Source organism: Myxine glutinosa, chromosome 2 (assembly GCF_964187855.1).
Source record: "Myxine glutinosa chromosome 2, kmMyxGlut1.1, whole genome shotgun sequence".
NCBI lineage: Eukaryota > Metazoa > Chordata > Myxini > Myxiniformes > Myxinidae > Myxine > Myxine glutinosa.
In genome coordinates this window covers 152,949,380-153,084,162 of record NC_136262.1, presented here as the reverse complement: position 1 = coordinate 153,084,162, position 134,783 = coordinate 152,949,380, and the positions used below count along the sequence as shown (strand labels likewise).

Genomic DNA, 134,783 nt, shown 5'->3' with positions numbered 1-134,783 from the left:
TTATCCGGTGACGTTATCGGCCCATTTTCCTTCTCCGGTGGCTTCACAACTACAAGCTATCTGGCTTCTCTCGCAGTTGCAACAAACGGCAACATTCAATGAGGAAATGCTTTACCTTCAAATGTATGAGTACCTCTGCAGGGGGGTCGAGATGTGCCCGGTTACGGATGCAATGGACTGACACCATCTCCAGACCTCACACCTTTACATTATTGGGTGTTGTGGAACCTTAAGAAATTGTTTTGTGGAACTCGGCCAACATCTCATACAATTGAATAACTTCAGGATTCTGAGGAAATGTGACAATTTCCGACTTTCCATGACGAATGCACGACAGGAGTTTCCCAAGGAAATAGTGGACGCGCTGAATAAACTTACATTCACATCATTTACTGAGTAGATGCCAAATCCTACTCTTGATTAATGCAAATTACAAGTGAAATAATTTCACATTTACGAGTAATTTAATTAATAAATCATCCGGGTTTGTGTGAGACACCCTGTCAATAGTTAAGAAAAAGATTTTAATGTTGCTCTTACTTTAATTTAATTAAAATTCATTTAATTTAATTGTTTTTTAGCCATTTAAGAAAGCGTTTGCGAAGGTTCCATAGTAAGCCCTCAATTGTTGTTGTTGTTGTATAGCCCCGAACAGTTCTCGAAGAAGCCCGCGACATGGAGATGGCCGATCGATCTCCCAGGAGCGATCCAGATATACCCCGCATCCAGGATGGTGTAGCCCCACCTTCACGTAGTCAGCGCCACGACAGGGTTGGAGAGGGAGAGAGAGGGGGAGAGAGGGGGAGAGAGGGAGAGAGCGGGAGAGAGAGAGAGGGAGAGAGAGGGAGAGAGAGGGAGAGAGAGGGAGAGAGAGAGAGAAGAGGGAAAGGGCCGGTCCATGGAGACCAATCAGCTCTCTTACTGTGACTGCACTCCCCTGACTAATCCAGGCAGCAGGGAAACATGGGGAAGATTTGGCCCCCGACTTGCATTGCGGGATACAACCACCGCGAAGGTGTCCCCAATACGTAAGCCCTCAATTGAAGTAAATGCAAGCTGCACAGGAGCCAAGTTATCAGATTGGATATAAAATTGGCTGAAGAACAGGAAATGGGAAGTAGTGGGATGTCCACCTATTTATATAATAATACGCTAAGGCGTTGAATGCGGTCTATCCTTATGGAGCTAAAAATACTTTTTCCCCGATGGTTGCCCCCCTCCTCCTCCGCACCGACCCTCTAGGGTTCAAGGCAGATACAGGATGTCGTCCCATGGTGAAAAGCACTCTGATTCTCCTGTCGCCTTCATCCTTGGCGTCTACATCGCTAAAAACGCCAACTTTGCTTCTCCGGGGGGAGGGAGTGCAACTGCACGCTCACATTACCCATGCTGGGCCAGCTGTTCGCATCATGCAATCTTCACGTCCCTTCGGCGTGCTGAGCAACAGTGTAGAATGTTGTCGCAAACTTTGCTTCTCCAGGGGAAGGTTATCCGATCATCTCTTCTTCTTCTTTCGTATGCAGCACAGGAGTGCAGGGAGCATCATTGTCCAAGGGTGTGGTTGTGCCTCTGATGAATGCTCCTATTACCAATACACTGGTACTCATTTTCCCGACCTCTGGATGGCAGCCTGAGTCAACCACACTTTGTGTTAATTCACCGCCTGACCGGGGTTCAAACTCAGGACCCAAGGATCCCAAGCCAGCTGCCCTAACCGTTAAGGTTAAGCCAACACCAGGCTTTCTCCTTCTATAAAATAATACACTAAAGTTTTTCTGGCATGGTATATTTACCACGGGCTTCTGCTAGTTGCATATAAATCATGGAATTCTCTCCCCACCCTCCCCATTCTGTGCTATATCCCCCTCTGAACCCTCCACCCTCTTCCCTTCCACTTCCTTTCCTCCTATCTGCTCCCAAGCTTTATTCTAACCCCTTATCACCGTCTGTCCAACGCTCTGTTTCCACCTATATCCTGCCCCTTCCCTTCCTTTTCATTGTTCATCACAACTTATCAACACAAACCAAATCACAAATTCATTACTTTAAAAATTATCCGAAGAACCTTCCAAATAGGAAACTCCAATTGTCTTTCCATGACAGATTTTTATTTATTTATCAAATATCTTCCTGCATCGTACTGTATTTTCTTTTCTACAGTAAACAAGGCTCGACATGGTATATGTAGTTGTAGAACAAGGATGTATTATAGGAGACATGGAACAAGGTATATAGGGGTACAGACCTGGGGTCACCAGGATGAGGTGCCAAATGCAATTAGAAGGGACCTTCAAACAGGCCTAGCTGTCCATCATACCGAACCTGTTAAAGAGGCCATATTACCTGGGGTCATTAAGGGTCAGCCAAAAGGAAGTGATGACTCGCGTCAACATGCAGTGGACCAGGTGAGGCTGTAGATGACCCCCTCAAAAAAGGTCAATAGGCCAGATTATGTATACAGCAATAGCAACATGGTAAGGTTCCTGAGACGAGCTCAGTTTCTACCTTGGAATCTATAACGTCGACACTGATGAATCCTAATCCTGATTTGAATCTTCAGATTCTGGAATCCAATTTGTTGGTCAAATCGGTGAAATGTTGATTGTAGTTCATCATTTGAAATACGCACGACCGCCCTCTCACGAGCAAGATTTCATTACGTGGCTGGTAACGAAGTTGATATTCTGTGTGAGATTTTGAAGTGTTGTATCGTCACATGATTGACTGGGGTCACATTGAAATATACGTCTACACCAGGCAGGGTGTAGTATGTAGGGGAATTGTGGGGGGGGGGGGGGGGCAACAGGAAGTGGTGTGAGATTTGGTAGGGACAGGGGAATGATGATTTGGCAAAAGACGAGACAGGAGAAGATAAATGTGCTTGCCTGAGCCAACAGTTCTGATTGCTTTTTTTATTCATTCATGGGATGTGGGAGATGCTGGCTGTAGCACAGAATTTTAATGTCTGTCATAATGGACAAGATTGTTATGGTTTTTCATGCCAATCCCAAATAAGATCGCCTTCAATATTTAAAAACATTTGAGTGCGTGCCCAATGTTGCCATCAAATACACATCTCCTCCGCCTCGTGTTGCGTTGAGCTTCCATTACAATCTGGGCCTTTTTCAGGTGGAAGAATGTTTAAGTCAGGAGGTACGAAGGTTATATCTGTCTGATTATATCTGAGACCCAGACAGTCGAAGAGACCGAGTCTGCTGGCCTAGATTCCCATCCCAAGCAGCATTGTGTACATTTGTGGGGAGGTGACTGCATGAATGAGTACGCTCTCTGGCGTCGGTTGGGAAGTGTGATGGGAGCGAGGGTTGGGAGGTGGAAGTGGAGAGATGGGACGGGTGGTAATCATCGTACCTCAGGGAGTTGTGTCGGTGCTGGCGGGCAGGATGGATGTGGAGCTCCTGATTTCCCTTGAGTTGGGACTTTGCTTTGCCCTGCGGACAGCACACTGTTACACCATCACCCAGCACCTCATTTCAGGATCCCCACCAAACACTGCCATGTTAGTAACGACCATGTCGGTAAATTAATCCCAAGGCCTTGCAAGGAATAAAGAGAAATAGAAACTGTGTGTGTGTGTATGTGTGTGTGTGTGTGTGTGTGTGGGGGGGGGGGGGTGGACTCTCGCTTGCTCGTTAACGACTCGGACACACCAGTTCGTCTGGGGGATTTTATCCTGGAATTCTTTTACTGTACAGTCAAGAATAATTAAAGTAATTTGGAAGTTTATTCAAACTATGCAAAACAGTCAAGGCAAAAACGGTGGAGGCCTTAAAACAGGAAATAGAACACATTCTCAGGGTCAAGACCACCCTCCATTACAGCTGGCACCATTTTGTAGAAATAAAACATTTCTTTATAAACCTTATTTGGCCTGATTTCAGTTCAATTTCAATCACGTGACTACATCTTTTCTTCTACTATACTATTCCGACATCACAGATATAATACATCCGGTTTGTAACAACATTAATTACCACTTTTCATGACAGAATAGTTTGTTTGAAATGGGCACAATTTTCTACAATCTTGGCCAACATAAAGTTACAACAGTTACTTTGTAGTCATTACTCGGGAAACTTGGATTTACTTACAAACATGTGTTACATTTCCTCCAAAACCAACACGAAAATCTTCTCAGGAATCCTTCGCTGGAACATTCCAGAACACTATCACGTTTTTGTTTTTTTTTAAGGATACGAGCAGAGTACTCGTCCAACGGGCGATTTTGTTCGAAGCATGCAATACGTTCTTCTGACAAATTACCTTTATTTGGGCGGTGTATAGGCAACTGATCGTTGCCTCAATCGCTTCCAAAAATAAAAATAACCAGGGATACATGCATGAAGCAAAAATATATACAGTATATGTACTGTTTATAATTCAAAACACCTCGCTGCATGCCCTAGAAAATGCGGGTACAGGAATACTGTACTGTACTGTAAAATTTGTAATCTCCGTCTCCCGCCTGGAGGCGGCGCTACACGATACACATTTACATGGAGGATTTGCATCCTCGTCCTCGTCATCGTCCCCCCCCAAGACCATGGGCAAAAATTTAAAATGCCCCAATATATTAATTGGGGTCATGCTGATGCTACTGGCAAGCCTGGAGGTAGTCGGGCCACAACGGCAGAGGGAGTAGCGGGACAAACAAACAAACAAACACCGGTCCGTAAAATATTGTAAGGATTAGGCTGGTTAAATTTTTTTTCCTGTTTATCATCGCCGCCCGCCCCATAAAAGTCGTCCGCCCCTAATTATTTTTATTTATTTTTTTTGCTCGCTAAGTCAGTAAAATCCGTTCCCTCTCAGTGGAACAGGTTCGAATTTTGTATGTGCTCACGTACTGTCTGAGCCAAGTTACATGTGCGCGACAGTTTGACAGAAAATGCCGTTCGTTGTTTGCCAAATTCGGCGAACGTCCAGTGTTCTAAAGGCCTGGGTTGGTGTCAAAGTGCCAGAAAACATCACTAGACGAACTGTATTATGAGCTCGTGTCGGGAACGCTTGATGGTAAGAAATATAACCGTTTTAATGTACGTTGTTGTTGTTGTTGTTGTTGTTGTTGAATATTTATTGTGTACGTGTTTCCCCCTCACTCGCCATTTACGTGGACCGCAAGCTTTTGCTTCTGATAAATGGGGTGTGCGCTTCCTTATTTTATTCATAAACAATGGTGGGAAATGTTGGACTCCAGTCCTGTTCTAAACTCAAATCTGTCGATATATCTGTCCTGGGATCCCAGATCTGTATTTCGAGTTTTCATTCCCGGGTGGTTCAAAATTCCAAACCAAATCCAGATTTGGAAAAAACAGAATTTCAGTACAAAACACTGAATTTGATCTGAGACTGATGAATACTTGCAATTATTAGTTGTGAAAGGGTGTGTGTGTGGGGGGGGGGGGGGGGAGGGGGGGTGCTCATTTTTTCAATGTACAATTTTTCCCCACATTTTTGTTGTTTGAACCTTGATGTTTGTGGCTTGGCTGATAGGTAAACAGTATGGTAGACAATGTACAAGTATATTTTATAGTGATTTTTCTTTTTCAGGTGTACCAATTGAGGACACCAATGGAGCGGTAAACATCTCAGTGGGAGATAAAAAGACTATGACCCATGTTGCAGCTAGAGATTCAACATTGGCAGATGTCATCAATACCCTTGGAAATTTCATTGAGTTCGTCATTACTGTCCTGGATCAGCCAAACCAACAGAAGACCAATGAACATAATGCTTTCGATATGTATGAATGCCATGGCAATAGCTGCTGATAGATACATGTATGGCAACCGGACATTATTCTTAAAAGCCGAAGTTTTGGTCCACCATTGTTATATGTATCAGCAAATATTAAAAGTAAACAGAACTCAATGTGACATCGCGTTTCTTTATTTTCTTTATTTGAATCGTATCAGTGCGTACATACGAAGGTTTACTAGTTTAGAAATCATAATATGATTCATGTATATCCGATCAAGTATATTTAAGAAAAAAAACATATTGTGCGTTGAATAATCCATTAAAATTTCACTGAAAAAAAAACAAAAAACCCTCCCTCCCGACCCACCTTTTTGAAAAAAAGTGATGATAAACAGGAAAAAAATTTAACCAGCCTTAGGCTACATGTATATTTGCTCCAGGATGGCTTACAACACATCTCCAAACAGGCTACTGCCAAAGGTCGGTGCCGCTCAAAACTGGATGTGGTCAACTCTCTTAAAGGGACACTTATATTTAGGTGCATAGTCAACATTTTACCACCTGGCTACATTTGTTTAAAATGGTAGGTACCACTGTCACACACATCCAGTGGCATTGACTTGGAGACGGTAAATTTAGAACCTGGGATTGATAATTGTCGATAAGGTAGACCTGTATGCGTTTTTACACAACTTCTCCATCCCAGTCCTGGGAATATTGCCACCCCATGAAGAAGACCTGGGAGGGAGTAGGCCATCATTTGTATAATTTTATTGTGCATTAAATGTTTTATTATTAAGTGTAAGTCAGTGACCTCTTTCTCACCTTTCAACGCCTCTTCTGGTTTATTTTATAAGATAGTTAATTAGAGAGTAAATGTTTAAGTGGTAAGGCCTGTCTTTGGGACATGGCGCATCCCGGAAATTTCTGGTGACGTGGGTCATAGTCGCCATTTTGTATCCATCTATAGCTCATTGCATTGAATGAGCACTGGGACACAAAAACTCATCATTTCTTTTAAAATGACAAGATACTGTGCCATTGGATGCACCAATCGATCAGAGAAAGGTTTCAAAATGTATGGATTTCCTGCAGATCCTGGAAGGAAAAAAAATTAGGAAAATATTAAAAGTTTGTCATTTGAGATGGAAACTGACTTTGGGTGGTTTCTGTGCCAGATAAGTTGTAGTCCCCTGTGTGTACATGTATGTGTGTTGCTGTAATCATATTGTAGACGTGTACTGTATATGAATAAATAGTTGATTATACAAATCATCCTCCTTTATCTTTTTAGTTTATTTCTCTGAAATAACCTCAGGGTGGGTCCTGATGTCTGTCTGTCCGATAACATTTGACCGAAACATCTTCTCCTCACAAACGACCCGTACAATGCATCAGGACAACATCTCATGGGGTTGTGATCCCCATGTGGATCTGCCCATTTAAAGAGGGTAAAAGAGGGGGTTAGCCCCAAATATTGGTATTTCATTCAAAATCTTATTCTCAGAAACCACGAGACAAATCCAGACCAAACTTACCACGAGGCATCAGGACAGTAAGGTGTCATGGGGTTGGGCTCCCCATCTAGATCCGCCCATTTAAAGGGGGGTAAAAGGAGGGTTTTGCCCCAAGGGGGTTTCACCCCAAATTCAGGTAATGTCTTTTAAAATTTTCCCAGAATCTGTGGGGAAATAACTATCAGTCCCCCACAGGGCAATTTATTCATAATATAATGGAACCTTCTCAAAAATATATGAAGTATATGTTGTGATCAATAACATTTGTTTCAAAAATTATGAAGTGCATTTCCAATGTGCCGCAGCATATAGCAGCACCGAAAGTAGGCCAAGAAGGAAGGCCGAAGGGTACCTGCAAGGGGGACATGGCTCGTGAGTGCCCACTACTGTTTTCAATTGCACAGTGCAATATTTGTGTTAAAATAAATGAAGAGTAGGGAAAAAAATAACCTCATCACTTATGGCTCATCTCCATTTTAATGTAGCTCTCTTATTCCCTCTTTTTTCTCCAAAAATTTTCTTTCCTGTTCCGTTCAATTGCAAAGAAAAACTTTCCCTATCCATACCTTCTTGAGGGGCGGGCAGGATGGCCTTGTCGGTAGACACACACAAGTCTCTTAGTCGTTTAGACTGGGTTTGAATCCGACCCAGCTATAAAGTGTCATCCCTGTGTTTCACAGGCAGGTTGATTCATCGACGTGTGTGCCGTCCCTCAGATGGACGTTAAGACAGGTGTCCTGTCTGCCAGCATTCGTTGGTCGATGTTAAAGATTGCACAGTGTCCTTCGCGAAGAGTAGACGAACTATCTCCGGCACCCTGAACAAATTACAAACTCTTGCCCTGACTAAATGCTGGGAAGGCAATGGCAACCACCCGGTATCACCCTTGTGAAGCAGCCAGAGCACACAATCAAGCATTCAATAAATCTTCTCAAGCTCTCTCTCCCTTTTTTCACTCAGAACTGTTATCTTTTCTAATTCTCTAATTTATTTATGGTGTGGGCATCTGGCATGCATGGTGTACCTCCATTTCTGTCTTTCATTTTCCTTCCTCCAATTATTTCACATTTCTGCATTCTGTCACTACCGATGTGTTACTTCTACTCACTCGCTCTGTACACCTTGCATTAGGCACTCATCTGTGTGAACCATTACTTGTGCATTACACTTCATTTTGTCATGGTTTCTGCGATATACTTTATGGATAAATCAATCCAGGCTAAGTGTAAGGTTTATTCTGATGTGCTGAAAGAATTTAAAAAAAAAAAAGTATCAAGTAATATCATCGACCTTTTGGGTGCAGAGAAACACAGCTAGATTAGAAAATGGATATGTCATGCTTCACATACAACAGGCACAGTACGGCGCGCCGTGCTAGATGGAAACAAAATGGCTTCAAATTGCAAATTGTCGCTACAACCAGAATATAGGAAATCTAAGCCATACTACCCAACCAGCTAATTGTGCCAGAGTAAGGAGTGAGGAAGAGGGGATTAGCCACGGTACAAAATATATTTACCCGACTAGTGCCCTACCTTCCCTCCCCCTCAATGCTGCTCCCGAAGGGATCGGATGTATCTAGCATATATAAATAAATATTATTTTACAGTTAAAAAGGTTAACCTGCAAGCAGCGCGACAGACTGTGGTCCACAGGTCAGTCATCCAATGCAATGCTCACCCATCCATTGGGATTCAATCCATGGACACATTTCTGGCTTACTGGCCTTCATCAGCATGGAGTTGAGATGCCTCTCAACAGTTTAGCTGTCAAGCTCTACCATAAATGTCAAATAGTAGCTCTTCATTAGAATGGTGACCGTGAATCCCAGTCTCACACCCGAAATTGCTGCAAGGGTTCTGCCCAACACGGGTGGGGTGCCTGCCAGGCATCCGCCCTTTTTCAGCTTCTATTACAACGTTTACGAGGATTTTTAAACAAGATTTTACAGTTTAAAAAAGGTACTTTTGGCTTATGCTGCAGTTTGAGAGACACAGAACCACTGCAAACAAGCAATACAAACTGCTTTCATTCATTAATTGTTACACGTCTTCATTAAATTATGACATTATAGAACTTACCTATCCACTCATTTTAAGTGGACTTGTTGCATGATGGTCTCACAATGGTAGTTAATTCAGTCTGTCAGAACAATGAGCGGCATTGAACAGAGGAGACCAAATGGACAATAAAAGCAGGCCGCATGTCCTTCTCAAATCAGAATTGAGGGTTTGAGCGTACTTTGAGAAGGTAGAGGGAGATTCCAATATTGTTCATTCTTCAACGACAACGACCATCAGGGTCGGCTTGATATTCAATGCGGCGACATGAATGCACGTCTCGTGATGTCTGACCGGGCTGACGTGGTGCGGTGCTGACCGGGCCGCCGTGGCGTGGTGCTGACGGGGCCCCCGCAGCCGTGATGCCCCCCCCCCCCCCACCCCGCTCCCACCCCTCCCCCACAGAATTTCCATGTTTTAAACGTTTCCCAGTGTGTACCCTGGATTAGAATAGGTACACCGTATCCCTGCGTGTCATAAGAGACGACTAAGAGGGTTGGCGTCAGGAAGGGCATCCGGCAATAAAAACATTGCCTCAAAAAGAGAACCATGACAATTACAACTACATATGGGCAGGGTACAGCCCGAAGTGGAGATCGGTTTCTGAGGTTTTGGACATGGAATGTAGGGACAATGACAGGGAGATCAGGAGAAGTGGTGGAAGTATTGGTCAGAAGAGTGGACATATGTTGTGTGCAAGAGACGAGATGGAAGGTAAGTGGTGTGAGAATGGTGAAGGGTAGGCAGGGACAGAAATACAAGTTTGTGTGGCAAGGGTGCCTGGAGAGCGTGAATGGTGTTGGTGTCCTGTTTTCTGATGAGTTTGTAGACAGTGTGGTGAGTGTGACAAGAGTGAATTATAGGTTGATGATGGTGAAAATGATGATTGGAAAGCTCTTGGTGAACGTCATCTCGGGATATGCTCCGCAGGTTGGTCGGAGCGATGAAGAGAAGGACAAGTTCTGGTGTGTGATAGAGAAGCTGATGAAAAACGTGAAAGATGAGGAAGTTGTTGTGGTATGAGGAGACCTAAATGGACATGTGGGAAGGAGTATGGATGGTTTTGAGCGAGTTCATGGGGGTTACGGATATGGTGTGAGAAATGGAGAAGGTGAAAGGATTTTGGAGTTTGCTGATGGAGCTGATTTGTTGATTTGTAATACTCAGTTCCAGAAAGAGGATAATAAGCTTGTTACATACACGTCAGGTGGGTCGACGACAACCGTTGACTACCTGATGGTGCGTAGGCGAGATAGGGGGCACCTCCGGGACACAAAGGTGATCCCGGGGGAGGAGGCTGTTTCACAGGACCACTTGGTTGCCTGCGACATAAAGGTGAAAGGTGCGAGGAGAGCTCGGCGGGTGAAGTACCAACCGAGAATGAAGGTGTGGAGGTTGAAAGAGGCGACAGTAAGGGAGGCATTAAAAGAGAGGCTGAGTAGGGTCGAGGATGATGTGGGTGAGCTTGAAAGTGGTTGGATGTCAATGAAAGCTAGTCTGTTGGGAGCCGTTGGTGAGGTATGTGGATGGACAAAAGGACCACCGAGGCACTCGGAAACATGGTGGTGGGATGATGAAGTTGGAAAGAGGATTGACGAGAAGAGGAAGAAGTTCAAGGAGTGGCAGAAGGCGAAGGGTACGGGAGCAGAAACAGCAGAGCATGAAAGTTATAAGGCAGCCAGGAAGGCTGCAAAGAGGTAGCAAAGGCGCCGGAGGCATGTAGGAAAATGTTCGGAGAACGCTTAGATTCGGAAGAGGGTCAGAGAGCAGTATTCAGGATTGCAAAGCAGATAGCGAAAGAGAGGTGTGATGTGATGGGGGTGAGTTGCTTGAAGGATGAAGTGGGACAAATCGTTGTTGACCCAGATGGAATTAAAGGAAGATGGAAAAGATATATGGAAATGCTGTTGAATACAGAGAATGAATGGGATGGCAACATAGAGAGTAACCCAGTTTTAGGACCGGCAGAGAAGATAACTGAGAAGGAAGTTGAGGAAGCGATAAAAGCAATGAAGAGTAGAAAAGCGGGAGGGCCAACGGGAGTTGTGGGAGATATGTTGAAGGCAGCAGGAAGTTGGGGTGTGAAGAGAATGACAGAGATCTGTAATCTGGTGGTGAAAGAAGGCCGCATTCTAGTGGATTGGGAACTGAGTACCCTCGTCCCTCTATACAAGGGGAAAGGTGACCCTCTGGAGGGTGGCTCGTACCGAGCGATAAAGTTATTGGAGCATGGAATGAAGGTATTGGAAAGGGTGTTGGAGAGGAGGATAAGGAAGAAAGTGAAGATCGACGAAATGCAGTTTGGATTTATGCCAGGAAGAGGAACGACAGACGTGCTTTTTATTGTGAGGCAGTTGCAGGAGAAGTACATGGAGAAGAGGAAGAAGTTGTTTCTTGGGTTTGTTGATCTGGAGAAAGCATTCGATGGGGTTCCACGCAAAGTATTGACATGGGCATTGAGGAAGTTAGGAGTGGAGGAATGGTTGATCAGAGTAGTGATGGCAATGTACAAAAGAGCGCGCACAGCTGTAAGGATGAAGGACGGGAACAGTGGTGAGTTTGAGGTGAAGGTGGGAGTGCATCAAGGGGCGGTACTAAGTCCACTTCTATTTGTAGCTGTGATGGAGGTGCTGGCTCAGAACGTAAAGGAGGGTTTACCGTGGGAGTTGTTGTATGCAGATGATCTGGTGTTGATTGCGGAAAGTATGGATGGACTGAAGGAAAAGATGAACAAGTGGAAGGAATGTATGGAGACAAAAGGTCTGAAGGTGAATATCGGAAAGACGAAGGTGATGGCAAGTGGTAAAGCATGTGGTGAGGTGGAAAGATCTGGGAAGTGGCCCTGTGCTGTGTGTAGGAAGGGTGTCGGAGTGAACTCCATTCAATGTACAATGTGCGCTGAGTGGGTTCATCAAAAATGTCGTGGTCTGAGAGGGTCATTAACCAGTGTGACAGCTACATTCAAATGTAAGGTGTGCACAGAGGGAGCTGCAGATGGAGGAAATGTTGAGTTGGATCTTGGAGACGGCGTGAAGCTGGAAGGTGTGAAAACATTTTGCTACCTCGAAGACATGCTGAATGGAGAAGGTGGATCAGACTCGGCAACGGTTGCTGGAGTGAGATGTGCATGGAAGAAGTTTCGGGAACTGAGTGGCGTGCTGATGAGGAGGGGAGTGTCATTGAAGCTGAAGGGAAAGGTGTATGCTGCATGTGTGAGAAGTGTTATGATTTATGGGAGCGAGACATGGGTAATGAACGTAGAGCAGCAACGAAGGTTGGAAAGGGTGGAAATGCGAATGGTTCGATGGATGTGCGGAGTATCGTTGAGAGAGAGGAAGACAAATGATGAATTGCGAAAGATGATGGGAATGGAGCCTGTGATTGATGCTGTGAAGAGGAACAGGTTGAGATGGTTTGGTCATGTGTTGAGGAAGGATGAAAGTGACTGGTTGAGAAGAGTGATGGAAATGAATGTAGAAGGAAGTAGAGGACGGGGAAGACCGAGAAAGACTTGGCTAAAGATGGTGGAAGAAGAAATGCGGGCAAGGGGGTTAACAAGGAGAGATGCAGAAAATAGGGTAAGATGGAGAAGATTGTCATGGGGACCGCAAGGCTAACCCCCGCTCTTGCAGGGAAAATGGCCTTAAAATGCATGTTGTTGTTGTTTGTATGTGATCTCGTGAGAAAGACTTGCACAAGGATTAAATACTTGCCCAGTCCATCGGGCTTGTAGCTGTTACTGCAGCTAACATGCAACATCCAATAACGTAATGATGTCCATTATAAGTGTAGTTTAGGCCCTACACACCTGTGGCAAGTTATCCTCCCCCAGCACAAATTTATATGAAAGAGGTAATGTATCAAAAACTATTTTGGGAACCTTTTATTGTTGCAGGCAAAAATGGCATTTTTTAAATGAAGTTTTTCTGAGCTTAAGTGACAAATTGCTACTTCTTCATTAAAAAAAAGGAAACTTCAGTACATGCATGTCATTGTTTCAGCATTGGTGAGGTTTTGTTTCTTTTTTCTTCTCACATGCATACCACATTGGTATTGTTGTTATCCTTTCGTCAAAGTATTATTTATATATGCGGCATTTGCAAGTTTCATACTAATTGCACGTACAGCTAAACACCTGTCTCCAAACACTGAATTCACATGTCTATACAAATCATACCAACAAAAATTTCCATGACCACCCTAATCTTTTCTTAGACTGTGGCTGTCACGACGCAATTCAGCTGATGACACCAGGCAAACCTTGACACTATCGCCGGTGTACACATCCCGCTCAGCCGCGGACACAAACACGTCCCTGGCCAACTGCTCCGCTTCGGAAGCAGATAGTTGCACACCTGCAGACAGCTGCGCACAAAAGAATAAGAGGAGAAAAAAAGAGGCAGAAATAAATAAAACAACTCAGGAGACGACGATGGTTCACGAGTGAGCGGTATTCAATGACAAAGGACGGACTATAACCGAAACAGGCCCGGACTGGGGGGTCGGGGGCCCACGTCGCAGGTGTCGGCCCCCGACATGCGGTGTACATGCCTATTTACAAAGGGCCCCAATGCGCTGGGTTATGAGGTTAGTTAGCTACACAATACCGAAAATTCGGTTCGATTCCGACAACTTTGAAAATTTGACCTTTGTGACCTTCAAAGGTCAAAGGTCGAACATTATAAAATTTGTTGGAAAACTTGTATTTCATCATGTATGTGATAATATAAGATCATGTATGACATTTCACCCTATCAGGACGCGAACAATGTAATAAAACCATCAAAAATCTACTTTTCTAAATTTCGTGACCTTGTGACCTTGACCTTGGGGCGAAAATGAAAAATCGAGCTCCGTGGGGCTAGACACATGACATTGGCCTAACCAAATATCGAAACCCCTGTCAGATTCCACCAAACCCCTCGGAGAAGATGTAGCTTGAAATCGGTTACCCCCTAAAAAGACATCTTTTTCGGGCGTCGCTCCGCCCACAATGAGCGCAATACGCCCACTCTAGGCAGGACACAACTAGATAATGATATCAACCTCCCACCCAAGTTTCATCAGGATCGGATGATATCATCGGGTAGTTATGCTGCGGACACGGACATGCACACGCACAGACGACGAATATAGTGGTCACTGTTTGATAACTCGTGAAGCAATAACAACAGGTCAGAACAGCTGGCAACATTAGCAGAAATAAGTCCAAATGTGGGTTTCAGAAGGTGGAACAGAGCCAAACCGGTGTGTGTGGGGTGTGTGGTTTGGGTTGTGTGGTGTGTGGTGTGGTATGTGGTATGTGGTGTGTGGTATGTGGGTGTCCGGGCCATAACTTTTTTACAATTTGAGCTTTTGTCATAAATTTTTCAACAAAGCTTAATTATGAGAATATGGAGAAGACAAATTAATAATTTGGTCAAAAGGTCAAAGGTTAACATCATATAAAATCTTCAATTTCCTTCCAATTGACCTGACATTTAAAGAAATTACATAATGGGTCACCGAATTGGTTCACCAATCAAAAGCTAGAAGCCGATTTATTTTATAGATCAAAAGGTCAAAGGTCAAGGTTGCCTAGAATCGTCAATTTTCATCCGATTGACTGGATTTGCCTTCTCCCACGTCAAATGTCAAACCATGGTTATATTTGATCTCAATTAAAGGTCAAATGACAGAGAATGCAAGAGAGACAAGTAGAGGAGAGAAAAACATCACATGCTTCTAACTCGAGTTATTACCTGCAAAATGATTTTCAAAGGGCACGTGACATTTGAACCCCAAATTGAATGAGGTCATCTTTGTATTGCAATTTATACTTGTGCCAAGTTTGGTTGAAATCTCTGAACAGTGGTTCACAAGTTATTGTGGTAACAGACTTTCAATTAAAGGTCACACAACCTTAGACATTTTGAACTCAAAGCTGAATCAGCTCATCTTTATTTGTCTTGCAGTCAACACAAGTACTTACGCCAAGTTTGGTTGAATAATAAAATTTTATGGATGAAAGTACGGATGCACCTCAACATGCACAGCTTTGAGGTGAGAAATTACCTTCGAATCCAGCAACGGTTGCAGTTGTGCACTGGCTGAGCCAAGTGATGAAAACGGAACTCGTTCGTATGAACCAACAGGGTCAAAGCTGAAAACAGCTCCCTGGCCTGTGAATGCACAAGAAGACTAGTTTTACAGCAGAAAACAATAGCAAAGCAATGTGCAGAGGAGAATCACTAATCCATGAGAAGTGAAATCGATTATTCCTGAGCAAAACTGCCACAGAAAAAGCCCTGAGGGATGTAAATGCTTGAGCGAATGGAATCCAATCTTGGAATTTTACAAACCACGGCACACAATCACAAAATATATGGTATTGCTTCTCTAAGGAGCCTGGTGTTGACTTAGCGGTTAGGGTGCAGGCTTGCGATCCTAGGATCCTGAGTTTGAATTCCAGTCGATCGCTGAATTAACGCCAGGGGGGTTGACTCAGCCTGTCATCTTTCCGAGGTCGGCAAATTGAGTACCAGTATGCTGGGATGAATGATCCCGGTGTGTACCCCGATTTAGAATAGGTACACCGTATCCCTGCGCGTCGTAAGAGGCAACTAAGGGTTGGCGTCAGAAAGGGCATCCGGCCATAACACATTGCCTCAAACAGGGAACCATGAGGTCATTGGGCCCGCAAGGCTAACCCCCGCTCCAGGGGGAAAAATGGCCTTAAAAAGGATAATTCATTCATTGCTTCTCTAAGGAATCGTAGTTTCAATTTGTCCGGTTGTTTAATTTCTCCACAACTTTGCACGTCTCACATTCATTCCATAAATGGTCAAAACAAAAAAAGTAACTTTAAATATACTCTCGAACTCGATCAACTCCACTGTAACTTTACTCGTTAACTCTATTATACAAAGTTCATACCAAATGTTCGATTCGAATTCACCGCTATCGGAGATCTCATGGGACCATGGCCACATTTTTCACACACCTTCTAATCCAGCAAAGTGGTTCTAGTTCCGTGGAGCTTATTCAAGTATGAGCATCTCAAACACTGTACAGTCCTCGGATAAATCATCAGCATTAAAGGTGCCCTCTAAGCTATAGAAAATCTCAGGAGACAAGATCCAAGAAGCAAGGTAACGGTCTAGGTCACTTTCATTTATTTACTTACTTGCATATCGTGAAAAATAAAAGGATTTGCATGTTGGACCAGCTTTGAATGGTTGAGCATTGAATAATGCGGAAGTGCACATCTTTGTGCTTGGACCGAGCCAAACCTTTGCTCCATAACAATGGTAGCTTCATGATCCAAAACACCTTGTGCTTCAAGAATGCAAGACCTCTAACACTTCCCCAGGTGACATGACTCAGATAGTCTGAATCTCAAACGGCCTTGCCTAATCAAGCACAAATTTCTCCACCAATAGAGACATCAGAGTGATCTCGTGTTATTCAGGTGAAGTGTACATCCTAAATGACACGAGCTACACTTCCCTGGTGAATGCAGGGAAGCATTCACTACACTTCCGTTGGTGTTGGAAGATAAAATACAATTTTAAAAACAGCATCAAATTCTTATTTTTGCTATCGAAGGAAGGGAATAATTTTGCATGAGGCAGAGCATCTCATTGTGGGTCGTATGCATACCAACTGCACGAACATTGAAGCAATTATTGATCCCAATCCTTCCTTCTACTCTACTCTACTCTACTCTACTCTTACATTGCATCTGCAAGAGCGACACGAGTCTTTAAATAAAATAAGAAGATAACTCTACCCTGAGAATCGAGTCCAGCAATCAGGCAGTAGCAGTAGTAGGGAAAGAAGCGATGGCTGTACAAGAGCTGAGAAAGCAAGGAAGCTATGGCAGGACAGGTCATTGGACGCTGGTGTGTCTGCTTGTACATCTGCGGAACAAGATTGGAGAAACATCAGAAGAAGAGAACCCAACAAACAGGGAAAAGGGAATCTACCAAACAAGTCTCCATTTTATAAATCAAAATACATTTCAAGCAATTACACATTAACCCCATTTATGGACAAGGTCTTTCACCAAAACGTGATAAAAAATATCCAAAAACCCAAAATAGGCAGACACTTTTTTGCAGCAAGGTAATGTAATAAATAAACAAAAAAGGGCAGCAAAAAAAAAAAAGTAGATATTGAATGGTTTAATGTATCACCTAACATCTGAATATTTATTACCCTTTGACTTGATGATCATTCCAAATACGGTGCTTACTTCAACACAATGCTACCTAATATTTTTGCACAAGGGGGCAGCTGAGGTTTATCATTTTTGCCCATCATCTAGGTAAAAGGCACAAATACAACAATAAAGAGCAATCGGAGATTGCAGACCCTCGCCAGGATGTTATTCGTGTTTTTAAAGGATTTTTTGTTTAAACAAATATGGCGGCCAAACAACATGACCGGCGACGTAATCATTTTGTTTTTCACAACCAATTTATTCCCAGATGATGCTCGACAAATTTCAACTTGAACGGATGAAGTTTTGTAGGTGTCGAATTATGACGTCATAACGGAGGCACCGATGACATCATCATTAACATATGCTATTCAGCATGGAGAGTTCTTTACAATGAGCCATGTCTCAATTTTTTTTCTATGCAGCGCTTTCAGATATAGAGGTGCAAAGTTTTTCAGTTTTTCCAAGATTGCACCCATACCATGTGACCTATGACATCATAATTGCCATTAAAAAATTATACAGGTAGAGGTGCACCTATGGTGAAAATTTCCTGTCAATCGGACCAATCGTTGCAGAGAAAATAATATTTGTTCTGTGCAGACAAACAAACAAGAAATATGTCATGCATAGCACGATACTTGTGAAATCCCTAAAATAAGTTGTTGGTCTAGGTCCCGAGGATGACCTCAAAAATAATTGGTGGTTGAATTCAACGACCTGGTATGCAAATCCTCTTAAAATTTCAAGTCAATCAGATGAAAATTGAGGATTTTAGAAATTTGGCCTATGGCCTATGGCCTATGTTGACCTCAAAAATCGTTGCGGGTTGAATTCAGTGACCAGATATGCAAATGCTCTTCAAATTTCAAGTTAATTGGATGAAAATTGAAGATTTTAGAAATCTGGCCTATGTTGACCTTTTGACCTATGTTGACCGAAAATATAATTGGTGATTGAATTCAATAAGCCGATGTGAAAATCCTATTCAAATTTCAAGTCAATCAGATGAAAATTGAGAATTTTAGAAATTTGACAAACATGGTGACCTATTGACCTTTTGACCCCAAAAACAGACTTCTTGCTTATGACCAACTTTACCATTTGGTGAAGTTCGTGAAGATCCGTTGAAAATTGTGACCTGGGGCGACTGACATACAGACAGACAGACAAACACAATAACGCACATGACCAACCAATATACTTGAAAAATCTTCGATTTTTGCAAGTAACAAACAGACAGACAGACAGACAGACAAACGGACTCAAATGCAATACCCTCTCCTCTGGCGAGGGTAATTAAAGAGTTCATTGAACATCTTACCCCGCACAGTCTTGAGACACACGGACATGGGCGGGGTCTAAGCAGCAAATTTGGTTGGTCGAGATTATGTAAATTGCCAGAATACTTTGTCCAAGTACGACTAAAACGAAGGATTTTGAAAGTGCCAAAAAGGAAAGTTGTAGTCTACAGCGTTAAGTATATAATTCAATTGAAATTAAAGAAAGATTTTAAAGGTCGCAGAAAAAAATATTCTGGAAATTTGCCGCCATTACTGCGGTGTCTTTTACAACACATTGTTTAACACGTTACATTACTTATTCGTGTCTGTTGTTTGTATCCCTATTTTGTTTTGTTTTGTATCCCTCGGTCGAGGCTCGTGTGAGAGCTAACAAATAATAAAGGGAGCGGGAGACAAGAGGGGGGAGAGGGAATCACAACAGTAGAGAACACAGACATCGGGAGATATATGGAAGGGAGAGGGCTTGGGCGGGTTTCATTGTATAAACAAGATGGACACTACAAGGACTTTCAGGAAAGAAATCGGAATTTGAAGGAGGTGGGTTTAGGGTGGATTAACGGGGGTAGAAAAGATCAAGGTTTTTGATGGGGGAAGATACGAGATGGTGTTGAACACCTGTTTTAAAGACCTGGAGGGAGGAGTGCAATTGAAGAGAGAGGGAGTTTGTTCCAGAGGCAGAAAAAGAGGAATGAAAGAGTGAAGGTGAGCAGAGAGTTGATTTTGGAAGGGTGATTATGATGTCCTCAAACAGTAATTTTTCTGTTTGGAATGATTTTCTATCTTGTTTGACTTCCTGACGAACAGCCAGAGTAAAATAATTACCTCAATCCTCTGCGTGCATGCGTGCTCTGGATGAATTCAGACAAAGTACAACAAAGCTACAGGTTTGTTTTCCCATCTATGTTCAAATTATCACAGCAATTTAAACAAGTACAGGGTCTGGCTGGGAGGTGTGACGATTTTCAGAAAACTCGTAGTTATTTTTAGTCGAATTTCAAATTTTTTTTTTTTTTAAAGACTACATATATAATGCCATTTAATACACTAACAAAGACCTTTTTAAAAATGTAATTCATGTTTGAATTGGGTATAACAATGCAAGTGGGGGGTCTAGCGCATGCGTGATGGCTGTTGGTTACTCGTTGTTAGGCGCCATTTCAGTAGCCATGGAGCTGTGGACGATTGAACATCGCGTCTTTGTTGTCGAGACGTTTATTCAAACGGGTAGTTCGGTGGTGCTTACACAGCGCAGATTTCGTACTCACTTCAATGTTGGTCGACGTGGCGCCGTTCCGTCTCGAAACACAATATTGAAGTGGGTAAAAAACTTCAGGACAACTGGATATGTGAGGCCGGGAGCAGCTCGGGGAGGTGATCGAACCGTTAGGACCCCAGAAAACATCGAAAGGGTTCGACAAGCTGTGGAGGCCAACCCTCGTCGGTCAGCGGTACGGCACGCTCGCGCTCTACGGATGTCAGACAGATCAGTTCGTCGAATTTTGCACTTGGACCTTCATTATCACGCGTACAAAATCATGGTGGTTCAAGAACTGCAGCAGAATGATTTCGTGCGGCGGTTTACGTTCGCAGAAAGAATGCTGGAACTGCTGAGGGATGCTGCTGTGCTGAGAAATGCTGGAACTTTTCCACGCGTCTGCAAGAATGCTTGGACAAGAACGGCCGCCATTTAGATGATGTCATTTTTCAAACATTAATTACATTTTTTAAATGTCTTTGTTACAGTGTATTACATGGCATTATATATGTAGTCTTTAAAAAAAATAAAAATTGAAATTCGACTAAAAATAACTGTGTACGAGTTTTCTGAAAATCGTCACACCTCCCTGTAGTTCCTGTATCGTAAACTGACGTTTGTAGACAGATAGACAGACAGAAGCGAACCAATTGCTTAACCCTGCTTTTCTTTTCACATACGCACGCATCTAACAATCAAGACCCATGTGAGATTATATACATCACAGTAGATCCGTAAGCTTGAAAAATCTACATTAAAGTAGATCATTGAGTGTGGACTCACACTCACCAACACACAAAACAAGTGTACAACAGTGTGCCGCATCCATTCAGGAATGGGTCGAGACTAACAATCGACGAGAGAAGTGAAATAACCCAATAGGGAACGAACCTTGACACGTGCTTCGAGGATGCGCAGAAGAGAAAGGCAGTCTCCTTGGAATCCACAGCAAGCCAGGACACAGGATTCAGAACTGAGGAACACAAAACAATTCCAGGTTTATTTTACCCAATTAACTGAGGAATCAACCTGGAATGAGAAAACAAAGTGTATACACATTGTCATTCCAATTCTCAGAAGGTTGTCACTTCAAACTTCTCTCGGTGATCGAATGCCGCAGATCACAGCAAAATGAGTCACATTACCCAGCCAATCAAAATTTTAGTTATTACTGAAAGCGAAATATCACTTCAACTTCTTTCCAATGGCAGAAAGCATACCCCTCCCAAGAATTGGTTGAGAAGATTGCCTTTTTTTGTACATGTCAATCAAAAGCAATAACAAGAAAAAGAGCAATCAGAGATTGCAAACCCTCGCCAGGATGTATTTTCAGTTGTTCTTAAGGCTTTTGTGTTAAAACAAATATGGCGGCCGAACCACGTGACTGATTACGTCATCATTATTTTTTTTTTAAGCTAATTTATTCCTCGATTATGCTCAAGTAATTTCATCTTTATCGGATGAAGTTTTGTACTTATCGAATTATGACGTCATAATGGAGGCACCAATGACATCATTGACATATTTTATTCCCCATGGAGAGTTCTTAACAATGAGCCGTGTCTCAATTTTTTATATTCAGCGCTTTCGGAGATATAGAGGTGAAAAGTTTTTCGGTTTTTCCAAGACGGCGGCCGAACCACGAGACATATGACGTCATAATTATCATTAAAACATAATACAGGTGGAGTTGCACCTATGGTGAAAATTTCCTGCCGATCGGACCAACGGATGTAGAGAAAATCATATTTACTCTGTGCAGACAAACAAACAGACAAACAGACAAACGAACTCAACAAATGCAATAACCTCTCCTCTGGTGAGGGTAACAAGACCAGCACCTCCACCCTGCTGAACAGTTTATGTTTTGTATCCCACTGATTGGCTGGATCTGGATTCGGACCAGAAACAAAATCTAATCTCTCGCTCTCGTCACCGAGCCAACGCGTCCACCAAGTTTAGTCATAACTCGTCCACAACTTTTTTAAATATCATGTTGTATATCGCTTTTCGCCGGAGCCCTCAGTGGTGAAGAATCTTTTTTTTTTTTCTTCTTCTTTTTTTTTTGTATACTGAATCGAGGCTCGTGAAAGAGCTAACATTTACTTCACAAACAAATCAACCAGACAAACAAAATACCCAAAAAGAGGGAGCGGAAGACAAGATGGGGAGAAGGGGAAGCACACAAACACAACATCCGAGAGCAGGGAGATGTGTGGAAGGGAGAGGGCCCGGGGGGAGGAGGCATGGGAAGCGGGGGGGGGGGGGGGGGGGGAGGGAGAAGTATAAAACACAAGGACACCAAGGCCTTCCTGGACAGAAGTTGGTATTTCAAGAAAGTGGAATTGGGGTGAAATTAGCGGGGGTAGAAAAGATCAAGGTTTTGGATAGGGGGAAGATAAGAGATGGTGGTGAACAGCTGTTTTAAAGACTTGGAGGGTGGAGTGGGATTGAAGAGAGTGAAGGAGTTTGTTCCAGAGGTGGGAGAAAAGAGGAATGAAGGAGTGAAGGTGAGCAGAGAGTCTTGATTTTGGCAGTTTAACCATAAGAGGGTTGCAGGCAGATCTTGTGCGACCTGTAGGAATATTTGCGGGACAGAGCCCAGAGAGAGCTGGGAGGGCAAGGCCAGAGAGGAGTCGGTAGAAGACGGAAAGACCACCAACCTGCCTGCGGTGAGTGAGTGAGGCGCCCTTGGAGTTCGCTTCATCGCGGGAGATTCCAATGATTCTGAATGCTTTGGTTTCAACAGCGTGAAGGCGAGCTAGGTGTGAGGCAGGAGCACCAGCCCAGAGGGGAGAGCAGTATTCCATTGAGCTGTGGATGAAAGCCTTGTATGTGGTGAGGAGCTCAGGTGTGCCAAGGAAGTACTTCGCACGACGGAGGATGCCCAGTCGGCGACTGGCTTTGGAGGCCAGATTTGAAATGTGGTTTTCCCAGGAAAGATCATGGCAGATAGTGAGACCCAAAAGCTTGAGTGACAGAACTTCTTGGAGAGGATTATTCAGAAAGTGGATGGGAGGGTTGTCCAGTCGGTCTTTTCGGAGAGACATCGTAAGAGTGTGAGATTTGTCAGGATTGAAAGACATGTTCCACTTGTTTGACCAGTCTGTGATTTTGTCCAGGTCTGCAGAGAGTGAGGAGGCTGCAGACTGCCGATCTGAGGGATGAGGGATGGAGCGGCAGATAGTGGAGTCATCAGCAAAGAGATAGAGAGGATTTTCCAAAGAGTCGGAGAGATCATTGATGAAGACCAGAAAAAGCACAGGGCCCAGAACACTGCCTTGGGGAACTCCAGCCTGAACAGGAAGAGGAGATGAGAGAAACCCATTCAGGGCCACACGTTGACTACGACTAGAGAGGAAGTCCGCCAGCCATGCGTGGAGATTTCCATGGATACCAAAAGAGGATAGAATAAAAAGAGATAAAAGAGATAAAATAATTAAATACTCATATCCGAATCCATATTCAGATCTTTACCAAAATCGAATTGATTCATACTTGTCACACACCCAACCTGTCCACCAAGTTTCGTCCAGATGTCAATAATTTTTTTTAATATCCTGTTATATAATCGCTTTTCGCCCGATCTCGCAATGGTGAAGAATCACTTTAAAAATTCTACGAGCCGGATCCAAATCCGGATCTTAACCAAAATCTAATCATTCCATCCTAGTCACATACACTACCTATGATTTGTTTTTCGTCTGAATCTGTCCACAACTTTTTGAGATATCTTGTTCACAGACAGACAGACAAACAAACAGACAGGGGTGAAAACATATTCAAACAGACAGGGGTGAAAACATATTCAAACAGACAGGGTTGAAAACATATTCAAACAGACAGGGGTGAAAACATATTCAAACAGACAGGGGTGAAAACATATTCAAACAGACAGGGGTGAAAACATATTCAAACAGGTAGGGGTAGGGGTGTGTGTCTGTGTCTGTGTCTGTGTCTGTGTCTGTGTGTGTGTGTGTGTGTGTGTGTGTGTGTGTGTGTGTGTGTGTGTGTGTGTGTGTGTGTGTGTGTGTGCATAACCTAACTAATCATAGCAATGAAGGGAGTTGATTACTGTTTAACAAGGTCGCCGACAAGACTCGTTAATACAGGAATATATTGCACTGTGGCTGGCTTTCAGTTAACACCGAGAGTACGCCACGGATGGCAATCGAGCTCAATGAAGGCGTTATCCAATTGATGGCGGATGAGACGCGAGGGGAAGGTGGGGGTTTGGGGAGAATGCCGACTTACCTGGGTGGCCTCGACGATGTCTTCACCCTTTGAAAATAAACACAGAAACGGAATTAAGGTAGAAAAATAAACACGGCTTTATTGCCGGACCCCGAGAACAAAGAACGCGACGGTAAAAAATAAACCCCTCCAATGAGCGCTCACACACAGACTTCAACTACAGGACAAATGGAAGGATAAATAAAACAAACATTGTGTTCTGTGTGGTGCGTCTTATCTGTCTGGATGTGATGTCGGGGATCGTCAGGTCCGAGCACGTCGTCCGACCACAGCTCCGGTTGGCGCGAACCGCTCGGTCGTTGGCGCGAACACAGGCCTCGCTGCACGGGTCCATCCCACAACACAGCACTCGTATGCAGGCACCAAGAGCAAGAATAACAGGGGAGGATGATCGTCGGCACTCCACCGTCTCTCCACCGTTCGTCGCACCCAACAAGCAAAGGTCCAAACGGGAAGAGGTCCAAACGGGAGAGAAGGGAAGAGAGGTCCAGGCAGGAAGGAAGCCAAAACGAGGAGAAAGGAAATGTCGGCCAGCGAGTTGTTTTACTGGCCGTCTCGTGATGTCAGCCCTCTTCCTCTCCAACCAGAGCGTCGCTTCTCGCCTTCTCGAATCTTCCGCAAGTAATTGTAGCAGAGGGGGGATTTAATTAGTGTGGTGCGCTATTGGGCCGAACTAATGTATATGATGCGTTGCCATACGGGACACAGGTATGATCACAGGTTTGACACATGGGAGAATTAGCCTAATCCCTACACTACCTATCAAGGGCCATCCTTGCATGACCACGAATATACACTTAATCCGACAAACGGGGTAGACTGGTCCCCGAATTACTGTACATCGAAATGGTTCTTCTTCTTCTTCGCGCCATCGGAGCACCTACCTATGCAGATCTACCTAAATCGATGGTGATATAAATCGATATATCCCTCTAAATCGACACACACACCCCCGACCCCACCGACATAACAATATTGTAGCGATCTCGGCTCCCAAACGGGCAATGCGAGACCGCCAGAGATTAACTCCCAAAACAGCAAACAGAGGCGTTCTGCGCATGCATGGCGACTCCACACACGGGTGATGTGGCTATGTTTTATTAATTTAACTGCATGGTAGTTTTGGCACGCGGTGTATGGTTTTATGAGGGATTTGATTACACTGAAGGACGACACCGCAGCTCAAAGTACACGGAAATGGCTTTAAAAGCTACAGGTTTAATAAGTAATGGGGATGGGGGCACAGGAAGCAAAAATGCAGAGACAACCAAACAGCGCACTGAACAGGATGGTCCCAATTTCCTGGCTATTCTCAGTACTAATCTTAGCATGGACAGACTCGATCTGGAACACAAGATGCACGGGAGAATTGACGAAGGTGTGCGTGTGTGCGTGTAATATGTTCTTCCCTATGAAGCACAGGGAGGGACTGTGCAGGCCGTTCTGGAGACACCAGCGTGGCGGCATGTCTTCAGACCCCTCTCTCGATCTGGTGTCACCCTTGGGTCTCTAACTCTGGCAAAGCTCTCCGCTGGGCTGTGTGGCTGGCAGGGCGTCCCAGCTGGGCTGTGCTGTATGACTGCCCCTGGTGACTCAACGTCTAACTCTGTGTGTAGGGACCTAACTCTCGTCCGTGGCTCTCTCGATTGCTATCTCGGGCTGAAAGTGTCTGGCACGGTTTCCTGGGCTGATTGCATATCAATGCGAGCATCACTGCCTTATACAGTCACGTGAAAAAGTAAATACACCCCACGTAAAGTTTTGACTTTTCAACATATTTCAACTTACAGCTATTTGATCTTCATTTCAACAATATTGAAAGATAAAGGTGATATAATGTAACAAATATCATGAAACATTTATATTTTGTAGTCCATTGTATAATTTAAATAAACATAAATGCAAATTTCACATGTGGAAAAAGTAAGTACACGCCTACATTTATCACTACTTCAAATACCTAAAATTGGAATCAGGTGCACCAACTCAGGTGCAAATGGTTAGAACATCGTTCGAGAGGATCTTGGAGGAACCTGTCTTATTTAAACCTCAGACATTTAGTTTGGTTTGCTCTTTGTTGCTGAAGTGTGCGGCATCACCATGCCTAGATCAAAAGAACTCTCTGAGGCTTTCAGAAAGAAGGTTATAGATGCCTATGAGTCTGGGAAGGGGTTTAAAAAGATCTCCAAACAATTTGAAATCAACCATTCGACTGTCCGGAAGATCATCTACAAGTGGAGAAGATTCCAAACAACTGCAAACTTGTTCAGGCCAGGCAGCCCCAGCAAGTTCAGCCCGAGAGCAGACCGCAAGATGCTGAAAGAAGTCTCGAAGAACCGCAGAATGTCATCACACGACCTACAGGTAGCTCTTGCCACTGTTGATGTCAAAGTGCACGAGTCTACCATTACAAAGAGGCTGCACAAATTTGATCTACATGGGAGGTGTGCCAGGAGGAAACCTTTGCTGCCCAGAAAGAACATCAGGGCAAGACTAAAGTTTGCCAATGAACACCAAGGCAAAGACCAGCACTTCTGGAACAATGTGCTCTGGACAGATGAGTCAAAGGTAGAGATATTTGGCCACAGTACCAGAAGACATGTTTGGCAAAAACCAAAGACAGCATTTGACCACAAGAACCTGATACCAACTGTAAAGCATGGTGGTGGAAATATTATGGTTTGGGGCAGCTTTGCTGCATCAGGGCCTGGGCAGCTCATCATCATATAATCCACTATGAATTCTTCATTGTACCAGAGGGTGCTTGAGGATAATGTGAGGCCATCTGTCGGAAATGTTGAAGCTCAACTGAGGGTGGACCTTGTTTACCAGTACTGGTATGTTTACCAGTAAATCCACGAAGGAACGGCTGAAAAGAAAGAAATGGAGGGTTCTGGAATGGCCAAGTCAAAGCCCGGATCTAAATCCCATCGAGATGTTGTGGGGGGATTTGAAATGAGCTGTGCATGCAAGAAACCCCTCAAACATCGCACAGCTGAAATAATTCTGCATGGAGGAGTGGGCAAAAAATTCTCCCAGTCGATGTCAGAGACTGGTAGACAGTTATAAGAAACGCCTACTTGAGGTCGTTTCTGCCAAAGGGGGCAATACCACCTATTATAGCCAAGGGTGTACTTACTTTTTCCACATGCGAAATTTGCATTTATGTTTATTTAAATTATACAATGGACTACAAAATGTAAATGTTTCATGATATTTGTTATATTATATCACCTTTATCTGTCAATATTGTTGAAATGAAGATCAAATAGCTGTATGTTGAAATATGTTGAAAAAGTCAAAACTTTACATGGGGTGTACTTACTTTTTCACGTGACTGTATATGCTACTAGCAGGAGTACCCGGCGTTGCCGGGGGGGCAGGGAGGGAGGGAGGGGTGAAGAGGGGTAGGCAGGAGAGGGAGGGGTAAGGAAGGGAGTGGGGGGAGTGGAAGGGGGTGGGGAGAGAGGGGCTTTTTTGGGGGGGGGGAGTGGCTTTGACAGGCCCTCCATTTTGTGGGAGGGGTAAGGGAAGGAGGAAAAAATTTACCCATGCAAAGAGTGCTTTAACCTCAGTGTTGCCCAGGTAAAAAAGGAAATTGTAATCCCCTCTGCCACCATCACCAGGTGGCGCTACATGGTACACATTTACATAGAGAATTTACGCCCTCTACCGGTCCCCCATACACCCGAATGAGGCCGTGGCCACATAGTCGATGTTACTCCTCAGACAAAGTTGTATTTGTATTTGTACCCAGAGTAAAGTATACAAGTGTTTATAGCTGGAGTACCTGGCATTGCTCAAGCGAAAAAGAAACATTAACATATTTGAAATGAGGGCAAATATAATGGAAAAGCAATTACATCCAAATCAGAATCCACATAAATGTCAAATCATCATTTTACCTTTTCGTTGAACATATGCTGGTGAATGTGCGATTGATCACGTTTCTGAGTTAAGTATGATGACGTTCAGGAAGAAGAAGCCTCAACACCAAGTTTGACCGCTTCCGGAATTGTTTGATTTTTTCTGTTCAAATGTCTGGTAATCGTTTTGTATTTATTTATGCGAATGTGTGCTTGTATATAACTGTCATTAATCAAAAAGGTTTAGGCACTATAGAGCGGTTTTTTTTTAAATCCAAAAAAACTAACTTTTTTTTTTTTTTGCCTAAAACACTCCCAAGCACTCACTGATTAACCTCTGGAAGTTTGACGAAGAGCCTTTCAGCCATCTCTGAGAAAAATGGCGACACAGACAGACCATTGGCTCATATATATATATATATATTGTTGCGGATATGAGGACTGTATATATTTTTTTGATTGTGTGAATTATTATTATTGGTTATTCTGCGCCTCCTGCCTCCAGAGCTGTGTAAAGATCAAAGGGCATCCCATAATTAGTCCATAAAGCATCCACACCACAGCCAATCATAGAATACCCCTGTTCAATAGTTATATCTTATTCTGTGTTTTAGGGTAAGGCTGTGTCTCCCATTAATAGAAGTACTCCATTGCACCAAGTGAAAGAGATAGATTCCCTTCATTCCCATTCCCAAAACCTCCATTCCCCCTTTTCGTCGATTAGAAACTACCTCCGCTCCAATTACCGCCATTGACCACGAGGCAGGGTCGGAGAAGAAAGGCGTGTCTCCACCTCGTCATAGAGGGGAGGAGTGAGCCAGCACCACTCGACCAACCATGAGCCAGGGGTTTGGCTAGAGAGGGCGGAGGAAGAGCGATCGGGGAGGTTCGCAAAGGTTGAGGGGCGGGGCCTATATAACCCAAGGCAGGGCGTGTCCAAAGGGGATGAGCTTTTACCGGCAGACGAAAGGGAGCCCAAGCGGTGGAGACGAGAGGAGGTCCAAGGCAGACGAGCTTTGAAGAAGAAAGAGATGAGTACTGAGCATTGAGATGAGAGGAGGCTGCGCTTTTAAAGAGAGGCGCTGAGAGGAGGGAATGAGCAGGCGTGACCGCAGCTAAAATCCGCAGCGCGACGCTCCCAAAAGAGAAGCTGAGACAAGCTTTGGCAGATGAGCTTTTACCGGCAGAGAAAAGGGAGCCCAAGCCGTTGAGAAGAGAGAGGGTCCAAGAAGCGGAGCTGAGTTGTGTGGTTTTGGTCGTCAGTGGTTGCGTTGTGGTGGTCAGTGGTTGCGTTGGTTGCGTTGAGTTGTCGGTGGTGAGGAGTGATTGGACCAAGAGAACATAGAGAACATCCAAGGAGGGGACATCCCAGAAAGCACAAAGCCTGCTGTAATCCTGGAAAAGCACGCGACGTCCACAGCAGCAGCAGCAGCAGCGGCCATAGCAGCAACCACACTCAACAGCCGCTTGGGGCCTGGACGGCGGTTTTGAGCAGGGCCGCGAAGGAACGGCGGCTGCTAAACGCGCCGATCGTGCTGTACAATACAACTCCTAGCCATCCTCTCCTTCCAGCCAATTCCTGTCATCATTCCCCGCGTGAGTCTGTCTTTTGTTTGTTCTGTCCCTGGGTTAATTAAGACTGTAGGTAAGCTAGCGTTGCACTGTGTATCTAATCTCGTCTGTAAATAAACGTGACTGCTTTCTTTTTGCTTGTGTGTATAATAAATCCAATTACTCTTCTGTACGTCTTCTCGTCTTATTCCTTTTCCTCTTTGCATTCGGTCGTTTTAGAGTTTTCCAGATTGGGCAGCTGCGGTGCGATACGGCCAAAGTTTGGGGTGAATCGGGTGAGTTGGGGAAGAATCGGGGGAACTGTTAGGTCGCGGTCATACCAACCGCTCGGTCAACAAATAACATCTTAACCGCGACAGTAACAATATATATACACACACACACAGACTTGGCATTTAATATGGAATATATATTTTTTCTTGACTTGGGTTTACTTTCTGAACTCAGTATATCAATCTGGTGAGTTTCTTTTACACTTTGGTGATGTATTTGTTAAAAGAACCATGTCACTGATTGTCTGTCGCGGCAAGAAGTCAACAACAGGATTATATCACAGGTGGCGTGGCAAAATGTACGGACACTCGGACAGGTGCATTTGATGATTGGCTTCACAGTCGGGTATACAAGAGTTTTTGCATTCTGTATTAGTGGAAAACAACTGCTGCACGTCTCCAAAAGTTATTGCCACTTCCTCTGGAGATGGTCCGTCAACTCGACAATGCTGTTTGTCATTGAGTGGTGGCTTTCGAAATTATGGCATGAAACAGAGTGCTATTGCTCGGCAGTATGGCATCACTCAAGGTCAGGTGTCAAAGATCCTGAAACGAAATGCTAAGAGGGGTGTCGCTACTCCAATACCGAGGCCAGGATGTCCCCGCAGAACCACAAGGAGGGATGATCGCCAGCTGCACCGGTTAGTCCGCAATGGCCGTACCAAGTCAGCTAATCGGCTTAGGGCTGAGTGGCAGCAACTGACAAATGTGCCTGTATCCAGAAGGCTAGTCAACCAACGACTGGTTCAAGCAGGCTATCATGCCAGGCGTCCCCTGAGAAAGCCACGCCTGACCAGACAACACCGCCAGGGCCGATTGCAGTGGGCCAGAGAGCACCGTCAATGGCAGCCAGGACACTGGAATCACGTGATCTTCAGTGACGAGTCTAGATTTCTGGTCTATCGTCAAGATGGCCGCGTCCGAGTGCGCAGACAAGTGCATGAAGCCTACAACAAAGATTGTATAGTGCCAAGAGTCCAAGCTGGAGGTGGTGGGGTGACCGTTTGGGCTGCTTTTCATGCAGGGGGCAAAACTGACCTGTTTGTTCTGAATGGAAACCTGAACCAGTTCAAGTACAGGGCCATTCTGGAAGAAACATTGCTTCCATTTGCTCGTGCAGCCTTTCGAGGAAACTTTGTCTTCCAAGATGACAATGCACGGCCTCATCGTGCTCACATGATTCAACACATTCTTGCTGACCGTGGTGTAGAGCATATGGAGTGGCCTGCCATGTCCCCGGATATGAATCCGAGAGAACTTGTGGGCAGAATTAACGCGTCAAATCGACCACTTGGACCAGCAGCCGACCTCTGAGCATGAATTGCAGCAGGCTATTGTCACTGCATGGCAAGTGATTCCTGTCCAAACCTTGGCAAATCTCATGAACAGCACGCCTCAACGTGTACATGCTCTCCTGAATGCTCGTGGGGTTACACGAAGTACTGAACTGTAATTTTACTGTCCGTAATCCCAGTCGTAATTTAACTTTTGTTTTTGTTAAAAAAATTTTTGGCTAATGTGCAAAATAAAGAGATACTTCTGGAAAACGTACAGAAGTTTAACACAGTACTGTCCATGAATTGAGTTTGATATCAGTTTACATCACTTTCAAGGATCAATTTATTTGTTTCGAAATGTCAAATGTGGTTTTTGTTTCTTTTAAAGGTCACATTAACAAAATCTAGAATAATTTCAACATAATTCCAATGAACTTTTGGTTCTAAGACATCTTGAAAAGTAAGTTCACCCCCAGAAAAAAAATATTCCATATTAAATGCCAAGTCTGTATATAGTAGATCAACCTGACGCTTTGTAGGCAGAGTATTGCTTTGCATCAAAGGCAGGGTATTATTATACTGATAATGATGATATTTTGTATCAGTTCAAGTCGGGGTTACGTTTCTGGAAAACACGACTTGAACTGATATGAATTAAACTGATCAGCTATTTCCAATCAGAATTAACTAAATTACAGGAAAAACTGATCATTACTGATCTGATCATTTACATTTACTCTGATGACATGTAAACTGATCATTACTTGTACTTTCATGAAAAATTGCATACAGCCATAAAAAGTACTCAATAAATACTTGAAGCATCAGTTTTGATTTTTCAATATGCATTTCATAATATACAGATGCTAATGTGGCAGAAAATAAAATAAGCTGGAATTTTTTTGTATAAATTACCTTTCAAACCCAGTCGCGTAAATGAATACATGCGCCATGAGACTCATTTTATCAGCACCAACCACAAACAATCTCATTACAAAAAAGAAGATTTGAATGAATAACAATGATTCTAACCATCCAGATATCATATTACAACAGCCAGGACTCTTTGGAAAAATAATGTCTCAAAAAATTCTCATTGACCGTTTAAAACAGAATAACGCATCAGTATGTACACACAGCTCATGTAAGCGGGCAGCGTTGCGGTTGTGAATCCCGAACCCCTCACTGAGCCGCGAATCTGCAGCAAGCAAGGCAAAATCCGATCCCGCAAAAGCCAGTAGCGTCCTGAAAAGCACAAGGGTAAATGTACATATCTTAGATAGGTTCCTGTTTGTAATAACAATCAAATCATTCCTTCCACTGTCAAAATGCACAGACACCCATCACTCAGATTTAAACAAAAAACATCAAAGAACACGATGTTGCCTTTTACAATCTATATATTGCATACACACAACTAAGGAATAAAAAAGGCAAAAAAAACCTGAGTTTCTGGTATCATGACCTATCCCAAAAAATACTGCAAACCCCAATATTTACCTCCACCACCAAAGGTTGTTTTCACCCCTGTCCGTTGTCTGTCTGGGAGCAGGATTAACCACCTTTAGAGTGGTGCATTCACCCCTGTACGGCCTTTTTCGGACACCATGGTCCCATTTTTGAAGCAATGTTTTATGGCCGGATGCTCTTCCTGCCGCCAACCCAGTTAGTCGCCTCTTGCGACACAGGGAATTACCAGTGAATTGGTACTCAATTTGCCAACCTCGGAAGGATGAAAGGCTGAATCGACTGAGTCGAAGGATGAAAGGCTGAATTCATCCCCACTGCTTCAACAATATGAGTCATAAGTCCCAGGACACGGTTTTAGGGGCTTAGACAAGATTTGTTTATATCATGTATTTATTATGGTTTTTTCTTCTTCCAAGTAATACAAATAATACATTGAACCAAGATGGCAGACACCAGTCCATTTACATTAGAAGAGGGGCTGGTAGCAGTGGTGTGGTGCCACGAGAGGAGAAACACAGACAATAAGATGAAGCAGGTGTAAGAAGACTTTTAGGAGCGTTTTGGAAAACCAGCACTGTCAAATTCAAATATTCATCTTTTGGGGGGGGGGGGGGGGGGGGGCCGCTGTTTACCTCAGTTCATCTTCACACAACTATTTACTTTTGGAATGTTGCTAACCCACATGATGTTGAAGTGCAAGACCATCCAGCACATGATATGCTTTGACCTCATTGGTCCTTGCGTTTTGATGCGTCGGTCCACCAGCAGACATATGCACATATGTTGGAGGATGACCTCACACCTGAACTTGAGCGACGTGGACGGCCCCATGGGATTTATTTCCAGCAGGATGGGGGAATTATTACTCCTGTTATTTATTGTTATTACTGTAGTATGTTATTACTCCTGGGACTTATGACTCACCCTGTAGGTACCAATCCAATTCCACTTTAAATCCACCCACGACCTCTGCCGCCACCGCCACCGCCACCACCACCACCACCACCACTCCAGGGAGACCATTCCATGCATTAACCACTCACTGAGAGAAACTCCCCTGCCACAACATCCTCCTAACTCAAGCTGTGGCCTCTGGTCCTATGTATCACTGTCAATTCTACACTTATGTCTTATTCGTTCTATATCCTTCATTATCCCAAACAACACATCCCATTATAATCGCCCCCTTTTACTTTTAGTAGATGGATGAAGTCCTGTCTCCTTTACTTTTCGCCGTTCCTCGTAGCCTCGTCTATGCGATATAGGAATAAGTAGGCCCGAATCAATCTAGTTTGCTCTATGCTAAACCCTCTCTATAGCAGCGACGCCACCGAGTATGGATGGTTGCAAAAGTGAAGAACTAAAGCCCACACGTCATGAGCAGTCCAGCGAGTGCACGTACCCGCCATTGAAAGAATAAGGTGAAAAACGGTGCTGCATCGGTCCCACAGAATCCTCTATCAACCTCGGCATTGTGGACGCCGCACGAAGTATCGATTAAAACAACACGCGGTGAAAGACGGAAACCAATGCGCAAATCTCGCTGTCATCGTGACGTCAACCACTGGATTTGTTATTTCCTTCATTTCGAGACAGTTTTCTCAGAAACGAAGAATTTATGTTCACAAACCCAGTAACGTTATGGGCTCTCAACAACTATCGCAATAAACACGCTATAACATTATTAACCAAATTTCGGACTGACGTTAACTATATCGTCATGGCTTACAGCAACTGTACAATAACAAATAAGGTGTGAGGGCCGTAAAAAAAAGTCATGAGCATCAATGGATTCCACACGTTTGTGCAGAAAATATTAGTAGACGAATAGAAGAACATGAATTATTAGTGACATATATCCAACATCCATCAGTTGTGAGTAACAAAAACCCGAACAGAAATGATTGCTCTAATTTATCTCTGAATAAAAAGCTCTTCAATTTTGTCCCGTGCAACATGCCATAATGTTTGTATTTTATTACAGGGTTTATTTTAAACATTGGGATTATTTGCTGGTGCAGAACCTCATTTGTTACTTCAGGAAATTTGAAAGTTCTGGAGTCTAGACCCGTGGTTTCCAACCTGGGGGCCATGGCCCCCAGGGGGGCCATTGTGTATTTCTCGGGGGGCCATGGGGTAATTTTAACCATACTAAAAATTAAATATTGTTTATTTTTTTTATTGTTTTGACTTTGATATTGTTTTGATCCGGCTAGTAGAATGTTTTTAGGTGATTCTTCACCATTGGGTGATCGGGCCAAATCCATACATAGCAGGATATCTCAAAAAATATGGATGGATTTGGACGAAACTTATTGGACAGGTTGTGTGTATGATAAGGATGAATCGATTCAATTTTGGTGAAGATCCGGATCCGGCTACTAGAATTTTAAAAGTGATTCTTCACCATTGAGTGAAAAGGCCAAAAACGATACATAGCAGGATATCTCAAAATGTTGTGGAGGGATTTGGACTGATAGTCCAGGAGCCAGTTTTCAAGAGAGGCCTAGAAAATGAGTTTCGTGCAACACCCACGACACAGTTGGTTTGTCATTTCAGGGTGCTTGGGATACATCTGGAGAACAAATCCAGCCCTGATGTACAGTTATATTGTGGCAGCAACAATAAATGGCAGCCACTTTTCTATTAAGGGGTAGCGTAAAGCTCGAAATTGACGATTTTTTTTTTGTATTTTTGTTTTTTTCAGCTCTTCCAATATGGATTCTTCAATATTATAATTAAAAGGATAGTGGGAAGTATGAGGGGATTTTCGTTATGCTGTTCAAGTATGATTTAAAAAAAAAAATTATTATTATACCTTGTATTATACCCAAAACACACAAAATCGCTGAAATATGTAGTTTTTGCTTTTCGACTAATTATGCAATATCATCTTTGTTGTTCAAATGCGGTTATGGTTGTAATACGATATATCTTTATGATCTTTTCAAGAAACAAAATTGGACAATCCTTAAGTAAAGTCAGAAAAATCTAGAATTCATTTCCTCTTAAATCATCAACCCCACTCCTGTTATGACCAAAAGTCCACAAGTAATCTCAGCAAAAATATCTCACCAGGTCAAATCTGGCTGCGTATCATAACCATAGTCATTCACTGAACATTACAATGTGAACATATAACTGTTATTTGTTTTATTATTAAAATAAACACATATTTTGCTTCTGAATCATTCTCTAAGTGGTATAAAATGACGAAAATGTCATCATTAATCTTCCTCATCATCATCATCTTCTGAGTCGCTTGTGGTCGGTTCTTCGTTTGGGTTTTTGCATTGTTCACCTCCCATGCAAGTGCAGGCTTCTGTGCATGGCATGTTATTGTTCTTGCAGGCACATATATGGCTGCGTTGACATGCAGACACTTTACACTTGCACGCGGTCAGCTCAACTAGTCCAACTGGAGCAGGGTCTTTCGTCATGAGGGTGGGCTGGAGAGTTCCATCTTTGATGTTCCATCCATTACCATCTGGCTTTGGTTGTGCTTGGTTGGGGAGCAATGACTTCTTCCAGATGAATGACTGATAGTTAGCTCGACAAATGTGTTGCCTAATACTGTCAGATGTTGGTGGTAGGCATTCACTCTTCTGCCTCTTCTGGCTGAACATCCAATATCTGATTTCGTCCGCCGTGTCACCTGCTGCCTGAGCTGTTGTGTACAGGGAGCATATGAACTGTCCACAAGCACGGACAGTATCCTCTGTCGGTGGGATAATATCTCCCAGTTGTGACACTTTCTGTTGGTGGTCTTTACCGTCCTGAAGTTACCTCAAAGCTGTCTTCTTACCAATTCCACTGAAGGCACTCGTCGTGTCACTTCCTGTTAGTGCATGCAATGATGGGAGTGCTTTCCATACTTCTGGACCAATGGCCAAGACTATTTCGTGGATTGGTATGTGTCGCAACTTTTCCTTTATTCCATTATGAAACCAAAGTTTTTGGCATCTCATTGAGGCGTACATGTGTATGCATATGACTGCAACGTCAGTATCTGGTGATTGCACGATCACCTGTGGGAGGTCATATGACGCATTGTGAGCATGCAGAAGAAGCCTGGTGTCTGCTTCTTCGTGGTCAGACTCCAGAGGTGAGTGTTTAGTCACATGCCCTCTTACGATCAGCTTGCACTCCTTTCCGTTCTTGAAGCCACCACCGAGGCCCAGCTGATTGCCTGGTGCTAGTTTTTCTGGTGCAGTTTGGCACCATCGATCACATAGGAATGCACATAAATTTGCTTGTTGTTTGGATGAAGTATATATTTGTCCCATTGTTCAGGTAGAGGTGTACTGGGTCCCAATATCTTAATCTCCAGTTATGTAGAAGACCCTCGTCGCATGCGTTCTCCGGTCTTGATAGAGTAACGGTGATCGTAGCGATCAAAGACCACATCTACCCTGTTGCAGCCATTCTTCCCAAATGGTGCTGATATCAGATCATAATACTTCTCTGCCAATTGGCCAAATGTCTTAGTGCCGCCAGATTTCGCCATTTGGACCAATGCCATCGCATCAATGACATTAGCAGTGGGTAGTGGTGCTTCATTATATGGAAGATTTGGCAACACATCAGCTTTTGTTTCCAACTCTGCTAGCAGATCACTCTTCACATTCTTACGCATACTGCCGTCAGAATGTGCCAATGCATGAGGCACAGATGATAGTTCATGTGCGAGGACTTCCTTGAGGTTGACATCACGTGCTTTAGCAACAATGAGTAATCTGCCAAAGATATCTCGATCTGCACTGACGGCAGCTGTCTTGTCTTTTGCTGATTTCATCGTCTTTTTCTTTGCCATTGATGCAAATGTCATGATATTCATGTGTGCAGTGTGTCCCAGAACCCCTTCTCATTTGTGTCGAGGCGTTTGGAAACAAACTCTTTCAGTTGCTCCTGACCAATATCTCGTGCTGTCACAAGACGCACTGCAACAGCTTGTGGGAGCATCACACCTGATATGATGTTAATGAGGGGCTGACACTCATCTCCTTCAAGAGTATCAGTGTCGAACGGATTTGTTGCAAGGCCAGATTTGAAAATAGACATCAGCTTCTGGACATCTTCTTCGTCTCTCTTTCGCCTGGCCGCACCAGTTTCTTTGTGTGTTCCGATCCTCTCACCGTCTTGAATATCACACATCTCCTTTGTTGCCGATGTAATTGCTGCTCGCTCATGGCTTGTCAAGCACCATCTGTCTAGGGCCTGTTGCTTCAGGGTGATACCTACAATCCCTCCTCTCTTCTTAGAGTCAAGGTTGATGGACTGCTCCAGAGCCATGTCAGTCCAGACACGACTAAATGGCTGGCTGGATCTACATACAGCGTGGTTGCCCTTCATGAACTCTTCGTGTACTCAAGGAAACTTCTCTGGTAGTTGATGAATGTCGCAAAGGTATATGGGGAGCCATCGTGAGTAATTTGTTCTGTCCATACAATAGAAGTAGGAAGTCATCCCAGCTACATCCTACGAAATACAAACAACAAAACAACATGCATTTTAAAGGCCATTTCCGCTGCTAGAGCGGGGGTTAGCCTTGCGGTCCCCATGACAATCTTCTCCATTTTCCCCTATTTTCTGCATCTCTCTTTGTTAACCCCCTTGCCCGCATTTCTTCTTCCACCATCTTTAGCCAAGTCTTTCTCGGTCTTCCCCATCCTCTGCTTCCTTCTACATTCATTTCCATCACTCTTCTCAACCAGTCACTTTCATCCTTCCTCAACACATGACCAAACCATAACAACCTGTTCCTCTTCACAGCATCAATCACAGGCTCTATTCCCATCATCTTTCGCAATTCATCATTTGTCTTCCTCTCTCTCAACGATACTCCGCACATCCGTCGAACCATTCGCATTTCCACCCTTTCCAACCTTCGTTGCTGCTCTACGTTCATTACCCATGTCTCGCTCCCATAAATCATAACACTTCTCACACATGCAGCATACACCTTTCCCTTCAGCTTCAACGACACTCCCCTCACCATCAGCACGCCACTCAGTTACCGAAACTTCTTCCATGCACATCTCACTCGAGCAACCGTTGCCGAGTCTGATCCACCTTCTCCATTCAGCATGTCTCCGAGGTAGCAAAATGTTTTCACACCTTCCAGCTTCACGCCGTCTCCAAGATCCAACTCAACATTTCCTCCATCTGCAGCTCCCTCTGTGCACACCTTACACTTGAATGTAGCTGCCACACTGGTTAATGACCCTCTCAGACCACTACATTTTTGATGAACCCACTCAGCGCACATTGTACATTGAATGGAGTTCACTCCGACACCCTTCCTACACACAGCACAGGGCCACTTCCCAGTTCTTTCCACCTCACCACATGCTTTACCACTTGCCATCACCTTCGTCTTTCCGATATTCACCTTCAGACCTTTTGTCTCCATACATTCCTTCCACGTGTTCATCTTTTCCTTCAGTCCATCCATACTTTCCGCAATCAACACCAGATCATCTGCATACAACAACTCCCACGGTAAACCCTCCTTTACGTTCTGAGCCAGCACCTCCATCACAGCTACAAATAGTAGTGGACTTAGTACCGACCCCTTGATGCACTCCCACCTTCACCTCAAACTCACCACTGTTCCCGTCCTTCGTCCTTACAGCTGTGCGCGCTCTTTTGTACATTGCCATCACTTCTCTGATCAACCATTCCTCCACTCCTAACTTCCTCAATGCCCATGTCAATACTTTGCGTGGTACCCTATCGAATGCTTTCTCCACATCAACAAACCCAAGAAACAACTTCTTCCTCTTATCCATGTACTTCTCCTGCAACTGCCTCACAATGAAAAGCACGTCTGTCGTTCCTCTTCCTGGCATGAATCCAAACTGCATTTCGTCGATCTTCACTTTCTTCCTTATCCGCCTCTCCAACACTCTTTCCAATACCTTCATTCCATGCTCCAATAACTTTATCGCTCGGTACGAGCCACACTCCAGAGGGTAACCTTTCCCCTAGTATAGAGGGACGAGGGTACTCAGTTCCCAAGCCACTGGAATGCGGCCTTCTTTCACCACCAGATTACAGATCTCTGTCATTCTCTTCACACCCCAACTTCCTGCTGCCTTCAACATATCTCCCACAACTCCCGTCGGTCCTCCAGCTTTTCTACCCTTCATTGCTTTTATCGCTTCCTCAACTTCCTTCTCAGTTATCTTCTCTGCCGGTCCTAAAACTGGGTTACTCTCTATGTTGCCATCCCATTCATTCTCTGTATTCAACAGCATTTCCATATATATTTTCCATCTTCCTTTAATTCCATCTGGGTCGACAACGATTTGTCTCACTTCATCCTTCAAGCAACTCACCCCCATCACATCACACCTCTCTTTACCTATCTGCTTTGCAATCCTGAATACTGCTTTCTGACCCTCTTCTGAATTCAAGCTTTCTCCGAACATTTTCCTACATGCCTCCTGCGCCTTTGCTACCTCTTTCTTTGCAGCCCTCTTGGCTGCCTTATAACTTTCATGCTCTGCTGTTTTTGCTCCCGTACCCTTCGCCTTCTGCCACTCCTTGAACTTCTTCCTCTTCTCGTTAATCCCCTTTCCAACTTCATCATCCCACCACCATGTTTCCGAGTGCCTCGGTGGTCCTTTTGTCTATCCATATACCTCACCAACGGCTCCCAACAGACTAGCTTTCATGGACATCCAACCACTTTCAAGCTCAACCACATCATCCTCGACCCTACTCAGCCTCTCTTTTAATGCCTCCCTTACTGTCACCTCTTTCAACCTCCACACCTTCATTCTCGGTTGGTACTTAATCCGCCGAGCTCTCCTCGCACCTTTCACCCTTACGTCGCAGACAACCAAGTGGTGCTGTGAAACAGCCTCCTCCCCCGGGATCACCTTTGTGTCCCGGAGGTGCCCCCTATCTCGCCTACGCACCATCAGGTAGTCAACGGTTGTCGTCGACCCACCTGACGTGTATGTAACAAGCTTATTATCCTCTTTCTGGAACTGAGTATTACAAATCAACAAATCAGCTCCATCAGCAAACTCCAAAATCCTTTCACCTTCTCCATTTCTCACATCATATCCGTAACCCCCATGAACTCCGTCAAAACCATCCATACTCCTTCCCACATGTCCATTTAGGTCTTCTCCTACCACAACAACTTCCTCATCTTTCACGTTTTCCATCAGCTTCTCTTTCGCACACCAGAACTTGTCCTTTTCTTCATCGCTTCGACCAACCTGCGGAGCATATCCCGAGATGACGTTCACCAAGAGGTTTCCAATCATCATTTTCACCATCATCAACCTATCACTCACTCTCGTCACACTCACCACACTGTCTACAAACTCCTCAGAAAACAGGACACCAACAACATTCACGCCCTCCAGGCACCCTTGCCACACAAACTTGTATTTCTGTCCCTGCCTACCCTTCACCATTCTCACACCATTTCCCTTCCATCTCGTCTCTTGCACACAACATATGTCCACTCTTCTTCTGACCAATACTTCCACCACTTCTCCTGATCTCCCTGTCATTGTCCCTACATTCCATGTCCCAAACCTCAGAAACCGATCTCCACTTTGGGCTGTACCCTGCCCATATGTAGTTGTAATTGTCATGGTTCCATTTTTGAGGCAATGTTTTTTTTTTGTTTTTTTTATGGCCGGATGCCCTTCCTGACGCCAAGCCTCTTAGTCGTCTCTTACGACACGCAGGGATACGGTGTACCTATTCTTATCCAGGGTACACACCGGGAAACGTTTAAAACATGGAAATTCGGGGGGGGAGGGGGAGGCGGCGTCGTCAAGGGAAAGATAAAATGAAAATAAACCCCTTCAGCCGGCACTTAGCTTGGCGTCCCAAAGAGTACTTTCAGGAGCTTGGCGGCTGTTGGAACTGGGTTAGCCACTTATGCGGGAAGTGGTCCAAAATGGCGATGTCGAACACCGCGCGTCGAAGACACAAAATAAAAAATACTACTAAATATAAAACTATTTTATAACATATACATATAGATGTCTCAATACTCATGACTGAAACTTTCACAACAAAATTGGATGTATCTTGCCTGTAGGGGCTAAGAGAAAAAATAAATAAATGAAATCCGTCAAAATCTCAGATTTACGCCTCGGACACCACCCCCCTAATAGAAAAGTGGCCGCCATTTATTGTTGCTGCCACAATTCAACTGTTCATCAGGGCTGGATTTGTTCTATAGATGTTCCCCAATCACCTGGAAATGACAAACCAACTGTGTAGTGGATGTTGCACGAAACCATTTTGAGCAGATTCTGGCTCCTGGAATATAAACTTGGTGGACAGGTTGGGTATCTGACAAGGACGATTCGATTCGATTTTGGTGAAGATGTGAATATGGATTCGGATATGAGAATTATTTATTTTTTAATTGATTCTTCACCATTGGGAGATCGGGCCCAAACGATACATCGCAAGATATCTAAAAAAAATGGATGGATTTGGACGAAACTTATTGGACAGGTTGTGTCTGTGATGAGGATGAATCGATTCAATTTTGGTGAAGATCCGGATCCGGATCCGGCTAGTAGAATGTTTTTAGATGATTCTTCACCATTGGGAGATCGGGCCCAAACGATACATCGCAAGATATCACAATAAAAATATGGATGGATTTGGACGAAACTTATTGGACAGGTTGTGTCTGTGATGAGGATGAATCGATTCTATTTTGGTGAAGATCCGGATCCGGCTACTACAATTTTAATAGTGATTCTTCACCATTGAGTGATCGGGCGAAAAACGATAAATAGCAGGATATCACAAAAAGTTGTGGACGGATGATTTTGATTAAATGTGATTCTGTTTTGTGATTTTCTGGTCTACTCTTGGATATAAAACCTAAACTGTTCATCTGGCTGAGGTATGCTCTCCACTGAGGGACGTTCGACTTTCCTGATTGGGGCTTTCTTTCACCATCATTGACACTTTCATTTTGCAATTTATCATTTATTTTCCTTTCAACGTCTGATCTCTGGGAACATAAAACAATTTCATAACATTATTTTTGGCAATAAGTGTGCGGATGACGAAAATTGACACTGAATTGTTGGCAGTAAACATAAACTTCTGGGAGCATGCGAGACAGCACTTTGTTGCCTATACACTGCCCAAACAAAGGGAGGGTTTTCTGTGGAACCCTGTTCTTCGGGTCCCTGCTAGTTTCAACAAAAGTGGAAACGATGATACAATCCACGTGGTTTCGTTTAGTTTGCTGTCCCTGGTAATCAATTATCCTCACGATGTCGCCGGTAAGATGGATCCAACATGGCGGATCGCACGAATAGTGACGTCATATGCTGATTATCGGGGGAGGGGTGTTCGTACGGGAAGGTTGAACTTGATGAGGTTAAATGAAAATAACACCTTCTATTAAAGCAATTACCATGTACTAGGGCATGCCCGTACAAAATTATATCCCCCCCCTCTATTTACATGAAATGGTTTGGTCCATTCGCAAAGCCAAAGCGGACGGCTTGCGAGTACGGTGACAATCCCCCCCCTCTATTTACATGAAATGGTTTGGTCCAAAGCGAACGGCTTGCGAGTACGGTGACAATCCCCCCCCTCTATTTACATGCAATGGTTTGGTCCAAAGCGAACGGCTTGCGGAGTTTGGTAAAGAAATCGCCATAGCTCGGTAACTACTTCTCCGATTAATATGAAACCTTGAAAAGGCACATCCTCGGGTCCCCAGCAATATACCTGGCAAGTTTCAAGTATATCGGACCGGTAGTTGTCGAGAAACAGCGGTCGCATACACACACACAGACACACACACACACACAGAGATTACTGGAATTATAGATAGATTAATTCAAGAAAGGATTTTAAAATCGACATTACGATCATCATCCTGACGATCAAGTTTAACATCGAAATAGTCTCAACACCCTTCAAGTGCCCCAAGCGACCCTGAACGCAACTTCCCCAAAATAAATATATAACGATTGATTTATTTTAAAAACGTAATAAATAACGATGATGAAGATTTAAAATCTACCAATCGGATCGTGTTTAAGCGCCTCAATATTTAACGGCTAGGAAGGCTGACGTCACAAATGTATCACGTGGTAACCATGGAACAACAACATTAAAATCATCTTGATGCAGATATCTCGTGGTGTGGGACGTGTGTTCGGCATCTTGCGAATTGTTTCATAGATATTCTCTCTGCCCCCCCTCCCCCATACGTTTTTTTATTTCCCACGATGCCTCTTTTCAACAAGAGATCGCAACGAAGGTATCGCACACGGGTTTCACAGCATTAAGTGAATTTTATCTTTTCATATCGAGTTGCAGCAGGGGCATTGTCGTGTCAGTTGTTTAAATGGAGAATGTGTATATGTATATGTATATGTATATGTATATATATCCGGTTCAGCACATTTGCACTCATTTGTCGATTCAAGGGTTCTGTTGTTTTTCAGGGAACTAAATATGAACAAGTCGACTTGTTCGGACGATGACGGCATGAACCATCCTTCGCCGTCAAGTTCCCCGAAGAACACCAATTTATGGAAACGTCTGAAGTAAATAATTTTGTTTTCCTCCTCTCGACTTTTTTAAACTTGTTTTTGACTTCATCTACCACAAGAAATGTCGAAGAAGCTAACATTTGAATGTTTTTCAACCTAGGCAAAAGTTTACCACACAAAAGAAGACCAGGTGTGTTGGTGACATTGCACATGACGTGTAAGTATGAGAAAATATCCCTTTGGAATGCCCTGACATGACCCATGCGCGCAATGGAAATGGTATTCCTTTAAGGAAATTCAAGCTCTCCCTGTCGTATCTCCATCACATTTTGCTCTTGAAATATTTTCTGTGCCATTGTTTGGAAGTTTCAGGGCTGAGGGATTCCACTGAGTTGTTACCTCCACCACCAAAGGTGGATGGAGGTTATGTTTTCACCCCTGTCTGTCTGTTTGTTTGTGAACAAGATATCTCAAAAGGTTGTGGACAGATTCGGACGAAATTTGGCAGAGATGTAGCGTATGTGACAAGGACAAAATGATGAGATTTTGCTGAAGATCCGGATTCGGATCCGGCTACTAGAAATTTTTTGTTATGTTAGGTTATGGACGGATTTGGAATAAACTTTGTGGACAGTTTGTGTTTGTGACGAGGAAGAATCGATTCAATTTGGGTGAAGATTCGAATCCAGATCGTATAATTTTTGATGTGATTCTTCACCATTGAGTGATGGAGCGAAAACCGATACATCGCACGATATCTCAAAATGTTATGGACGGATTTGGACGAAACCTGATGGACCGGTTGTGTGTGTGACGAGGACGAATCGATTTGATTTTGGTGAAGATCTGAATGTGGATTTGGATTTGACAATTATTTGATTATCAAGTGATTCTTCACCATCGAGAGATCGGGTGAAAAGCGATATAAAACATGATGTTTAAAAAAAGTTATAGACGAGTGATGACGAAACATGGGGGATGAGTTCGTTGGGTGACAAAAAAGGCGATTAGATTTTGGTTCAGGTCCGAATCCAGATCCGGCCCATCGGTGGGATACAAAACGTAACTGGCGGAGGGATGCTCTCTACTGAGTGCAGTTGTAGTTTAACCGGGTTGGCATGTCTCTTGTAAAGAGTTCACAAATTATTGCCGGTACCCTGAACAAATGATGAATTCCTGCCAGTCAACAAAACGATTGGTCAACCGATTCGTGAAAACCTTGTGCTACACCTGTTCCCACTGCCACAACTGTTCCCACAGCCAGACTCCAAAATAAGGGAGAGGTATCTGATGAAGAAGAGAAAGTGTAAGGTGGGGATACGAATGTCTATCGAGAAGTGCAAATGAGAAGCGTCATGAGGTACCTGATCTGAGGAGACGGATGTGATACACGGAATACCACTTAAACCAGACGTATCAAAATATTAATATTCGATTGCAAATATTTGATTAACAACGAAGAACGCAACAAATTATTTGCGCAATATTATATCAGAATAATACCAGCAATACTGTCAACCAATACAAGGGACTTTGATGAGGCCATTTCTCCCGTAATGCCTGCTCTCGATGAACACCGTATTAATTAAATTGATCAGTTCATGTACTTATCACTGAGATGGTGTTGAGGTGGTGTTGGAGTTTATGGATATGAGAAGGTGGTGGAGGAGCTGCAGAAATATCACCTGGCGATGAACAAGCATATGTTATGGGTACATCACCTGGTAACTAGTGGCCTCTCTCGGACCTGCTTCCTGACGTTGGATCCTGAAGCCAATGAGTCGTGGATAAATCCGCGACCCGACGGGTTGCGAAACAACCACGGACGCCGTCTAAGGTGATTAAAATCTGGCAGAGTCCCTGCGGCCAACTTTCACTTTACTTTCCCGGTGACGAACTAGTTACATCAGATCGGACTATGCTCTCGGCTCCCACCTTTATCTTTTTATTACATAAGGCCGAGCAAAACCGTAGGCGGGATTCCGGCTAGACTTGCGTGGTGAATCAGTGGGGTACAACCTCCCTTCTATTTATTGTTTGCTACGTCTAACCAATGAAGGAAAGAGACAATCAAGCAGGTTTGGAAACAACAAATCTAGCATGAAACAGGCACGTATTTACAAGAGAATGCAGTGTCACATGAGAAACAGTCCTATCCCGAGCATTCAACGAAACCCCTTGTACAACTGGCTTTAAACAAAATACAGATAGGTTCCACGTTCATCCTGGGAAATTAGACAGAAAAGGGGACATAAAGTAAGAAGTCGGGGGCGTGTTGGCGACCCATTCCTCACCCTCATGTAAATAGGCTTGGCTCCGTCGGGCTCAACGAGGTGTCAATGCAGGAAGACGAGTGGTGCAAGCGAGAGGTGTGCTGTCGTGGAGTGTATCGTGGGTGTTTAGCGCTGACAAATATTGGAGGTCTTGTGTCGTTCAATGATGCTCCACAACAGGTGAGCCCTGAGGTGTATGCGCTGAAAAATGTAAGGTTGTGCGGTGCGTGTGCGAAAGCCATGCAAGATGTCAGTCTTACCGGGATGAGGTCATTGCCTGTTCTGCTCGGCAGTTTGGGGAGCACCGTGTGTGGCGCCTTTTGCGTTACCAGGAAATGAGTAGCGAAAAACAGTTACCAGAATGTGAGGAGCTTTTGCATTACCCAGACGTGAGGAGGTGGAAAGAATGGTGAGGTGATGTGATTTGAGAAGGTGTGTTTGAGAAGGGGGTTTCAAATCCGGGTGTCGGGAAATAACGGTTTGAGAATGGGTGCTTGAAAATGGCGGTCAGTTCAAGTACAGGTGTCGGTAAATACGAGTTTGGAAATGAGGTTCGAATAAAAAGAGGAAAAATGAAAGTTTGGGAAGAATACTGAAGGAAAATGAAGGTTTGGGAAAGAGGATTTAAGGAAAATGAAGGTTTGGGAAAGAGGATTTAAGGAAAATGAAGGTTTGGGCATGAGGAAGAGAACAATGGGAAAGGCTCAAACCACAATCACAACGCATCTCCCTTTCCCCTGGTACGAGGACGGTAACCTGAAGAAGCAATCACTTTGGAAATATCTGAACTCCAGGCTCATCTTATGTGTTGGATGTTACTCTGCGAGGTCTTTTCCAAATCTGAAACGCATTGATTGCACATTCTCTCGTCTGTCCGCCCATCTTGCCAAAATTGTGGGGTTTTTTTGTTTTCTTTTATACACCGTTGCCCAAATAGTTTTATTTTACATGATGTTTCTGGAGGGGACATTATTATGTCAGTTGTTGAAATGAAGAATGTATGTGATACAGATTCACACATTTATTACCATTATTCACCATTATTACATACCAGCAGAAATACGCGGCGTTGCTGGGCGGGGGAGGAGTGGGGGAGGGGAAGGGGAGGGGTGGGGGAGGGGAGTGTGGGTGAGGGGAGGGGGGAGTGGAAAAGGGGGGGGTGGGAAAAGGGGGGAGGGGAAGGGAATGGGGGGGAGGGGAGGAGAGGGGGAGGACAAGGGGGGCAGGGGGAGGGGAAGGGGGAGGGGAACGGAACGGGGGGGAGGGGAGGGGAGGAGAAGGAAACAGGAGGGCAACGGGAAGGAGGAGAGGTGAACAGGGGGGAGGGAGGGGAGGGGTGGAAGTGGAGCAGTCAGAGGGGAAGCTCTTTTACGGAGAATCTGTATCTTAAAGGGGAGGGCAGGGGGGGAAGGGGAGGGGGGAGCAGGAGGGAGGGGTGGGAAGGGGAGGGGAATGATGGGGAGGGGATGGGGAAGGAGGGGGAGGGGATGCGGAAGGAGGGGGGAAGGAAGGGGAGCAGTCAGAATTGGAAGCTCTTTTACAGAGTATTTATATCTTAAAGGGGAGGGGAGGGGAGGAAGGGAAGGGGTGGAGGAAGAGGATTGGGGGAAGGGGAGGGGGGAAGGAGGGGGGAAGGGGAGTGGCTCACGTTTCTTAGTTGAGTGTGATGCCGATCAGGAAGAAGAAGAAGCCGTACTATTGAATTACTAATACTAATTACGTGCTAATACTCATTCGTACACTTCCGGAATTGTTTGATTTATTTGTATTCAAATGTCTGGTAATTGTTTTGTATTTATTGATGCGAATGTGTACTTGTATATAACTCTCATTCATTTAAAAAGGCTTCAGCACTATCGAGCGATGTTTTTAAAAAAAAATTATTTTATTTTTGTTAAGTCCAAAAAAACGAACTTTATTTTTTCAATTTTTTTTTTTTGCCTAAAACACTCCCAGGCACTCACTGATGAAAGTTTGATGAAGATGCGTTCAGCCATCTCTGAATAATACGCGGACACACACACACACACAGACAACTCACGTTTATATACAGACTTGGCATTTAATATGGAATATTTTTTTTGTGGGGGTGAACATACTTTTCAAGATGACTTAGAACCAAAAGTTCATTGGAATTATGTTGAAATTATTCTAGATTTTGTTAATGTGACCTTTAAAAGAAACAAAAACCACATTTGACATTTCGAAACAAATAAATTGATCCTTGAAAGTGATGTAAACTGATATCGAACTCAATTCACGGACAGTACTGTGTTAAACTTCTGTACGTTTTCCAGAAGTATCTCTTTATTTTGCACATTAGCCAAAAAAAAATTCAACAAAAACAAAAGCGAAATTATGACTGGGATTACGGACAGTAAAATTACAGTTCAGTACTTCGTGTAACCCCCACGAGCATTCAGGAGAGCACGTACACGTCGAGGCATGCTGTTCACGAGATTTGCCAAGGTTTGGACAGGAATCGCTTGCCATGCAGTGACAATAGTCTGCTGCAATTCATGCACAGAGGTCGGCTGCTGGTCCAAGTTGTCGATTTGACGCGTTAATTCTGCCCACAAGTTCTCTATCGGATTCATATCTGGGGACATGGCAGGCCACTCCATATGCTCTACACCACGGTCAGCAAGAAAGTGTTGGATCATGCGAGCACGATGAGGCCGTGCATTGTCATCTTGGAAGACAAAGTCTCCTCGAAAGGCTGCACGAGCAAATGGAAGCAATGTTTCTTCCAGAATGACCCTGTACTTGAACTGGTTCAGGTTTCCATGCAGAACAACCAGGTCAGTTTTGCCCCCTGCATGAAAAGCAGCCCAAATGGTCACCCCACCACCTCCAGCTTGGACTCTTGGCACTATACAATCTTCGTTGTGGGCTTCATGCACTTGTCTCCGCACTCGGACGCGGCCATCTTGACGAAAGACCAGAAATCTAGACTCGTCACTGAAGGTCACGTGATTCCAGTTTCCTGGCTGCCATTGACGGTGCTCTCTGGCCCACTGCAATCGGTGCTGGCTGTGTTGTCTGGTCAGGTGTGGCTTTCTCAGGGGACGCCTGGCACGATAGCCTGCTTGAACCAGTCGTTGGTTGACTAGCCTTCTGGATACAGGCACATTTGTCAGTTGCTGCCACTCAGCCCTAAGCCGATTAGCTGACTTGGCACGGCCATTGCAGACTAACCGGTGCAGCTGGCGATCATCTCTCTTTGTGGTTCTGCGTGGACGTCCTGGCCTCGGTATTGGAGTAGGGACACCCCTCTGAGCATTTCGTTTCAGGATTTTTGACACCTGACCTTGAGTGATGCCATACTGCCGAGCAATAGCACGCTGTTTCATGCCAGAATTTCGAAACGCCACCACTCCATGACAAACAGCATTGTCAAGTTGACGGACCATCTCCAGAGGAAGCGGCAATAACTTTTGTAGACGTGCAGCAGTTGTTTTCCACTAATACAGAACGCAATAACCCATATATACCCGATTGTGAAGCCAATCGTCAAATGTACCTGTCCTTACATTTTGTCACGCCACCTGTGATATAATCTTGTTATTGACTTCTTGCTGCGAAAGACAATCGGTGACATGGTTCTTTCAGCAAAGACATCACCGAAGGGTAAAAGAAACTCACCAGATTGATATACTGAGTTCAGAAAGTAAACTCAAGTTAAGAAAAAATATATATATATTCCATATTAAATGCCAAGTCTGTATATAGATTAGGAGCATTATTACCATTTATTATTATTTATTACCATTATTACATATTTATTTATTTGAATTCATTCATTTATTGATTATTCACCGGTTTAGCACATTTGAACTCGGTTTTGGATGAAGAGATCTGTTCTTTTGCAGGGAACCAAAGATTAACACGTCTTCGTCATCGAAGACGAAGAAAATGAGCTGTTGGAAGCGTCTGAAGTAAATAATTTTGTTTTCCTCCTCTTGACTTTTTAAACTTCTTTTTGACTATATCCACCACAACAAATGTACAAGAAGCTAACATTTCAATCTTTTTCAACCTAGGCAAAAGTTTACAACACATAAAAAGAACAAGTGCGGTGGTGACATTGCACATGACGTGTAAGTATGAGAAAATATCCCTTTGGAATGTCCCGACATGAAACTTGCGCGCAATGGAAATGGTATTCCTTTCAGGAAATTCAAGCTCTCCCTGTCGTATCTCCATCACATTTTGCTCTTGAAATATTTTCTGTACCATTGTTTGGAAGTTTCAGGGCTGAAGGATTCCACTGAGTTGTTTAAACTGAGCTGGCATGTCTCTTGTAAAGAGTTGACAAATTATTGCCAGTACCCTGAACAAATGATAAATTCCTGCCAGTCAACAAAACGATTTTTTTTATTTTTTTTTTATTTTTTGTATACTGAATCGAAGCTCGTGAAAGAGCTAACATTTATTTCACAAACAAATCAACCAGACAAACAAGATATATACAAAGAGGGAGCGGAAGACAAGATGGGGAGAGAAGGGGAAGCACACAAACATAACATTTGAGAGCAGGGAGATGTGTGGGAGGGAAGGGCTTGGGGGGAGGGGGGTGGGGGGGTGGGAGAAGCATAAAACACAAGGACACCAAGGACTTCCAGGACCGAAGTTGGTATTTCAAAAAAGTGGATTTGGGGTGAAATTAGCAGGGGTAGAAAAGATCAAGGTTTTGGATGGGGGAAGATAAGAGATGGTGGTGAACAGCTGTTTTAAAGACGTGGAGGGTGGAGTGGGATTGAAGAGAGTGAGGGAGTTTGTTCCAGAGGCGGGAGAAAAGAGGAATGAAGGAGTGAAGGTGAGCAGAGTGTCTTGATTTTGGCAGTTTAACCATAAGAGGGTTGCAGGCAGATCTTGTGCGACCTGCAGGAATATTTGGGGGACAGAGCCCAGAGAGAGCTGGGGGGGGCAAGGCCAGAGAGGAGTCGGTAGAAGACGGAAAGACCACCAACCTGCCTGCGGTGAGTGAGTGAAAGGCCCTTGGAGTTAGCTTCATCGCGGGAGATTCCAATGATTCTGAACGCTTTGGTTTCAACAGCGTGAAGTCGAGCTAGGTGTGAGGCAGGCGCACCAGCCCAGAGGGGAGAGCAGTATTCCATTGAGCTGCGGATGAAAGTCTTGTATGTGGTGAGGAGCTCAGGTGTGCGAAGGAAGGACTTCGCACGACGGAGGATGCCCAGTCGGCGACTGGCTTTGGAGGCCAGATTTGAAATGTGGTTTTCCCAGGAAAGATCATGGCAGATAGTGAGCCCCAAAACCTTGAGTGACGGAACTTCTTGGAGAGGATTATTCAGAAAGTGGATGGGAGGGTTGTCCAGTCGGTCTTTTCGGAGAGACATCGTAAGAGTGTGAGATTTGTCAGGATTGAAAGACATGTTCCACTTGTTTGCCCAGTCTGTGATTTTGTCCAAGTCGAGGTTGATTGGTCAAGCGATTCGTGAAAATCTTGACCCACACCTGTTCCCACTGCTACAACTGTTCCCACAGCGAGACTCCAAAATAAGGGAGAGGTATCTGACAAAGAAGAGAAAGTTAAAGGTGACATGAATGTCTATCGAGAAGTGCAAATGAGAGCATCAGGAGATACTTGATCTGAAGAGAGGGATGTGAATTATTATTATTATTATTATTATTATTATTATTATTATTATTATTATTATTATTATCATTTTGTATACAAGATCGAGGCTCGTGTAAGAGCCAACATTAATCACAAAGAAACATAAATGGACACATAAAACATAAAATAAAAGGAGTGGGAGACAAGATGGGGAGAGAGAGGGAAGCACACAAGTACAACAGTAGAGAACAGGGACATCGGGAGATCTGTGGGAGGCGGAGGGCAGGGGAAGGGGAGGGGGTGGGAGAGGTATGAAACAAATGTACACTGGTGGTGAACAGCTGTTTTAAAGACCTGGAGGAGGAATGGGACTGAAGAGAGTGAGGGAGTTTGTTCCAGAGGTGGGAGAAAAGAGGAATGAAAGAGTGAAGGTGAGCAGAGAGTCTTTATTTATGGCAGTTTCACCAGAGAGGGATGCTAACAGATCTTGTGCGACCTGAAGGAATATTTGTGGGGACAGAGCACAGACATCTGGGGGAGCAAAGCCGAAGAGGAGTCTGAAGAAGACAGAAAGACCACCTACTTGCCTGTCGTGAGCGAGTGAAAGGCCCTCGGAGTTGGCTTCATCGTGCGAGATTCCAATGATTCTGAAAGCTTTGGTTTCAACAGTGTGAAGCCGAGCCAGGTGTGAGGCAGTAACACCAGCCCAGAGGGGAGAGCAGTGTTCCATTGATCTACGGATGAAAGCCTTTTATGTGGGGAGGAGCTCAGGTGTGCCAAGGAAGGACTTTGCACGACGGAGGATTCCCTGTTGGCAACTGGCTTTGGAGGCCAGCTTGGAAATGTGGTTTTCCCAGGAAAGATCATGGCAGATAGTGAGACCCAAAAGCTTGAGTGACAGAACTTCTTTGAGAGGGTTGTTCAGGAAGTAGATGGGAGGGTTGTGCTGATGGTCTTTTTGGAGAGACATAGTAAGAGTGTGAGATTTGTCAGGATTGAAAGACGTGTTCCACTTGTTTGACCAGTCTGTGATTTTGTCCAGGTCTGCAGAGATTGACGAGGCTGCAGACTTCCGATCTGAGGGATGAGGTATGGAGCGGCAGAGAGTGGAGTCATCAGCAAATAGAAAGAGATAATTTCCCAGAGAGTCGGAGAGGTCATTGATGAAGACCAGAAAACAGCACAGGGACCAGAACACTGCCTTTGGGAACTCCAGCCTGAACAGGAAGAGGAGATGAGAGAATTCCATTCAGGGCCACACGTTGACTGCGACCAGAAAGGAAGTTTGCAAGCCATGCATGGAGGTTTCCATGGATACCATAGGAGGAGAGTTTGGTAAGCAGAGCGGGGTGCCAGACCGTATCGAAGGCACGTGATATGTCAAGGGAGACAGCTCTAATTTCCTGTTTGGCATTGAGGACCTCCATCCATTGTTGAGACAGCAGAAGCAGCACGTCTAGAGTAGAGTGACCTGGTCTGAATCCAAATTGATGATCAGAGATCAAGCCATTGGAGAAGAGGAAGGATTTGATATCCGAAGCAATGATGGATTCCATGACTATGCTGATAATTGAGTGCAGGCTGATTGGTCTGTAGTTGCAAGGATCTGTTTTCGCACCTTTCTTATGTCTGCCTTACCTTGACCTGGTGGTGGGGTGGCTATCTTTATCAAAAATTATCTTCCTCACTCTCCCTGCACTGCCCTCTTTCGACCCCACCCCCAGGAGTACCTCTGGCTATGGCTTCCTCTCTGCTCCCACCTTTTGTTCATATGTGTTCTGTACCGTCCTCCAAACAGTGATGACTCCATTTACATTTCGCTGTCGGACAACATGGACCAACTTCTATCAACTCATCCAAACTCTCTCTTCCTCATATGTGGCGACTTCAACTGTCATCATGCCAGCTGGCTGGGTGTGGGTTCATCTCTCACCAGCCATGGCACCTCAGCAAAGGACTTCTGCGACTCATTGGGACTGACACAATCTGTCAATTTCCCAACCCGGATCTCAGTCAATGGAGTATCTTCTCTTCTGGACTTGGTTATGACTAAGTTCCCTGCAAATGTCTGCTGCTCTTCTTCTGCTCCAATCAGTTCTTCTGATCATGTGCTTGTTAAAGTGGACATCTCTCTGGCCATTCTCAGAGAGCCCCCTCAGCACCGACGAGTCTGGCATTTCACTCAGGCCGACTGGCACGGTCTGCAAGCAGCCATCAATCATCTGGACTGGTCTCCCATCTCTACTGCCTCTGACATCAATTCTTCCTGGGAATTCTTCCAAAGCAAACTGCTCTCTCTCATGCACAGATTTATCCCATCTCGTCTTCAGTTGTCTTACCCTTCCTCCCGTCCATGGTACACTGGAAGTTGTGGTGAGGCAGTTGCCCTGAAACAACTTGCCTTTGCCTCTTGGAAGGCAAATCCAACTGAAGGCAATGTCAGTTCCTTCCACGAAGCTCGAAACAAGTGTGTGTCTAACCTCAGGAGTGCCAGGAAGCGCTATCTCTCCACACTCAAGATTGAACTCTCAAACCTGTCTCCTTCCTCCAAATCCTGGTGGCGTCTGGTCAAATCCGTTTCCGGTGTTTGTTCCCCCTCCATCCCCTCCCTTACCTCAAATGGCTACACAGTTGACACCGCACGTGACAAAGCCGAATGCCTCAACTCTGTGTTTGCCTCAAAATCTTGTGTCCCAAACCCATCTCTCTCTGTTCCCACCTTTCCCAGTCGAACCCAACTGCTCCTGGACTCTGTGTCCTTCTCTCCTGACAAGGTGGAGAAGTTTTTATCAAACCTCGACTCTGATTCTGCAACTGGACCAGACGGCATCAGCCCACGGGTCCTAAAATCCTGCTCTGCCACTCTATCTCACCCTCTCTCTCTGTTCTTTTCAACCTCTCTTTTGCTCAAGGTCATCTGCCAGCATCTTGGAAATCAGCAAACATTACCGCTTTACACAAAAAGGTGCAAAAACAGATCCTTGCAACTACAGACCGATCAGCCTGCTTCCAATTATCAGCAAAGTCATGGAATCCATCATTGCTTCGGATATCAAATCCTTCCTCTTCTCCAATGGCTTGATCTCCGATCATCAATTTGGATTCAGAGCAGGTCATTCTACTCTGGACATGTTGCTTCTGCTGTCTCAACAATGGATGGAGGTCCTCAATGCCAAACAGGAAATCAGAGCTGTCTCACTTGACATATCACGTGCCTTCGATACGGTCTGTCGCCCAGCTCTACTCACCAAACTCTCCTCCTATGGTATCCATGGAAGCCTCCACTCATGGCTTGCGGACTTCCTCTCTGGTCGTAGGCAACGTGTGGCCCTGAATGGATTTCTCTCATCTCCCCTCCTGTTCTGGCTGGAGTTCCCCAAGGTAGTGTTTTGGCCCCTGTGCTATTTCTGGTCTTCATCAATGATCTCTCCGACTCTCTGGGAAATCCTCTCTATCTGTTTGCTGATGACTCCACTATCTGCCGCTCATTCCTCATCCCTCAGATCGGCAGTCTGCAGCCTCCTCACTGTCTGCAGACTTGGACAAAATCACAGACTGGTCAAAAAGTGGAACATGTCTTTCAATCCTGACAAATCTCACACTCTTACAATGTCTCTCCGAAAGGACCGACTGGAAAACCCTCCCATCTACTTTCTCAACAATCCTCTCCAAGAGGTTTGGTCGCTCAAGCTTTTGGGTCTCACTATCTGCCATGATCTTTCTTGGGAAAACCACATTTCCAAGCTGGCCTCCAAAGCCATTCGCTGACTGGGCATCGTCCGTCGTGCGAAGTCCTTCCTTGGCACACCTGAGCTCCTCACCACATACAAGGCTTTCATCCGCAGCTCAATGGAATACTGTTCCCCCCCTCTGGGCTGGTGCTCCTGCCTCACACCCAGCTCGGCTTCATGCTGTTGAGGCCAAAGCTTCAGAATCATTGGAATCTCCTGCGATGAAGTTAACTCCGAGGGCCTTTCGCTCACTCACCGCAGGCAGGTTGGTGGTCTTTCTGTCTTCTACTGACTCCTCTCCGGCCTTGCTCCCCCAGCTCTCTCTGTGCTCTGTCCCCCCAATATTCCTTCAGGTCGCACAAGATCTGCCTGCAACCCTCTTATGGTTAAACTGCCAAAATCTAGGCTCTCTGCTCACCTTCACTCTTTCATTCCCCTTTTCTCCCGCCTCTGGAACAAAGTCCCCCACTCCCTTCAATCCCACTCCTCCCTCCAGGTCTTTAAAACAGCTGTTCACCACCATCTCTTATCTTCCTCCATCCAAAACCTTGATCTTTTCTACTCCCGCTAATTCGCCCCAGATTCCTTGCAGTGTTCATATGTTTTATACCTCTCCCACCTCCCCCCAAGTCCTCCCGAGTCCCTGCTCTCAAATGTTTTGTTTGTGTCCTTCCCCCTCTCTCCTCACCTTGTCTGCCGCTCCCCTTGTTTTTTGTGTTTTGTGTGTCGGTTTGACTATTTGTGTGATTAATGTTAGCTCTTTCACGAGCCTCGATCTTGTATACAAAAAAAAAAAAAAAAGTGAAGCGGTGATGTTGGCTGATTTCCAAGCTGATGCTGGCAAATGACCTTGAGCAAAAGAGAGGGTGAAGAGAACAGAGAGAGGGTGTGAAAGAGTGGCAGATCAGGATTTTAAGGCCCGCAGGCTGATGCCGTCTCGTCCAGTTGCAGAATCAGAGTCTCGGTTTGACAGAAACTTTTCCACCTTGTCAGGAGAGAACGACTGGGTAAGGTGGGTACAGAGAGAGATGGGTTTGGGACAATATTTTGAGTTAAACACAGAGTTGAGGCATTCAGCTTTTTATTGATACACGTGACACACTGAATACCACTTAAACTAGATGTATCAAAATATTAATCTTCGTTTGCAAATATTTGAACCATAACAAAGGACGCACCAAGTGCTTTGTACAATATTATATTCGAAAGATACCACCAATACTGTCAACCAATACAAGGAACTTTGAGGAAGCCATTTCTCCCATAATGCTTTCCCTCAATTAACGCCACATGAATTGAATTAATCAGTTCATGTACTTATCTTTGAGAAGGTGTTGGGTGTTGAGGTGGTGTGAGTAGTAGGAAAATGTTTTTTTTTTTTTTTTTTTTTGTATACTGAATCGAGGCTCGTGAAAGAGCTAACATTTATTTCACAAACAAATCAACCAGACAAACAAGATATATACAAAAAGAGGGAGCGGAAGACAAGATGGGGAGAGAAGGGGAAGCACACAACCACAACATTTGAGAGCAGGGAGAAGTGTGGGAGGGAGAGGGCTTGGGGGCAGGAGGCGTGGGAAGGGGAGGGGGGGGGGGGGAGAGGTATAAAACACAAGGGGACCGAAATTAGCAGGGGTAGAAAAGATCAAGGTTTTGCATGGGGGAGGATAAGAGATGGTGGTGAACAGCTGTTTTAAAGACCTGGAGGATGGAGTGGGATTGAAGAGAGTGAGGGAGTTTGTTCCAGAGGTGGGAGAAAAGAGGAATGAAGGAGTGAAGGTGAGCAGAAAGTCTTGATTTTGGCAGTTTAACCATAAGAGGGTTGCAGGCAGATCTTGTGCGACTTGTAGGAATATTTGGGGGACAGAGCCCAGAGAGGGCTGGGGGGGCAAGGCCAGAGAGGAGTCGGTAGAAGACGGAAAGACCACCAACCTGCCTGCGGTGAGTGAGTGAAAGGCCCTTGGAGTTAGCTTCATCGCGGGAGATTCCAATGATTCTGAACGCTTTGGTTTCAACAGCGTGAAGACGGGATAGGTGTGAGGCAGGAGCACCAGACCAGAGGGGAGAGCAGTATTCCATAGAGCTGCAGATGAAAGCCTTGTATGTGGTGAGGAGCTCAGGTGTGCCAAGGAAGGACTTCGCACGACGGAGGATGCCCAGTCGGCGACTGGCTTTGGAGGCCAGATTTGAAATTTGGTTTTCCCAGGAAAGATCATGGCAAATAGTGAGACCCAAAAGCTTGAGTGACAGAACTTCTTGGAGAGGATTATTCAGAAAGTGGATGGGAGGGTTTTCCAGTCGGTCTTTTCGGAGAGACATCGTAAGAGTGTGAGATTTATCAGGTATGGTTTTGGGACAATCACCAAAATAGCTCACTCGCTGCACTCATTTTACCATTTTGGCGCTTATCTCAAAACCAACATTTTCCTACGACAAGCGCCCCCTCTCCTTTCCCCTCCCCACCCTGCCGCTCACCCCTTACACTCAAATTTATTTTTTCCCGTATCACACTGTCTAAATTTCGAATTGAAAAACTATTTGGCCAATACCCCATATCCCTCAAATAATTTGTCTATTTCTCCCTTCCCCATCGAAGCCATCAACAAAGGTTAACTTCTCAATGGACCCCCATATTTCCTTTAAACTCACACAGAGAGCCAACAAATGTTTGTTTGTTCTATTTTAGGGAATAACTGAATTTTCTTTTTGAACTCATCACCATCGAGTATATTGACAATTAGTATTGTTATGTTTGTGGGGTTAAGGATGAATCTCATCGGAAAGGTAGGAATGTATTAATTAACATGGACCTTGTGACGCGAAGATGCAGAACTTCAATGTACATAAGCAGGGTAAATGTTCAGGTTAAGAGTGTTTACGTGTCACCACACAGACGGTGGTGTTTTATGTTCGTCAGAAAGGGCACAACATTAATAATTCCCAGTATGTATTGCATCCTGCGATTTTTACCTCCGCTGCCAAAGGTGGATGGAGGTTATGTTTTTACCCCTGTCTGTTTGTCTTTCCGTTTATCTGTGAACAAAATATCACAAAAAGTTATGGATGGATTTGGACGAAACTTGTTGGACAGGTTGTGTGTGCGATCAGGAAGAATCAATTCAATTTTGGTGAAGATCCCGATCCGGCTCGTATAATGTTTAAGTGATTCATCACCATTGAGTGATATGGCCAACCAGGCGGAGGTTTGCTCTCTTCTGAGTGCCGTTGTCGTTCCCTCCGTTTTTATTTCATCAAAAAGGGCCGCCATTACAACAACATAATAGCCGACAGTATACCGGACATTCCGATCGGCAAGGGAACCCCACCCAGCCAAACATTCCCGAAGGATGGCTGGACGCCACCTCTCTGACTCGAGACGGAGAAACCACGCCCCGAGATTCGTGACTGGTTGAGGAGCCATGGGATGATGTAATGGGATGTCAGGATTCGTCAGGGAGTGACGTCAGCAAGGGGCAAAGGAGGATGCGTCCCTTCCTGACTCCTGTCGCTGTCTCTCGAAAGTCGAACTGGTGCTGCGGTCGCTTTGGTCGTGGATTGTGGAGGAGGAGGAAGAAGAAGCAGTCTATAGTTCTCTGATGCTCGCTTTGTGGTCGACGGTCGCTCTCCTCGTGTGCGCTAAAAAGAGAGCATTCGTGGCTTTGTGGAGCCTTTGCCAAGTTGATGGAGCGGGGGAACGTTGGCCGCCTGCTGCACTGCTCGGTGCGCTGCACGATCGACCAGCGCCATTGTTCGGCCGTCTTGACGTGCGGTCCTCTCAGCGACCGATCCCAACGAAGTACTCGTCGACACCAGAGCTCAGTGCCACGTCGAAGGGTGCATTTTATTTTTATTTTCTTCAATCATCCCGTTGTCTGTTTCGTGTATCTTAATAGTGCAGACATCTCAAATTAGGAATAATAGGTTATTTTTAACCTCAACATTTATTTTGCCATTTTATGTTGTTTTTTTTTTGTATACAATATGGAGGCTCTTGAAAGAGCTAAAACGTTTATAAACGTTTCCTGTTTATTTTAATAAATTCATCATTGTTGCATTTCACTTTTGTGTCGTATTCGTTTACTCGTTTGTGGGTCGAGGAATAAAATCCCGTGGAGACCGTCTGACTAGATTAGGCCTTTAACGTTTCCCGCGCGCGCCAACGATAATCCCGCCAAGTTTCGAAATACACCTCGGAGTTAACTGGTTGGCTGGTTTGGTCCGGTCCAAGGTCAAGACTGCTCTGGTCCAAGGCCAAGGTCAAGACTGCTCTGGTCCAAGGCCAAGGTCAAGACGGCTCTGGTCCAAGGCCAAGGTCAAGACTGCTCTGGTCCAAGGCCAAGGTCAAGACTGCTCTGGTCCAAGGCCAAGGTCAAGACTGCTCTGGTCCAAGGCCAAGGTCAAGACTGCTCTGGTACAAGGCCAAGGTCAAGACTGCTCTGGTCCAAGGCCAAGGTCAAGACTGCTCTGGTCCAAGGCCAAGGTCAAGACTGCTCTGGTCCAAGGCCAAGGTCAAGACTGCTCTGGTCCAAGGCCAAGGTCAAGACTGCTCTGGTCCAAGGCCAAGGTCAAGACTGCTCTGGTCCAAGGCCAAGGTCAAGACTGCTCTGGTCCAAGGCCAAGGTCAAGACTGCTCTGGTCCAAGGCCAAGGTCAAGACTGCTCTGGTCCAAGGCCAAGGTCAAGACTGCTCTGGTCCAAGGCTGGCCACGGACGTGACAGTATGTTTGAACTTGGTTCTTGGTTTAAGTATCTTTGTTAGGCAGAGATGAAATGATAAACCTCTCTTGTTGCTCTTGTCTGAGAACCCCCTGAGTTGTACGTTTTCCATTTTTATACCAAGGATGTGATTTTCTCCATTCTGTGGTTTGGTTATTGCTGGTTATACCATTTGTATGCCACTAAAAAAGGTGGGGGGAGCCCGTTAACCCCCCCCCCCCACCCCCATTTCCTTTTTAAACTAATTCATATTTATATCTTAACACTCATACTTATCTTTTAAATATCTTAACTCATGTTTATCTCAACACTTATACTTATCTTAACACTTATAACCATAAGGGAGGCTGTCAATTCCATTGTCTAAAATAAACCTCTTATCATCAAAAGCCCCCAATACCTTCTTATTTACCTCCTCTGAAAATAATTGATGTTTATAACTTCTTATTGTATTCATTTTTCTGTACTCTTCTTTCTCAAAGGTTAAACATTTGTAATAATGTTCAAAGTTTATTGTTTCTTTGATTACATTTTTCTTTTCCCCCTTTAACTTTTTATCACTATTTTTGGTTCACGAGTTGTCAGAGTGACCACTATATTCGTCATGGGTGTGTGTCTGTGTGTCTGTCTGTCCGCAGCATAACTACCCGATGATATCATCCGATCTTGATGAAATTTGGGTGGGAGGTCGATATCATGATCTAGTTGTGTCATGCCGAGAGTGGGCGTATTGCGCCATTGTGGGCGGAGCCATGCCCGAAAAAGATGTCTTTTTCGGGGGTAACCGATTTCAAGCTACATCTTCTCCGAGGTAGTTGGTGGAATCTGACAGGGGTTTCGATATTTGGTTAGGCCAATGTCACGTGTCTAGCCCCACGGAGCTCGATTTTTCATTTTCGCCCCAAGGTCAAGGTCACAAGGTCACGAAATTTAGAAAAGTCGATTTTTGATGGTTTTATTACATTCTTCGCTTCCTGATAGGGTGAAATGTCATACATGTTTTTATATTATCACATACATCATGAAATACAAGTTTTCCAACAAATTTCAGAATCTTCGACCTTTGACCTTTGAAGGTCACAAAGGTCAAATTTTCAAAGTTGTCAGAATCGAACTCAATTTTTGGTATTGTGTAGCTAACTAACCTCATAACTGATTATACATTATATTCTATCTCATTTCAAGGTCAGGAACCTTCGTTTTGACATTTCCAGGCCAAAACCCCACACAATTACGTACAGCTGGCTCTTAAATTAAAGGCCTGCGCATGCAGCGCATTGCGGCCCTTTGTAAATAGGCATGTACACCGCAATCCAGGGGCCGACACCTGCCACGTGGGCCCCCGAACCCCCCAGTCCGGGCCTGTTTCGCTTATAGTCCGTCCTTTGTCATTGAATACCGCTCGCTCGTGAACCATCGTCGTCTCCTGACTTGTCAATATTATTATCAATATATTTATAAGCATAAGCCTTTGCTCTCAATCCTACAAATTCACTCATTATCTTTCCACCCAATTCATCTTTAAACTTTCCAATAACCTTTTTATTCTTTGTCGAGAATAGTTTGTTATCTGATTTATAATTGCTTGTATCATAATATCAACATCCTGAGACATATCCTCATAAATATCTTCCGTATTGATTTTCAAAATAAAACTCTGTATCCATAAAAGTAGATTAATATCATCCACATATCTCCTCTTTAAGTTGTTGTAAAAGTAGTGATACATTAACAACTTTGACAAGTCAATAATTGATGTTCCCATATAAATAGGTTTATCCATTTCAATGCTCTCTTTATTCAAATGAAAAGCACAATAAGTTCTCTGAAAACACCTCCAACCTTTGAAAACTTGGTTTATTAATTAATTTAGATGCCTGTTTCCGGTATGTAACAAGTCTTATGTTTTGTCCATTCCTAACATTTTCCATAGTTTTTCCAAATACAGCATTATTGATTAATATGTAAAAGTCCTTCTGAAAATATGTTTTTGCTTCCGTTCTCCTTTTTGTATTAACATCAATATAGGTCTTTTAACAATGACTTTATTTACATTCTAAAATTCTATTAACTTTCTTTACTCTAAACCCAGCAGATAAATATTGTCTTCAATTCCTTTTTTTATTATTATTTTTTATTCAAGATCGAGGCTCGTGAAAGAGCTAACAATCACACAAAAAGTCAAACTGACACATAAAACATATATAAGGGGAGCGGCAGACAAGATGGGGAGAGAGGGGGAAGGACACAAACACAACATTTGAGAGCAGGGACATTGAGAGATCTGTGGGAAGGAGAGTGCTGTGGGAGAGGTATTAACCATATGGACACTGCAAGGACTTCTAGGAAAGAAGTTGGAATTTCAAAAAAAGTAGATCTGGGGTGAATTAGCGGGGGCAGAAAAGATCAAGGTTTTGGATGGGGGAAGATAAGAGATGGTGGTGAACAGCTGTTTTGAAGACCTGGAGGGAGGAGTGGGATTGAAGGGAGTGGGGGAGTTTGTTCCAGAGGCAAGAGAAAAGAGGAATGAAAGAGTGAAGGTTAGTAGAGATATCAGGTATGAAGATACTTGGTAGGGTAGCACAGTGTAGTGGTGGTGTTTTCTGTCTGAATGTAGAAAACACAAAGAACCGATGCAGCTGATTTTCTCCTGCCTGACGGCATTTTTATTCTGCTATTGTTTCTTATTTGTGACATTTATTTAACGACAGCTTTACAAAATCTGTTTTCTGCAGGAATGCGGAGCATAAAGTGTCGAATGGTTCTGTTGATGAAGAGCTGCTTCCTGGTGAGTTTTGAGAATTTATCTTTTCACAAAATATACACTTATTTACAAGTCCAAGAAGAGAGACCTGAAAATGTTTTGTTGTTGTTTTCTTCTTTTGCCAATTTGCCGGTGGTGGCTGCTTGTTCCTCACGACAGTGACGCAAACAACTTCCTCTCATCACAGCAATCTTTCCCGTGAATGCTCCAAACTTTTTGTTTTGATTCTCCAGTCATGCCATGGCAGTGTTTTAGCAGCTTCACTCGGTCACAGGTGTAACTATCGTTCAGAGGGACCCAATGTGTAATATTTGGCCACGCTGAGAATCACCTCAACCAATACAAAACAATACTGATTGGAAATGTTGATGGAAGAGGAGGAAGGCAAGGATTAAAATGGACAGACAAGATGATGGAATAGATGAGGAAGTTAAAGATCGAGCTGCTGGATAGACATTTGAATGGTGTTCCTGAAGAAGCAACCTCTGAATCGTAGACGGTACCAGATGATGGTGAGAGTGCAAATCAATTTCAATGAAAATGTAAAACGACGTGATCATTGAGGTGGAGGAAACGCTGAAAGGAAGCAAGTGATTGGTTTGGGTTGGGAAGGGTTAATGCGGTTCATATAGATCATGGTCATGAGGATGGATGACGTGAGATGGTGCTTAAACTGGGTATCCCGTGTGCCGGCATGAGGTGGTGAGCGTTAAAGATCACATGGTGACCTTCACCAAGAGTAGTGGAGCTATCACTGGCACTCTGGACAAATTCCAAATTCCTGCCTTTATCCACGACGATGATGTCAGGCCTAGCCAAACAGTTGCTCAAGGACTTGGGCCAATTCTGCATGTTCTGAGCCCTTGATCTCTTACTAGGGGATATGGTATGTGAACACCTGGCTGGCAAAGAAGAAGACGAAGACTAATTTATGAAATTGATGTCTTATTTCCACAATGCACACACACCTGAACTTCGTGATATTCTGTCCATTGATCTTTTTCTGTCACAATATCTGTTTCATGTCCATTTTGCTTCTTCTTTCCAGGATCTTCTCTCCGTCACGGTGAAGACGATGAGAGCACTTCCAGTGATGGTCGTTATTGCAGACCTGATTTTGAAGAGTACGAGCTGCCGGAGGTGGTGGTAAGCAAGACATTAGATTTACTTTTTGTGCCTCCGTTATCGAAGTCGCGGGAGGCATTATGGTTTCAGGTTGTCCGTCCGTCCGTCCGTGATAGGCTTTCATTACTGCGATAACTTGAGAACTGCTGAAGGGATCTTAGTCAAACTTGGTGCAGGTATGTATAATGATGTAAAGATTAACTGATTAGATTTTGGGGTCACGGGGTGAAAGGTCAGAGGTCATGTTTGGTAAAAATCCTGTTACCGCAATAACTTGTGAACCAGTGATGTCATTCTGCCCAAAGTTTATGCAACAATGTATTATGATGCAAAGATGAAATTATTTGATTTTGGCGTCAAGAGGTCAAAGGTTAAAGTCTGGGATAGGTCTATAACTTGAGAATGACTGAAGCTATCTAATTCAAACTTGGCACAGGTATGTATAATGATGTAAAGATTAACTGTTTAATTTCAGGATCAAGACGTCAAAGGTCACAGGTCATGTTAAGTAAAAATTATGTTGCTGCGCCAACTCGTGAACCAGTAACGGGATTTTGAACAAACACTGGTATTCGTGTTTATGATACAAACATGAACTGATTGGCTTGTGGCATCAACAGATCAAAGTTCAGAGGTCATGTCAGGTAAAAATATGATAACTTGAGAACAGCTGATGGGATTTAAATCAAACTTGGTACAGGTATTACAATGATGTAAACGTGAACTGATTACATTTTTGGATGAAGAGGTCAGAGGTCACATTAAGGAAAACATCTGTTGCTGTTCTAACTTGTGAACCGTCGATGGGATTTTGCCCAAACTTGGTATAAGTATATATTATGATGCAAAGATGAACTGATTATTATTATTATTATTTTGTTTTTGTATCCAAGATCAAGGCTCGTGTAAGAGCTAACATCAATCACAAAAAAAACAAACAAAAAAACCGGACACAAAACATACAATAAAGGGAGCGGGAGACACGATGAGGAGGGAGAGGGAAGCGCACAAGCACAACAGCAGAGAACAGGGACATCGGGAGATTTGTGGGAGGGAGGCATGGGAAGGGGTCGGGGGTGGGGTGGGGGGGTATAAAAGATCAAGGTTTTGGACGGGGGAAGATAAGAGATGGTGGTGAACAGCTGTTTTAAAGACCTGGAGGGAGGAGTGGGATTGAAGAGAGTGGGGGAGTTTGTTCCAGAAGTGGGAGTAAAGAGGAATGAAAGAGAAGGTGAGCAGAGAGTCTTGATTTTGGCAATTTAACCATAAGACGGTTGCTGGCAGATCTTGTGCGACCTGTAGGAATATTTGGAGGACAGAGCACAGAGAGAGCTGGCGTATTCATTTGAGCTGTATTCCATTTGAGTATTCTATTGAGCTGCGGATGAAAGCCTTGCATGTGACGAGGAGCTCAGGTGTGCCAAGGAAAGACTTTGCATGACGGAGGATGCCCAGTCGGCGACTGGCTTTGGAGGCCAGCTTGGAAATGTGGTTTTCCCAGGAAAGATCATGGCAGATAGTGAGACCAGATGGCAGATAGTGAGACCAGATGGCAGAAGTGAGGTTGTCCAGTTGGTCTTTTCGGAGAGACATTGTAAGAGTGAGAGATTTGTCAGGATTGAAAGACATGTTCCACCTGTTTAACCAGTCTGTGATTTTGTCCATGTGTCCAGAGAGTGAGGAGGCTGCAGACTGCCGATCTGATGGATGAGGAATAGAGTGGCAGAGAGTGGAGTCATCAGCAAAGAGATAGAGAGGATTTTCTAAAATCTTCTAAAACCATCATAAAAATAAAAACATCATAAAACCATCATAAAAACTTCCCCATGCAAAACCTTGATCTTTTCTACCCCCGCTAATTCACCCCAGATGCACTTTTATTGAAATTCCAACTTCTTTCCTGGAAGTCCTTGCAGTGTTGATGTGTTTTATACCTCTCCCACCTCTCCCCAAGCCCTCCCCCTCCCACATTTCTCTCGATGTCCTTGCTCTCAAATGTTGTGTTTGTGTCGTTCCCCCTTTCTCCCCATCTTGTGGTCCGCTCCCCTTATTTTGTGTGTTATGTGTTGGTTGCCTTTTTGTGTGATTAATGTTAGCTCTTTCACTCGATCTTGTATTGCAAAAAAAAAAAAAAAGTTGGAGATATTCGTGTTAAAATGGTAACGTGACTTTCTGAATGTTATCTGAATGGGTAATATGACTGACGTGCATCCACGTGTGTCTGGTATCAATGGATTAGCGTTCACATTTGTGCCCATAGCTTAAATATATGTTGTGCTCCTTGAGAATCTACTATAAAGTCGATGAAAGGTAACTTTCGACATTCTTTGAGCATTTCAACACCATTCACAATTTTGTTGAAAGCTCATGGTTGATTAACATTATTGTGAAAGGCCTGTTACACGTTGACTGCTCAAAATATGGCCATCACTCCTTCTGTCATCGCCATCAGCACCTGCTCATCTGGTATCTTTTCTCTTGTTAATCCTGCTCAAATCGGAGCTGTATACTTTCATCTATTCCTTTGTGGTTTTTTTTCACTTGTATATTGATTTGCTTCCTTGTCTTTGTCCAATGCCGTTACCTTCTCCATTCCTTCAAAATGGTGACTCATCACCATCTCAATTGACCCACCCTCCCCTCCCCTGTACATCTCTTTAATGACCTACAAACTCTGTGTAAAAGCACTATACTTTAAAAAAAAATCTTTCCAGATGAATAAGAGTTACCAGTGGTTTTTATAACTGGTTATTTGTCTTTTAATGCATCTCAGATACAGCTTTGCGAATGCTACCACAATTAAGCAAGCGCTTCTGTCTGTGAGGGACAGCAACATTGCCCCGTACAGTCTAAAACTGAGTTGATGTCCTCAGGCTGCACAGTTACAGATTGGAGCCATGTTGGCAATAACAACAGGAAAGCACATAAAGGCAAAACGCTGGTGGCATTGTGGAAACTAGGGCATGCCCGTACTATATATAAGCTAGGACGTGCCCGTACGTGGGTGCCCGTTCCTTGCAAAAAAAAAAAAAACTGCAAAAAAAAAACAATGGTTTGGTCCATTCGCAACGACCACAGAACCCCCCCCCTCTATTTACATGAATGGTTTGGTCCATTCGCAAAGCCAAAGCGAACGACCACAGAACCCCCCCCCCCCTCTATTTACATGAATGGTTTGGTCCATTCGCAAAGCCAAAACGAACGACCACAGAACCCCCCCCCCCCCCTCTATTTACATGAATGGTTTGGTCCATTCGCAACGGCAAAGCGAACGGCGAACGGCTAAATCGCCATAGCTCGGTAAGTACTTGTCCGATTAATTTCAAACCTTGAAAAGGCACATCCTCGGGTCCCCAGCAATATACCTGGCAAGTTTCAAGTATATCGGACCGGTAGTTGTCGAGAAACAGCGGTCACAGACAAACGTACAGACGTACAGAGATTACTGGAATTATAGATAGATGAAGGTTGTAGGATGTGGACCTGACATGTCTGTGTGTGTGTGTATGTGTGTGTGTGTGTGTGTGTGTGTGTGTGTGTGTGTGTGTGTGTGTGTCTCCGTGTGTGAAATATACATCGGGGTTCGACCTCAACTCCGAAGGTGTGCTGTGATGAGTGTCCGTAGATGTCCCGAGGAGCTGTATTTTTCAATATCACAAGCGGCGAATGACCTTTACGGTGTGGAAGGTCACCGATGATTTAGCCCCTTATAAATGTCTGTGAAGGAACCAAGCTCTTTGTCATCGTGACATGTGTTGGCGTTGTATTTTAGTGGCACAGCATCCATATTTGCATGCCACACTGGCCAGAGTTAATTTTTCGTGATGACGATGCATCTATGAGCTGCACTAATAAGGAACTTTCTCCGAATAAATTGAATCAAAATCCTTCAACGACGACCTGCATTGGGTTTGGAACTACAAGTGTGCAGCTGCACTTCCTCGTCACCAAACAAACCTTCATTGAAATATGCCCTCTACGATGAATGAATGGTATCAAATCCCTTGTCAAACCATCAGAAGACTCATTTGCTCCTCAAGATATTGTTGTTTGTTCATGTATCGATTCCAATGGTGGGCCCTCATGAAATCCAAGCAGCTGCCTACTTTACGCTCGGGTAATGCTGGAGATTTATTGGCAAAGCAAGCTGCCTCCATTGGCTGTTTCTTATGGCACAATAGCCTGAGTTTTACGCCATGCCGGTGTCAATCTACCGTTTACCTCCCATCGTCAGTATGTTTGTCTGCGACATATGCTCACCAATTGTGTCCGACTGAAGAAGCGATGGCGTTCGAGCCATCGGGGATGTCTCCCCCATCTTTGATGTTCCTCACCTTATTTTAAATCCATCATTTTACTTTCACTACCAAGCACTTTAAATGCTTTATGCTCATCTCCAATTCTATTGAACTCCCATAAGCAATCCGTTTTCACGTGGTAATGTTTTCTGGATATGTCGTGTCTCGTGTATTTTTGTAAAACGGGGGGAATTCACGTAAAATCCGGAAAATCGTGGGGAAAAAATCCTCCAGTGTACCAGCACAGCCTTACTTGAAAGTTGGCCTCCTATTATTGTTCGGGTGGGATATAATATGTTTTTCTTGTGCAATTCTTGCCGTAGTCGTTGCTTTGACACATCTTGGAATGTCGCTCATTGTGTTTCACGACAAGTGTTCAGAAAGTTTAAATTCCGTAACTTGGACACATCATCCAACCAGGCAGCAAAATTGGCCAAGCATCCATTTTGGCCTTGTCTTGAGCGTGCTGCATGTAAACGACATCAATAATTCAGGCAGCGCACAGTAATTGGAGCCGAGCCATCAGGCGAGACGTCCACAAACCTCTCCCTCGTCTCCACCTGCAGCCGGCTTCCCACTGCGTCCCTGTCGCTCCACTGCCTTGCAGGCAAACAGGAGGGACCAAGACAAAGTGTGTACGGCTCTGGGTTCTGTGTTTTTAATGAAACGTGGCATAAAATGAGGCTCATTGCTGGTGATATGTATATCCGACAATTGCTTATCAATTTATCGAATAATAACAACGGAGAGGTGAACAAAATGATTGAATCCACAAAGACCACTATCGATAAACCCACAGTGCATACCTCGAAATATTGCTCACGCCACCGAGCATAAAGTCGCCAAGTTTAAGAATTTCCATGTGGACATGTTTGATTCTCACGGTCTGTACACGATCTTCTTTTTCCGATTGGCGTTTAGCATTCTGAGTTGGCAGGTGGGCCATTTGGAATCGGCAACCTCGGTGACTTAAAGCGGTTGCAGTCGAGGATGCTTTATACAAAATGGATTCAGGACTTCTTCATCTTTGATATCATTTTTCGAGTTATACCCAAATTTAAGCTGCACAGGTAAACATGCAAAGATTGCAACGGTGTGGATTGCTCCGAAGGATGTTCCAAGCCATGACCTTTTTGTCCAATTCCACCGGCCGCCTGACAGGACAACACTCGGCGTGTGGAGAATTCCCTTCGGGTGTGGGTGATCGAAGCGAGAGACCTTCCACCGAAACGCCGCTACTTCTGTGAGGTGTGTGTGGATGACGCCCTGTGTGCACGAACCACGAGCAAGGCGCGGCGTGAGAACCTCTTTTGGGGAGAGCAGTTTGAGTTTGCAGCTTTACCGTCTTCCGCTCGACACTTGACCATACACTTGTACAAGGTACGTAACAAACGGCTAATTGGCCAAATAGCAAATCAAATCGTTGGACAATTTGGGAAACAGGAATGCCTTATACCGACGGTAAAAAGCTAACAAAAATGTGGAATCGACAAAGTGAAAACACTCATGCCATTGCAAAAGCAGTCGGCAACCGACTGACCAAGTTGTCGGCAGGTACTGCCATAATGACCTCCGAATAGAGTGCGCATATAGCCAGCTCGCCAAAGGCATATTACCATAGTTCATTTGAAAAGGCATCCCTGAAAGGTATTTGTGGATTACCAGCGATGTGTGAAAACATATAGGCTACAGGGGATCCGTACACAAGAATCCATCCAGAAAATAATGCACCATCATCTCCTGGGTCTATCACCTGGCTAGGGCAAGAGCAACGGCCTAAAAGTTTTGCGGAGCTGGCTTAGCAGCTATGCACGGACATTGCTCATTGTCACACGGGGTTTGCTAGCCCCAGTGGCCTGAGGTAGAGCCCGGAAGGATTGAATTTGAATCCAAGTCTTGTCAGTGCAGGGGGTTTTCGCTCTGAAGCTTTAAAGGTGATCACGGGCGATGCTCCTTTGTGAACATTGCAACAACATAGGTAAACGGGCTCCTGTAACAATTAAAGGATTCATTCCTCCCGAGTGCTGGATCCGTACAGCTGATCGGACAGTTGGCGGTTAAACACAGCAAACTTGGTACAGCTACGCTGCTGATGCATTGCGTCCACACTCTATACCAGCCCAAGAATGCAGAATTTGGCCAGGGCACCGGCGTACATCGGCATGCTCTTTTTGAAAGACCGCGAGATATTTAACGTCCGTAAGTCACAAGAGCAGGTGGAACAACAAGCGTAACATCTCCCATGAAGGGAGGCGTCCTCCTTGATGCAGCATTCTGATCACAACACAAGAGATAACATGCAGCGAGGTAGCATAATGAGATCTACAATGACTTGTGATGACGATAACTACACCGTATTGATGATGCAACCAGCTGATCGTATCTGTGATCTAATCCTAATCCACAATTTGTTCCTTAAATAATTACAATCCCATATTGCACTCAGCGCCTGCTTACCTGAACTCGCTATTTATTTTTATCTCTCTTGTTTGTCGCTTATTCACCATTTTTTTCCACTGTTCTTTGTTCTTTTCTTCTTATGTCCATTGTTTTTTTGTTTTTTTTTTCCAGAGAACCCATCCATTTTTTTTGGTCTTCATCATGCCCTCTTTCACCTCTTCCACAGGAACAAGAGAAAAGCAAGAAGCAGAAAGACAAGGCGAGTGGTTATGTGGGGCTGGTCATGATACCGATGATGGCGGTACGGGGCCGCCAGTTTGTTGAGAAATGGTACGCCATTTCAACTCCCGGTGGCAGCGGGCCCGGTGGTGGCGGGGGTGGTGTGAGTGGGGCCGCCACTAAGCTGAGTGGTGCGGGTAAGGCTGCATCCCCACCTGCAGCCCTACGCATAAAGGCACGTTTTTTGAGCATCGCGGTGCTCCCCATGGAGTGCTACAAGGAGTTTGCGGAGCACATAACAACACGGCACGGAGCACTATGTGCTGCTCTCGAGCCCCTACTGTCAGTAAAGAGCAAGGAGGAGGTGGCACGTGCCCTCGTTCACATTTTACAGAGCACCGGGAATGCCAAGGTGAGACACAGCTGGCCCGACGAATGGACCTTCCTTGTAATATTTTGTGGACTTTGGGATCCTCTACCTATCTCTCCACCTAGATCCCTTGTCTTTTCTTCCTGCTATATTCTTTCCATCCTCTTCTTGATCGCTAGTTTCCCACTTTTTACCTCCGCCACCAAAGGTGGATGGAGGTTGTATTTTCACCCGTCTGTCTGTCTGTGAGCAGGATATCTCAAAAATTTATGAATGGATTCGGATGAAATTTGGTGGACAGGTTGGTTGTGTGACAATGACGAATTGATTCGATCTTGGTGAAGATCCCTGGTGTTGGGCTAGCGGCTAGGGTGCCGGCTTAGGATACCTAGGATCCTGGGTTCGAATCCCGGTCAATCGCTGAATTAACGCCAGGGGGGTTGACTCAGCCTGTCATCCTTCCGAGGTCGGCAAATTGAGTACCAGTTCACTGGTAATTCCCTGCTTGTCGTTAAAGGCGGCAAAAAGGGTTGGCGTCAGGAAGGGCATCCGGCCGTAAAACATTGCTTCAAAAAGGGGACCGAAAAACAACAACAACCACAGTTCCCGAAAAAGGCCAACCCCCGCTTGCGGGGAAAAATGGCCTCTAAAGGTGGTTTTTTTTTTTGGTGAAGATGCGGATCCAGATACGAGACTTTTTAAAGTGATTCTTCACCATTGAGAGATAGGGCCAAAAAGTATATATAGCACAATATTTCAAAATGTTATTGGCAGATTTGGCCGAAACTTGGTCGATAGATTGGGTGTGTGATAAGGGCACATTAATTAAATTTTGGTGAAGATCCGGATCCGGATACAAGGATTTTTAAAGTGATTCCTCAGCATTGAGAGATGGGACCGAAAACGATATATAGCACGATATTTCCAAAAGTTGTGGACGGATTATGACAAAACCTGGTGGATGAATTGGGTAGGTGACAAGAACAAATCGATTCGATTTTGGTTCAGGTCCGGATACAGATCCGGCCTATCAGTGGGATACAAAACGTAAACTGCTCAGCCTGGCAGAGGTATGCTCTCTACCGAGTACTACCATCGCTATTCGTCTCAATGATGAACATTATTTGAGATTAATCAAAGGAAATTTGGAAACCACACTGAAATGTAAAAACACACAATAGCTTCATTTCATTGCCATATAATTTGCCACTTCCCATTATTGTATGAAAACTTCCACATTAAGCAAAAAATGCAACTTCATTGAACTCCCCATCTGTTTCTGTGCAGCCAGCCATGCGTTCCTATCTGACGTCTCTGATTGGCTCTGAAAGCCGCATGAAGGTATGTCTTTCGCATCCAATCAGGAACCAACAAAGGAAATGCGTGGCCACATGCACAGACATTGCCAGCAGATTCATGAAGTTACATTTGCTGCTTAATAGTGCTTCTGCCTTTTTGTTCTCATACAAGGGTGTAAGGCAGAAAATTTCAAATGATCACATCTTGCAATTCTCAGTTTTTGAAACGAGTGTGGTTACCCTTTAATAACTTCCTTTACTTACTGCAGCGATAAGAAACTTGCACACGTACTTACTTTTATCATTATTTTTTGCTTTTATGCTCGCGTTATTGCCACACAGTGTGACGTCATAGTCTAGAAATTTGAAATGGATCACGTGTCGATAGGCTTTGTGATCATCACGCGAGTGAAAGCTTGTATTCTTGTACCGTCCTCCAAACAGTGATGACTCTATTTACATTTCACTGTCTGACAACATGGAACAACTTCTATCCACTCATCCCAACTCTCTCTTCCTCATTTGTGGCGACTTCAACTGTCATCATGCCAGCTGGCTGGGTGTGGGTTCATCTCTCACCAGCCATGGCACCTCAGCAAAGGACTTCTGCGACTCACTGGGATTGACACAATCTGTCAATTTCCCGACCCGGATCTCAGCCAATGGTGTATCTTCCCTTCTAGACTTGGTTATGACAAACTTCCCTGCTAATGTCTGCTGCTCTTCTTCTGCCCCAATCGGTTCTTCTGATCATGTGCTTGTTAAAGTGGACATCTCTCTGGCCATTCTCAGAGAGCCTCCTCAGCGTCGCCGAGTCTGGCATTTCACTCAGGCCAACTGGCACGGTCTTCAAGCAGCCATCAATCATCTCATCTGGACTGGTCTCCCATCTCCACTGCCTCTGACATCAATTCTTCCTGGGAATTCTTCCAAAGCAAACTGCTCTCTCTCATGCACAGATTTATCCCATCTCGTCTTCAGTTGTCTTACCCTTCCTCCCAGCCATGGTACACTGAATCTTGTGGTGAGGCAGTTGCCCTGAAACAACTTGCCTTTGCCTCTTGGAAGGCTAATCCAACTGAAGGCAATCTCAGTTCCTTCCACCAAGCTCGGAACAAGAGAATGAACTCTCAAACCTGTCTCCTTCCTCCAAATTCTAGTGGCGTCTGGTCAAATCCGTTTCTGGTGTTTGTTCCCCCTCCATCCCCTCCCTTACCTCAAATGGCCACACAGTTGACACCGCACGTGACAAAGCCGAATGCCTCAACTCTGTGTTTGCCTCAAAATCTTTTGTCCCAAACCCATCTCTCTCTGTTCCCACCTTACCCAATCGAACCCAACTGCTCCTGGACTCTGTGTCCTTCTCTTCTGACAAGGTGGAGGAGTTTTTGTCAAACCTCGACTCTGATTCTGCAACTGGACCAGACGGCATCAGCCCACGAGTCCTACAATCCTGCTCTGCCGCTCTATCTCACCCTCTCTCTGTTCTTTTCACCCTCTCTTTTGCTCAAGGTCATCTGCCAGCATCCTGGAAATCAGCAAACATTACCGCTTTACACAAAAAAGGTGCAAAAACTGATCCTTGCAACTACAGACCTATCAGCCTCCTCCCAATTATCAGCAAAGTCATGGAATCCATCATTGCTTTGGATATCAAATCCTTCCTCTTCTCCAATGGCTTGATCTCCGATCATCAATTTGGATTCAGACCAGGTCATTCTACTCTGGACATGCTGCTTCTGCTGTCTCAACAATGGATGGAGGTCCTCAATGCCAAACAGGAAATCAGAGCCGTCTCCCTTGACATATCACGTGCCTTCGATACAGTCTGGCACCCAGCTCTGCTCACCAAACTCTCCTCCTATGGTATCCATGGAAATCTCCATGCATGGCTTGTGGACTTCCTCTCTTGTCGTAGTCAACGTGTGGCTCCAAATGGAATTCTCTCATCTCCTCTTCCTGTCCAGTCTGGAGCTCATCAAGGCAGTTTTCTGGGCCCTATGCTTTTTCTGGTATTCATTAATGATCTCTCCAACTCTCTGGAAAATCCTCTCTATCGCTTTGCTGATGACCCCACTCTCTGCCGCTCCATATCTCAACCCTCAGATTGGCAGGCAACAGCCTCTTCACTCTCTGCAGATCTGGACAATATCACAAACTGGTCACACAAGTGGAACATGTCTTTCAATCCTGACAAATCTCACACTCTCACTTTGTCTCTCCGAAATGACCGTCTGGAAAACCCTCCCATCTACTTTCTCAACAATCTTCTCGAAGAAGCCCTGCCACTCAAGCTTTTGGGTCTCACTATCTGCCATGATCTTTCCTGGGAAAACCACATTTCCACGCTGGCCTCTAAAGCCAGTTGGCACTGGGCATCCTCTGTCATGCGAAGTTCTTCCACGGTACTACTGAGCGTCTCACCACATACAAAGCTTTCAGCCTCAGTTTGATGGAATACTGCTCTCCCCCCGCCCCCACCCCCCCCCCTCCCCAAGCCCTCTCCCTTCCACATCTCCCGATGTCCCTATTCTCTATTGTTGTGCTTCCCTCTCCCTTCCCTTCTCGTCTCCCGCTCCCTTTATTGTATGTTCTATGTGTTAGCTCTTACACAAGCCTCAACTTCGTATACAACAAAAGAAAAAAGAAGAAGCAGATCCATTAACCTTATCTTGGCCCCGAATTCACCGAAATGATCACTCGATCACCGCAGAATGTGTTGTGAACAGCCAAGCCCACTTTTAACACACAACGACAATAATTATACAATTGTTTTGATCTGTTGTGTTGTGATTATATATCCCGTCATTATGGCCAGTGCCTGTGGAAAAATGCATCGTCCAAGTGTGCATGGATTAAAGCATAAAACCCAACAGCAGGCGATAAAAATGTTTTACTATTTATAAACATAAGATTTATCTTTCGTAACTTGTATTTAATTCAAGCAACAAGTTCATTGTGTTCACCCGTTAATTTTGTCACGGATATTATTGATAGTTCAACTGAAATGGGTGTCTTCATTTTGTCTGCTCCTTTAAACATTATAAATTGGTATCAATGACATTATATTTCTCTGCTCACCCCATCCCGCTCCCCACACCTTCCATTGTGCAGGAATTTCTTTGTGAGATGGTGCTGTCAGAGATTGAAAGGTGCGGCGAGAACGAACACCTACTCTTTCGAGAAAACACGTTGGGTACCAAAGCCATTGAGGAGTTCCTGAAGCTCGTTGGGCACAAGTATCTCCAGGATGCACTTGGTGCGTATGTTGAGTAGTGAGAACTTGAGTGTATTTTATGTGTGTTTGCTTTGTGTGTGTACATTTATCTGTTTTGTGTTTAAGGCTCATGAAGGAGCTTGTTTCTTATGGAGGAATATGGGTAGCAGAGTAGCTGTTTTTATGAACGGCACATTCACAGCTTTTTTTTTTTTTTTTTTTTTTTTTTTTTTTTGTATACTGAATCGAGGCTCGTGAAAGAGCTAACATTTACTTCACAAACAAATCAACCAGACAAACAAAATATATAAAAAGAGGGAGCGGAAAATAAGATAGGGAGAGAAGGGGAAGCGCACAAACACAACATTTGAGAGCAGGGAGATGTGTGGAAGGGAGAGGGCTTGGGGGGAGGAGGCGTGGGAAGGGGGGGGGAGGGAGAAGTATAAAACACAAGGACACCAAGGACTTCCAGGACAGAAGTTGGTATTTCAAAAAAGTGGAACGAGGGTGAAATTAGCGGGGGTAGAAAATATCAAGGTTTTGGATGGGGGAAGATAAGAGATTGTGGTGAACAGCTGTTTTAAAGACCTGGAGGGTGGAGTGGGATTGAAGAGAGTGAGGGACTTTGTTCCAGAGGCGGGAGAAAAGAGGAATGAAGGAGTGAAGGTGAGCAGAGAGTCTTGATTTTGGCAGTTTGACCATAAGAGGGTTGCCAGGCAGATCTTGTGCGACCTGTAGGAATATTTGCGGGACAGAGCCCAGAGAGAGCTGGGGGGGCAAGGCCAGAGAGGAGTCGGTAGAAGACGGAAAGACCACCAACCTGCCTGCGGTGAGTGAGTGAGAGGCCCTTGGAGTTAGCTTCATCGCGGGAGATTCCAATGATTCTGAATGCTTTGGTTTCAACAGCGTGAAGACGAGCTAGGTGTGAGGCAGGAGCACCAGCCCAGAGGGGAGAGCAGTATTCCATTGAGCTGCGGATGAAAGCCTTGTATGTGGTGAGGAGCTCAGGTGTACCGTGGAAGAACTTCGCATGACAGAGGATGCCCAGTGCCAACTGGCTTTGGAGGCCAGCGTGGAAATGTGGTTTTCCCAGGAAAGATCATGGCAGATAGTGAGACCCAAAAGCTTGAGTGACAGAACTTCTTGGAGAGGATTATTCAGAAAGTGGATGGGAGGGTTGTCCAGTCGGTCTTTTCGGAGAGACATCGTAAGAGTGTGAGATTTGTCAGGATTGAAAGACATGTTCCACTTGTTTGCCCAGTCTGTGATTTTGTCCAGGTCTGCAGAGAGTGAGGAGGCTGCAGACTGCCGATCTGAGGGATGAAGAATGGAGCGACAGAGAGTAGAGTCATCAGCAAAGAGATACAGAGGATTTTCAAGAGAGTCAGAGAGATCATTGATGAAGACCAGAAAAAGCACAGGGCCCAGAACACTGCTTTGTGGAACTCCAGCCTGAACAGGAAGAGGAGATGAGAGAAACCCATTCAGGGCCACACGTTGATTACGACTAGAGAGGAAGTCCGCCAGCCATGCGTGGAGATTTCCATGGATACCAAAAGAGGAGAGTTTGGTGAGCAGAGCGGGGTGCCAGACCGTATCGAAGGCACGTGATATGTCAAGGGAGACTGCTCTAATTTCCTGTTTGGCATTGAGGACCTCCATCCATTGTTGAGAAAGCAGAAGCAGCATGTCCAGAGTAGAGTGTCCAGGTCTGAAACCAAATTGATGATCAGAGATCAAGCCATTGGAGAAGAGGAAAGATTTCATATCTGAAGCAATGATGGATTCCATGACTTTGCTGATAATTGGGAGAAGGCTGATTGGTCTGTAGTTGCTGGGATCTGTTTTTGCACCTTTTTTGTGCAAAGCGGTGATGTTGGCAGATTTCCAAGCAGATGGAAGATGACCTTGAGCAAAAGAGAGGGTGAAGAGAACAGAGAGAGGGAGTGAAAGAGCGGAAGAACAGGATTTTAGGACCCGTGGGCTGATGCCGTCAGGTCCAGTTGCAGAATCCGAGTCAAGGGTTGACAGAAACTTTTCCACCTTGTCAGGAGGAAAGGACACAGAGTCCAGGAGCAGCTGGGTACGACTGGGTACGGTGGGTACAGAGAGGGATGGGTTTGGGACACAAGATTTAGAGGCAAACACAGAGTTGAGGCATTCAGCTTTTTCACGTGCGGAGTCAGCCGTGTGGCTATTTGAGGTGAGGGAGGGGATGGAGGGGGAACAAACACCAGAAACAGATTTGACCAGATGCCACCAGGATTTGGAAGAGGGAGACAGATAAGAGAGTTCGGTCCTGAGAATGGAGAGATATTGTTTCCTGGCTCTCCTGAGGGTGGACACACACTTGTTTCGGGCTTTGTGAAAGGAAATGAGATTTCCTTCCGTTGGATTTGCTTTCCAGGAGACGAAAGCAAGTTGTTTCTGGGCAATAGCCTCACCACAAGATTCCGTGTACCATGGACGGGAGGAAGGGTATGACAACAGAAGACGAGATGGGATAAATCTGTGCATGAGAGAGAGCAGTTTGCTTTGGAAGAATTCCCAGGAAGAATTTATGTCAGAGGCAGTAGAGATGGGAGACCAGTCCAGATGATTGATGGCTGCTTGAAGACCGTGCCAGTTGGCCTGAGTGAAATGCCAGACTCGTCGACGCTGAGGAGGCTCTCTGAGAATGGTCAGAGAGATGTCCACTTTAACAAGCACATGATCAGAAGAGCCGATTGGAGCAGAAGAAGAGCAGCAGACATTTTCAGGGAAGTTAGTCATAACCAAGTCCAGAAGAGAAGATGCTCGGTTGACTGAAATCCGGGTCGGGAAATTGACAGATTGTGTCAGTCCCAGTGAGTCACAGAAGTCCTTTGCTGAAGAGCCATATCTGGTGAGAGAGGTACCCACACCCAGCCAACTGGCATGGTGACAGTTGAAACTAGAACGGGCACTCGGTAGAGCGCATACCTTCGCCGCAGCTACTGTTCTGTACTTGGCATGGGAGTGTAGGGAACAGAACAACAAAAATACGATTTTGACCTTTTCGTGACCTTGACCTTGACCTTTGACCCGATTGCTCCCAAAATCTAATCAAATGTGTCCCGTATAATAACCAATCATCCCACCAAATTTCATGCAATTCGGTTGAATACTTTTTGAGTTATGCGAATAACATACACACACACACACACACAGACATACAAATAAATACACAGCGATCAAAACATAACCTTCGGCTTTTGCGAAGGTAATCACTACATATGAGGAAGAGAGAGTTGGGATGGGTAGATAGAAGTTGGTCCATATTCTCAGACAGCAAGATGTAGATGGAGTCACCACTGTTTGGTGGACTGTACAACACACATATGAACAAAAGGTGGGAGCGAAGGGGAAGCCGTAGCCAAAGGTATTCCTGGGGGTGAGGTGGAGAGAGGGCAGTGCAGGGCGAGTGAGGAAGAGAGTTTTTTATAAAGATAGCAACCCCACCTCCAGGACGAGGCTCAGGTCTATCATACCGGAGGAGGGAGTAACCTGGGAGAGATACCAAGGAATCAGAGACGTCATGAAGGAGTAAAGTTTCTGTTAAGCAGATCACGTCTGTTTGAGTGAAGGCCCCGGATGTTTGAGGTCCATACCATTAAGGAAGAGGAAGAGGAAGGGGGAGCTGTTGAAGGTGTGTCGGAGATTACAGAATAGCTTGGAGAAAGGGAAGAATGGGGCGGACAAAAGGTTTGATGGTGATTGGGAGAGGCGCAGTGAGGTGTTTGACGAGGGGGAAGAGCGAGGCAGAATGTTGAGGGAGATGAAGGTGAAAGTTGGAAGGGGGAACAAGCGGGGAGGACGCTCAGGGAGTGACCTCCCTGCCCCATGCGAGTCCCGTGCTCAGCTGGTTCTGGCTAACAGTACCTGGTATGGGCCCCTCCCTTGTCCAGGGTAACGGATCCCCACTGCCTTGTGGGGGAAGCCTCTTTCGGCTAAGGCTATGAGAAGGACACTCAAATATCAAACCGCACTGGTAGGTCAGCCTGGGCAGCACAACATCGTGGATAAATGTGCCCATGAAAGTCAGTGGTGGCACAAATTAAGGCTTCACTGCGCAGCATCTGCAGACAGCTGTGTCAACTTCATGCTGGTTTTTCCCTTCATTGGCACCAGCTCACCTGCTCACCATCCATTTTTACCTATTCAGCCATCGCACAACGCACAATGCTTTGTGAGCATGCCAACAAAGTGAAGAGAGTCGTAGAAAGCGACGACTCACACCATCGTCATCACATACATTACATGTTGACAATGACGTCCGGGTCACAGTGAACAAATCAACACGTTGTATTGTATTTGAGCCGAGAATCTCAATATCGTAAGCCAAGTGCTCACATCGGAGTGCCAGAGAGGTCAAGCAGAATATAATTTTCTGAAATAAATCACAACCATCCTTGCTGTTCTACAGAGTTTTCAAAGACCCGAAAGCTCATCCATGTTAATGGTTGTTTACATTTTGGTGTCACAATCCTTTTGTCCTTTGTGTTCTTCATATATATACAATTATACATGCTATGTCCCCTATGTCACTGATGATGTCATTGATGGTTGTTGGTATTTCGCTAAGTTTATATTTATGAAATTTGACCTTTTATCAAGATACTTGGTATTCTGAACTTGTCTCCATTATTGAGAGATCGAAAGATCCTCCTTCATCACACGATGCGAAGCAGATGATGCTGATTAACAGTGCGTTTTGTTTACACCGTTCAGGGGAATTCATCAAGGCTCTATACGAGTCAGATGAGAATTGCGAGGTGGACCCAAGCCGCTGCACACCCGGTGACCTGCAGATGAACCAGGATAACCTGCACATGTGTTGCGAGTTGGCGTTCTGCAAAATAATCAATTCCTATTGGTGGGTGATTAAATGTGACTCACCCATAAAGGTCTTGCTTCCTCCTTCTTCTTCCTCCTCTTCCTCTTCTGCTTCTACTTCTTCTTCTTCTTCTTCTTCTTCTTCGTCGTCGTTGTTTTACGGCCATTTGCATGCTTGAATGTGTAAGCCGTGTTTCACCTAATGGCTGCTTTCCAGGCAGCGCAATCCGTTGCTAGCCCTCTTGTTAGGCTTTTAACTCTGAGATCATCTCTCAGCAACTCATTCCATGATTTCCTCGGACAGCCTGGAGCTCTTCTTCCATTCACATTCATATTTATACACTTCTTCACACAGCTGCCCTTCCCCATCTTTTCCATGTGCCCGAACCACCTCAACCTACCCCTATGCATAACCTCACTCATGCTCTCTATACCTAACCTACCTCTTAATTCCACATTTGGTTTCCTATCCTTCAGTGTCACATTACACATCCATCTCACCATTCATATTTCATCGTTTTTGATCGCCCAGGTTTCACTGCCATACATCATCGCACTTCGAACGCAAGCTGCATTAAGTTTTCCCTTTAGTTGGAGAGAGATATCCCCCTTGATGTCAACAGGGGTAACAACTCCCTAAACTTCCGCCAACCACTTCTATTTCTTGCAGTCACTGCTGCCACTGCACCGCCACCTGCAGCAATCATAACACCATGGTAACAAAATCTATCTACACATTCCAGGGATATGTCCCCATCAACTAATCTTTCCACTCTGACTGGTACCAGTTGTTTACCTGCACAGACAGCACACTTAAAGTCAGGAACCACCTGCAGTCTACCCCTGATGTCACTACACCTCTTGTGCACCCAGCAGTTACAATATTTACACAATATTGAGTTGCTACCTGCACCCTTTTTACAGACAACACAAGGTCACCTCCCACTTTTTTTCCACAGTTCATTCTCCCACCGCACTAATCAGTGCTTTTGTTTTTGTTCTCTTCACTTTCAATCTTCTGGCCTCCAAACGCTCCTTCAATACTGTATATTTACCCATGACCTCTTCCACACTCTCGACTATCAGCACTAAGTCATCAGCGTACATGAGCTCGCAAGGTAAGTCTCCTCTACGTTCCTGTGATATGGCTTCAAGAACCATGATGAACAAGATTGGGCTGAAGACTGACCCCTGGTGAACCCCCACTTTCACTTCAAAGTCCTCACTCTGCACTCCATTTACCCTCACAGAAGTTTTTGGTCCATCATACATCACCATGACTACCCTGACTAACCAATCCTCCACACATAACTTTCTCATTGACCATTGCACCACTTCCCGAGGCACCTGAGGCACTGTCGAATGCGTTCTCTAAATCCACAAATATAAAGTACAGCTGTCTCTTCTTCCCCAGATATTTTTCCTGTATTTGCCTAATTATAAAAATAGCATCGAACGTGCCCCATCCTGGCATAAAGCCAATTTGAATTTGATGTATATTAACACTCCGTCTTATCAATTTATCCACGACTCTCTCGAACACTTTCATTCCATGGTCCAGCAGCTTCAAACCCCTATAATTATCCCTAACTCAGGCATCACCCTTCCCTTTATAAATATTCACTCATTCCTTACAGGAGTGGTCAGAGAATAGGGGTGAGTGTGGAGGGTCATCCTGTCACCCTTATTATTATTACTATTATTAATATTATTCCTTAGTAATAATGTGAAAGGGCCAGCAGGATGGCCTAGAGGTATGCACACTCGCCTTTAAGCTGTCGAGCTTGAGTTTGAATCCAGACCCAGCTATAAACTATCATCCTGGTGTTTCATTGGGAGGATGATTCATCAATGTGTGTGTCGTCCCTCGGATGGACACGGTAATCTGGACGTCTTGTCTGTTTGCATTAGTTGTTGACGTTACAGATCCCACATTGTCCTTCACGAAGAGTTGGCAAGTTATTGCCGGCACCATGAACACATTACAAATTCCTGCCCAAATTACTCCTGAAAAGGCAATGGCAAACCACCTAGTCCTTGCCAGGAAACTGCTTTGGCAACACTGACACTCTGAAACATAGCATGGTGCATCAGAATCAGAATAATGTTAATATTATTATGCTATTATTGTTATTGTTGTTATCACTTTTGTTCTTGGGTGCGCCATGTTATGGCCATAACAAGCCATGTTATGGCCTTGGAAAAATGCCACAACATGAAATGACACTCAAGCTGCTATCTATACACGTTAACATGGCATTTTCCAAGGTGGAAAAGCTGATAAAAAATGGAAATTCCTCCAGATTTTGTTGAGGTCGAGTCAAATTATTATTACGATTATTTTTGTCAATATTATTATTATTATTAATATTAATATTGCAGCCTTGCCAGCGGCCTACTTAGAAGGCTCACTCACTCTCCTCAATGCGACTCAGGTACGTTAGTCTTTGGGGGACGTGCTCGATGCTTGATGTTCTTCTTCTTCGTGTGATGTATGGATGGCAGCTTGTTAATATTATCATTATTTTTTATTATGCCATTATCAATGGACAGAATTAACTGAATAGTTTGTGGTTATAATATTTTTAAACTTCTGGTACGTGAGCCCCACAAAATGCCACAGTAAGCTGTACAGTCATGTGAAAAAGTAAGTACACCCCATGTAAAGTTTTGACTTTTTCAACATATTTCAACATACAGCTATTTGATCTTCATTTCAACAATATTGATAGATAAAAGTGATATAATATGACAAATATCATGAAACATTTACATTTTGTAGTCCATTGTATAATTTAAATAAACATAAATGCAAATACCGCATGTAGAAAAAGTAAGTACACCCCTACGTTTATCACTACTTCAAATACCTAAAATTAGAATCAGGTGCACCAGCTCAGGTGCAAATGATTAGAACATTGTTAGAGAGGATCTTGCAGGAACCTGTCTTGTTTAAACCTCAGACATTTAGTTGGGTTTGCTCTTTGTTGTTGAAGTATGCAGCGTCACCATGCCTAGATCAAAAGAGCTCTCTGAGGCCTTCAGAAAGAAGGTTATAGATGCCTACAAGGCGGGGAAGGGATTTAAAAAGATCTCCAAACAATTTGAAATCAATCATTTGACTGTCCGGAAGATCATCTACAAGTGGAGAAGATTCCAAACAACTGCCAACTTGTTCAGGCCAGCCCGCCCCAGCAAATTCAGCCCGAGAGCAGACCGCAAGATGCTGAAAGAAGTCTGTAAGAACCCCAGAATGTCATCATGGGACCGACGTAGCTCTTGCCACTGTTGATGTCAAAGTGCACGAGTCTACCATTAGAAAGAGGCTGCACAAATTTGATCTCCATGGGAGGTGTGCCAGGAGGAAACCTTTGCTTTCCAAAAAGAACATTTTAAAAAAGAACGAGCAGGGACCCGTGGAACAGAGTTCTGTGGAAAAGCCTCGCTTTATTTGGGTGGTGTATAAGCAACGAAGCGGTGCCTCGCATGCTTTCAGAAGTTTATGTTTACTGCTAAGCCAGCGTTAATGTTCGTCGTCTGCACACTTATTACCAAAAGATAATGTCATGAATTTGTTTTATGTTCCCAGAGATCAGATGTTGAAGTGGAGATAAATGATGAATTGCAAAATGAAAGTGACAATCAGGAAAAACAAACGTGTTGTTTTATACATCTGACCAAAACAAACGTTGCAAATTAGCCTTATAGGGGCATCGCGTTTGTTTCCATTGGCATCATTTATGCTTTGTGACGGTGAACAATAGTTAGGTATAGTCAGTTGTAATGAACAAAAAAAAGTTTTATTTACTGAGCCAAATTAGTCCATTTTTTTTTAAAGCATCATTTTCTTGGGAGCTATTATCCCTCAAACTTTCACTCTGTATCTGCCCCTGAGTTCGTAGATGATCTCCCCATAAACAACGTTGCGGGTTAGTCGGCCTGCAGTAAGCTCAGTCTCTCTCCTTATCCGCAATTAATTCTGGTTGGCAAAGACACGCAGATAATGTGGGTCTCCTACTCTACTCGGTGCAACGTAAAAACACTGGTGGGAAGCAGCACTCCAGCAAGCTCTGACCCTGGCTTTTGTTGATTGTCATCGCAAAGACCGGCCTGACCGGAAACTGTCCTCCGCGGAGTTGTAAAGGATGATCCGTGTCAGATGGAGAAAGAAAAATTCTAGGAATAAGGAGAATAGACCCGGAACGATCACCAGCGAGCTTCCGCGCCTGAAGAACACGTTCAGTGGGTCATACGAAGCACCGCCCGGAGACGCCTTTTTAACAGTCGGAACTGCTGCTAAGCTCAAATCCACAGTTAAAATTTTGAAATTTGGTTCAGGTTAGAAAATTTTACAGCGTGTCACTCTATTGTAGAGCGGAGCGGAGCGGTGCTTTGTATGATTGGCTGTCCCATATATGTTTAGGTCCTGGACATTAAATATCCCATTGTGTATTTTAAAAAGAGCAGACCGTTGTGGCCTTGGGATGTGAATATGACAGGCTTGATGGGCCAAGTGGTCCTTTCCTGTGCTTTAATACCTCCACCACCGAAGGTGGACGGAGGTTATGTTTTCACACCTGTCTGTCTGACTGTTTGTCTGTGAGCAGGATATCTCAGAAAGTTGTAGACAGATTCGGATGAAACTTAGTTGACAGGTTGGGTGTGTTTCAAGAACAAGACGATTCGATTTTGGTTCAGGTCTGGATCCAGATCCGGCCTATCAATGGGATACAAAAGGTAAACCGTTCAGCCTTGCGGAGGTATGCGCTCTACCGAGTGTTCTAGTCGTGTGTGCGTATGTATGTGTGTGTGTGTCTTTGGCTGTCCGGGCGGTAACCTTTTAACATTTGAACTTTTGTCATCAGATTTTCTTAAAGTTATATTTCTAATATGGAGAAAACAAATTAATTATTTGGTCAAAAAGTTAAAGGTCAGTGTCATAAAATCGTCAATTTTCATCCAATTTACCTGAAGTTTTAAGAATTTGCATATTGGGTCATTGAAGCCTATTGCTTTTGAGGTCAAGAGGTCAAGATCACCTAAAATGGGTTTTTGGGGGTGGGGGTTTGTTATCCGTTTTCGTCATGTTTACCATCCGGAAGAAGAAGTCTGAATACAAAGCAGACGCGGACGGGCTTTGCCTTTTCAGATGCTTCTAGTTTAATTTGTGGAGCATTGTGGGTTTATCAGTTGAGATAAACACTCAGCTTAGAAAACGCACCTTTTTCTTTTCAAGTGCAAGTACTGTATAGTAAAAGAAATAGGGTGGTAATACTCCTGTGGACCTTATGAAGCTCGTCAGGCCACCATAGTGGTTTTTCTTTGCACAGATATACCCAGTGGTGCCCATCTCCTCCGGTCGAGGTTTTTTTCTGAGCAGCCTTGAGAATTGAAGCTGGACCAGTGATGACAATGCAACAAAGTTTCAGGAAATGCAACCACCACAAACTTTACACTTTAGCTATACTTACCCTGTAACAAGAGAAATACTGTTTGAGAGGCCTTGCATACTTTGTTTGGTTTAGATGAGCCCATGGTACTTTAATTACAAACTTATAATCTTGTGCATTTCCTTCACAGCGTGTTTCCTCGAGAGCTCCGTGAAGTGTTTGCATCTTGTCGGCAGCAATGTGGCGGCCGTGGGCGCCACGATTTGAGTGAGCGCCTCGTAGTTGCCTCCCTCTTCCTGCGTTTCCTGTGTCCCGCCATCATGTCCCCAAGTCTGTTTGGTTTGACCCAGGAGTACCCAGATGAGCGCACCGCTCGAACACTCACACTCATTGCCAAAGTCATCCAGAACCTCGCTAACTTCACAAAGTGAGTGCTGGGTATCCGGCCTTCAGATATACTTAACCATCATGCTTGCAATTATTAGCTTATTGTCTTCAGTCTAGATCTGTTTACTCCTGGACATAATTCCACCTTGTCTTACTTTTGCCATCCATAATTCCTTGACTTTCAACTTCTTTTTACCTGTGCATTTTGTTGTGCTCTCATACCCTGCACCAAAGCCCCTATCTTCCCCTCATTTCGTATTTCCTCAACCCATGCCACATTTTCTCATTCCATGTCAGGTTTGGAAACAAGGAAGACTACATGGCCTTCATGAATGACTTTTTGGAAAACGAGTGGGGAAAGATGAAGCGGTATCTGCTGGAAATGACCAACCCAGATTCAGGGCCTCACTCTGAGAGCTTTGATGGCTACATAGACCTAGGCCGTGAACTCTCCTTCATCCACATCCTCCTTTCAGAACTCCTCGCTCAAGGAGATGCGGTACGTAGCCAAGAACATGGGGATACAGTACATTACAATTCAATCATTCCGGAGTTACGGTGACTATATAATCGGTGTTGAATTCTTCAAAGCAGGTGCACAGCCTCATTTCTTCTGCCAGTCCAGACATTGTGGAGGAAGAATTATGGTTACTCCAAGTAATAAACCTTCCACACTGTTAAGTATGAAATATCTAGGATTTTAAATCTGCAACATGTACCAACTAGAACGCCACTCAGTAGAGTGCATACTCCCGCCGTGGGTTTAGTTGGAATAATACGTTTTGTTTGACATCCCCTCTCCCCAAAACAATAAATGAAAAAGGAAGTAAGCCCTAACTGTCAGAATTTATTTTGATATATCTCGGAATTAGAGGAGAAAAACATCATTTAAGAATAAGAATAAAAGCTTTAATGCTGTAAAACAGAAAAAATCTTTCCCAAAAAAATTTCCAAAAACATTCCTGGATCCGGAATAATATCCTGAGCTTCACCAAAAACTAAACAATTCTTCCTTATCCCAAGAGCAATCATCCCACCAACTTTCATCCAAATCCATTCAGAACTTTTCCAGATAACTTGTTCACAAACACACAAACACACACACACACACACACACACACACACACACACACACACACACACACACACACACACACACACACAGACGGACAGGATCGAATGCGTTACTCCCTAGCGGGAGTAATAAACCTGAAAATCGCAGAGCCAGAACCAGAATTATTTATTTGGTCGGGGAAGCCCATGCGAGGTTTCTTCTTCTTCAGCCTCTCGCAACCCTGAGTGAATGTGCGATCTTTTTTTAAAAAGGTGAAATTTTGCCAAATCTGTTTTAATTCGTTTGTTAATATACCTCAGCCATTGACAAATCTGGAACTAAGTCTTTATAAGTTCATCAAATACTGACACCGCGAATGACATTCGCTGAGCTAAATGTTGATATCTCTTCTGAGGTAAAGATTAAAAAAAAAAAAGTTTTAAAGCATTATACGTATCAAACGATACATTTTATGAAACGGGGAAACCTAATACACACTTTGGTGGTTTTAAAATGACAGAATATGTCTTTATTATAAAAAAAAAAAGAATATTGAAGACGACGCTGCTAAAAGAAAATACACCGCTCCAACGCATAACCACGAGTTTAAACTACATTTACAACAAATATGAAAACTATTTTCATATCACAATGTTAAATATAGAATATATAGAAGATAATGTTAAAAAAAACGAGCCCTATCTTCCAATGGTAAAAAAAATCCTTCAAAAAATTCCTGGATCGGGAATAATATCCTGAGCTTCACCAAAAACTAATCAATTCTTCCTTATCCCAAGGGCAATCATCCCACCAACTTTCATCCAAATCCGTTCAGAACTTTTCCAGATATCTTGTTCGCAAACACACGAACACACCACACACACACGGACGGACACGATCGAATGCATTACTCCCTGGCGGAGTAATCATGTCAACAAATCACGAGTGTTACCTTCGACCTGTTTCAGCTGAGCAGGAGGTGTGCGTAGCTTGCCAATCATTGTCATGGTGAATTAACAGGGTCTCGACGAGTTTGCAAAGGACATTGCAATAGGTGCTTTTGCAGCATCTTTTCTTGAAGATGCAAAAGCAGATATACATCTACCATGTTTTTCAGATCCCTTTTTAGAAAACCACTATAGATTTGAGCAAGTTTAGTGCAATGCAACCATTTGCACACATGCTTAGTTTAGTGCATACATGTGCAAAATACGACAAGTAACAGACATGTCACAGTTATTTTGACTCGTTAACATACCGTATTTGACCTTTGGTGGCAGGCCTGCTCAAAACAGATCAGACCAAAGGCAAGCAGAATGCCAACAAAACTACCACAGTGACGTGGCGAGTGAAACAGATGTGCTTTGGTGGTGTTTCGTTATATGTATGAGTCGGAACGTTTACCAAAGGCCTTGTGTTGATTGCTCGCCATTAAACATCGCCCATACATTAGTAGTTACATAGGTTCTGTGAAAAGGACAGTGTGCTTAGACTTTAGAGCAACAACAACAAAAAAAACCTCCAATTTATGTAAGCTGAAGAGGAAGCCTTTGTTCTTTCTGAAATGTTTATCTAATTACTGGCGTTTTCAAACAGCCCTTGTCGACCCAATTTCAGGCCATCGAGGCTTGGTCTTCCAAAATGCTTTTATGAGAACGAATGCAAATTACCACGAAATGCACGTTGTAGAATCCCCACCAAATTGTGTAGAATCTGGCATTTGGATTAAACGCTGCTCTTGTACCCGCTGTTTAAGGGATTCACTTTGTGGCCAAGTGCTATATTAATTGTGGCCTTCTCTTTGGTTGTTTTTTTTTGGGTTTTTTTCCCAAATACACAGAAGGAAAGAAGTGCAAAAGGCTTTTTCATCCTACGTTACAAAATTTTACTCGCAGTGTGTGGTGGCTCCATTCCATGCGCTGCGTTGCGTATTTCTGAAAGCCCACACCATAGCTGCAGTTTCATTACTGTTGCCATTTTCATGAATGCACCCATCGTAACTATACAGTGATCCAAGACAGCTGGCATACCATTTCTGTTAGTGACATGGGACATCCTTTGGGAAGAAGAGATGGTCAAATAATTGGCTCATTTGCGCACGCACTGCCACAGTGGCAGAACTAGCCTCAACTCAGAATTCTGCTGGTACTGCGATACCACAAAGCTGAGCTGCATCCTTCGATGGTGATCGGACCTGTTAATGAGGCATGGTCACCTCTCTCTCTCTCTCACTCCCCCCTTTCCCCTCCCCTCTCCCTCCACTCCCCCTCTCATCCCCCTCTCTCTTTTCTCCATCTCTTTCCCCATTCTCTCTTCACCCCCTTTCCCTTTCTCATTCCTCCTCCTTCCCCCCTGTCCTTCTTCCCCTTTGCTTCCTCCCCTCTGCTTTCTCCCTCTCCTTCCCCTCTCCTCCTCCCTATCCCCACTCTCCTCCCCCAACCTCCCTCTTCTTCCTCCTCTCCGCCCCCCTGCCACCACCTCTCTTCTTACCCCTCTCATTCCCCCCTGCTTGCCTCCTCTCTCCTTCCTCCCTTTCTCCCTCCCCCTTCTTCCCTTCTATCCCCCTCTCCTTCCCGAACCTCTCCTTGCCAACCTCCCTCATCCTTTCCGAACCTCTCCTTGCCAACCTCCCTCTCCTTCGTTCCTCTCTTCCCCCATCTCCTTCTAGCTTACTCTTCTCCCATTTACTTCCCCTCATACTCTCCTTCCCGTCCCTCATCTCCTCCCACATCTCCTTTCCCTCACCATCTCTTTGCTTCCTTTCGTTACTCCCTCGTCCACCTTTCTATTGATTGGTTACTTCATTTAATCATTCATGATGACATTGCTGAGGATCTGTTGGTATATGCAAATTAGTATACAGGTTGACTTGAAAGCTCTGCATTTTAAGCCAAGTTTTACATGTTGCTGGTGCCTGTAGCTTGCTGTAATTTGTCGTGGGGTACCACGTGAATTGATATCTCCTGAGAGGAAAACACAAAATTGAGCTTGGTGGTGGAGATTTGGTGATTTAATAGCCACTGAAGTTTCCCAACCACTTGCAAAGAGGATGAAACACGGATATGAAAAACTTATAAACCCAATTGCACTTCGCACCCTGGGAAAATTATTTAAAAGCCTAAAATCTGCCCAAAACGTCATGTTGATTTGAGTTTTGGCAATACCGTCTGATCACTGTACATTCGTGATAATTGTCTGTGAAAGACTCCGTTTTCTTCCCTAACCTTCTCCCACCCCCAACCCCTTGCCTTAGACTCTTGCAGCCAAACTCGGTCCTTTGCCACGGATCCTGGGTGACATCAGTGCAGCGCTCGCTTCAACGAGCCCCCCAGCCCCACCTGCGCCCTTGGTATCTATGCACGGACCCGGCACGGCATGCCCGGGCCTGTTGATAACGGGTGTTGCAGGAGATCGGCTTGCGAGTGGGCCCGCCATCAGCAGCATGAGCTTGGCTTCAGGCCTCCATCGTATAGTTGAAGATGGAGATATGGCCGGGTGAGAGATTGGTGGCATAAATGGGATTGATGGGATCTATTTTGGTTGGCACCAGGAAACCGAATCAATGTAATGTGGATTAGGCAAGCATTGATCTCCTTCGTGCATACCTGGCAGTCCCATTGTGGCCCCAAAGCTGAACAAGTCAGGATTCATCGTAACTATTTTAACACGAGCACATCCAAGCCATTAAAACACTTAATTCCCAATGTCGATGGTAATAACATGTTCTTCTGCTCATGAGTAATTTACAATATTAATGACATGATATTGTCAAATGTTACTCACTGGTCAGAAGAGTAGATTTTGAGCACCAAGTATAAATTATTGTACTATTCCCAATTGTGAATTTTATTTTTTCGATTGTGCTCAGGAGGCACATTTGTGATGGAGGAGCGACTGCTGCCAAATATGTATGTTAATTTAGAGATAATATGGTTCGAGAATGGAACTACTCAAAGATAGCAAAGGAATATGCACATGAATCATATGTACAAGTTACGTAGTCTCCGAGCCTCAGATACAGGATAACTGATAACACAACAATGGCTCTTTGTCACCGCCCTCTGTAGTACGGTGTCCAATTAACATTCCTATTGTGTCCTGCTGGATGATTGTTATTGTTCATTTTGACTCGATATTAGCCATACTACAATGGCCGTTGCCCGGAACATAATTGTAGGGGACGTTGGCGGCGTAGTGGGTCAAGACATTGTAATGGGATGCCGAAGCCAGCAGCATGAAGGATTTGGATTCAAATGCAGTGTTCGCACAGATTCATCTGCAGAAGCTTGTCAGTATTTATTACTGGCAATTCTGATCCACAGTAAGTAGTCCAGGAATAATAGATTTAACCCGGAACAAATTCAAACAAAGCTGTAAATTTCAGGATATGTTCAGAAAACTGTCCTGAATAACATACTAAAAGTCCCCAGACATCCGCCTTGTGCTTCAACGGAAATTCAAGATGGCGTCCAAAATGGCGGCAATTTTGGCATTTTATCATATTACCACCTAAAAACATGATAGAAATGCAAACAGGGTGTCAAAATACATGTTTTCAAGCACGAGGATTGTTTTAAAGATTACATTATGAGTTTATATGACATATGTGTCATTCGATCGATTATGAACAATTTCAAACTACCTTTTATGAACATTATGAACAAAATGATTATGAACAAACAATATTTTGAATGACTACCTTTCGTTAACGACTATCTTTCACCTCTATCCTTTCTCAGGGGAGTCACTCGCTTACCATCACCGACACAAGAGAACCGTGAAGCTTTCTTCGTAACGCGTCCCGAACCGCCACCATTATCCTCTCCACCCGCACCGCACAGCCACCCTCCCTCTGATCGTGATGGTGATGTGGGTGGTGGAAGCAGCAGCAGCCTCCACAGTGGTGGCGTTGACCTTGGTTCGGCCGATGAGAGCACGGGGCCAGGTGGGAAGCTGTGGCCTAAAGGAGGCTGGTCGCAAACTTCTGGTGGTGTTTTGGCTCGCAGACCCGAACAGCTAGCGTTGACCATGGCAGAGGTTGGCAGGTATGGAACCAATGGTTCGCTCTGGTCCAACAACCCTTCCTTAATTTTTTCCCATCTTACATGTGTAATTTTACTTCCCCTTCCCCAGGGATATTGGCCACTCAGTTGCACCACCACCCCTGCTTCCGTTGTCTTTTCACAATCCGCTGTTCCATCTCGGCGTGCCGCCCGACTGCACCCGCGGCTCTACGTCCGGGTCGGTCACCGAGGGGACGTCTGGCCTCCGAGCCCCAATGCTCGATTTTCCTGCTGGCGATGGTGTCGGGTGAGCTTCTAATAATAATAATAATAATTCATTTATTTTGTATAGCACTTTTCATGAAGCCCAAAGGTGCTTTGACAGAGTGCAAAACATAATGCATAACAAAACATGAAAACAACAATTGCAAAAAGACAAGAATCAATAGGGAAATATTTAAAGCAAAAGGAGGGAGAAGGAGAAGTGATAGTCAGGGGTTAAATGCTGTGGGTTGAATGTTGAATGCAGTGCTGAACAGGTGGGTCTTGAGTGATGTTTTGAATGTGGTGAGTGAGGAGGAGTCTCTGATGGTGTGAGGTAGTGAGTTCCAGAGGGTGGGAGCAGCGATGGAGAAGGCCCTGTCCCCCCAGGATCTGAATTTGGTCCGGATGGGGGGGGTCAGGAGGTTGGTACCAGCAGAGCGGAGGTTGCGGGTGGGAGTGTGTCTGGAGAGGAGGTCAGCCAGGTAGGATGGGGCCAGGTTATGGAGGGCTTTGTAGGTCAAGAGGAGGATTTTGTACTGGATTCTCTGGGAGATGGGGAGCCAGTGAAGCTTGTAAAGGACGGGGGTGATGTGGTCACGGGTCCGGGAATGGGTGAGTAGACGGGCAGCGGAGTTCTGAATATATTGGAGTTTATTGGTGATTGTTGAGGGTGAACCATAGAGGAGGCTATTGCAGTAGTCCAGGCGGGAAGTGATGAAGGCGTGGATGAGGGTTTCTGCAGCCGTGGAGGAGAGGGATGAGCGGAGACGGGCGATGTTTTTCAGGTGAAAGAAGGCTGTCTTTGTGATCTGTTTAGTGTATTTGTCGAAGGAGAGGGTTTGGTCAAAGATGACGCCAAGATTCCGGATGAGAGGGGAGGTGGATACTGGGATACCGTCGATGTTGAGGGCAAAATTATGGGTGGATTTTGTGAGCGTTTTTGGGCCAATGATGATTATTTCAGATTTATCACAGTTAAGTTTGAGGAAGTTGATTTGAAGCCAGGATTTTATTTCAGAGATGCAGTTTGTCAGGACGGTGGGGAGCATTCTAGCTCAACCCATCCGGAAAACTTCACAATAACTACTAACTTAGCCGTTTTTCCTTGGCTTACTGCCAAGTAAATGGAAGCAACTTGTATACCACATAGGTGGTACATATTTTTATACATTTTACAATAGTCTCCTTCTCAAGCCACCATATGTTGGCTGTGACATCCTCCCTCTTGCTGTTCTCTCTCTAGCACGGGGTTCACAGCTGGCGATGAAGCTAACCGCGGTGGAGAGTATGCACGCCGGCAGACATTGCCCGACAAAAACCCCCCACTTGTCGCAGCTCGTCCGCGCCGCTCTGAGCCACCGTCACTTTGCCTGGGCCCAGGCAGCACTTTAGCGTCGAATGCTGCATCCGGCCGTGTGCAGTGGGATGGGCCCAGTGTCGCTGAGGTGAGAAAGATTGAGGGAAATACAAATGTGGGAGAAACGGAGAAAGGGAAGGAAGCGATTGAATAGCTGTTACTTCATTATTTTTTTGTGGTTTTGATACGATTCTCATTGTTTGTTACAACCCATTGGCATTATATACACATGGGAAAAAGTTAAGCTCTAATTTTCTTCAAACATCGAAGAAAGAGCCGTCCATGTGCAGGCTGTGTTTTCCATTCATCACTAGGCCAAGGCAATTTTCACACCCAGCACGTACCGCACAGTTATAGAAGTGTCAACTAAAAAAAAAAAACACCTGATCAAGATTTGGAGAAGGTAACATTGCGTAATTCCTTTGGTGGACTGTGTTACGATGGCAAGTAGAATACTTAGTGAAGCCTAAAGATGACAAATCATTGGGACTAGAACTGACTCGAGCTCTCCATGCAGACGAGATAATAGTAATAATTGTATTTATATAGCGCCTTTTACCTATAGTGGAGCGGATAAGTGCAAAAGTTGTGCACTTCTGGCAGAAAGCATGAAATTTAGCACATGGGGGTTTTCGAGTATGCTAAATTCAATAAGAAGAGGCAAGTCGTAAAATGATTGCTTCCGGTTCAAAATGGCTGTTTTCAAAATGGCCGCCAAGTAAACCGATAAAAACGTTTATCTCATATATTGGTTACATAGCGATGTGTTTGCAAAGCCAAAAAAGTAACATATCATGATGCCAACTCTACATTGCTTCTGCACACTAAGATTTACATTTAGTGCTGCCCGAAAGAGCATGAAGGCATATGGATAATGCTTACGTCTGTGCGCCGAAAAATTGAAACAATTGGTACAATATCGACACAATTTTTTAAATTAAACATGATTGATTTTACATAGAATTATGTTGAATAATATCACTTGAACTGTGAAAATACATTGCAACCTTAACGCTTATCTAATATCATTAAAATATACAAATTGTCCACAACAAATATGGTAGCTTAAGGAGAAATACATTATATACACGTAAACGTCCAGTGTTCTCAGTCCCTGGAACATTGGCCTGCACATAAACACAACTGGGTACACGGAAGGCTTGCTTTAGAACATTTGCACCTCCTAGAGCAGCTCTTTTTGCACTGACAAGTGTAAGTTGAATAGTGGTAAGTGGTAACAATTGTTACCACGAATAGTGGTAACAATTGAATAGTGGTAAGTTGTTTTTGGTGATGGTGTCATAGAAAGGAGTACGCGTGCTTGCAATTCGCAATTCGATCGTCGACAAAGCTCTTGTACTGGGTTTTGCCAAGTTCTTCTACAGTTCGTACACCGTTAACCACTTCTTCCGACATGATTACTTTCGTGTCCAAGGAATACAATTCGTCACTATCATCTGTAAAGGGATTACCCATTCCATCAATCACGTGCACCACATTTGTCACATCAGAAGCAAATGATTTCTGTGTACTGGGTATCTGTTCATGTTGACGACTGTCTGTACTCCTCGACAATTGACTGTCCTCATACTCGTTTAGAATTATTGATACCTCCGGCCCAGCTACCATCCAACGTCGCAAAGCTCCTTCGCAAAGCTCCTTCGATACCAATCGCTCCTCCTTCACCTTTGACCATAGCATTGAGCTGTTCATGAACGTGGTCATGGGCCATCGCAGAAAATTTGTGACAGGTCTTCTGAGTCACGAAATGTCCTTTGTAAAATTGAGATAAAGCATTCGGGCATTGTTCCTGGAGCTGTACGAGATCACAACCATGTACAGTGAGCCATCGGGAATAGTGGTAGTGGTCCAAACCGAACATCCATGGAATGATTTTACCAAGTGCTTCCACATACAATTTGAAGTTCTCCTCGCGTTGTGATCGAAGAAACTGCAGGAAGAGGAGCTCTAGTTGGAGAGTTTTACTCCAGTAACAGAACTGTGGATGGTTGAGTTCCATCTGGTTACACCATTCACGAAAAGGCAAAATATCATCTGGTGCAGTAGTCTTTATTGCAGCGCTATATGATTTCATCTGCAGCATGAAGAGAGCAGCGGCTGTTACCTGGTGTGCCCACTGTGCGCTAGCTGTATCAATCCCTCTGCAAATTATCAGCTCGGCCTTTGGGAGTAACGTTTGCACTTGACAAAACAGCCGTCCAACCACTTCCTTCTAACCAGTCTCCCATGAGGTTGAGCATTGCCATCTCTCTATGAAGGCCCCCTAGTAATACAACGTACTTGTCCTCTCCATACAATGAAGGCCAAGACCACTGAACCTTCTTTGCAAGAGCATATAGTGGTTGGTCCAGTGTGATAACAGGAATTTGTCCTCGATTGACGTGTTCTGTAGATTTTTTTGATGAGATCCATGCCATGTGTTACCATGGTCAACGTGTGGGCACAGTCACGGAACAAGGGCATCAGTCCTATGACGGCTGGAGGACGTGGAACCGAATCTTGTAGACTTGCAAAATATGCCGACCAAGATATATTGCCATGACTATCCAGGTCTTCTTTATGAATGAGTTCACGAACTTTGGATAGCCATTGATGCTGGGTCTCATCTGCCTCCAGTAGTGTGGTATCTGGTATACGGCTGTGATATATTTGACATGTAGGCTCAGGCTTGGCCACTGGGAACATTGTGGCCACTGGGTGGGACATATGTATAAGCATCTGGTAATGGTTTAATCGTTCTGGATTTACACACAGAAGTTTCACTTTGAACAACTTGCTCATTCCGCTCACAAGCAATACCAGGATTGTCATGTGTCACATGTTGCGTTAGAGATAATGCAGTGCCATGAAAGGAATCTTGAGCTGATGATGACGAGGGATTGTGGTCTATATTGTCGAGGTTCCCGGTAGTATAGAGTCCGGTTCTGATTAAAGTAGGGCAAACAACACCATCTCGCTCAAATTGATCAATCACTTTATTAGCTTCGTCAGTGGATACTTGTAGTACCCTATCGTACGACACTGATATACCTTTCTCAAACATGATGTCTACCAAATCACGCTTTCTGGTCTTGTTATGGACCAGAAGACCCAAGTATAGTGGAAGTTGTCTCACGATCGGGATTGTGCCTTACAAGTTTAGTTTCCTTGCGAAATCGTTTCACAGCATTGTAGCATAACAACTGGGACTACGATGATACGGTGCTCTGTATCTGTAGCTCTGTATAGCTCTGTCCTGTGTTGCTGGCAGTTTGACTCTTGATATTTGTACCACAGAGTATCATCTGGACCAAGGCTAGCAAGGATGACGGAAGGTTGCTCTAGTGAGTATCCAGTAAAGACCCTGAGAAGGACTGTTTTACCTCAAACAACTTTCTGCGTACAATTTGTGCGGCCCTCATGAGTGTGACAGCATCACTATCTGGGTCTGTCTGACTAGCAGTAAGTATTGCATCACCTATATCATCTTTGAATGAAAGGATCACATCATTTGATTTGGTCTTGTTTGCCTCTAAGCCTGGTAATATAGCGAGGAGCTTTTCCTTGAGTCTAGTGGCATGAATATACCCTAGTTTATCAGCTGTGAGCTGATGTAGGCGATCCTTGTACAAAACAAAAAGATCTGCCAGTTTAAAAATCTTGTTTCGTTTCTCATCGCTCTGGTGTGCATCTTCTATGTACGAGACCAATTCTGCTCGAGCCATCGAGTCTGGCGTAATATCGCGAGCTTTGTTTGTAGTGTCTTGGTGTCGTTGATATGATCTGTACCTCGTATACAAATCAGTCATACAGATCTTGTGATATGTAGCGTCTTTAGCTGGCATGTCGCCAGAACTAAGTTTAGCTAGCAACTTTGTATCATTCAGTGCTGTCGCCATTAGCCGAACATTCTGATCGACATTCATTGTCTCTCCACAGTGATATTTGTGTTCAGTTTGTATAGGTTGATCGCAGAAGAAACATACGGTGGCGTCATCTGACTGACCGAAGGATAAGTTGCACCGAAGTTTATTTTTAACAGGCGTTGATGCTTTTGACGAAGTACCTGTGTCCTGTTTGGCATTTCGTTTCCGAACCCTGTCAATTTGTTGTTTGTTACAGGATAGATAACATGTTTTGTGCCATTTAGCGTTATTTCTAGTAAGCGTTTCTTCAATACCAGATCCATCGTCCAATTTGGCAATATTCATGGAGAATGGAACAGCGTCTAAATCCTTCAATGCGTGGAGATTCTCTGATAAAGTCTGGTATCCTATAGATCTGTAGGACACATTGCGGTTCCTCTTTGGATCTACCAATACTTCGGTGCTGGCTTCTTGACATAGAACACACAGTGACCAGTCTGTGCCTTGACCTGGTGTGTCTGGTAACACGAGCTTGATTTTCTTTGACATCACTGCAGTGTAGCGTGGAGACTACCACCAAACACCAAACCCTGGAAAGATAGAACACACCTCAATCAGTGCAGATGAATACTATTCATAGACTTCAACATCATTTATCATTTATGTTATGCAAATATAAGATAATAACCAGTGGACTGTTCGAACCATATATCGACTGTACCAAACTGTAGAGAAAAACAACAACACAAGTTATTTTTACCACATTTTAATGACCATGGCACTTTCACTAAACATACCAACGGTGCTGTTAGCTCACCAACGTTATGTCAAAATTAACGTGATGACAAAATTAAAACCTCACAAAAATTCATGGTGTGATATTAATGAAAAATATTGTGTCAATATGGTGTCAGTTGTCAATTTTATAGGCGCGCAGGGTTGAACGTTATTAATATGCCTTCAGGCCCTCACTGGTACCAAATGTACATCTTGACATGAAGAAGCAATGTACAGTTAATAATAATGATATTCTAGCTATTTTGGTTATGCAAACACATTGCTATATGCCCGATATATGAGATACACGTTTTTTATCGGTTTACTTGGAGGCCATTTTGAAATCCGCCATTTTTAACCGGAAGTAATCATTTTGCGACTTGCCTCTTCTTATTGAATTCAGCATACTCGAAAACCCCCGTGTGCCAAATGTCATGCTTTCTGCCAGAAGTGCACTACTCTGGTGTTTTTTGGCACATATCCACTCCACTATGAGGGAAAAAATGAATTTAAACGATTTTAGCATGAGGCTGCAACATAACAAAATGTGAAAAAAGTGAAGGGGTCTGAATACTTTCTGAATGCACTGTGTATATATATACAGACTTGGCATTTAATATGGAATATATTTTTTTTCTTGACTTGGGTTTACTTTCTGAACTCAGTATATCAATCTGGTGAGTTTCTTTTACCCTTCGGTGATGTCTTTGTTGAAAGAACCATGTCACTGATTGTCTTTCGCAGCAAGAAGTCAATAACAGGATTATATCACAGGTGGCGTGACAAAATGCAAGGACAGGTACATTTGACGATTGGCTTCACAATCGGGTATATAAGGGTTGTTGCATTCTGTATTAGTGGAAAACAACTGCTGCACGTCTACAAAAGTTATTGCCGCTTCCTCTGGAGATGGTCCGTCAACTTTACAATGCTGTTTGTCATGGAGTGGTGGCTTTACGAAATTCTAGCATGAAACAGCGTGCTGTTGCTCGGCAGTATGGCATCACTCAAGGTCAGGTGTCAAAGAACCTGAAACGAAATGCTCATAGGGGTGTCCCTACTCCAACACCGAGGCCAGGACGTCCACGCAGAACCACAAGGAGAGATGATCAACAGCTGCACCGGTTAGTCTGCAATGGCCGTACCAAGTCAGCTAATCGGCTTAGGGCTGAGTGGCAGCAACTGACAAATGTGCCTGTATCCAGAAGGCTAGTCGACCAACGACTGGTTCAAGCAGGCTATCGTGCCAGGCGTCCCCTGAGAAAGCCACGCCTGACCAGACAACACAGCCAGCGCCGATTACAGTGGGCCAGAGAGCACCGTCAATGGCAGCCAGGACACTGGAATCACGTGACCTTCAGTGACGAGTCTAGATTTCTGGTCTATCATCAAGATGGCCGCGTCCGAGTGCGCAGACAAGTGCATGAAGCCCACAACGAAGATTGTATAGTGCCAAGAGTCCAAGCTGGAGGTGGCGGGGTGACCGTTTGGGCTGCTTTTCATGCAGGGGGCAAAACTGACCTGGTTGTTCTGAATGGAAACCTGAACCAGTTCAAGTACAGGGTCATTCTGGAAGAAACATTGCTTCCATTTGCTCGTGCAGCCTTTCGAGGAAACTTTGTCTTCCAGGATGACAATGCACGGCCTCATCCTGCTCACATGATCCAACACTTTCTTGCTGACCGTGGTGTAGAGCATATGGAGTGGCCTGCCATGTCCCCGGATATGAATCCGATAGAGAACTTGTGGGCAGAATTAACGCGTCAAATCGACAACTTGGACCCGCAGCCTACCTCTGTGCGTGAATTGCAGCAGACTATTGTCACTGCATGGCAAGCGATTCCTGTCCAAACCTTGGCAAATCTCGTGAACAGCATGCCTCGACGTGTACGTGCTCTCCTGAATGCTCGTGGGGGTTACACGAAGTACTGAACTGTAATTTTACTGTCCGTAATCCCAGTCATTATTTAGCTTTTGTTTTTGTTGAATTTTTTTTTGGCTAATGTGCAAAATAAAGAGATACTTCTGGAAAACGTACAGAAGTTTTACACAGTACTGTCCGTGAATTGAGTTCGATATCAGTTTACATCACTTTCAAGGATCAATTTATTTGCTTCGAAATGTCAAATGTGTTTTTTGTTTCTTTTAAAGGTCACATTAACAAAATCTAGAATAATGTCAACATAATTCCAATGAACTTTTGGTTCTAAGTCATCTTGAAAAGTAAGTTCACCCCCACAAAAAAAATATTCCATATTAAATGCCAAGTCTGTATATATATATATATATATATATATATATATATATATATATATATATATATATATATATATGTATGTATGTATGTATGTATGTATGTATGTATGTATGTATGTATGTATGTATGTATATATATATAATTATATAATTATATATATATATATATAATTATATAAATAAATAAATAAATAATAATAATAATAAAAAAAAAAAAAAAAAAAAATATATATATATATATATATATATATATATATATATATATATCACAATGAATAGATTGATGCAAGATTTTATGACTTGACCTGGTGATTTATATGTTTGGAGAGTTTTTTTCTCTCAAACCATCCAGGTTATCCCCATTTCTTGTGTAACTTCTGATCTCAATGGCTACATGGACTTTACAGCACCAGTCTTTGTGTGCATGAAAAATGGATATACTGTGACGTTTCATTCAGTTTTGTTCTGAATTAAACAGGCTTGATGATAGTGAGTAAATGTACAAATGTGATGTTGAAATGACTAAGATTCTGCAACTGGACCAGAAGGCATCAGCCCATGGGTCCTAAAATCCTGCTTTGCCGCTCTATCTCACCCTCTCTCTGTTCTCTTCACCCTCTCTTTTGCTCAAGGTCATCTGCCATCAGCTTGGAAATCAACAAACATTGCCACTTTACCCAAAAAGGGGGCAGGAAAGAACAAAATTCATATTGTTGGGTGAAACCTACAATGGAGGGAAAGAGGGCGGGATCTGTCACATATGGACCCTTTTTGTGTTCATTATAGAATGATTTAAACTTCAAATATAAATAGAAAGTAAGAAATCAAAATTAAATACCCATTCCAGCTCGGTTGTAGTCTGTGAAAAAGACTGCCACCCACTGTTGGAATTTGTGTGTAATTTTGATATATATTGGATATCTATTGGTGTGTAAATTTGATATCTATTACGAGTCTACACACACTATCTTGTGGTCTCTTGTCCATAAATGCTGCGTCAGGCCTGGTGAACGGGGGGGGGGGGGGGGGGGGGGTGGGGCACCTCCGGTCCGTGTATTTGAAGTGAGGTATGGGGCCGTCCCGATTTGGAACATTTATCTTTTGTCGCGTTTCATTGTTCTCAGTTCCGTTTAATAAATATTTCTTTTTGTGCCATAAATTCCGTATTGGTCGGAAGAAGAGTGGACATATGTTGTGTGCAGAAGACGAGATGGAAGGGAAGTGGTGTGAGAATGGTGAAGGGTAGGCAGGGACAGAAATACAAGTTTGTGTGGCAAGGGTGCCCGGAGGGCGTGAATGGTGTTGGTGTCCTGTTTTCTGAGGAGTTTGTAGACAGTGTGGTGAGTGTGACTAGAGTGAGTGAAAGGTTGATGATGATTGGAAAGCTCTTGGTGAACATCATCTCGGGATATGCTCCACCGGAGCGATGAAGAGAAGGACAAGTTCTGGTGTGCTATAGAGAAGCTGATGGAAAATGTGAAAGATGAGGAAGTTGTTGTGGTAGGAGGAGACCTAAATGGACTTGTGGGAAGGAGTATGGATGGTTTTGAGGGAGTTCATGGGGGTTACGGATATGGTGTGAGAAATGGAGAAGGTGAAAGGATTTTGGAGTTTGCTGATGGAGCTGATTTGTTCATTTGCAATACTCAGTTCCAGAAAGAGGATAATAAGCTTGTTACAATGTTACATACACGTCAGGTGGGTCGATGACAACCGTTGACTACCTGCTGATGCGTAGGCGAGATAGGGGGCACCTCCAGGACACAAAGGTGATCCCGGGGGAGGAGGCTGTTTCACAGCACCACTTGGTTGTCTGCGACATAAGGGTGAAAGGTGCGAGGAGAGCTCGGCGGGTGAAGTACCAACCAAGAATGAAGGTGTGGAGGTTGAAAGAGGTGACAGTGAGGGAGGCATTAAAAGAGAGGCTGAGTATGGTGGAGGATGATGTGGTTGAGCTTGAAAGTGGTTGGATGTCAATGAAAGATAGTCTGTTGGGAGCCGTTGGTGAGGTATGTGGATGACAAAAGGACCACCGAGGCACTCGGAAACATGGTGGTGGCGAGATGAAGTTGGAAAGAAGATTGCCGAGAAGAGGAAGAAGTTCAAGGAGTGGCAGAAGGCGAAGGGTATGGGGGCAGAAAAGGCAGAGCATGAAAGTTATAAGGCAGCCAAGAAGGCTGCAAAGAAAGAGGTAGCAAAGGCACAGGAGGCATGTAGGAAAATGTTCGGAGAACGCTTGGATTTGGAAGAGGGTCAGAGAGCGCTATGCAGGATTGCAAAGCAGATAGCGACAGAGAGGTGTGATGTGATGGGGGTGAGTTGCTTGAAGGATGAAGTGGGACAAATCGTTGTGGACCCAGATGGAATTAAAGGAAGATGGAAGAGATATATGGAAATACTGTTGAATGCAGAGAATGAATGGGATGGCAACATAGAGAGTAACCCAGTTTTAGGACCGGCAGAGAAGATAACCAAGAAGAAAGTTGAGGAAGCGATAAAAGCAATGAAGAGTAGAAAAGAGGAAGGGCCGACGGGAGTTGTGGGAGATATGTTGAAGGCAGCGGGAAATTGGGGTGTGAAGAGAATGACAGAGATCTGCAATCTGGTGGTGAAAGAAGGCCGCATTCCAGTGGATTGGGAACTGAGTACCCTCGTCCCTCTATACAAGGGGAAAGGTGACCCTCCGGACTGTGGCTCGTATCGAGCGATAAAGTTATTGGAGCATGGAATGAAGGTATTGGAAAGGGTGTTGGAGAGGAGGATAAGGAAGAAAGTGAAGATTGACGAAATGCAGTTTGGATTTATGCCAGGAAGAGGAATGACAGACGCGCTTTTTATTGTGAGGCAGTTGCAGGAGAAGTATATGGAGAAGAGGAAGAAGTTGTTTCTTGGGTTTGTTGATCTGGAGAAAGCATTCGATAGGGTTCCACGTGAAGTAGTGACGGGCATTGAGGAAGTTAGGAGTGGAGGAATGGTTGATCAGAGTAGTGATGGCAATGTACAAAAGAACGCGAACAGCTGTAAGGACGAAGGACGGGAACAGTGGTGAGTTTGAGTTGAAGGTGGGAGTGCATCAGGGGTTGGCACTAAGTCCACTACTATTTGTAGCTGTGATGGAGGTGCTGGCTCAGAACGTAAAGGAGGGTTTATCGTGGGAGTTGTTGTTTGCAGATGATCTGGTGTTGATTGCAGAAAGTATGGATGGACTGAAGGAGAAGATGAACAAGTGGAAGGAATGTATGGAGACAAAAGGTCTGAAGGTGAATATCGGAAAAACGAAGGTGATGGCAAGTGGTAAAGCATGTGGTGAGGTGGAAAGAACTGGGAAGTGGCCGTGTACTGTGTGCAGGAAGGGTGTCGGAGTGAATTCCATTCAATGTACAATGTGCGCTAAGTGGGTTCATCAAAAATGTAGTGGTTTGAGAGGGTCATTAACCAGTGTGGCAGCTACATTCAAGTGTAAGGTGTGCACAGAGGGAGCTGCAGATGGAGGAAATGTTGAGTAGGATCTTGGAGATGGCGTGAAGCTGGAAGGTGTGAAAACATTTTGTTACCTTGGAGACATGCTGAATGGAGAAGGTGGATCAGACTCGGCAACGGTTGCTAGAGTGAGATGTGCATGGAAGAAGTTTCGGGAACTGAGTGGCGTGCTGATGAGGAGGGGAGTTTCATTGAAGCTGAAGGGAAAGGTGTATGCTGCATGTGTGAGAAGTGTTATGATTTATGGGAGTGAGACATGGGTAATGAACGTAGAGCAGCAACGAAGGCTGGAAAGGGTGGAAATGCGAATGGTTCGGGGGATGTGTGGAGTATCGTTGAGAGAGAGGAAGACAAATGATGAATTGTGAAAGATGATGGGAATAGAGCCTGTGATGGATGCTGTGAAGAGAAACAGTTTGAGCTGGTTTGGTCATGTGTTGAGGAAGGATGAAAGTGACTGGTTGAAAAGAGTGATGGGAATGAATGTAGAAGGAAGTAGAGGAAGGGGAAGACCGAGAAAGACTTGGCTGAAGATGGTCGAAGAAGAAATGCGGGCAAGGGGGTTAACAAGGGGAGATGCAGAAAATAGGGCAAAATGGAGAACATTGTCATGGGGACCGCAAGGCTAACCCCTTCTCTTGCAGGGAAAATGGCCTTAAAATGCCTGTTGTTGTTGTTTGTTTGTGCCATAAATTCCGTGTTCGTTCGTGAGTTAATTTCCACAGGGAGAAGACATCGGACCGTGAAGGTAATCGGCATAATCCCCCAATCCCCATCTCATGTATGATCCGCCATCAATTGGGAAACGCCTCGTTCGTTAAGCTCGATTATATCCATCCGTGGCATGCTCTCGGTGTTCACTGAGCCAGCCACACGACAATACTTTTTGAATTCTTCATGAATCTTTCAATATTACTCTTCCGTCACACCAGGAGCCTGATTATACGTGACTAACTACTCTTCCATCCCTAATCTCTATCCACACAGAACACTCTTCATTAATTCCATGCTTCAGATCGCCTTTTTCTCTTGATATAATATTGTCCCTTACCGAGATTGCGAAATTTATTTTGAGTTTCTCTTTCCTTTCACACCTCCACAACTTGTGGCCTTCGATTCCTGTCATTTAGCTCAACAAAGTCTCACTTCCTGTGACTTTGTACTCCTCATTTGGATATCGTTTGTAAACCTCGCTTTCTACTCTCACTTCAGCTGCCTCCATATTATGTAAACTCCTGACAGAAATTGATAGAGGATGTTTTTATAAAACCTTTCCCTTTCTGGAATTTTTTTCCTGCCTTCCCTTCACATTTACATTTACATCTTTCCTTCAGTGTAATATATCACCAAAGGTTTCATGTTTTTTCACATATTGACTTCTGTTTATTCTCTAGCTACAAAACGTGCTCTTCAGCAATGAGGGGATCGTGAAGGTCATCGACTTCAACATGGCCACACCTTTCATACATCGTAAATTTTTTTACGATGACTGGGGCACACCTGGCTATATGGCACCAGAGCTCACAGAGCATGGATACGAAGGTCCCCCAGTCGATGTGTGGGCACTTGGCATCCTCTTCACAAAATTATTTGATGGACTTCGATTTGATGGACATAATATTATTGAAGTGAGTATTCTTACCTCCGCCACCAAAGGTGGATGGAGGTTATGTTTTCACCCCTGTCTGTCTGTTTGTTTGTGAACAAAATATCTCAAAAAGTTTTGGACGGCTTCTGACGAAATTTGGCAGAAAGGTAGCGTATGTGACGAGGACGAAATGATTAGATGTTGGTGAAGATCCGGATTTGGACCCGGCAAGTATAATTTTTTAAAACGATTCTTCACCATTGGGAGATAGGGCCAAAAACTACATACAGCAGAAGATCTCAAAAAGTTGTTGACGGATGATTTTGATGAAATGTGATTCTGTATTGTGATTTTCTGGTCTACTCTGGGATACAAAACGTAAACTGTTCACCTGGCGGTGGTATGCTCTCAACTGAGTGCCGTTCTAGTTTGTATTGGTGTCATGATTATGAATGTGGTGTGAAAGGAAATGCTGATACTATGAGTGTGTTGCGCAAAGGGAGTCTTGAGTGTTTCACACACAGTGCCTTGAGAGGGTATTGTCGCGTCCACCCTGTCGTGAACACCTCAGGGTGACAGATGGCCAAAAACGAGCTTCACACTCCGAGGCGAAGACTCCAATCTCTGGCGGAATTGTGTTTGGAGCTCGTGGGAAAGGCTTGAGGCCTTATCTGATCGGAAACACACGTGGTCATCCGATTACACAGACACAGTGAATAAAATGTACAAATAAATTTATTTACACTAATAATGAACAAAGGAAAACGTGAGGTAACTCATAAAACTAAACAGACGTCTCCACACTCTGACGCACACAACCAACAAGGGGGAATGATAAAGTAAAGAAAATAAATGTTTTATTACCGGCCAAACTCAGCTCTATGTCCAAACAAGGGCGTCAAATTCCAATCGGCGTTCACAGCGACCCAAAGCCATGCGCAGGGAGGTACCCAAGATGGCGCATATCACCTCAGCCCTTTTTCTCCTTCCTTAGCCGTTCCGAGCTCCAGCTGTTTTGAAACTAGCGTCTCAGCACATGACGTATCCAAACGCAATCGTCCTCGACCCACAAATCACTCCAAACACGAGCGTAAGCGACCTCCGTGGCCCACTCAGCAGGAGAGAAGCAAGAATGCGACCGCTCACTATCTAGCACCGAGAAGATGACAAGATGGCGTGGCCTCTCAGCTACAGGCCATCGAGGGGGCAGAGCCCAGTCTTTTGGGAATGTTCGCATGACGTTCCCTTGCCAATTGGCGAATGTGCTAGGTTTGTCGGACCTAGTTGCGTTGTGAGTGAACTGATCCATTTACCGTGCTTGTTGCAGTTTGCTTGTCAAGTGCCTTTTTTGATTCAATAAAAACGAAGGGAAAAATCACAGGGCAATTACACACTGGGTTTATCCTTATGGACCCTATCTTGTCAGCATAGCTCCACACATGGAGAGACATACAATCTACCCCGAACATTCGGCCTACTTAGATACAGAAGTGGTTCTACACGACATTCGGAGAACGCTAGCTGACACAATTTATATATCAAATAAGATATGTCATGCCTACACCCACACACGTAACACAGCCCCCCCCCCCCCCCACCCCAGGTTCAATGCAGGCATTACCGTTCCAGCCTTAACACTTACCGACTCACACTTAATTAGCCTTTGAAATAAATTAGGAGGGGCTGTGGGAAACGAGCAGTAGCTGACTTACCTGTTCTCCTTTCCGCTCTACACCCCTTAGCAACCATTCAAAGATTTGAGTTGAGTTGAGTCCTCGCTCCTAACTCTTGGGCGGGAAGAAAAATGTCACCACACAAAACCACTCTTTCTTACTCACACACTTTAATGAAAGACCATGAACATTTGTACAACCCCTGTATCTCTCTAAAGACCACGTTCCACAATGCCCAACAAAGATGCCACAATGCCCAACATTACCTGCGGAGCCATCCCAATGTACGCAAATTTCTGTGGGCCCTGTCCTGGTAGTACAGGTGAGTGACATGATGCGCTGGATCTTCCCCCATTCACTCACATAAACCCACAATAATTAATCATACACATTTCAATAATCACAACACTTCTTCCAACCCCCCTGCAAAACCATGCTTCCGTGTCATTACCCACAAGTGTGAACCTCAATTACGTAGATTGGAGGTACCGTACACGCAAGATGGTGGGGGCACTTCAGGCTTTGGTGCCCGCAGTCCAAAAGGCGTACATTTTGGCTGACTTCTTCACCCCCCTCCCCCTCTTTCAGCTATAGGCCCCTGACACCCAAACAGCTCCTTATCTGTCATCCTGCCAGGAAGGGTATCCACACCAGACTCCCTTGACCTCAGGCTGTCATAGCCTCTGGGTCGCCAGGGGTCTCAATACCCGCTGGTGGCCCAACCAGACCCCCTCTGACGGGTTTCCAATTTCCGACACCACCGGCTGCCAGGGACCAATTACCTCGGGGGGGGGGGGGGAGGGGGGGGAGGCGCAGTCACCGCTCATCCAGAGTTTGATCCATTCTTACAGACACACGCACCTTTCCCACCCACAAAATCCAAAATGATATTCATTCCCCTGCTGCCATACAATTCTCAACACAGTCACGCAATAAAGATGTTGGTATTTGTTGGTGTACTGCCATGGCCTGCTTACATGTTGTATTTCCCATATTCACTCTTCCAAACACAATTCAATCTCTATTCTCACGACAATACAAAAACACCAAAACGTTTACACATATACAATCACCACCCAAAAGACACTTTGTGGCGCTCAAACCGATTCCCTCAACGACCATGTCGTCACTCTAGTCCTCCCCATTCCAAATGACTCATTTTCCAATTTGTGAGCAAGTACCAAATACTTGGGACAGTAAACATGAAGGCCTTACCTTAAGTGCAGGTAGTCACAGGTTGGTTGGGTCCAAGAGTGTCATCCACCCTGCCGAATTTCCAAATTTACCCATGGGGCCAACCAATTTCCTACAAATTTCCTTTTATCCAACTGTACTGGCAAACATGTGGACCCGCCTCCTCCGGTGACCTTTATTACGCGACTAAACTTGGCTACGACAGCTCTGCCCCTCTACCGTGCGAGGGCTATCGGGACAAGTTGAACAGCCAGACCGCCAACATGGTCAACAAGTGTCCACAAGGGCGTGACCCACCATCCATCCTTCAGCCTCCTGTGAGGACCACAGCTCCACTAGCCCAAGCTGGCCAACGTGGTGAGCACCTGCCGCCAACTCCGCCATTACCAAGGCCTCAGACATGAGGAGCACTGTCGTAGTGCATGGCATCCCCATTATGTCCCCTGCACCTCCTCACATCCCCCAGTTCGACCAAATGCGCAGCCCCCCGTGTCAAACCACATTTGACCTCACCAAAGGTGTAGTTGACAGTCGTATTCAACCAAGAAACTCAATCCCAGAAGACATGGTCGCACACCTCGGCCACCCATACCACCACATTGACCTCCAGACTGCCCGACTCTGTTTTTACAACTCCGCATCCCAATATTGGTGCCATCACCACCATAGCCATTTGAAGGCTGTGTCCTGAATACCTATCAATTCTTTTCCCAGTCTCCAACACTTTGGTCTAACGAGGATTAATTGCGATCATTCGTATTAGGTCAACACAATTGTAATGAAATAATCGATTGTCCTCTGCATGGGATTACAATGAAGAATATTTTAAATTCTCGGTGTGGTAGAATTTTAAATCCACAACCTCTCTCAAGATATAGAGCTTTATGGAAATCAATCTCCACATCATCTACAACATGGAATAAGCAATACATTAGAACTCTAAACATAATTCCCGAGCACTTCTCAAGCAAGCCCATAAGCAACATTAGTCAACTTACCAACTCAAGTCCAGTCACATTTAATAGCGCAGTAATCCCTCACTCCCAAAGCCGTCCTTCTTATAGGGAAGCCCCTCCACAAGAGAGGGAATTACAATGAGGATCTCCTCCTTCATTTCATCACACTCGGGAGAGGGGGTCTGGCACAAAGAACATACCAAAGATACAGAGGTACGTGGAGTACCTTCAAAAGTACATTAAAATAACATCAAATACAGAACATTAACAATATTTAGGCCAGGACCTCTCTCACCCTCCCTCTCTCAGTGGTCTCAATTTTATACTCTCGAACATGGCCGATTATCTCATCATCAAGGCCACAGCAGATGTAATGTTTTAAATTATGCCGCAGTAGACCAAAGGTTGTGTCACGTACAAGCGATAGGGATTGCAGACATCTTGGAGCCCAGGGCATCTTGACCTTTGTATGGACATTCATATATTTAGTTATAAGAACATTTTTATTAACCACAATACAATTAACTAGTTTGCCAACATTTTAATTCGAATTCACAACCATGTAAAACGCCACACTATTTCGTTTAGCATTTAAGATGTAACATATAAATTGCATATGAATAGGGCAAATGTTTCCTTTTGTGAGATGTTCGTACAAAGGTGTTTGCATTTATCAGTTCAAAACAGGCCGCTGTGCTCCAGACATCTCCTGCAAACACCAAGTGAGGAGTTGGCTGGCCTTCACTCCACCCTGCCATCTCACCAACAGCACTGCTGGGGCACAACACTCTTAGAGGAGATTTCATGAACTAAATAGTCTCCAATAATCAATCACCTTTATAATTATCCAATTAAAATACGTTTCGCCTTTGTAACATCCTTACTGAGTTAAACAATGTCAGTGTGTCTGTTGGTGTGTGTCTGCCTGTACATGTGGATTAAAATCTTCGACACACCTGGATCAATAATGGTGTCACTGGCCCCATTGTCCACCATGGCTTCACAAAATTCTCCCTCAATTTTGCATCTCACCCTCAAATTATCCAATTATTGAGTTGACAGGGTTTTTTTTTCAGCGAAAAAAAAAACTTTTGTGTTGTACACCATAACTTATTTGATGAATGAAAATGTATTTTATTAGTTTCGAGTCAAACCTTGGTTATTGCATCAGTTAGTGCTTGTTTGGAATGTTCTTATTATGCAAATGTTCGTATTCGATTGCGACGATTGTTTGGGATTCAGTCATGAATACATTTGTTTTACTTCTTTGCAGATGTCACATGACAAGACTGACTTAAATGTGGGAAACAGTCCACCAACCTTTGCAAGGGAAACATTGGTTTCCCTTCTGGCTGCGATGCTTCGGGAGGATCCAATGGAGAGGCTCACTATGACGGTGAGGGATTGATGCAGTTTTCATCTGCAGTGTTTTATTTGCATAAACATGAATGTTCACACATGCTGGGGTAACTGACCACCTGTTATTGTGGATCAAAATGCAATTGCTCACCAGTGGAGGTGTTTCATGATCGTGTTCATATTTGATTCCAACACATCCATTGTTTTGCAGGAGATTGTGAACCACACTTGGTTCAAGGAAAATGACCCTCTGACATATTTAAGGTAACCGGCACTCCTTTTGTTCTGTTTTTACATCTTCCATTGTTATTGTTTCTCTGCAACATGGAGTCTCATGGAAGAGCATGGTGAGAGAGAGCGTGAACTGATGATAGGGCAGCAGGTCAAGTCTTGAACAAAATTAACATGTACTTCCGTCCAGCTCACGCATCACCACACTCTTAATGGCTTGAATCGTGCCATGTGTCCTTCAAGTTTATCAAAGCTAAGTGTTCGGACCAGATCCGTTGTCTCTCCATGTTTGTAGCTCTGCCACCATCGGTGGGCACAGGTTATGGAATTTCACTCCTGCCTGTCTATTTGTTTGTTTGTCTGTGAACAGGATATCTCAAAGAGTTGTGGATGGATTCGGAGAAATTTGGTGGAGGGTTTGAGTGTGTGACAAGGATGAAATTTTGGTGAAGATTCAGATCTGAGAGTTTAAAAAGTGATTCCCACAATTGAGTGATAAGCTCATGCTAAATCAGATATATTGCAGAATTGATTCAAATTTGATGAATATCCGAATACCAATATGAGAATTTTTTAAGTTTAAGTGATTCTTTACCATTGAGCGATAATGGCAAAAACGATTTTTAGCATGATATTGTGGACGAGTTATAGCCAAACTGGGTGCATGATTTGCATAAGTGTCAAATACAAGCCAATTCAATTTTGGTTCACATCCGGAATCGGATCTGGCCTGTTGGTGGGGTACAAAACATAAACTGCTGAACCTTGCAGAGGTATTGGCTCTACCGAATGCCCTTTCTAGTCTATTTATCTGTTCTCCGCCAGTCTGTTTGTCTGTCCGTTTAGGAAGGGGCTTCAAAATCAAGTCACCACTGTTTTTAAGCGGTGAACCCGCTTCAATATGGATGGCTATGTTCGTAAGCCTAAATGAAGAAGAAGAACCTCTTTTTCATTGTGAAGGTTCCAAAGGGTAATTTTAATTGGTTCTAAGGTGCAATTCTAAAGGTATCTAAAGGATAATTCTAGCAGGTTCGAAAGTGTAATTCTAAAGGGTTTGAAAGGCTGGTTCTATCGGTTTATAAAGGGCAATTTTAACGGATTTTGTGCGTTTCTCGGCTTTGCCAATTTCATATGAAAAATGCCAAACTGAACCGCTTCCTACGGACTGGTGCGATATATATATATATATATATATATATATATATATATATATATATATATATATATATATATATATATATATCTGTTTAAAAAGTCAAATGTTTTCCGAATTCTCGGGATTTGTTTGAGTCGAGTCTTAAACTTTGTCAGCAGCAGTGAAAAATGATATCACAAAACGAGGACATCATAAGAATAAATCGTAGAAGAGCCCAAAATGCTTTAGCTTTGTGAGGCCTCAAAGCATGGAACTTTTAAACATTGATAATATCAAAACCTGAGTCCCCACAAACACACCAGTTTTTACGGCGTCGGGCAAAGCCGTCTGGAACAGTGTTTGAATGTCCGTATGTATGTATGTCCTTCACAAAAGTACACCAATCAGAGCTGAGGATCTGGTCACATGACAGGGATGATGTGATGTGATTATGTCTGTGATGTCATTGTGGTGTACGATGGCTGACTCCACACACCACCATTTTGATTTAAATTGCCATTCAGGACAAACATATTGTTGAACCTGTCATATATCAGAATCGCTATGCTCTACCTTTAGATTTTTATTTCTGTGTGAAACACAAACAAACCGATTGTTTAAACGACCATCAAATATTGAAAGCATATGTGTTATGGGTCTTCCAACGATAGTTCGTATAAGCCTTTGGCTTCATCCCTTCATGGCTCGCCTTCAGGCCGTTTCGGACAAATTAGCCCAGGTTTCTTCATAAAGTAGTATCGTTTTCGTAATAATAATAATAACATAAATAAAAATGATACAGTAAATATAATTGTAACACTGCAATCCCTTTGTCGTGACTGCAAAGTTACTGGATTGAAGCGCTGTATCGTTCACTGATGACTCAAAACATATGGAATAAACCACTGTATCAGTGCAGTCTCTTTACTTCTATGGTAACAGACAGCTTAAAGACTTACAGTACTTCAAAAAAAATTTAACACTTACATTATTTGCTAACTGGTATCCCTATGCAGGTCATACTATCCTTTTCACCTGAAGTATCAAACAAGTCCAGCTACGCCGCTGGTAGACTTTCAATCTTGTTTTCTTCTTCTCAGAAAATACTCGCCTCTCCAAATATCCACACATGCACCCAATCACGTAACCACAGCACCGATGCTGGTAACCTGCAGCGGTTCATGTACACCAGAGGCCTTTGAGGCCTGAGAACCAACACGGAGAGAAAAAACAAAACCCATAAGAATTACCCTTTGGAACCCTGTATAATTATCCTTTTTCAGCCTGTAGAATGACCCTTTAGATCTTTAGAACTCTCTCGGATTCAATTCCAGGCAAGACAGCTCGGAGGTGAGTGTGGGAGCTTGGGACATGAAAGGGGAAAGAAAAAAGTGTGGTTAAAAATAATACTCTTTGGTTATCTTCCCCCCCCCCCCCCACCCCCTCTTTACCATGTGTCATTTATTGGCTTCATTGTCAACTGTGTTTGAAAATACTTGGGAGGGTAGCCCAGTGCAGGGTGTGGTTTGCTGTCTGAATGTAGAAAACACAATGAACCGATGCAGTCTGATTATCACCTTCCTGATTGCATTTTTATTGTGACATTGTTTCTTATTTATGACATTTATTTAACGACAGCTTTACAAAATCTTTATTTTCTGCAGGAATGCTGAGCCTAAGGTGACAAATGTATCGGTTGAGGAAGAGCATGCTGAACCCCAAGTGACAAATGTATTTGTTGAGGAAGAGAATGCTGAACCCCAAGTGACAAATGAATCCGTTGATGAAGAGTATGCTGAACCCCAAGTTACAAATGAATCTGTTGAGGAAGAGAATGCTGAACCCCAAGTGACAAATGAATCTGTTGATGAGGAGAATGCTGCACCCCAAGTGATAAATGTATCTGCTGAGGAAGAGACGCTAACTGGTGAGTTTTGAGAATTAATCTTTTCACAAAATAAATTATCTCATTTGCAAGTGCAAGAAGAGACACCTGAAAATGTTTGTTGTTGATTTGTTTATTTTTCAATTTGCTGGTGGTGGCTGCTTGTTCATCATGACACTGACACAAACAACTTCCTCTCATCACAGTAACCTTTCCCATGAATGCTCCAAACTTGTTGTTTTGATCCTCCAGTAATGCCATGGTGGTGTTTTAGCAGCTTCACTTGGTCACAGGTGTAACTATAGTGCAGAGGGACCCACACTGAGCATCACCTGAACCAATACAAAACAATACTGATTGGTAATATTGATGGAAGAGGAGGAAGGCAAGGATTAAAATCGAGAGACAACATGATGGAATAGATGAGGAAGTTAAAGATTGGTTCATAAAGGTCATGGTCATGAGGTTGGATGACATGAGATGGTGCTTAAACTGGGTGTCCCGTGTGCCGGCATGAGGTGGTGATCGTTAAAGATTACATGGTGACTGACCTTCGCCAAGAGTCGAGGAGCCTTTGGCATGGGGTGGTGAGCATTAAAGATCACATGGTGACCTTTCGCCAAGAGTCGGGGGGCCTTTGGCATGAGGTGGTGAGCGTTAAAAATCACATGGTGACCGTCGCCAAGTGTATCATTGGCACCCTGGACAAATTCCAAATTCCTGCCATAACCAGCAGACGGCACTGCATCAGCGGGACATCCGCCTTCTCAGCCGATGGTACTTGCTCCTCCACAGTCTTTTGCTAAGTATGAACATGGAAGAAGACTTCTTTGTCTCATTCTAAAATATAAATCCCTTTCATATCCATCTATAAACCTAAATTTGCCTTCATTATTGATGTCCAACACTGTTTCAGATGCATTTCTGTGTGTTTTTTGTGGGAGAGGTAAAAAAAACATATGAACACTGCAAGGACTTCCAGGAAAGAAGTTGTAATAAAAAAAAAAAAAGAAGGTGTATCTGGGGTGAATTAGCGGGGGTAGAAAAGATCAAGGTTTTGCATGGGTGAAGATAAGAGATGGTGGTGAACAGCTGTTTGAAAGACCTGGAGGGATAAGTGGGATTGAATAGAGTGTGGGAGTTTGTTGCAGAGGTGAGAGAAAAAAGGAATGAAAGAGTGAAGGTGAGCAGAGAGCATAGAATTTGGTAGTTTCACCAGAAGAGGGTTGCCTGCAGATCTTTTTCCTCCTGCAGGAATATTTGGGGTGCAGAGCACAGAGAGAGCTGGGGGAGCAAGGCCGGAGAGGAGTCGGTAGAAGACAGAAAGAGCACCTCCCTGCCTGCAGTGAGTGAGTGAAAGGCCCTCGGAGTTCGAGTCATCACGGGAGATTCCAATGATTCTGAAAGCTTTGGTTTCAACAGCGTGAAGCCGAGCTAGGTGTGAGGCAGGAGCACCGGCCCATAGGGGAGAACATTATTCCATTGAGCTGCGGATGAAAGCCTTGTATGTGGTGAGGAGCTCAGGTGTGCCACAGAAGGACTTCACACGACGGAGGATGCCCAGTCAGCGACTGGCTTTGGAGGCCAGCTTGGAAATGTGGTTTTCCCAGGAAAGATCATGGCAGATAGTGAGACCCAAAAGCTTGAGCGACAGAACTTCTTGGAGAGGATTGTTGAGAAAGTAGATGGGAGGGTTGTCCAGTTGGTCTTTTTGGAGAGACATAGTAAGAGTGTGAGATTTGTCAGGATTGAAAGACATGTTCCACTTGTTTGACCAGTGCATGATTTTGTCCAATCTGCAGAGAGTGAGGAAGCTGCACACTGCCAATCTGAGGGATGAGGAATGGAGCGGCAGAGAGTGGAGTCATCAGCAAAGAGATAGAGAGGATTTTCCAGAGAGTCATTTCCAGAGAGATTTTCCAGAGAGTCATTTCCAGAGAGATTTTCCAGAGAGTCATTTCCAGAGAGATTTTCCAGAGAGATCATTGATGAAGACCAGAAAAAGCACAGGGCCCAGAACACTGCCTTGGGGAACTCCAGCCTGAACAGGAAGAGTAGATGAGAGAAATCCATTCAGGGCCATACTTTTACGGCGACCAGAGAGGAAGTCTGCATGCCAAGCGTGGAGATTTCCATGGATACCATAGGAGGAGAGTTTGGTGAGCAGAGCTGGGTGCCAGACCGTATCGAAGGCAGGTGATTTGTCAAGGGAGACGGCTCTGATTTCCTGTTTGGCATTGAGGACCTCCATCCATTGTTGAGACAGCAGAAGCAGCATGTCCAGGGTGGAATGACCTGGTCTAAATCCAAATTGATGATCGGAGCTCAAGCCATTGGAGAAGAGGAAGGATTTGATATCCGACGCAATGATGGATTCCATGACTTTGCTGATAATTGGGAGCAGGCTGATCGGTCTGTAGTTGCAAGGATATGTTTTTGCACCTTTTTGTGCAAAGCAGTAATGTTTGCTGATTTCCAAGATGCTGGCAGAAGACCTTGAACAAAAGAGAGGGTGAAAATAACAGAGAAAGGGTAAGATAGAACGGCAGAGCAGGATTTTAGGACCCGTGGGCTGATGCCGTGTGGTCCAGTTGCAGAATCAAAGTCGAGGTTTGACAAAAACTTCTCCACGTTGTCAGGAAAGAAGGACACAGAGTCCAGGAGCAGTTGGGTTTGAGTGGGTAAGGTGGGAACAGAGAGAGATGGGTTTGGGACCCAAGATTTTGAGGCAAACACAGAGTTGAGTCATTTTGCTTTGTTACATGCGGTGTCAACTGTATAGCCATTTGAGGTAAGGGGGGGGGGGGGGGGGCGGTTGGAGAGGGAACAAACACCTGAAACGGATTTGACCAGATGCCACCAGGATTTGGAGGAAGGAGACAGGTTTGAGAGTTCATTCTTGAGTGTGGAGAGATAGTGCTTCCTGGCACTCCTGAGGGTAGACACACACTTGTTCTGAGCTTGGTGGAAGGAACTGAGATTGCCTTCAGTTGGATTTGCCTTCCAAGAGGCGAAGGCAAGTTGTTTCAGGGCAACTGCCTCACCACAAGATTCATTGTACCATGGATGGGAGGAAAGGTAAGACAACTGAAGACGAGATGGGATAAATCTGTGCATGAGAGAGAGAGCAGTTTGCTTTGGAAGAATTCCCAGGAAGAATTTCTTTCAGAGGCAGTAGAGATGGGAGACCAGTCCAGATGATTGATGGCTGCTTGAAGACCATGCCAGTCGGCCTGAGTGAAATGCCAGACTCGTCGATGCTCAGGACGCTCTCTGAGAATGGTCAGAGAGATGTCCACTTTAACAAGCACATGATCAGTAGAACCGATTGGAGCAGAAGAAGAGCAGCAGACATTTGCAGGGAAGTTAGTCATAACCAAGTCTAGAAGAGAATATACTCCATTGACTGAGATCCGGGTCGGCAAATTGACAGATTGTGTCAGTCCCAATGAGTCGCAGATGTCCTTTGCTGAGGTGCCATTTCTGGTGAGAGAGGAACCCACACCCAGCCAGCTGGCATGATGACAGTTGAAGTCACCACATATGAGGAAGAGAGAGTTGGGATGAGTGGCTAGAAGTTGGTCCATGTCGTCAGACAGCGAAATGTAAATGGGGTCATCACTGTTTGGAGGACAGTACAGAACACATATGAACAAAAGGTGGGAGTGGAGAGGAAGCCGTAGCCAGAAATACTCCTGGGGGTGAGGTGGAGAGAGGGCAGTGCAAGGAGAGTGAGGAGATAGAATTCTGCAATTGTAAGAGAAAAAATTCTTTTTTTTTTTTGAAGTGGAATGAGTTGAAGAAGAAATTGAAAAGAGCCTTTTAAATAGGAAGAAAAACAGCCTGTTGCAATATACCACTGAATAAAACACTGCAGGGGAAAGTTTAAACATATTTAAATAATATTTAAACAGAACCGTGAAGAACAATCTTATATTCACAAAATACCAACGGGGAGAGGACCTAGAGGGACAACCACGAGGCACGTGAACAGGGCAAAAGGTGGAAGACAAGGAGATAATGGGGGCGGCACGAGACAGCGCACGTGGACAGAAGCACACGAAACAGCACACGTGGAGAAAAGGAAATAAATGTTTGTTTTTTTGTTTGTTTTTGGGCGGGGGGGGGGGGGGGGTTCAAACCGTTAGACAAAGAGTAGATGTTCGGGGGAGAAGGGAAAAATCTAAGAGCCAAGCAAAACACGAAGTAAGGAACTTAAGTTAACAACCACTGACGGGGGTAGCCTCAGGGTACAAGGCCGCACACGCGGAGCAAACAGAACACGATTAATGAATTACGAGTCACAGGAAATTCAAACCAAAACGAACTGGAAACAAACAATAATGCATAGACGATGAAATAACGAGTGGAAATTTGACAAACGCACGAATGGAAAAATAACTTCACTTTTGATGTCCAGAGAGAGCAAAAGTCGCCACCTCGATCGAGAAACCGGAAGCGGAAGTCAAAGGGTTGAGGTCACAGGTGTAACACAGGTCACAGGTGCCCAGGTCACAGGTGCCACTTGGTCACAGGTGTAACCATGGTGCAGAAGCACCCACACTGAGCATCACCTGAACCAATACAAAACAATACTGATTGGTAATATTGATGGAAGAGGAGGAAGGCAAGGATTAAAATGGACAGACAAGATGATGGAACAGATGAGGAAGTTAAAGATTGGTTTACAAAGATCATGGTCATGAGGATGGATGGCATGAGATGGTGCTTAAACTGGGTGTCCCGTGTACCGGCATGAGGTGGTGAGCGTTAAAGATCACATGGTGACCTTCGCCAAGAGTAGGTGACCTTCGCCAAGAGTAGGTGACCTTCGCCAAGAGTGTCACTGGCACCCTGGACAAATTCCAAATTCCTGCCATAACCAGCAGAGGGCACTGCATCAGTGGTACATCCGCCTTCTCAGCCAATGGTGCTTGCTCCTCCACAGTCTTTTGCTAAGTATGAACATGGAAGAAGACTTCTTTGTCTAATTCTGAAATATAAATCCCTTTCATATCCATCTACAAACCTAAATTTGCCTTCATTATTGTTGTCCAACACTGTCCTGTGCCGATGCATTTCTGTGTGTTTTTTCCACCATTATTCCTTTATCCTTTTCCTGAAGGGAATCCCCCATTTATAAATTGTACTGTGTCCAACAGGGCTGGACAGACGTAGCGAATTTACCTCTGAACTGTCCAGTCTGCTTTGCTTCTCATCCTGACCATGCACTGTCGAATCAAGAGCTAGTCTTGCTCGTGAGGCCCTATGTCGGACTGTTTTGGCTTTTATGGTCCGACGAAGGGTTGATGCCAGGAATGTCAGCTTCCCCTCGCTTCTGTGGAAAGCATAGCCTGATCAATGTCTTTCCTGGTGATTCCATCCGTTTTATAAAATCAAATGGTGCTTCACAAGTCGTGTGTTTGGTCACAAATGTGTGGTCCCTCAGATGGACCTTGTGCTGGGTATTCTGTCTGGTAGCATTAGTTTGGAGACATGAAACATCTCTCAGTGTCTTTCATGAAGAAAGAGTTGGCAAGTCAATGCCAGCACCTTGAGCAAACTACAAATTCCTGCCTTTACCCACTACAATCATGTCAGGCCTAGCCAACCAGTTCCTGAAAGACTTGGGCCAATTCTGCATGTTCTCAGCCCTTGATCTCTCACTAGAGGATATGGTAGGTGAACACCTGGCTGGCAAAGAAGAAGACGAAGACGAATTTGTGAAATTGATGTCTAATTTGCACAATGCACACACATCTGAACACGTGATTTTCTGTCCATTGATCTTTTTCTGTCACAATATCTGTTTTATGTTAATTTTGCCTCTTCTTTCCAGGATCTTCTCTCCATCATGATGAAGATGATGAGAGTACTTACAGTGATGGGAGTCCTGACAGTGAGGAGCATGAAGAGTACAATTGCGGGGAGGTCGTGGTAAGCAATACATTATATTCCCTTTTTACAGTAATTGTTCGGTTTGCATTGGGGATGCGTTCTGAAAAGTGCGACGATTATCAAAACGACGTAAATCAAAACAGTTTTTATGCCTCCGCGGACAAAGTTGCGGGGGGCATTATGTTTTCATGTTTCTTATCCGGTCGTCCGTCCATCCGTCCGTATGACCATCCGTTCGTCCGTGCATTCGTCCAAGATATAATTTCGTCACCGCGTTAACTTGAGAACGTCTGAACGGATCTTAGTCAAACTTGGTGCAGGTATGTATAATGAGTTAAAGATGAATTGATTTGATTTTGCGGTCACGAGGTCAAAGACCAAAGGTCAGAGGGCATGTTGGTTAAAAATCCTTTACTGCGATAACTTGTGAACCAGTGATGGGATTCTGACCAAAGTTGGGACAAATATGTATTATGATGCACAGATGAAATTATTTGATTTTGACGTCAAGAGGTCAAAGGTCAAAGTCTGTGATATGTCTATAGCTTGAGAACGACTGAAGCGATCTAATTGAATCTTGGCACAGGTATGTTTAATGATTTAAAGATTTACTGATTCGATTTTCGAGTCGAGGTCAAAGGTCACAGGTCATGTTAAGTAAAAATTATGTTGCTGCACCAACTCGTGAACCAGCAATGGGATTTTGAACAAACTTGGTATTGGTAAATATGATGCTAACATGAACTGTTTGGATTGTGGCATCAATGTTCAATGTTCAGAGGGCATGTCAGGTAAAAATGTCATAACTTGAGAACAGCTGAAGGGATTTAAATCAAACTTGGTACAAGTATGTATTATGTTGTAATAATATGGGTGGAGGCATATCAGTCGATGTCATGACGTCGAAGAGTGTTGTTCTAGTTGTCATCAGCATTAATAAGATAAGCGTGGGACGCGTTCCTAACGTCGCCACTTCCCGTATTGTATTTCACTTTTTACCGGTGATATTCCTCTTATTATGATTAATGACAGCTGTAGTCAAGTACACAAACGTACAGTTGTTCTGTGTACGATTTTGCAATCTCCCAATTTTGTACTTTGCAATGTATTATGACGTTTCTATCAGTCTTGGCAGTTCTGAAACCGTTCGAGAATAAAAGATATGGTTTATAAATCGATGTAAGTGTGAGTTGAGGCGATGCAAGTCGGGTGGTGGTGTAATTACGTTACTGTGGGGGTTACCCCATTGAGACATAATCCACAGGCACAGGACCAGTGGGGCTATTGATGGTTTGGGCGTGGCGTGCGCTCGGTTGTTGGAGCCACGCCCCCTTAAGAGTGATTTTGTGTCATAAAATATGCGTGAGTTCCGGTATTAGTTCAGTTCTGTTGGAATAAAGGAGCTTTGATCAAGCCACGAAGTGTCTCGCTCTCTCGTTGTCCACAACTCCGACATTGGTGAGTCCGTCTTGCTCTCGAACGTTTTTGGTGCTTCAAACGAACATGGCGACGAGCGCAGTTTCGATCAAACTGCCGGAGTTTTGGGAACGACAAGCTGCCGTTTGGTTCGCACAAGCTGAGGCCCAATTCGCCATTCGGAGCATTTCTGCGGACGACACGAAGTATTATTATGTCGTGTCTGCGCTCAGTGGCTCCACTGCAACCAGAGTGGTGAGCCTTCTCCAAGATCCTCCGAAGGGCCGCAAGTACGAGACGCTAAAGGTGCTGCTACTCATAACCTTCGAGCTCACTGAGGCCGAGCGTGCCCGCCAGCTACTTTCTCTACCCGGGCTGGGCGGCTCCAAGCCGTCGGAGCTGATGGACCACATGTTGTCTCCTGGGCAGCCACCGGCCATGTTTCCTCTTCAAAGAACTGTTCCTGCAACAGCTGCCAGGTCAGGTACGGACAGCCCTGGCCAACTCGTCTGTTAAGGATTTCCACGCCCTGGCTAGGGAAGCAGACAAGTATTTCTCCGCCAGACAGCAATGTAGTGCTGCTGCATGGGACCCCGGCCCCGTCGAGCCTCCAGCGCTCGTGGACACCGTCGCGGCCGCCATTACGGCTCAGCGGCAGAAGGCCCCAGGCTTGTGCTTTTACCATGCAAGGTTTGGGCCCAAGGCCAAGGCATGCCGGCCACCCTGCAGCTTCAATGAGTCGGGAAACGGGATGGCCGGCGCTCGTTAACTGCCATGAGTGTCGGCCGTTCGGGCAGTTTGTTCTTCATGTCGGACACAGACTCCGGACATTGTTTCCTCTGCGACACAGGGGCCCAGGTGAGTGTTCTACCTGCGTCGGCATCGGACCGGGAGGCCGGGAGTCACGGCCCCGCCCTGGAAGCCGCCAACGGCAGTGCTATTCAGACTTTTGGCAAACGGACCGTGGCACTGTGCTTGGGCGGGCAGCGGTTTACATGGGATTTTGTCACGGCGAGGGTGTCCACCCCCTTGCTGGGCACTGATTTCTTCTGCGCCAACGGCCTATTGGTGGATGTTAAAAATTGGCGGCTCATTAATGCTGAGACATTCAGTTCTCTTCCATGCTCGCTGAGCGGGTCCGCCTCGACGAGGCTTGCGTGCACGCTCTCGACCTCTGATGAGTTTGCCCGCCTCCTCACCGAGTTCCCGGGCCCTTACACGGCCCACCTTTTCGGCCGTTGCCGTCAAGCACGGGGTGGAGCATCACATTCCGACCACCGGCCCGCCTGTCTACGCCCGGGCTTGACGCCTCGACCCGGCGAAACTCGCTATCACAAAGGTGGAGTTCGACAAGTTGGAGCGTCTTGGCATCGTGCGACGGTCCGACAGCGCGTGGGCCTCGCCTCTCCACATTGCACCGAAGCCGGGTGGTGGTTGGCGCCCGTGTGGGGATTATTGCCGCCTTAACGGCGCCACTACCCCTGACCGCTACCCAATTCCGCACATCCAGGACTTTTCTGCCCGCTTGGCCGGTAAAGCTTTTTTTTCGAAGGTGGGCCTCATTCGTGGTTACCACCGGTCCCTGTCCGGCCGCAGGACGTTCCTAAGACCGCGGTTATTCCACCGTTCGGGCTTTTCAAATTCCTACGCATGCCTTTTGGGCTCAAGAACATGGCCCAGGCTTTCCAGCGCCTGATGGACAGCGTGTTGCTGGATTTGCCGTTTCTGTTCGTCTACCTGGACGATATCCTCATCGCCAGCGCTTCCAGAACGGAGCACATGCTTCACCTCCGAGCGCTCTTTGAACGCTTTAGTCAGCACGGCCTTATCATTAACCCACCCAAGTGCTTGTTCGGGGTGGCTTCAATTGACTTTCTCGGCCACCGCATCACGAGGGAGGGGGCCGTCCCACTGCCGTCTAAAGGGGAGGCTGTGAAGAGTTTTCCGTGCCCCATCACCGTCAAGGCCCTGCAGGAGTTTTTGGGCATGGTGAACTTTTACCATCGTTTCGTGCCCTGTGCGGCCCAGCTGATGAGGCCCTCAAGGGCAAGCCTACCAAACGCGCCATTGACGGGACCGAGGAGATGGCCAAGGCTTTCACGGACCCTAAACTGGCCTTCGCCATCGCAACCATGCTGGTGCATCCGTCGCCCGACGCACCGATTGCTCTCACCACGGATGCTTCGGACTACGCGGTTGGCGCCGTGCATGAGCAGTGGGTCAACGGGGCCTGGCAGCCGCTTGCCTTTTTTAGCCGGCAGCTCCGCCCTAACGAACGAAAGTACAGTACCTTCGATCGTGAGCTCCGAGGCGTCTACCGAGCGGTCCGACACTTCCGTTACCTGTTGGAAGCCCGCCCGTTCACGGCGTTTGTGGACCAAAAGCCCCTGGTTTTTGCCATGGCCAAGGTCTGGGAGCCATGGTCTGCCCATCAACAACGCCAGCTCTCCTTCGTTTCCGAGTTCACGACGGACATCCAACATGTTGCTGGGAAGGATAATACGGTCGCCGATTGTCTCTCCCGGTCCATAGTTGGCGCGGTTCACCTTGGCATCGACTACGCCTGCATGGCGGCCGACCAGATCGCCAACCCGGATGTCCAGGCCTGCAGGGCGGCGGTCACGGGGCTTCGACTGTCTGACATGCCGTTCAAGGACACGGGCACCACGCTACTGTGCGACGCATCTTTGGGACAGCCTCGCCCCGTCGTACCCACCAGCTGGAGATGGATGGTGTTCGATGCCGTCCACGGTCTTTCTCACCTGGGCAGGAAGGCGTCTCAAAAGTTGGTGGCGGCGAAGTTCGTTTGGCACGGGCTCAGGAAGGATGTGCGTGACTGGGCCAACACCTGTGTCGAGTGTCAACGCTCCAAGGTGCATCGCCATACCCAGGACCCATTGGCGCCATTCACAGTGCCCGAGCGACGGTTTGACCAGGTTAACGTGGACCTGGTGCCTTACGACGGGCCTTTCCGCATTCTGGAGGCCGGGGACAAGTCCTTTGTGGTCGACATCGGCGGCAAACCGGACCACCTTTCGGTGGACCGCCTCAAGCCGGCTCACTTGGACCGAGACCAGCCCCCTCGGTTGGCTCAACCCGCACGGCGGGGCCGTCCCCCGTCGGGTAACTCCCTGGTTGGCCCGCCTACCGCCAAGCCGCTAACAGTCCCTGCTCGGGTCATCAGGTGTCGTTTCGGCCGGGTGGTTAAGGCCCCCCGAAAACTGACATTGCCCGTGCGAGTGAATTCTGGGGGGGCGCATGTGGGGGTTACCCCATTGGGACATAATCCACAGGCACGGGACCAGTGGGGCTATTGATGGTATGGGCGTGGCGTGCGCTCGGTTGTTGGAGCCACGCCTCCTTAAGAGTGATTTTGTGTGATAAAAGATGCGTGAGTTGCGGTATTAGTTTTGTTCTGTTGGAATAAAGGAGCTTTGATCAAGCCACATAGTGTCTCGCTCTCTCGTTGTCCGCAACTCCTACATTACGACATAATTGGTGGTATTGCTATATTTATTTATTATACCAATTATTTCCTCCTTTTTAGTTCCCATGAGATATCTTAGTCATTGATGTGAGCTGCCTTGCGTGGGTTTGAATCCAAACCCAGCTATGAACTGTCATTCTGGTGTTACATAGGCAGGGTGATTCATCAATGTGTGTGCCGTCACTCGGATGGACGTTACACTCGTCATCCTTATGCTGGAATTCGTTGGTGGACATAAAAGATCCCATGGTGTCCTTCACAAAGAGGAGGCAAACTATGGCTGGCACCATGAACACATTTCAAATTCGTGCCCTAGGTTCCTGAGCCGGAGCGGTGACGTGACCAGCATTGTGGCCAAGTATCTCCTCTGACGAGGCCATGGAACATGAATATGATGAATATGATGATGATGATGATGATGTTTATTATCGAGTTGATGTGAAATAATCTTTTAAACATGGCTTTGTTATTTCTATTTTATTTCAGAAGCACTGTTGTGAAGCTCTGTTTGTGCCTTTGTTTTCAGTTCGGGAAGTGGGAGGTTATCTCCAAAATTGGAGAAGGAAGTACTGGATTTGTTTACAAAGCAAAGAATGTCAACTCAGCAGAAGAGGTACGAGCTTGTGGTAAACTTCCTGTGTCTTCATTTCACCTTTTTGTCCCCCGTCGCACCGCGGAGCGAAAGGGGGACAATGGTTTTCCCCTCCGTCCGTGTGTCCGTCCGTTCGTGCATGCGGGTGGGCGTGTGTGTGCGTGCGTGCGGGCGTACGTAAGCGAAGGACCACATTCGAATTTGGTGTGTGGGTGCAACCCACGTCAAAATACAAGATGGCCGCCACCATGTATGTCTGATGCCATGTATGTCTGAACCTTGTGAGCTGAATATCTTGAAAAATAAGGGAAGTACCAACTTCTAATTTGGTGTGTGGGTGTATCTCGGCACAACGAAGAACGCTATTGAAAATTGGGTCGCCACGTCAAAATCCAAGATGGCCGCCGCCATGTATGTCTGAACCTTGTGAGATGAATATCTTGAAAAATAAGCGAAGTACCAACTTCTAATCTGGTGTGTGGGTGTATCTAGGCACAAGGAAGAACGCTATTGAAAATTGGGTCGCCACGTCAAAATCCAAGATGGCCACCGCCATGTATGTCTGAACCTTGTGAGATGAATATCTTGAAAAATAAGCGAAGTACCAACTTCTAATTTGGTGTGTGTGTGTGTATCTCGGCATAAGGAAGAAGGCTATTGAAAATTGGGTCGCCACGTCAAAATCCAAGATGGCCGCCACCACATATATGTCTGAACATTGTGAGCGAAATATGTTGAAAAATAAGCGAAGTGTACCAACTTCTAATCTGGTGTGTGGGTGTACCGAGGCACAAGGAAGAACGCTATTGAAAATTGGGTCGCCACGTCAAAATCCAAGATGGCCGCCGCCATGTATGTCTGAACCTTGTGAGATGAATATCTTGAAAAATAAGCGAAGTACCAACTTCTAATCTGGTGTGTGGGTGTATCGCGGCATAAGGAAGAACGCTATTGAAAATTGGGTCGCCACGTCAAAATCCAAGATGGCCGCCTTGCGTCTTCCACTTTGTCAACTCGCATCACTTCACCGACGGGGGACCAAGGCGTAACGCTTGTTGGAGATGGAACAGCACACGGGAGAGCGAGATAGAAACAGAACAGAACATGGTGGAAAATACAGATAGCAGGGTAGAGGGATACAGCAGAGAACACATGGAGGAAGGATGAGAGTTAAGGGATCGGGAAATTGTCCTGCATCTGAATGTGTCTTCTCTCTTTCTGATGAGATGAACGATGCTTTTCATTTTGACTTGCAGGCCTCACATCACCTGTCGAAGATTACATCATAGATGTGATTACAATGAACAAATAATGTGTAATCTGTGACAGATGATGGTTGTGTGTCAGAAATCTCACCAAACATAATGGGGAAAACCACTTGATACAAAGTCGAGGGGGCTTCTTCATTCCTACCATTGCTTTTCTTTTCTTTTTTCCCCCAATTAACACTTTGATGTCCCTCACTGCCCCTCCCCCCCCCCCCCCCCCCATTCCCTTCTACTCCCTCATTCCCTGTACCTCAATGTTTTGTCCTTCTACCAATTCTTACCACTGGACTAGATTCACTTGTGGTGTGTTCATGTAATTGTTTACCGATTCCCCTTTTTATAACCCGACTTTGTGAAGTTGTTCCTTTCTCTCATTTAGATCCTACGTTGACTACAGTATAAACAGAAATAATAATTGTACATCACGACACACCAATATCATATGTTTTACTCATTTTCCCACATTGTAGCTGAGATGCTATAATACGATCTCTTGGCCCCTTTTCCAGGTTGCTTTGAAGAAGGCAAGATCTTTGGAAGATTCAACGGAAGTAAGTTTGTGTTTATGTGGAGATAGTGGTGTTTGAACTGCTGAAGTAAGAACACAGTTTAACCCCTGAACTGTCCTGGCAGAACTTTTGTCTGTGATACATCTTTGTCTCTTGACCCCTGAGGCTGTGCGTCTCTGTGTGTTTGAGTTACAATCTTGTGGTTATTGTGATGGTGTGACTTCACCTTAATCCACCTTATTGAAGCAATGTGTTGAATTTTCTCTTTCTCTTTTCTCCTTCTTTCTTTTAAAATGCATGTATTTTTTTTTTTTGCAGCTTTGGAATGAAGCTTCGATTATGAAGGTGCTAAATCACCCAAACATTAGTAAGTGTGGATTTCACTCAAACATGATGAAGTTTGAGTGTAATTTTATTAATAATATAATGATATAAATGCTGAGAATGAAATGCACCTCTTTCTCTCAACTTCATTGACTTCAAGAAGGAATTCGATTGTGTTCATCGAGCAAGCCTGTGGAAGATGCTGAGATCTTATGGAATTCCACAGAATATGATCACTATGATAAGCAAATTCTCTGATCACTTCTATGAACCCCATGTGCAAAATATTTATTTATATATAAATAGACTCAGCTGTAATTGCTGTCAAAGGTGTTTCCACCAAGTATTAGCTCAGTGGGGCAGACACTTATCCACACCTTTCGACACTTATCCACACCTTATCCACACCTCAGTGGGGCGGACACTTATCCACCACAAGGGTGGCACACGGGATGCTAGTTTTCCCTCCCTCCATGGGATGGCACAATTATTGAATCACCCTGTTTGGAATCAATCAATTATTGAATCACCCTGTTTGGAATCAATCAATTATTGAATCACCCTGTTTGGAATCAATCAATTATTGAATCACCCTGTTTGGAATCAATCAATTATTGAATCAAGCTTTTCTCTTTCATTCGCTTTTGTGTTCACAATAATGAGACTCCAACACACTGAAAATCAAATGTTATCCGCTAACCGAATCTGAGTTGTGTGTTTGCCAAATGTCATGTTATCGGAATAATTCTCATCAGTTGTTTGCCTGAACCTAAATCTGCTCGATATGAATTGTGATCCGTACACACACTACCCAGATAACCCCCCCCCCCCCCCCGCTCTTCCAACCTCGTTTGGATCATTTGTATACTCGTCTCAACACTTCCTGCACTCACATGTGCTTATTTAATCGATGTACTTATGATTGGTGCGGTCTTGCCCAAATGTTTACAGACAAGATCATGAATGGTGATGGTGAAAGGACGATGTTGAGGCTCACCTATTCACTTCTTGTCATCACACAAAATGTGCATGTTTATCATGTTGTTTAAAGGTGTTTGACTTTGCATGAGTTTCTTATGCCAGATTAACTTGTGCTCCACCATGATGTTTCCTTTCAGTGAAGTTGATCGACATCCCGACAAAAGATCCACACAATGACTGCGTGGTCCACGTCATGGAGTATGTGGAAGCAGGTGAGGTTACTGACGTCATTTTGCTGATAATCCACTGTTTGTGTCTATAAAGTCCAATTTTACTTAAGCAGCTAAATGATTTAGTAATTAGAAAACATGAATTATGATGTCCTGATTGCTGGACCATCTCATTCAGTTCTGACAAATCTCAGTTACACCCTGTCACTCCCGCACGATTGTCAAAAACAACCAACTGATCTTTTTTCCTGGTCAGACACAGGAAGTGGTTCGGCTTCTGGACTTTATAGGCTTAACCATCACCCATGATGTGGATCACATATCACAGCTGACTTCCAAACTGAGCTGCGGTTTTTTTTTGGTTTTTTTTGGTTGTTTTTTTGTATACTGAATCGAGGCTCGTGAAAGAGCTAACATTTACTTCACAAACAAATCACCCAGACAAACAAAATATATAAAAAAGAGGGAGCAGAAGACAAGATGGGGAGAGAAGGGGAAGCACACAAACACAACATTTGAGAGCAGGGAGATGTGTGGAAGGGTGAGGGCTTGGGGGGGGGGGGGGAGGAGGCGTGGGAAGGGGGGGGGGGTGGGAGAAGTATAAAATACAAGGACACTGCAAGGACTTCCAGGAAAGAAGTTGGCATTTCAAAAAAGTGGATCTGGGGTGAAATTAGCGGGGGTAGAAAAGATAAAGGTTTTGGATGGGGGAAGATAGGGGATGGTGGTGAACAGCTGTTTTAAAGACCTGGAGGGAGGAGTGGGATTGAAGAGAGTGAGGGAGTTTGTTCCAGAGGCTGGAGAAAAGAGGAGTGAAGGTGAGCAGAGAGTCTTGATTTTGTCAGTTTAACCATAAGAGGGTTGCAGGCAGATCTTGTGCGACCTGCAGGAATATTTGGGGGACAAAGCCCAGAGAGAGCTGGGGGAGCAAGGCCGGAGAGGAGTCGGTGGAAGACAGAAAGACCACCAACCTGCCTGCTGTGAGTAAGTGAAAGGCCGTCGGAGTAAGCTTCATCGCGGGAGATTTCAATGATTCTGAAAGCTTTGGTTTCAACAGCGTGAATACGAGCGAGGTGTGAGGCAGGAGCACCACCCCATAGGGGAGAGCAGTATTCCATTGAGCTGCGGATGAAAGCCTTGTATGTGGTGAGGAGCTCAGGTGTGCTGAGGAAGGCATTCGCATGCCCAGCCCAGATGGAGGATGCCCAGTAGGCGACTGGCTTTGGAGGACAGATTTGAAATGTGGTTTTCCCAGGAAAGATCATGGCAGATAGTGAGACCCAAAAGCTTGAGTGACAGAACTTCTTGGAGAGGATTGTTGAGAAAGTAGATTGGAGGGTTGTCCAGTCGGTCTTTTCGGAGAGACATTGTGAGAGTGTGAGATTTGTCAGGTTTGAAAGACATGTTCCACTTGTTTCACCAGTTTGTGATTTTGTCGAGGTCTGCAGAGAGTGAGGAGGCTGCAGACTGCCGATCTCAGGGATGAGGAATGGAGCGGCAGAGAGTGGAGTCATCAGCAAAGAGATAGAGAGGATTTTCAAACGAGTCAGAGAGATCATTGATGAAGACCAGAAAAAGCACAGTGCCCAGAACACTGCCTTGGGGAACTACAACCTGAACAGGAAGGGGAGATGAGAGAAACCCATTCAGTGCCACACGTTGACTACGACTCGAGAGGAAGTCCGCCAGCCATGCATGGAGATTTCCATGGATACCATAGGAGGAGAGTTTGGTGAGCAGAGCCTGGTGCCAGCCCGTATGGAAGGCACGTGATATGTCAAGGGAGACAGCTCTAATTTGCTGTTTGGCATTGAGAACCTCCATCCATTGTTGAGACAGCAGAAGCAGCATGTCCAGAGTAGAGTGACCTGGTCTGAAACCAAATTGATGATCAGAGATCAAGCCATTGGAGAAGAGGAAAGATTTCATATCCGAAGCAATGATGGATTCCATGACTTTGCTGATAATTTGGAGAAGGCTGATTGGTCTGTAGTTGCAAGGATCTGTTTTTGCACCTTTTTGTGTAAAGTGGTGATGTTGGCTCATTTCCAAGCTGATGGCAGATGACCTTGAGCAAAAGAGAGGGTGAAGAGAACAGAGAGAGGGAGTGAAAGTGCGACAGAACAGGATTTTAGGACCCGTGGGCTGATGCCGCCATGTCCAGTTGCAGAATCAGAGTCGAGGGTTGACCGAAACTTTTCCACCTTGTCAGGAGGAAAGGACACAGAGTCCCGGAGCATCTGGCTATGACTGGGTATGGTGGGTACAGCTAGGGATGGGTTTGGGACACAAGATTTAGAGGCAAACACAGAGATGAGGCATTCAGCTTTTTCACGTGCGGAGTCAGCTGTGTAGCCGTTTGAGGTAAGGGAGGGGATGGAGGGGGAACAAACACCAGAAATTTGAGATTTGACCTGACGCCACCAGGATTTGGAAGAGGGAGACAGATTTGATATTTCGGTCTTGAGAATGGAGAGATATTGTTCCCTGGCTCTCCTAAGGGTGGACACACACTTGTTTCTGGCTTTGTGAAAGGAAATGAGATTTCCTTCCGTTGGATTTGCTTTCCAGGAGGTGAAGGCAAGTTATTTCTGGGCAACAGCCTCACCACAAGATTCCATGTACCATGGACGGGAGGAAGGGTATGACATCTGAAGACGAGATGGGATAAATCTGTGCAGGAGAGAGAGCAATTTATTTTGGAAGAATTCCCAGGAAGAGTTGATGTCAGAAGCGGTTGAGATGGGAGACCAGTCCAGATGATTTATGGCTGCTTGAAGATCGTGCCAGTTGGCCTGAGTAAAATGCCAGACTCGTCGACGCTGAGGAGGCTCTCTCAGAATGATCAGAGATGTCCACTTTAACTGTTCATTTCCACTGTTCATTCATTCCCCTACTTGTATCCAGCTGTGGCCCTCTATCACCTTGCTCTTCAATGACCTTTGATTTTGCAAGCAAATTTTTATCTTTATCATTTTGTGTTTATTTTAGCAATGAAACATTCAAATCTTCAAAAACAAAAGAACGTTTCCTCTCCTCCTGTTTTCTCAGAAATGCAAAATTCTTCACTCTGCAGACCTGGATAAAACCACAAACTGGTCAAACAAGTGGAACATGTCTTTCAATCCTGACATATCTCACACTCTCACTTTGTCTCTCCAAAAATACCGCCACACAATCCTCCCATCTACTTGCTCAACAATCCTCTCAAATAAGTTATGTCACTCAAGCTTTTGGGTCTCACAATCTGCTAAGATCTTTCTTGGCAAAACCACATTTCCAAGCTGGCCTCCAAAGCCAGTCACCGACTGGGCATCCTCTGTCATAAGAGGTCCTTTTTGGACACCTCTGAGCTCTTCATCATGTACAAAGCTTTCATCCGCAGCTCAATGGAATACTGCTCTCCCCTCTGACCTGTGCTCCTGCCTCACACCTATCTCGGCTTCACGCTGTTGAATCCAAAGGTTTCAGCATCATTGGAATCTCCCGTGATGAAGCTGATTCTGAGGGCCTTTCATTCGCTCACCTCAGGCCGGTTGGTGGTCTTTCTGTCTTCTATTGACTCTTCTCCGGCCTTGCTCCCCTAGCTCTGTCTGTGTTCTGCACCCCAAATATTCCTGCAGGAGGCACAAGATCTGCAGGCAACCCTCTTCTGGTGAAACTACCAAAATCAATACTCTGCTCGCCTTCACTCTTTCATTCCTTTTTTCTCTCACCACTGCAACAAACTCCCTCACTCTATTCAATTCCACTTATCCCTCCAGGTCTTCGAAACAGCTATTCATCACCATCTCTTATATAACCCCATCCAAAACCTTGATCTTTTCTACCCTCGATAAAACACTCCAAATCTGACTTTTTGAATCTCTAGCTTATTTCCTGTAATTCCGAGTCGTGTTCATTTGCGTTATACAGGGTACTCCCCCCCACTCCCTCCTCCCCCAGTCCTCCACCTTCAGAGATCGGACCGCCGTCCCTGTTCTCTGCTGTTTTTGCACCTGTGTGCTTCCCTCTCACTCCCCTCTGTCGCTCGCTCCCTTCATTGCATGTTTTATGTGTCTGTGCATGTTTTCATGTTTAATGTGTTCGCTTCTACACGAGCCTGGATTCTGTACACATCTTTTTTTTAAATCTCATTGCCTTGCCATTGTATGTTTCTGTCTGCTGTGTACAGGTTCACTCGCTTCCCAAATTCATTTTCTGAGGAAATTTCAGAAAGAATGTTGTGGTTTCCCATGAAACAGGTGAGCAGAAGTTGGTGACCATTTAGAGCAGAGGTTGGAGTAGAGTTGATAAATACCCATTCCATTCCTCATTCCACCTCGTTATGATGTTTTATGTCATGGTTTGAAATATGACAGAAATAATTGAACTCAAAATTGTAAAATCTCAACAACCACAATCTGTGTCCATGTTTGACTATTTCATCTCCTCCTCCCTCCAGATGGCTGATGCTTTGAGTACATGCACTCCCAGAACATTGTGCACAGAGATATAAAGGTAACCAAATACACCAGTGCAGACCGTGATACGTTCTTCGTAACACCACAATGAAAACCATTTTGTGCAGCAAAGGAAGGAATGGGAGTGGGAAGTGGAGGGGGCAGGAAAGAACAAAATTCATATTGTGGGTGAAACCTACAATGGAGGGAAAGAGGGCGGGATCTGTCACATATGGACCCTTTTTGTGTTCATTATAGAATGATTTAAACTTCAAATATAAATAGAAAGTAAGAAATCAAAATTAAATACCCATTCCAGCTCGGTTGTAGTCTGTGAAAAGACTGGCCACCCACTGTTGGAATTTGTGTGTCATTTTGATATATATTGGATATCTATTGGTGTGTAAATTTGATATCTATTACGAGTCTACACAACACTATGTTGTGGTCTCTTGTCCATAAATGCTGCGTCAGGCCTGGTGAACGGGGGGGGGGGGGGGGGGGGGGGGTGGGGCACCTCTGGTCCGTGTATTTGAAGTGAGGTATGGGGCCGTCCGATTTGGAACATTTATCTTTTTGTCGCGTTTCATTGTTCTCGGTTCCGTTTAATAAATATTTCTTTTTGTGCCATAAATTCCGTATTGGTCGGAAGAAGAGTGGACATATGTTGTGTGCAGGAGACGAGATGGAAGGGAAGTGGTGTGAGAATGGTGAA

At 44.7% G+C, this 134,783-nt stretch overlaps 2 protein-coding genes across 2 annotated transcripts; one reads left to right on the top strand and one right to left on the bottom strand.

The window, feature by feature from the left end:
* Positions 1-13,163: 13,163 nt before the first annotated feature.
* LOC144890670 (proteasome subunit beta type-1-like) lies at positions 13,164-34,334 on the bottom strand. The gene is made up of 6 exons (XM_078771833.1): positions 34,171-34,334; positions 32,436-32,543; positions 20,949-21,030; positions 17,067-17,196; positions 15,350-15,456; positions 13,164-13,660 (listed from the first exon to the last, which is right to left on the bottom strand). Exons 1-6 carry the CDS (start codon positions 34,239-34,241, stop codon positions 13,496-13,498), a joined length of 663 nt encoding a protein of 220 aa, XP_078627959.1. The 5' UTR covers positions 34,242-34,334; the 3' UTR covers positions 13,164-13,495.
* Positions 34,335-45,972: 11,638 nt separating this feature from the next.
* Positions 45,973-92,889, top strand: LOC144890809 (disabled homolog 2-interacting protein-like; the record flags this gene model as incomplete). Its single annotated transcript, XM_078772648.1, has 13 exons — positions 45,973-46,118; positions 63,317-63,369; positions 64,394-64,491; positions 69,568-69,705; positions 69,930-70,148; positions 71,395-71,548; positions 71,609-71,799; positions 76,170-76,314; positions 81,022-81,166; positions 86,707-86,943; positions 87,201-87,402; positions 91,211-91,452; positions 92,697-92,889. Coding segments are annotated over exons 1-13 (2,163 nt in total), but the record flags the coding sequence as incomplete, so codon positions are not given.
* Positions 92,890-134,783: the final 41,894 nt, after the last annotated feature.

What these genes read in the sequence shown, in the direction of transcription:
- LOC144890670 (XM_078771833.1), bottom strand. Translation starts at nt 34,241, where the DNA reads ATGCCGAGGTTGATAGAGGATTCTGTGGGACCGATGCAGCACCGTTTT. An exon ending in CCTTATTCTTTCAATGGCGG is followed by an intron (nt 32,544 to 34,170) that starts GTACGTGCACTC and finishes TGTGCTTTTCAG; the next exon opens with GACGCTACTGGCTTTTGCGG. An exon ending in GCTGCCCGCTTACATGAGCT is followed by an intron (nt 21,031 to 32,435) that starts GTGTGTACATAC and finishes TGTGTTCCTCAG; the next exon opens with TTCTGAATCCTGTGTCCTGG.